This window comes from Salvelinus fontinalis, chromosome 9 (assembly GCF_029448725.1).
Source record: "Salvelinus fontinalis isolate EN_2023a chromosome 9, ASM2944872v1, whole genome shotgun sequence".
Lineage (NCBI taxonomy): Eukaryota > Metazoa > Chordata > Actinopteri > Salmoniformes > Salmonidae > Salvelinus > Salvelinus fontinalis.
The window spans coordinates 2,526,086-2,631,891 of record NC_074673.1 but is presented as its reverse complement, the minus strand read 5'-3'; the positions used below and the strand labels follow the sequence as shown (position 1 = coordinate 2,631,891).

Below are 105,806 nucleotides of genomic sequence, written 5' to 3'. Positions count from 1 at the left end.
CATCTCTACTATCTCTACCATACCCTCAGACATCTCTACTGTCTCTACCATACCCTCAGATATCTCTACTATCTCTACCATACCCTCAGACATCTCTACTGTCTCTACCATACCCTCAGACATCTCTACTATCTCTACCATACCCTCAGACATCTTTACTGTCTCTACCATACCCTCAGACATCTTTACTATCTCTACCATACCCTCAGACATCTCTACTGTCTCTACCATACCCTCAGACATCTCTACTATCTCTACCATACCCTCAGACATCTCTACTGTCTCTACCATACCCTCAGACATCTCTACTGTCTCTACCATACCCTCAGACATCTCTACTATCTCTACCATACCCTCAGACATCTCTACTGTCTCTACCATACCCTCAGACATGTCTACTATCTCTACCATACCCTCAGACATCTCTACTATCTCTACCATACCCTCAGACATCTCTACTATCTCTACCATACCCTCAGACATCTCTACTGTCTCTACCTTACACTCAGATATCTCTACTATCTCTACCATACCCTCAGACATCTCTACTGTCTCTACCATACACTCAGATATCTCTACTATCTCTACCATACCCTCAGACATCTCTACTATCTCTACCATACCCTCAGACATCTCTACTGTCTCTACCATACACTCAGATATCTCTACTATCTCTACCATACACTCAGATATCTCTACTATCTCTACCATACCCTCAGATATCTCTACTATCTCTACCATACCCTCAGACACCTCTACTATCTCTACAATACTCTCAGACATCTCTACTATCTCTACCATACCCCCAGACATCTCTACTATCTCTTCCATACCCTCAGTCATCTCTACTATCTCTACCATACCCTCAGACATCTCTACTATCTCTACAATACTCTCAGACATCTCTACTATCTCTACCATACCCCCAGACATCTCTACTATCTCTACCATACCCCCAGACATCTCTACTATCTCTACCATACTCTCAGTCATCTCTACTGTCTCTACCATACCCTCAGACATCTCTACTGTCTCTACCATACCCTCAGACATCTCTACTATCTCTACCATACCCTCAGACATCTCCACTCCTACCAGTCTCTTATCCCTCTCCTCAGGGGACCCTCAGACATCTCTACTGCTACCAGTCTCTTACCCCTCTCCTCAGGGGACCCTCAGACATCTCTACTGTCTCTTACCCCTCTCCTCAGGGGACCCTCAGAAATCTCTACTGTCTCTTACCCCTCTCGTCAGGGGACCCTCAGACATCTCTACTGTCTCTTACCCCTCTCCTCAGGGGACACTCAGACATCTCTGCTGTCTCTTACCCCTCTCCTCAGGGTACCCTCAGACATCTCTACTGTCTCTTACACCTCTCCTCAGGGAACCCTCAGACATCTACTGCTACCAGTCTCTTACCCCTCTCCTCAAGGACCCTCAGACATCTCTACTGCTACCAGTCTCTTAACCCTCTCCTCAGGGGACCCTCAGACATCTCTACTGTCTCTTACCCCTCTCCTCAGGGAACCCTCAGACATCTACTGCTACCAGTCTCTTACCCCTCTCCTCAGGGGACCCTCAGACATCTCTGCTGTCTCTTACCCCTCTCCTCAGGGGACCCTCAGACATCTCTACTGTCTCTTACCCCTCTCCTCAGGGGACACTCAGACATCTCTGCTGTCTCTTACCCCTCTCCTCAGGGGACCCTCAGACATATCTACTGTCTCTTACCCCTCTCCTCAGGGGACCCTCAGACATCTCTACTGTCTCTTACTCCTCTCCTCAGGGGACCCTCAGACATCTCTACTGTCTCTTACCCCTCTCCTCAGGGAACCCTCAGACATCTACTGCTACCAGTCTCTTATCCCTCTCCTCAGGGGACCCTCAGACATCTCTACTGCTACCAGTCTCTTATCCCTCTCCTCAGGGGACCCTCAGACATCTCTACTGTCTCTTACCCCTCTCCTCAGGGGACCCTCAGACATCTCTACTGCTACCAGTCTCTTATCCCTCTCCTCAGGGGACCCTCAGACATCTCTACTGTCTCTTACTCCTCTCCTCAGGGGACCCTCAGACATCTCTACGAGAGGTTTGGAACAGCTGGGGGTCCCCGAGCAGAGGTTTGGAACAGCTGGGGGTCCCCGAGGAGAGGTTTGGAACAGCTGGGGGTCACCGAGGAGAGGTTTGGAACAGCTGGGGTCCCCGAGGAGAGGTTTGAGAACAGCTGGGGGTCCCCGAGGAGAGGTTTGGAACAGCTGGGGGTCACCGAGGAGAGGTTTGGAACAGCTGGGGTCCCCGAGGAGAGGTTTGGAACAGCTGGGGGTCACCGAGGAGAGGTTTGGAACAGCTGGGGTCCCCGAGGAGAGGTTTGGAACAGCTGGGGGTCACCGAGGAGAGGTTTGGAACAGCTGGGGGTCACCGAGGAGAGGTTTGGAACAGCTGGGGTCCCCGAGGAGAGGTTTGGAACAGCTGAGGGTCACCGAGGAGAGGTTTGGAACAGCTGGGGGTCCCCGAGGAGAGGTTTGAGAACCCCTGTCTTATCCTCTTTATCAAGCCAACCACCATTCACATCTTTATACAGTGATTCTCTGATTAATACAAATGTTCCTGTATTTAAACTCCTTGTTACTGTCTCCTCAATTAAAACAATCCAGTATTTTACGTGAATTTGGGGCATTTGACTAAACTTTTAATGAACACATTTTCTGTGGCTTGTTGACTGGATGGTTTGACTTCTGACAGCCGTCGATTCTCTCAGCTTTTAAGAAAAGTGGTACCGTTCACGGTACTTGCTTGAGGTGACCATAAAGGAGTGATGTATGGTAATAATCCTACCTTGACCGGGATTCAATCTGCCCCTTTGTCAGAATCCTTTAAAGGCAATGTCCCCGTATTCGCGGAGACTGCATTCACAGTAAATATCGTATATGTCGGCTTGATTGGAAATTACATTTTAAAACTTCTTATGGCTGCAAGCCAGACGTCGGTACACTTATGACAACAGCCAGCTCAAAGTGCAGGGCGCGAAATTCAAAATATATATTTTTTAAATATTTAACTTTCACACATTAACAAGTCCAAGACACCAGATGAAATGTGCACATCTTGTGAATCAAGCCAACATGTCCGATTTTTTAAATGTTTTACAGGGAAGACACAATATGTAAATCTATTAGCTAACCACGTTAGCAAAAGACACCAATATTCTTACTCCATCAGTTTATGACTCCATCAGTAGCTATCACAAATTCGGCCAAATAAAGATAAAAATAGCCACTAACCAAGAAACAACCTCATCAGATGACAGTCTGATAACATATTTATTGTATAGCATATGTTTTTTTCAAAAAATGTGCATATTTCAGGTATAAATCATAGTTTACATTTCAGCTACAATCAGAAATTGCACCGAAAGCAGCCATAATATTTACAGACACCAACGTCAAATACCTAATTTCTCATCATAAAACATTTCTGAAAAATACATAGTGTACAGCAATTGAAAGATAGGCATCTTGTGATTCTAGACAATATTTCCGATTTATTAAATGTTTTACAGCGCAACAAAATGTAGCGTGATATTAGCATAGCCACAATAGCCAGAAACACTTGGGCGCCCGCGACCAGTCAACATGCACGACAGATATTAGAAATAGCATCATAAAATGTTTCTTACTTTTGGTGATCTTCCGTCAGAATGTTGGATAAGGTGTCCTTTGTCCAGAATAGTCGTTGTTTTGATCTGGAACGGCAAATATCCCTCTTCATATAGCATAGGCACTTGCCAAGTGACACGGATTACTCCAACGTCAACAAAGTCAGAGAACGGAACACGGCAAAACTCCCGAAAAAATTTCAATAATCTGATTAAACTATATTGAAAAAACATACTTTACGATGATATGGTCACATGTATCAAATAAAATCTAAGACGGAGATGTTCGTCGTTCATAACGACAGCTAAACAGAAGGCATATCCATGTCCTCTTTCGCGCGCTCCAGAAACAGGAAATGGACGGTCACGTCAAACAAAGACCTTTTATTCCACCTCAGACCAAGATAGACACGAAATTTCTTCTCTCACCGCATCTTGACAACCAGGGGAAGGCGTAGGAAGTGTTTGTAGACTCTTACGTAACACGCCCATGTATAGGCATGCAGTTGAACAGAGCATCGAATTCTGACATTTCACTTCCTGGTCAGGAAAAGTGCTGCAGAAGGAGTTCTGTTTCACTCAGAGAAATAATTCAAACGGTTTTAGAAACTAGAGAGTGTTTTCTATCCAATTGTAATAATAATATGCATATTGTACGAGCAAGAATTGAGTATGACGCCGTTTGAAATGGGCACATTTTATCTGGCTACTCAATACGCCCCCTGCAGCCATAACAGGTTAGAACATATGCACTATAACATGCATGTATGTTTTTCATACTTCAATTATACTTTAATTTTTCAATTATACTTTTATACTACTTTCATCAATAAATATATGACCGCTAAACGATTATTGCATGAAAAGCCCAAACCATATAATTTTCAGCATCAGCTATGATCTGGAACCCTCAACTGTGAAGGATGTTTTACCCTGTGGTGCTCCCTCCCAGTCCCCCCTTCCCTCCCAGTCTCCCCCTCGTCCCCACGCTAGCAGCAGTAGGAGCTGATATTTTACCCTGTGGTGCTCCCTCCCAGTCCCCCCTTCCCTCCCAGTCTCCCCCTCGTCTCCACGCTAGCAGCAGTAGGAGCTGATATTTTACCCAATATCTCTTATAGCTCAAAGTGGAAGAGAGATTGACTTCCTTATTACTTGTTTTTGTAGGAGGTGTTGACAATCTGAAAGTACCGAGCTGTCTGTCTAAGTTACTGGCACACAGCTCAGACACCCATGCATACACCACAAGACATGCCACCAGAGGTCTCTTCACAGTCCCCAAGTCCAGAACAGACTATGGGAGGTGCACAGTACTACATAGAGCCATGACTACATGGAACTTTATTCCACATAAGGTAACTGATGCAAGCATAACCTGCCTAAACGACTACCGACCCGTACCACTCACGTCTGTAGCCATGAAGTGCTTTGAAAGGCTGGACATGGCTCACATCAACACCATTATCCCAGAAACCCTCACTCCAATTTGCATACCGCCCCAACAGATCCACAGATGATGAAATCTCTACACTGCCCTTTCTCTACACTACTCCACACTGCCCTGTCTCACCTGGGCAAAAGAAACACCTATGTGAGAATGCTATTCATTGACTACAGCTCAGCGTTCAACCCCATAGTGCCGTTAAAGCTCATCACTAAGCTAAGGACCCTGGGACTAAACACCTCCCTCTGCAACTGGATCCTGGACTTCCTGACGAGACGCCCCCAGGTGGTAAGGGTAGGTAACAACACATCCACCACACTGATCCTCAACACGGGGGGCCCTCAGGGTTGCATGCTCAGTCTCTTCCTGTACTCCCTGTTCACTCATGACTGCACGGTCAGGCACGACTCCAACACCATCATTAAGTTTGCCGATGACACAACAGTGGTAGGCCTGATCACAGACAACAATGAGACGGCCTATAGGGAGGAGGTCAGAGACCTGACAGTGTGGTGCCAGGACAACAACCTCTCCCTCAATGTGATCAAGACAAAGGAGATGATTGTGGACTACAGGAAAAAGAGGACTGAGCACGGCCCCATTCTCATTGACGGGGCTGCAGTGGAGCAGGTTGAGAGCTTCATGTTCCTTGGTGTCCACATCAACAACAAACTAACATGGTCCAAGCACACCAAGACAGTTGGGAAGATGGCACAACAAAAGATTGGGCATGGGTCCTCAGATCCTCAAAAGGTTCCACAGCTGCACCACCGAGAGCATCCGGACTGGTTGCATCACTGCCTGGTATTGGCAACTGCACTACCCTATGACCGCAAGGCACTACAGAGGGTAGTGCAAACGGCCCAGTACATCACTGGGGCCAAGCTTCCTGCCATCCAGGACCTCTATACCAGGCGGTGTCAGAGGAAGGCCCTAAAAATTGTCAATGACTCCAGCCACCCTAGTCATAGACTGTTCTCTCTGCTAAAGCATGGCAAGCGGTTCCGGAGCGCCAAGTCTAGGTCCAAGAGGCTTCTAAACACTTCTACCCCCAAGCCATAAGAATCCTGAACACCTATTCAAATGGCTACCCAGACTATTTCCATTGCCCTCCCCTCTTTTACACCACTTCTACTCTCTGTTGTTATCCTCTATGCAAAGTCACTTTCATAACTCTACCTACATGTACGTATTACCTCAACTAACCGGTGCCCAAGCACATTGACTCTGTACCGTAACACCCTGTATATAGCCTCCACATTGACTCTGTACCGGTACCCCCTGTATATAGCCTCCACATTGACTCTGTACCGGTTCCCCCTGTATATAGTCTCCACATTGACTCTGTACCGGTACCCCCTGTATATAGCCTCCACATTGACTCTGTACCGGTACCCCCTGTATATAGTCTCCACATTGACTCAGTACCGGTACCCCCTGTATATGGCCTCCACATTGACTCTGTACCGGTACCCCCTGTATATAGCCTCCACATTGACTCTGTACCGGTACCCCCTGTATATAGCCTCCACATTGGCTCTGTACCGGTAGCCCCTGTATATAGTCTCCACATTGACTCTGTACCGGTACCCCCTGTATATAGCCTCCACATTGACTCTGTACCGTAACACCCTGTATATAGCCTCCACATTGACTCTGTACCGGTTCCCCCTGTATATAGCCTCCACATTGACACTGTACCGGTACCCCCTGTATATAGTCTCCACATTGACAGCAGCAGCAGCATACCACCCTGCATACCACTGCTGGCTTGCTTCTGAAGCTAAGCAGGGTTGGTCCTGGTCAGTCCCTGGATGGGAGACCAGATGCTGCTGGAAGTGGTGTTGGAGGGCCAGTAGGAGGCACTCTTTCCTCTGGTCTAAAAAAAAAAATATCCCAATGCCCCAGGGCAGTGATTGGGGACACTGTCCTGTATAGGGTGCCGTCTTTCGGATGGGACGTTAAACGGGTGTCCTGACTCTCTGAGGTCATTAAAGATCCCATGGCACTTATCGTAAGAGTAGGGGTGTTAACCCCGGTGTCCTGGCTAAATTCCCAATCTGACCCTCAAACCATCATGGTCACCTAATAATCCCCAGTTTACAATTGGCTCATTCATCCCCCTCCTCTCCCCTGTAACTATTCCCCAGGTCGTTGCTGCAAATGAGAACGTGTTCTCAGTCAACTTACCTGGTAAAATAACGGTAAAATAAAAATAAATAAATAAAATAAACCGTAACACCCTGTATATAGCCTCCACATTGACTCTGTACCGGTACCCCCCTGTATATAGCCTCCACAATGACTCTGTACCGTAACACCCTGTATATAACCTCCACATTGACTCTGTACCGGTACCCCCTGTATATAGCCTCCACATTGACTCTGTACCGGTACCCCCTGTATATAGTCTCCACATTGACTCAGTACCGGTTCCCCCTGTATATTGCCTCCACATTGACACTGTACCGGTACCCCCTGTATATAGTCTCCACATTGACTCTGTACCGGTTCCCCCTGTATATAGCCTCCACATTGACTCTGTACCGGTACCCCCTGTATATAGCCTCCACATTGACTCTGTACCGGTACCCCCTGTACATAGCCTCCACATTGACTCTCTACCGGTACCCCCTGTATATAGCCTCCACATTGACTCTGTACCGGTACCCCCTGTATATAGCCTCCACATTGACTCTGTACCGGTACCCCCTGTATATAGCCTCCACATTGACTCTGTACCGTAACACCCTGTATATAGCCTCCACATTGACTCTGTACCGGTACCCCCCTGTATATAGCCTCCACATTGACTCTGTACCGGTACCCACTGTATATAGTCTCGACATTGACTCTGTACCCGTACCCCCCTGTATATAGCCTCCACATTGACTCTGTACCGTAACAACCTGTATATAACCTCCACATTGACTCTGTACCGGTACCCCCTGTATATAGCCTCCACATTGACTCTCTACCGGTACCCCCTGTATATAGCCTCCACATTGACTCTGTACCGGTACCCCCTGTATATAGCCTCCACATTGACTCTGTACCGGTACCCCCCTGTATATAGTCTCCACATTGACTCTGTACCGGTACCCCCTGTATATGGCCTCCACATTGACTCCGTACCGTAATACCCTGTATATAGCCTCCACATTGTCTCTGTACCGGTACCTCCTGTATATAGCCTCCACATTGACTCTGTACCGGTACCCCCTGTATATAGCCTCCACATTGACTCTGTACCGTAACACCCTGTATATAGCCTCCACATTGACTCTGTACCGGTACCCCCTGTATATAGCCTCCACATTGACTCTGTACCAGTACCCCCTGTATATAGTCTCCACATTGACTCTGTACCGGTACCCCCTGTATATAGCCTCATCATTGACTCTGTACCGTAACACCCTGTATATAGCCTCCACATTGTCTCTGTACCGGTACCCCCTGTATATAGCCTCCACATTGACTCTGTACCGGTACCCCCTGTATATAGCCTCCACATTGTCTCTGTACCGGTACCCCCTGTATATAGCCTCCACATTGACTCTGTACCGTACCCCCCTGTATATAGCCTCATCATTGACTCTGTACCGTAACACCCTGTATATAGCCTCATCATTGACTCTGTACCGTAACACCCTGTATATAGCCTCCACATTGACTCTGTACCGTAACACCCTGTATATAGCCTCCACATTGACTCTGTACCGGTACCCCCTGTATATAGCCTCCACATTGACTCTGTACCGGTACCCCCTGTATATAGCCTCCACATTGACTCTGTACCGTACCCCCCTGTATATAGCCTCATCATTGACTCTGTACCGTAACACCCTGTATATAGCCTCATCATTGACTCTGTACCGTAACACCCTGTATATAGCCTCCACATTGACTCTGTACCGGTACCCCCTGTATATATCCTCCACATTGACTCTGTACCGTACCCCCCTGTATATAGCCTCCACATTGACTCGGTACCGTAATACCCTGTATATAGCCTCCACATTGACTCTGTACCATAATACCCTGTATATAGCCTCCACATTGACTCTGTACCGTAATACCCTGTATATAGCCTCCACATTGACTCTGTACCGTAACACCCTGTATATATCCTCCACATTGACTCTGGACCGTAATACCCTGTATATAGCCTCATCATTGACTTGGTACTGGTAATTTTTGTCCCAGTCCGCCCCTGCTTGGTTTGCTTTATTTTTTGTTGTGCGCATTTATACATGGAACACTAGATTCAAAGCAAATTAAAGTCATCTTCAATAAAAAAAATGGAGCAAATAATTTTACAGTATTTGAAAAAAGTGTGATCTCTGGTTAAAGATAGAGTTTTGAATTCCTCTCTATATATTTACCTATACAGCACAAACAGATCTGGGACCAGGCTAACTCCATGCCCATCTCTATATATATTAACCTATACAGCACAAACAGATCTGGGACCAGGCTAACTCCATGCCCATCTCTATATATATTAACCTATACAGCACAAACAGATCTGGGACCAGGCTAATATCCTTTTTGCACCCAATACCCTTATACTACACTCCTTTTAACCTGGGGCCCGTAGGGAAAAGGGTTTGGGACACAGCCCTGGTGTCAGAGGTACAGAAGTACAAAGGTCAGTGATGTTGACTGCCAATCCTCCGCTGTAGTTTACCGGAGACTACAACCGTCATTCACTCTGCTGAAGACTAGAGAGAACACACAGACAACATCATGAAACAAATTCTCATATTTGGGGTTTTTGCTTTTGCTACATTCTACATGGTTCACACTGAAGCACCAGGTACGTTCACCATGTAGTATTGATGTGTGTCTACCTCAGTCAGTACCATGTAGTATTGATGTGTGTCTACCTCAGTCAGTACCAGGTAGGTTCACCATGTAGTATTGATGTGTGTCTACCTCAGTCAGTACCAGGTACGTTCACCATGTAGTATTGATGTGTGTCTACCTCAGTCAGTACCATGTAGTATTGATGTGTGTCTACCTCAGTCAGTACCAGGTAGGTTCACCATGTAGTATTGATGTGTGTCTACCTCAGTCAGTACCAGGTAGGTTCACCATGTAGTATTGATGTGTGTCTACCTCAGTCAGTACCATGTAGTATTGATGTGTGTCTACCTCAGTCAGTACCAGGTAGGTTCACCAGGTAGTATTGATGTGTGTCTACCTCAGTCAGTACCAGGTAGTATTGATGTGTGTCTACCTCAGTCAGTACCAGGTAGTATTGATGTGTGTCTACCTCAGTCAGTACCATGTAGTATTGATGTGTGTCTACCTCAGTCAGTACCATGTAGTATTGATGTGTGTCTACCTCAGTCAGTACCAGGTAGGTTCACCAGGTAGTATTGATGTGTGTCTTCCTCAGTCAGTACCAGGTAGGTTCACCATGTAGTATTGATGTGTGTCTACCTCAGTCAGTACCAGGTAGTATTGATGTGTGTCTACCTCAGTCAGTACCAGGTAGTATTGATGTGTGTCTACCTCAGTCAGTACCATGTAGTATTGATGTGTGTCTACCTCAGTCAGTACCAGGTAGGTTCACCATGTAGTATTGATGTGTGTCTACCTCAGTCTGTACCATGTAGTATTGATGTGTGTCTACCTCAGTCAGTACCAGGTAGGTTCACCATGTAGTATTGATGTGTGTCTACCTCAGTCAGTACCATGTAGTATTGATGTGTGTCTACCTCAGTCAGTACCAGGTAGGTTCACCATGTAGTATTGATGTGTGTCTACCTCAGTCAGTACCAGGTAGTATTGATGTGTGTCTACCTCAGTCAGTACCAGGTAGTATTGATGTGTGTCTACCTCAGTCAGTACCATGTAGTATTGATGTGTGTCTACCTCAGTCAGTACCATGTAGTATTGATGTATGTCTACCTCAGTCAGTACCAGGTAGTATTGATGTGTGTCTACCTCAGTCAGTACCATGTAGTATTGATGTGTGTCTACCTCAGTCAGTACCATGTAGTATTGATGTGTGTCTACCTCAGTCAGTACCAGGTAGTATTGATGTGTGTCTACCTCAGTCAGTACCATGTAGTATTGATGTGTGTCTACCTCAGTCAGTACCAGGTAGGTTCACCATGTAGTATTGATGTGTGACTACCTCAGTCAGTACCAGGTAGGTTCACCATGTAGTATTGATGTGTGTCTACCTCAGTCAGTACCAGGTAGGTTCACCAGGTAGTATTGATGTGTGTCTACCTCAGTCAGTACCATGTAGTATTGATGTGTGTCTACCTCAGTCTGCACCAGGTAGGTTCACCAGGTAGTATTGATGTGTGTCTACCTCAGTCAGTACCAGGTAGTATTGATGTGTGTCTACCTCAGTCTGCACCAGGTAGGTTCACCAGGTAGTATTGATGTGTGTCTACCTCAGTCAGTACCAGGTAGTATTGATGTGTGACTACCTCAGTCAGTACCAGGTAGTATTGATGTGTGACTACCTCAGTCAGTACCAGGTAGTATTGATGTGTGACTACCTCAGTCAGTACCAGGTAGTATTGATGTGTGACTACCTCAGTCAGTACCATGTAGTATTGATGTGTGACTACCTCAGTCAGTACCAGGTAGTATTGATGTGTGTCTACCTCAGTCAGTACCAGGTAGGTTCACCATGTAGTATTGATGTGTGACTACCTCAGTCAGTACCATGTAGTATTGATGTGTGTCTACCTCAGTCAGTACCAGGTAGGTTCACCATGTAGTATTGATGTGTGTCTACCTCAGTCAGTACCAGGTAGTATTGATGTGTGTCTACCTCAGTCAGTACCAGGTAGGTTCACCAGGTAGTATTGATGTGTGTCTACCTCAGTCAGTACCAGGTAGGTTCACCAGGTAGTATTGATGTGTGTCTACCTCAGTCAGTACCAGGTAGGTTCACCATGTAGTATTGATGTGTGTCTACCTCAGTCAGTACCAGGTAGGTTCACCAGGTAGTATTGATGTGTGTCTACCTCAGTCAGTACCATGTAGTATTGATGTGTGTCTACCTCAGTCAGTACCAGGTAGTATTGATGTGTGTCTACCTCAGTCAGTACCATGTAGTATTGATGTGTGTCTACCTCAGTCAGTACCATGTAGTATTGATGTGTGTCTACCTCAGTCAGTACCATGTAGTATTGATGTGTGTCTACCTCAGTCAGTACCAGGTAGTATTGATGTGTGTCTACCTCAGTCAGTACCATGTAGTATTGATGTGTGTCTACCTCAGTCAGTACCAGGTAGTACTGATGTGTGTCTACCTCAGTCAGTACCAGGTAGTATTGATGTGTGTCTACCTCAGAACCAGGTAGTATTGATGTGTGACTACCTCAGTCAGTACCAGGTAGGTTCACCAGGTAGTATTGATGTGTGACTACCTCAGTCAGTACCAGTTAGTATTGATGTGTGTCTACCTCAGTCAGTACCAGGTAGTATTGATGTGTGTCTACCTCAGTCAGTACCAGGTAGTATTGATGTGTGTCTACCTAAGTCAGTACCAGGTAGTATTGGTGTGTGTCTACCTCAGTCAGTACCATGTAGTATTGATGTGTGTCTACCTCAGTCAGTACCAGGTAGGTTCACCATGTAGTATTGATGTGTGTCTACCTCAGTCAGTACCAGGTAGGTTCACCATGTAGTATTGATGTGTGTCTACCTCAGTCAGTACCAGGTAGTATTGATGTGTGTCTACCTCAGTCAGTACCAGGGACGTTCACCATGTAGTATTGATGTGTGTCTACCTCAGTCAGTACCAGGTAGGTTCACCAGGTAGTATTGATGTGTGTCTACCTCAGTCAGTACCAGGTAGTATTGATGTGTGTCTACCTCAGTCAGTACCAGGTAGTATTGATGTGTGTCTACCTCAGTCAGTACCAGGTAGGTTCACCATGTAGTATTGATGTGTGTCTACCTCAGTCAGTACCAGGTAGGTTCACCATGTAGTATTGATGTGTGACTACCTCAGTCAGTACCAGGTAGTATTGATGTGTGTCTACCTCAGTCAGTACCAGGTAGGTTCACCAGGTAGTATTGATGTGTGTCTACCTCAGTCAGTACCAGGTAGGTTCACCATGTAGTATTGATGTGTGTCTACCTCAGTCAGTACCATGTAGTATTGATGTGTGTCTACCTCAGTCAGTACCAGGTAGTATTGATGTGTGTCTACCTCAGTCAGTACCAGGTAGTATTGATGTGTGTCTACCTCAGTCAGGACCAGGTAGTATTGATGTGTGTCTACCTCAGTCAGTACCAGGTAGGTTCACCATGTAGTATTGATGTGTGTCTACCTCAGTCAGTACCATGTAGTATTGATGTGTGTCTACCTCAGTCAGTACCAGGTAGTATTGATGTGTGTCTACCTCAGTCAGTACCAGGTAGTATTGATGTGTGTCTACCTCAGTCAGTACCAGGTAGGTTCACCATGTAGTATTGATGTGTGACTACCTCAGTCAGTACCAGGTAGGTTCACCATGTAGTATTGATGTGTGTCTACCTCAGTCAGTACCATGTAGTATTAATGTGTGTCTACCTCAGTCAGTACCAGGTAGGTTCACCAGGTAGTATTGATGTGTGTCTACCTCAGTCAGTACCAGGTAGTATTGATGTGTGTCTACCTCAGTCAGTACCAGGTAGTATTGATGTGTGTCTACCTCAGTCAGTACCAGGTAGGTTCACCATGTAGTATTGATGTGTGTCTACCTCAGTCAGTACCAGGTAGTATTGATGTGTGACTACCTCAGTCAGTACCAGGTAGTATTGATGTGTGTCTACCTCAGTCAGTACCAGGTAGGTTCACCATGTAGTATTGATGTGTGTCTACCTCAGTCAGTACCAGGTAGGTTCACCAGGTAGTATTGATGTGTGACTACCTCAGTCAGTACCAGGTAGGTTCACCATGTAGTATTGATGTGTGTCTACCTCAGTCAGTACCAGGTAGTATTGATGTGTGTCTACCTCAGTCAGTACCAGGTAGTATTGATGTGTGTCTACCTCAGTCAGTACCATGTAGTATTGATGTGTGTCTACCTCAGTCAGTACCAGGTAGGTTCACCATGTAGTATTGATGTGTGTCTACCTCAGTCTGTACCATGTAGTATTGATGTGTGTCTACCTCAGTCAGTACCAGGTAGGTTCACCATGTAGTATTGATGTGTGTCTACCTCAGTCAGTACCAGGTAGGTTCACCAGGTAGTATTGATGTGTGTCTACCTCAGTCAGTACCAGGTAGGTTCACCAGGTAGTATTGATGTGTGTCTACCTCAGTCAGTACCATGTAGTATTGATGTGTGTCTACCTCAGTCAGTACCAGGTAGGTTCACCAGGTAGTATTGATGTGTGTCTACCTCAGTCAGTACCAGGTAGGTTCACCAGGTAGTATTGATGTGTGTCTACCTCAGTCAGTACCATGTAGTATTGATGTGTGTCTACCTCAGTCAGTACCATGTAGTATTGATGTGTGTCTACCTCAGTCAGTACCAGGTAGGTTCACCAGGTAGTATTGATGTGTTTCTACCTCAGTCAGTACCAGGTAGGTTCACCATGTAGTATTGATGTGTGACTACCTCAGTCAGTACCATGTAGTATTGATGTGTGACTACCTCAGTCAGTACCAGGTAGGTTCACCAGGTAGTATTGATGTGTGTCTACCTCAGTCAGTACCAGGTAGTATTGATGTGTGACTACCTCAGTCAGTACCAGGTAGTATTGATGTGTGACTACCTCAGTCAGTAGCAGGTAGTATTGATGTGTGTCTACCTCAGTCAGGACCAGGTAGGTTCACCAGGTAGTATTGATGTGTGTCTACCTCAGTCAGTACCAGGTAGTATTGATGTGTGTCTACCTCAGTCAGTACCAGGTAGTATTGATGTGTGTCTACCTCAGTCAGTACCAGGTAGTATTGATGTGTGACTACCTCAGTCAGTACCAGGTAGATTCACCAGGTAGTATTGATGTGTGTCTACCTCAGTCAGTACCAGGTAGTATTGATGTGTGTCTACCTCAGTCAGTACCAGGTAGTATTGATGTGTGACTACCTCAGTCAGTACCAGGTAGTATTGATGTGTGTCTACCTCAGTCAGGACCAGGTAGGTTCACCAGGTAGTATTGATGTGTGACTACCTCAGTCAGTACCAGGTAGGTTCACCAGGTAGTATTGATGTGTGTCTACCTCAGTCAGTACCAGGTAGGTTCACCATGTAGTATTGATGTGTGTCTACCTCAGTCAGTACCAGGTAGTATTGATGTGTGTCTACCTCAGTCAGTACCAGGTAGTATTGATGTGTGTCTACCTCAGTCAGTACCAGGTAGTATTGATGTGTGTCTACCTCAGTCAGTACCATGTAGTATTGATGTGTGTCTACCTCAGTCAGTACCAGGTAGGTTCACCATGTAGTATTGATGTGTGTCTACCTCAGTCAGTACCAGGTAGGTTCACCAGGTAGTATTGATGTGTGTCTACCTCAGTCAGTACCAGGTAGGTTCACCAGGTAGTATTGATGTGTGTCTACCTCAGTCAGTACCATGTAGTATTGATGTGTGTCTACCTCAGTCAGTGCTCTGTCTGTACATCTGAAATGAATTTGCATTTTGAGACTATAATTTCATCAAATATGTCTACTGTTCTCTGTTTAAAAAGTGTATTATGTTGTCTTATAACTCTTCTTTTACAATGTTTTCATATTAGCATCAAATGCTTGTAATGTTTTTCTTTTAGTTTTACTCCTTTTCCACTTGACATAAGGGAGGACTGTCTGTGCTTCTCTTCAACTTCACTTGAGTTTGGGAGGGAGGTAAAAAATGCCCACACATTTGATTCAATATAGAAAATATGACAATATTTTACAACAATATTTTTGAATTGAATCAATGAAGATGTTACTCGTGTTTCAATCTGTTATCCATTCTAAGATTCTGCATTTATGGTAACACTGTAACTAATATAGAACAGGTAGGTCAAAGGTTATTCTCTTCAAATCCTTTATGATCCGTGACAGTTTCAGTCTGACAACATGGCGGTTTCACTGACAGTTGAAGGCTTTACTTAAGATCAAGACGTAATAAAGACAAGCACTAATTCTCAACGGTTTCCGTTTCAAATGTTTTTATTCTGAAGCAGTTGAATAGAGTATACATTGAACAGTGAAATATGAACGCTTCGTCTGCATCTGCTTTGATGGGCGTTGATGAAGTGTTGAAGTTTTACCTTTAGACCTTGTGGGCCATATCCAACACCAGCGTGGTGCTAAGTCCAGGTCGCATGGTGTAAATCTGAGAATCATCAAGGCTACGATGAAAAGGAGGTGGTTTGTTGTTGGATGTTGTTTGTCCTACAATTAAAGAGTCAGCGTTCACAGAGAATGCTACTTCCTGTCCAACAATGACAGCGACATATTGAGCAAACTGAGAAGGTCACATGGGTTTCTGCCATGAAGAGACACAACAACCTGAAATCTACCCCAGACTGGGACCACAGCTAATTGTTACCTTAATACCATCAGGATAGTTAGTTGGGCTGTGGTTGCTGGATGAGAAGGGGTTACGGTCAATAAAATACAGGGACGTTGGGCTGTGGTTAGGGTTAGGGTTAGGGTTAGATCATCTTGGTTTCAGATCTCTCTGGAGTTCTAGACCATCTTGGTTTCAGATCTCTCTGGAGTTCTAGATCATCTTGGTTTCAGATCTCTCTGGAGTTCTAGATCATCTTGGTTTCAGATCTCTCTGGAGTTCTAGACCATCTTGGTTTCAGATCTCTCTGGAGTTCTAGACCATCTTGGTTTCAGATCTCTCTGGAGTTCTAGACCATCTTGGTTTCAGATCTCTCTGGAGTTCTAGATCATCTTGGTTTCAGATCTCTCTGGAGTTCTAGATCATCTTGGTTTCAGATCTCTCTGGAGTTCTAGACCATCTTGGTTTCAGATCTCTCTGGAGTTCTAGATCATCTTGGTTTCAGATCTCTCTGGAGTTCTAGACCATCTTGGTTTCAGATCTCTCTGGAGTTCTAGACCATTTTGGTTTCAGATCTCTCTGGAGTTCTAGACCATCTTGGTTTCAGTTCTCTCTGGAGTTCTAGATCATCTTGGTTTCAGATCTCTCTGGAGTTCTAGATCATCTTGGTTTCAGATCTCTCTGGAGTTCTAGATCATCTTGGTTTCAGATCTCTCTGGAGTTCTAGATCATCTTGGTTTCAGATCTCTCTGGAGTTCTAGACCATCTTGGTTTCAGATCTCTCTGGAGTTCTAGACCATCTTGGTTTCAGATCTCTCTGGAGTTCTAGACCATCTTGGTTTCAGATCTCTCTGGAGTTCTAGACCATCTTGGTTTCAGATCTCTCTGGAGTTCTAGATCATCTTGGTTTCAGATCTCTCTGGAGTTCTAGATCATCTTGGTTTCAGTTTTCTCTGGAGTTCTAGACCATCTTGGTTTCAGATCTCTCTGGAGTTCTAGATCATCTTGGTTTCAGATCTCTCTGGAGTTCTAGACCATCTTGGTTTCAGATCTCTCTGGAGTTCTAGATCATCTTGGTTTCAGATCTCTCTGGAGTTCTAGACCATCTTGGTTTCAGATCTCTCTGGAGTTCTAGACCATCTTGGTTTCAGATATCTCTGGAGTTCTAGACCATCTTGGTTTCAGATCTCTCTGGAGTTCTAGACCATCTTGGTTTCAGATCTCTCTGGAGTTCTAGACCATCTTGGTTTCAGATCTCTCTGGAGTTCTAGACCATCTTGGTTTCAGATCTCTCTGGAGTTCTAGACCATCTTGGTTTCAGATCTCTCTGGAGTTCTAGACCATCTTGGTTTCGCATCTCTCTGGAGTTCTAGACCATCTTGGTTTCAGATCTCTCTGGAGTTCTAGACCATCTTGGTTTCAGATCTCTCTGGAGTTCTAGACCATCTTGGTTTCAGATCTCTCTGGAGTTCTAGACCATCTTGGTTTCAGATATCTCTGGAGTTCTAGACCATCTTGGTTTCAGATCTCTCTGGAGTTCTAGACCATCTTGGTTTCAGATCTCTCTGGAGTTCTAGACCATCTTGGTTTCAGATCTCTCTGGAGTTCTAGACCATCTTGGTTTCAGATCTCTCTGGAGTTCTAGACCATCTTGGTTTCAGATCTCTCTGGAGTTCTAGACCATCTTGGTTTCGCATCTCTCTGGAGTTCTAGACCATCTTGGTTTCAGATCTCTCTGGAGTTCTAGACCATCTTGGTTTCAGATCTCTCTGGAGTTCTAGACCATCTTGGCAAAGGGACATCTTTCTACCAATGGAATCTGGTTTGGATTGGATGGAATCTGTGTTGCACTATAAGGGATTGGATACATACGTCCATAACGCTCTCGATACCATAGAACAATAATTAGACCGTACATACGTCTCTGTGCTGGATACCCTCAATTTGACTTGCTTTAAAAACAAGTAGCCAGAAAGACTCTAGGCTGCCATATTGAAAATGTGGGACTGAGGAGGGAGATGAGGGTGGGACTGAGGAGGGAGATGAGGGTGGGACTGAGGAGGGAGATGAGGGTGGGACTGAGGAGGGAGATGAGGGTGGGACTGAGGAGGGAGATGAGGGTGGGACTGAGGAGGGAGATGAGGGTGGGACTGAGGAGGGAGATGAGGGTGGGACTGAGGAGGGAGATGAGGGTGGGACTGAGGAGGGAGATGAGGGTGGGACTGAGGAGGGAGATGAGGGTGGGACTGAGGAGGGAGATGAGGGTGGGACTGAGGAGGGAGATGAGGGTGGGACTGAGGAGGGAGATGAGGGTGGGACTGAGGAGGGAGATGAGGGTGGGACTGAGGAGGGAGATGAGGGTGGGACTGAGGAGGGAGATGAGGGTGGGACTGAGGAGGGAGATGAGGGTGGGACTGAGGAGGGAGTGGTGAAACTGTAGATTACATTATTTTACAGCCATCATAAAAACTAGGAGTGGGCCTCTCTGGTGACAGAGTTAGTTAAACATTTACATTCTCAACATATTGCACGATAATCATCTGCATTCAATCGTACTCAATGTATGTAGTGCATACTCAATCGTAGTGCCTGCATGTAGTGCATACTCAATCGTAGTGCATGTACTGTTTGCAGTGCATATTGTTTGTCTGTCTAATTCTCCACCTCATAGTGGGACATTACAACATTAGAAATACAAGTGGTAAACAAGTGCAATTTTCATCTTAAAATATTATATTTTTCTAAATGCATCCAACCCCTAAATGTGTACTGTCTGCTGAGTTCTCTCTACCTCTCTGATCTAATTTATCTCCATCTCTCCATGGTCCAGCAGTACACAGGATGTTCTCAGTTCTCTCTACCTCTCTGATCTAATTTATCTCCATCTCTCCATGGTCCAGCAGCACAACGGATATTCTCAGTTCTCTCTACCTCTCTGATCTAATTTATCTCCATCTCTCCATGGTCCAGCAGTACACCGGATATTCTCAGTTCTCTCTACCTCTCTGATCTAATTTATCTCCATCTCTCCATGGTCCAGCAGCACACAGGATGTTCTCAGTTCTCTCCACCTCTGTAGTGTAGTTTTTCCTTTTATCTTCTGTGGTCCAACAGCGTCCTGTAGTCTATGTTCTAACCCTCTCTCTCCATTTTTCTCCTTGTTCCAACAGCATACTGTTTCCTACCACAGGATGAGGGTACAGCTTCCTCTCCTCTCCTCTCCTCTCCTCTCCTCTCCTCTCCTCTCCTCTCCTCTCCTCTCTTCTCTACAGTGTTCTGTTCTTGTCTTCTAATCCCTCTCCTCTCCTCTCCTCTCCTCTCCTCTCCTCTCTTCTCTACAGTGTTCTGTTCTTGTCTTCTAATCCCTCTCCTCTCCTCTCCTCTCCTCTCCTCTCCTCTCCTCTCCTCTCCTCTCCTCTCTTCTCTACAGTGTTCTGTTCTTGTCTTCTAATCCCTCTCCTCTCCTCTCCTCTCCTCTCCTCTCCTCTCCTCTCCTCTCCTCTCCTCTCTACAGTGTTCTGTTCTTGTCTTCTAATCCCTCTCCTCTCCTCTCCACAGATTACTGTCTCCTACCACAGGATGTGGGTACAGCTCCAGCCTCAGGAGGAGAGGACTTCCAGATCATGCTGTATTATGACGCAGCTAAAGACCTGTGCTACCCCTTCAGGTACCTGGGGGAGGGGGGCAACGCTAACCGCTTCCCCCTGGAGAGGGTCTGTATGAGGAACTGTTCAGCCAAGGCAGAGGAGATGTATCCCGTGGATGGTGAGAGAACACACATTTAAAGTAGAACTGATAACATTTTAGCAACATAACATCTGATTAAAGTCTGTTCATATACAGCCCCACGAAAAATATTACACCTTTTTTATTATTCTCTGACAAGTAAGTAGTTAGATATTTGTGGCATTTGTGAAAATTCTATATCAACAAACGCTAACACTATATCTGACCAAATGGTGGAAGACAAGCATTGTAATTTTGAATTACGTAAAGTCAGTGTGGAAGAGGTGAAAAAATTATTGTTATCTATCAACAATGACAAGTCACCAGGGTCTGACAACTTGGATGGAAAATGACTGAAGATAACAGCAGATGATATTGCCACTCCTGTTTGCCACATCTTCAATTTAATCCAACTAGAAAGTGTGTGCCCTCCAGGATTGGAGGGAAGCAAAAGTAATTCCGCTACCTAAGAATAGTAAAGCCCCCTCTACTGGCTCAAATAGCCGACCAATAAGCCTGTTACCAACCCTTAGTAAACTTTTGGAAAAACGGTGTTTCACCAGATACAATGTTATTTTACAGTAAACAAATTGACAAGAGACTTTCAGCTTGTAGGTAAGGACACTCAACAAGCACAGCACTTACACAAAAGACTGATGATTGGCTGAGGGAAAATTATGATAAAAATATTGTGGGGGCTGTTTTGTTAGACTTCAGTGTGGCTTTTGACATTATCGATCATAGTCTGCTGCTGGAACAACTGATGTGTTATGGCTTTACACCCCCTGCTATAATGTGTTATGGCTTTACACCCCCTGCTATAATGTGTTATGGCTTTACACCCCCTGCTATAATGTGTTATGGCTTTACACCCCCTGCTATAACGTGTTATGGCTTTACACCCCCTGCTATAACGTGTTATGGCTTTACACCCCCTGCTATAATGTGTTATGGCTTTACACCCCCTGCTATAATGTGTTATGGCTTTACACCCCCTGCTATAATGTGTTATGGCTTTACACCCCCTGCTATAATGTGTTATGGCTTTACACCCCCTGCTATAATGTGTTATGGCTTTACACCCCCTGCTATAATGTGTTATGGCTTTACACCCCCTGCTATATTGTGTTATGGCTTTACACCCCCTGCTATAATGTGTTATGGCTTTACACCCCCTGCTATAATGTGTTATGGCTTTACACCCCCTGCTATAATGTGTTATGGCTTTACACCCCCTGCTATATTGTGTTATGGCTTTACACCCCCTGCTATAATGTGTTATGGCTTTACACCCCCTGCTATAATGTGTTATGGCTTTACACCCCCTGCTATATTGTGTTATGGCTTTACACCCCCTGCTATAATGTGTTATGGCTTTACACCCCCTGCTATAATGTGGATAAAGAGTTACCTGTCTAACAGAACACAGAGGGTGTTATGGCTTTACACCCCCTGCTATAATGTGTTATGGCTTTACACCCCCTGCTATAATGTGGATAAAGAGTTACCTGTCTAACAGAACACAGAGGGTGTTCTTTAATGGAAGCCTCTCCAACATAATCCAGGTAGAATCAAGCATTCCCCAGGGCAGATGTCTAGGCCCCTTACTTTTTTCAAAACTTCACTAATGACATGCCACTGGGTTTCAGTAAAGCAAGCGTGTCTATCAATCAATCAAGTTTATTTTATATGGCCCTTCGTACATCAGCTAATATCTCGAAGTGCTGTACAGAAACCCAGCCTAAAACCCCAAACAGCTAGTAATGCAGGTGTAGAAGCACGGTGGCTAGGAAAAACTCCCTAGAAAGGCCAAAACCTAGGAAGAAACCTAGAGAGGAACCAGGCTATGAGGGGTGGCCAGTCCTCTTCTGGCTGTGCCGGGTGGAGATTATAACAGAACTATGCCAAGATGTTCAAAAATGTTCATAAGTGACAAGCATGGTCAAATAATAATCATGGATAATATTTTCAGTTGGCTTTTCATAGCCGATCATTAAGAGTTGAAAAACAACAGGTCTGGGACAGGTGGCGGTTCCATAACCGCAGGCAGAACAGCTGAAACCGGAACAGCAGCAAGGCCAGGCGGACTGGGGACAGCAAGGAGCCACCACGCCCGGCAGTCCCGACGTATGGTCCCAGGGCTCAGGTCCTCCGAGAGAAAGAAAGAGAGAAGGAGAAAATTAGAGAGAGCCAAGATTTTCAAAATGTTCATAAATGACAAGCATGGTCAAATAATAATCAGGAATAAATCTGTTGGCTTTTCATAGCCGATCATTAAGAGTTGAAAACAGCAGGTCTGGGACAGGTAGGGGTTCCGTAACCGCAGGCAGAACCGTTGAACTGGAATAGCAGCAAGGCCAGGCGGACTGGGGGCAGCAGGGAGTCGTCATGCCCGGTAGTCCTGACGTATGGTCCTAGGGCTCAGGTTCTCAGAGAGAGAAAGAAAGAGAGAACGAGAGAATTAGAGAAAGCATACTTAAATTCACACAGGACACTGGATAAGACAGGAGAAGTACTCCAGGTATAACCAACTGACCCTAGCCTCCCGACACAAACTACTGCAGCATAAATACTGGAGGCTGAGACAGGAGGGGTCAGGAGACACTGTGACCCCATCCGATGATACCCCCGGACAGGGCCAAACAGGCAGGATATAACCCTACCCACTTTGCCAAAGCACAGCCCCCACACCACTAGATTTCGTCAACCACCAACTTACCATCCTGAGACAAGGCTGAGTATAGCCAACAAAGATCTCCACCACGGCACAACCCAAGGGGGGGCGCCAACCCACTCCTCTTTCTATTCTGGCTAGAGCCAGTTTGCGCTGTTCTAGTAGTACATAGCGTTTTACGAGATCTTCAGTTTCTTGACCTTTTCTTGCATGGAATAGCATTCATTTCGCAGAACAAGAATAGACTGACGAGTTTCAGAAGAATGGTCTTTTTTTCTAGCCATTTTGAGCCTGTAATTGAACCCACAAATGCTGATGCTCCAGGTACTCAACTAGTCTAAAGCAGTTTTTGTTGCAGTTTTCAGCTGTGCGGTCATAAACAAGGACTTTATTGTGGTGTGGTCATGAACAAGGACTTTATTGTGGTCATGAACAAGGACTTTATTGTGGTCATGAACAAGGACTTTATTGTGGTCATGAACAAGGACTTTATTGTGGTGTGGTCATAAACAAGGACTTTATTGTGGTGTGGTCATGAACAAGGACTTTATGGTGGTGTGGTCATGAACAAGGACTTTATTGTGGTCATTAACAAGGACTTTATTGTGGTCATAAACAAGGACTTTATTGTGGTCATAAACAAGGACTTTATTGTGGTCATAAACAAGGACTTTATTGTGGTCATGAACAAGGACTTTATTGTGGTGCGGTCATAAACAAGGACTTTATTGTGGTGTGGTCATGAACAAGGACTTTATTGTGGTGTGGTCATGAACAAGGACTTTATTGTGGTGTGGTCATGAACAAGGACTTTATTGTGGTCATAAACAAGGTATTTATTGTGGTCATGAACTAGGACTTTATTGTGGTGTGGTCATGAATAAGGACTTTATTGTGGTCATAAACAAGGACTTTATTGTGGTGTGGTCATGAACAAGGACTTTGTGGTGTGTTCATAAACAAGGACTTTATTGTGGTGCGGTCATAAACAAGGACTTTATTGTGGTCATGAACAAGGACTCTATTGTGGTCATAAACAAGGACTTTATTGTGGTCATAAACAAGGACTTTATTGTGGTCATGAACAAGGACTTTATTGTGGTCATAAACAAGGACTTTATTGTGGTGTGGTCATGAACAAGGACTTTATTGTGGTGTGGTCATAAACAAGGACTTTATTGTGGTCATAAACAAGGACTTTATTGTGGTCATAAACAAGGACTTTTTTGTGGTCATGAACAAGGACTTTATTGTGGTCATAAACAAGGACTTTATTGTGGTCATAAACAAGGACTTTATTGTGGTCATAAACAAGGACTTTATTGTGGTCATAAACAAAGACTTTATTGTGGTCATGAACAAGGACTCTATTGTGGTGTGGTAGAGAGGGAGAGCGAGAGGGAGAGATGGAGGGAGAGGTGGAGGGAGGGAGAGAGGGGGGAGAGAGGGGGGGAGAGGTAGAGAGGGAGAGCGAGAGGGAGAGATGGAGGGAGAGAAGGACAGTGGGGGAGAGAGAGGGAGGTAGAGAGGGAGAGCGAAAGGGAGAGATGGAGGGAGAGGTGGAGGGAGGGAGAGAGGGGGGGGAGAGGGGGGGGTAGAGAGGGAGAGCGAGAGAGAGGGAGAGCGAGAGAGAGAGCGAGAGAGAGAGCGAGAGAGAGAGCGAGAGAGAGAGAGAGAGAGAGAGAGAGAGAGAGAGAGAGAGAGAGAGAGAGAGAGAGAGAAATAAGTAACTAATACAACGATCAGTATAGAACTCAGGGATTACATAATAAAGAACTAATGCAACTGTGTTCAAATGTGGGGCTGTGCATTTTACTGTAATTGCAATGTGCCACCATGTGGCAAAACATAGTACTACATCCTCTACAATAACATTTGAGGACAACTTTGTATTGGACAAATATAACTATGATCAAATATAACTGGACAAATATAAATATTGATCTGTGTGAAACCTCAGAATTGAACATACCTTGTAGTCCCATCCCATCTTCTGAAAACATGTGGTCTCTCCCCCATGATTAATAACTCTCTCATGGTCTGTTCTATTGTGCTCGTGAACACATCTTAGTGTGTAATTGATGCTATCTCTCTGTACCCAACCCTTATCCTTCCCCAGAGACAAAAGCCTGCCACTTCAAGAAGGCTCTGGGTGAATGCTTTGGCGCCTACCTGCGTTATTACTACGACCCCATCCATCAGAAGTGTAAGAAGTTCCACTGGACTGGCTGTGTGGGAAACGGAAACAGGTTCATCGACCATCAGGCCTGCAACGCCACCTGCGCTGGGATTCATGGTGAGATGACGTGACATGACATAAAATGGCATGGCATTACATAGCATAACAAAAAATGTATTAATGAATGATGAAATATCAAATATTCTTGTAGTTTTAAATGATACTTAAAACTAACTACAGATCAATGTCATATTGAATAATAAACTGATATTATATCGATATTAATCTGATAATATAACATCTATAATAATCTGATATCATAATAATATCTATAAAAATCTGATATTATAATATCTATAAAAATCTGATATTATAATTTATATAAAAATCTGATATTATAATTTATATAACAATCTGATATTATAATTTCTATAATAATCTGATATTATAATTTATATAACAATCTGATATTATAATTTCTATAATAATCTGATATTATAATTTCTATAATAATCTGATATTATAATTTCTATAATAATCTGATATTATAATAATTTTATATTATGTTGTCTATAATATTTCTGACATGTTCTGTCATCAGATGAGGGTACTGAAGTTGAAGAGGATGAGCCCGATACTCCTGTTGGTGAGTAGAGAAATACACTACATGACCATATGAATGTGGACACCTGTCCAACATCTCATTCCAAAATTATGGGCATTAATATGGAGTCGGTTCCCCTTTGCTGCTATAACAGCCTCCACTCTTCTGGGAAGGCTTTCCACTAGATGTTGGAACATTGCTGCTATAACAGCCTCCACTCTTCTGGGAAGGCTTTCCACTAGATGTTGGAACATTGCTGCTATAACAGCCTCCACTCTTCTGGGAAGGCTTTCCACTAGATGTTGGAACATTGCTGCTATAACAGCCTCCACTCTTCTGGGAAGGCTTTCCACTAGATGTTGGAACATTGCTGCGGGGACTTGCTTCCATTCAGCCACAAGGGCATTAGTGAGGTCGAGCAGTGTGCTCGATGTTATACACCTATCAGCAAACGGATGTGGCTGAAATAGCCAAATCCAATCATTTGAAGTGGTGTCCACATACTTTTGTATTGTACAGTGCATTCGGAAGTATTCAGACCCCCTTCACTTTTTCCACATTTGTTACGTTACAGCCTTATTCTAAAATGGATTAAATAGTTTTTTCCCTCAACTGTCAACACACATTACCCCATAATGACGAATCAAAACCGTTCTTAAGAAATCTGTGCAAATGTTTTAAAAATAAAAAAACGGAAATATCGCAATTATTTAAGTGTCACAATTCCAGTGGTGGAAACAAGAGTCAGGTGCAGAGAGCAGGAATCTCTTTCAAAAAGTGGAATTTTATTTCCTTAACGTAATCACCTACAAACCGGTGACGCCACACTAAACACTGGGCGCGTAAAGAGAAATGTCCAAAGTCAATTGAATAACAAAATCCACAAAATCCACACCACAAACACGAAACAGAAAAACAAGCCCGCACAAAAGGGAGCGGGCAAACTGGGTTTAAATAACCCCTAATCTAAACACACAACAGGTGAAACAAATTAGACAAACTAAAAGGAAAACAGAAAAGGGGATCGGTGGCAGCTAGTAGACCGGAGACGACGACCGCCGAGCGCCGCCCGAACGGGAAGAGGCACCATCCTCGGCGGGACTCGTAACATTAAGTATTCAGACCCTTCACAGGGTTCATCAAGGATCTCTCCGTACTTTGCTCCGTTCATCTTTCCCTCGATCCTGACTAGTCTCCCAGTCTCTGCCGATGAAAACATCCCCAAAGCATGATGCTGCCACCACCGTGCTTCACCGTAGGGATGGTGACAGGTTTCCTCCAGACCTGGCGCTTGGCATTCCGTTAAATTTTGGTTTCATCAGACCAGAGAATCTTGTTTCTCATTGTCAGAGTCCTTTAGGTGCCTTTTGGCAAACTCCAATCAGTCTGTCATGTGCCTTTTACTGAGGAGTGGCTTCTGTCTGGCCACTCTACCATAAAGGCCTGATTGGTGGAGTACTGCAGAGGTGGTTGTCCTTCTGGAAGGTTCTCCCATCTCCACAGAGGAACTCTGGTGGTCTGTCAGAGTGACCATCGGGTTCTTGGTCACCTCCCTGACCAAGGCCCTTCTCCCCCGATTGCTCAATTTGGCCGGGCAGCCAGCTCTAGGAAGAGTCTTGGTGGTTCCAAACTGTAGGACCTTATATAGACAGGTGTGTGCCTTTCCAAATCATGTCCAATCAGTTGAATTTACCACAAGTGGGCTCCATCCAAGTTGTAGAAACATCTCAAGGATGATCAATGGAAAACAGGATGCACCTGAGATCAATTCCAAGTCTCATGTTCGAGTCTCATATATAATTTTTTTAAACATTTGCAAAAATGTCTAAAAACCCTTTTTCACTTTGTCATTATGGGGTATTGTGTGTAGATTAATGAGAAAATAAATACTTTAATCCATTTTAGAATAATGCTGTGAAGTAACAAAATGTGGAAAAAGGTCAAGGGTTATGAATATGTTCCAAAGGCACTGTGTAGTGTAGGTCTATTAGAAAACAATGTACTGTAGGCCTGTTCAACAGTTTGGACTTACTATTAATTTATTATCTTCTGTTAATTAAACACTGAGCTGTTATTGTGTTTCCTGCAGCCCTGATTCTAGGAGTGGTATTTGGGATCACTGGAACAATACTCATCATAGTCATTGTTGTCCTGGCCATACAGAGCAAGTAAGTACACTATTCATCATTCTCTTCTGTAATCTCTTCTGTTAGGAAACTAGTAGAACAGGAAAATTAGAATTACTCAGTTTGTTCAATTTTAGTTTTTTTTAGCATAATTATGCTACAAATAACTAACTGTTATTTTATATCAAATATCAGGAAGAATCACAAAAGTGAACCAAAGAAAGTGAAAGAAGTCAAGCAGGAGACACCAATTGAGATGGCGTAGAGGAGAGGAGAGGAGACACCACTGCAAGAAGAACCAATTGAGATGGCGTAGAGGAGAGGAGAGGAGACAAGCATGAAAGGAACTTAGAATGACTAGAAGGCATGATTTCATTCAAGTCAACGTCCAGGAGGAGTTGACGGGCAGCCATATTGAGTGTACCCATGCCAGTCATTTTAATTGTAGGGGGAAAACCAGCTAGGGCCCTCACCTGAATGGCCCCTCTCAGGGCGATATCATAGAGTAACATAGGCCTACAGTTGCAACTAACAAACTTTACATTCAATATGTTTACCTCATTTGTTGTTATCAAACTATTCACAAATCATTTGTTTCTGGGTTGACAATATCGTATCTGACTTCCCCATCACAAATGTACGCCAGGCTATTTTCCTCATGGTTATGTTTGACATCTCAGTTATTTTACAACATTTATAATGTTTTTTTGTACACTCCTCTTTTACAATAAGATTGTATGTTTATTTCAGGTAAATTTGGTAACTACTCAAATATTCTCCACAGATTTGAAAGAATAAGCACTATTTTTAATCAATTAGATTCAAGTTTGTATTGTCTGTTATTGAACTACTGAGTCTGCAACAAGATTCTTCTGATATTTTAATGGTTTTTAATGTCTTTTCTTGTGTTTGGTCTGTATCAACATTATAATAATAATAATATCAACATTCACATAAGTTTTGTAGAAGCTACTACATGGTATGTTTTTGTAGGACATGATATGATAATAAACCAATACACTGTTTAAAAACATGTTGTCTCCCACGGGACTGCTATGACATCGTACTGTACCGGGTTATCACCAACGATAGCGAGGGTGTCCAACAAGGGGGTTTGTCCTGTCCATCAAGGGGGTTGTTCCTGTCCATCAACGTGGTGTTACTGTCACAAGGGGGTTTGTCCTGTCCATCAACGTGGTGTTCCTGTCCAACAAGGGGAGTGTTCCTGTCCAACAAGGGGAGTGTTCCTGTCCAACAAGGGGAGTGTTCCTGTCCAACAAGGGGAGTGTTCCTGTCCAAAAAGGGAGTGTTCCTGTCCTACAAGGGGAGTGTTCCTGTCCAACAAGGGGAGTGTTCCTGTACAACAAGGGGAGTGTTCCTGTCCAACAAGGGGAGTGTTCCTGTCCAACAAGGGGGTGTTCCTGTCCAACAAGGGGAGTGTTCCTGTCCAACAAGGGGAGTGTTCCTGTCCAACAAGGGGAGTGTTCCTGTACAACAAGGGGAGTGTTCCTGTACAACAAGGGAGTGTTCCTGTCCAACAAGGGGAGTGTTCCTGTACAACAAGGGGAGTGTTCCTGTCCAACAAGGGAGTGTTCCTGTCCAACAAGGGGAGTGTTCCTGTCCAACAAGGGGAGTGTTCCTGTCCAACAAGGGGAGTGTTCCTGTCCAACAAGGGGAGTGTTCCTGTCCAACAAGGGGAGTGTTCCTGTCCAACAAGGGGAGTGTTCCTGTCCAACAAGGGGAGTGTTCCTGTACAACAAGGGAGTGTTCCTGTCCAACAAGGGGAGTGTTCCTGTACAACAAGGGGAGTGTTCCTGTCCAACAAGGGGAGTGTTCCTGTCCAACAAGGGGAGTGTTCCTGTCCAACAAGAGGAGTGTTCCTGTACAACAAGGGGAGTGTTCCTGTACAACAAGGGGAGTGTTCCTGTCCAACAAGGGGAGTGTTCCTGTACAACAAGGGGAGTGTTCCTGTACAACAAGGGGAGTGTTCCTGTACAACAAGGGGAGTGTTCCTGTCCAACAAGGGGAGTGTTCCTGTCCAACAAGGGGTGTCTTCCTGTCCAAACAAGATGTTCCTGTCTGGCACTGTGTGTTCTTTTCAAAGGATGGATCCCAGTCTCTTCAGGGCTATGGGATCCGGGGGGTCGGGGGTGGTCTGCCGGGCATTGGGATGACAATCCAACTCTGGATGAGGAGGGCTTTTAGAGGGTGGTCTGCCGGGCATTGGGATGACAACACAACTCTGGATGAGGAAGGCTTTTAGAGGGTGGAATAGTGGGGACAAATTGGAGGTTTACTTAGTAACAAAGCAAATATCAGGATACAGCTATATAGACACTCAATCATCATGTTACTTTTTAATGGTACGTTTACAAACATTTTTGATAAAAATAATTGAAAGTTGTATCTCATTATGGTAAGTGGTGAAATAAGTATAGCCAGTTACAATTGTAATGGCTTAGCAGATAATAAGAGAAGACGATCAGTATTTACCTGGCTAAAAGAGAAGGATTATAATATCTACTGTTTACAGGAAACCCATTCGACAGTTTTAGATGAAGTTTTGTGGAAAAAGAACTGGGGGGGGCGAAATATATTTCTCCCATGGGCAAAGAAATTCAAATGGGGTGATGGTTTTAATTAATAATAACTTTGATCCAAATGTGCAACTTGTCTAAATAGATCCTCAAGGTAGATGGATTATTTTAAATATGTTATTGGACAATAAACAGATATGGCTTATTAACCTATACGGTCCGAATAATGATGATCCAAGCTTCTTTGAAAAGATATATAAGAATTTATCAACTCTACAAGCAACACTAGACTTTATTATTATGGTGGGAAATTTTAATACGGTCTTAAATACCTCTATGGACCGGAAAGGAAATCACACTACAAACTATCACCCTCAGGCACTTAAGGAAATCAGGAATGTCATGGATATATTGGAATTAGTGGATATATGGAGGCTTAAATACCCTGACCTAGTGAGATATACATGGTGGAGACTTAAATATCCTGACCTAGTGAAATATACATGGAGGAGGTTTAATATCCTGACCTAGTGAGATATACATGGAGGTTTAATATCCTGACCTAGTGAGATATACATGGAGGAGGTTTAATATCCTGACCTAGTGAGATATACATGGAGGTTTAATATCCTGACCTAGTGAGATATACATGGAGGAGGTTCAATATCCTGACCTAGTGAGATATACATGGAGGTTTAATATCCTGACCTAGTGAGATATACATGGAGGTTTAATACCCTGACCTAGTTAGATATACATGGAGGAGGTTTAATATCCTGACCTAGTGAGATATACATGGAGGAGGTTTAATACCCTGACCTAGTGAGATATACATGGAGGAGGTTTAATAACCTGACCTAGTGAGATATTCATGGAGGTTTAATATCCTGACCTAGTGAGATATACATGGCGGAGGTTTAATATCCTTACCTAGTGAGATATACATGGAGGAGGTTTAATATCCTTACCTAGTGAGATATACATGGAGGTTTAATATCCTGACCTAGTGAGATATACATGGAGGAGGTTTATACCCTGACCTAGTGAGATATACATGGAGGAGGTTTAATCCAGCTAGTCGTCTTGATTACTTCCTTATGTCATTCTCTCTGGCACCAAAAGTTTAAAAAGTGTTGATAGGGGACAGAATACGGTCAGATCATCACATAACTGGTATATATATTACTCTTACAGAATTTCCACATGGGCGAGGAACGTGGACATTTAATCAAAGCCTACTAGATGATAAATTGTTTACAACTAGGACAGAAGAATTTATAAGTGACTTTTTCAGACATAACATAGGTACAGCAGATCCCCTTATTGTATGGGGCACTTTTAAGTGTGCCTTTAGAGGCCATGCAATTCAGTACTCATCTATAAAACAAAAGCAATTTCGATCAAGAGTCCATATTAACAAAGGAAATTGAAGGACTAACAGTACAGTTAGATAGCAATAAAAACTGTACCATAGAGGCACAGAATAATTTAGAGGAAAAACAAAAAGGAATGGAGGAACTTATTCAAGATAGATCCAGTGTAATATATTATAAAAATAAAGCGAACTGGATGGAATATGGGGAAAATGTACCAAATTATTTTTCAATCTTCAATATAGAAATGCTACCAAAAAAAATGTATTAAAACCTGTTACAAATGGAGTCACGCATGATTCACCAAATGATATTTTGAAAGAGGAAGTAAAGTACTTTAAGAATATGTTTTCGTTTTTTTGTCATGCAATAAAATACAAATTAATTACTTAAAGATTATACAATGTGATTTTCTGGGTTTTTGTTTTAGATTCCGTCTCTCACAGTTGAAGTGTACCTATGATAAATAATTACAGACCTCTACATGCTTTGTAAGTAGGAAAACCTGCAAAATCGGCAGTGTTTCAAATACTTGTTCTCCCCAATGCATATATGTGTATATGTATATCTATATAGGTATTTCTATATTAACCAGGTGGCGAATCGCATCTCTGCATGTCTGGCAGACATATCAGTGTGGATGACGGATCACCACCTCAAGCTGAACCTCGGCAAGACGGAGCTGCTCTTCCTCCCGGGGAAGGACTGCCCGTTCCATGATCTCGCCATCACGGTTGACAACTCCATTGTGTCCTCCTCCCAGAGCGCTAAGAACCTTGGCGTGATCCTGGACAACACCCTGTCGTTCTCAACTAACATCAAGGCGGTGGCCCGTTCCTGTAGGTTCATGCTCTACAACATCCGCAGAGTACGACCCTGCCTCACACAGGAAGCGGCGCAGGTCCTAATCCAGGCACTTGTCATCTCCCGTCTGGATTACTGCAACTCGCTGCTGGCTGGGCTCCCTGCCTGTGCCATTAAACCCCTACAACTCATCCAGAACGCCGCAGCCCGTCTGGTGTTCAACCTTCCCAAGTTCTCTCACGTCACCCCGCTCCTCCGCTCTCTCCACTGGCTTCCAGTTGAAGCTCGCATCCGCTACAAGACCATGGTGCTTGCCTACGGAGCTGTGAGGGGAACGGCACCTCAGTACCTTCAGGCTCTGATCAGGCCCTACACCCAAACAAGGGCACTGCGTTCATCCACCTCTGGCCTGCTCGCCTCCCTACCTCTGAGGAAGTACAGTTCCCGCTCAGCCCAGTCAAAACTGTTCGCTGCTCTGGCACCCCAATGGTGGAACAAACTCCCTCACGACGCCAGGTCAGCGGAGTCAATCACCACCTTCCGGAGACACCTGAAACCCCACCTCTTTAAGGAATACCTAGGATAGGATAAAGCAATCCTTCTAACCCCCCCCCCCCTTAAAAGATTTAGATGCACTATTGTAAAGTGGTTGTTCCACTGGATATAAGGTGAATGCACCAATTTGTAAGTCGCTCTGGATAAGAGCGTCTGCTAAATGACTTAAATGTAAATGTAGGTATGTGTATGTATATATGTACATTTACATTTAAGTCATTTAGCAGACGCTCTTATCCAGAGCGACATACAAGTACATACATTCATACTTTTTTTTTTTTGTACTGTATGTCTATATAGGTATGTATATATGTGTATATATAGGTATGTATATAGGTGTGTATATAGGTATGTATATATGTGTATATATAGGTGTGTATATATGTGTATATATAGGTATGTATATAGGTGTGTATATAGGTATGTATATATGTGTATATATAGGTATGTATATATGTGTATATATAGGTATGTATATATGTGTATATATAGGTATGTATATATGTGTATATATAGGTGTGTATATATGTGTATATATAGGTATGTATATAGGTGTGTATATAGGTATGTATATATGTGTATATATAGGTATGTATATATGTGTATATATAGGTGTGTATATATGTGTATATATAGGTGTGTATATATGTGTATATATAGGTATGTATATAGGTGTATATATAGGTGTGTATATATGTGTATATATAGGTGTGTATATATGTGTATATATAGGTATGTATATATGTGTATATATAGGTGTGTATATATGTGTATATATAGGTATGTATATATGTGTATATATAGGTATGTATATATGTGTATATATAGGTATGTATATATGTGTATATATAGGTGTGTATATATGTGTATATATAGGTATGTATATAGGTGTATATATAGGTATGTATATAGGTGTATATATAGGTATGTATATAGGTGTGTATATAGGTATGTATATATGTGTATATATAGGTATGTATATAGGTGTGTATATAGGTATGTATATATGTGTATATATAGGTATGTATATATGTGTATATATAGGTATGTATATATGTGTATATATAGGTATGTATATATGTGTATATATAGGTGTGTATATATGTGTATATATAGGTATGTATATATGTGTATATATAGGTATGTATATATGTGTATATATAGGTATGTATATATGTGTATATATAGGTATGTATATATGTGTATATATAGGTGTGTATATATGTGTATATATAGGTATGTATATATGTGTATGTATATATGTGTATATATAGGTATGTATATATGTGTATATGTATACAGGTGTGTGTGTGTGTATATATGTATGTCTATATAGGTATGTGTGTATATATGTGTATATATAGGTATGTATATATGTGTATATATAGGTATGTATATATGTGTATATATAGGTATGTATATATGTGTATATGTATACAGGTGTGTGTGTGTGTATATATGTATGTCTATATAGGTATGTGTGTATATATGTGTATATATAGGTATGTATATATGTGTATATATAGGTATGTATATATGTGTATATATAGGTGTGTATATATGTGTATATGTATACAGGTGTGTGTGTGAATATATGTATGTCTATATAGGTATGTGTGTATATATGTGTATACGTGCATGTATATGGATATATATATTTACCTAAAAAATATATATGGGGGATTGGAAATGATGCAATTACATTGATGGAAGCAACAATATTTCTACAATATTAAGCTGATCCACTCCTTATGTTTTTATTTTATTATAAAAAAATATATATGTTCCTGTCTAGGGCTGTGGCGGTCACAAAATGTTGTCAAGTCCTACTGTACTATACCTGAAGTCCTACTGTACTATACACTATACCTTAAGTCCTATAGTACCATACATATGCCTGAAGTCCTACCATACTATACCTGAAGTCCTATTGTACTATACTGCAAATCCTACTTCACTAAACCATAAGTCCTACTAAACCAATCCCCCGACCCTAAATCAGCACCTACTCTGATACGTATGGCCTCTGGGCTAACTAGTACCCACGGCCTGCTGCTACCCAGTGCGGGGTCGCTCTTCAAGGGGGTGAGTGTGAGCCGGACCTCCTTGCTTCTGGAGGTGATGGTGTAGGCCGGGCAGGAAAAGGGGAACTCAGGGCTTTTGGTGACATCTGATTCATCTTTATTCATAACATGCTTACTAAACAACATGTGTAGACTAACAGTAAAACAAGGCAGAGAGAAAGAAAAGAGAAATTGAAAAGCAAAACACTTAAAAGTAATAATAAATACACAATGAGTAAAGATAACTCGGCTATATACACAGGTACCAGTATAAATTCAATGTGCCTGGTTCTGAAGTCTCTGTACAGGGCCAGTGAAGACCACCCTCAACACATCCTGTTGACAGACTGGCCAGGTGCATCTCTTGACCCGAAGGCGTCCTGGTGATTCTGGAGACAGGGGACAGAGAGAGACGGGACGGCAAGGGACAGACAGAGACGGGACGGCAAGGGACAGAGAGAGACGGGACGGCAAGGGACAGACAGAGACGGGACGGCAAGGGACAGACAGAGACGGGACGGCAAGGGACAGAGAGAGACGGGACGGCAAGGGACAGAGAGAGACGGGACGGCAAGGGACAGACAGAGACGGGACGGCAAGGGACAGAGAGAGACGGGACGGCAAGGGACAGAGAGAGACGGGACGGCAAGGGACAGACAGAGACGGGACGGCAAGGGACAGAGAGAGACGGGACGGCAAGGGACAGAGAGAGACGGGACGGCAAGGGACAGAGAGAGACGGGACGGCAAGGGACAGACAGAGACGGGACGGCAAGGGACAGAGAGAGACGGGACGGCAAGGGACAGACAGAGACGGGACGGCAAGGGACAGACAGAGACGGGACGGCAAGGGACAGACAGAGACGGGACGGCAAGGGACAGACAGAGACGGGACGGCAAGGGACAGAGAGAGACGGGACGGCAAGGGACAGACAGAGACGGGACGGCAAGGGACAGACAGAGACGGGACGGCAAGGGACAGACAGAGACGGGACGGCAAGGGACAGACAGAGACGGGACGGCAAGGGACAGACAGAGACGGGACGGCAAGGGACAGAGAGAGACGGGACGGCAAGGGACAGAGTTTTAGGACACTGTATAGTATAGGCCTAACTACGCAAGTTAATTCCAAACATTACATGTTCAATTGTTTGGCGGGTACAATTTAAAAAAGAGAGGCCTTGTGGTTACACATTCAATGAAATCATATTTTGCAAAACAGCCATTGTGAGCAGTGACATTTTCATACAGCCTACACTGAAGGGAACAATACAACATGTAACTTTCACGACTTTTTAAACCAGCAGCGAGTGACGATGTCAGGAAAGTAGCTGAACGAATGTATTTACGAATAAATTGCATGCAAGTCAATATCCAAACCTCGTATGGACGCATGGAGGGTTGAGATGTGTATTAGTTGTGTAACTAGCGAACGTTAACTAGCTACTTTCTTTGTGCGTTATATTCATTTAAACCACGTGCCAAACACAGCACTCACTTTCACAGTCTGGTGGTAAATATACTTCGTGATTTTGAGCTTTTTTCGAGTGAATCATCAATAAATATCAATGAACAATGCTTGCAATTGGAACAACGAACTTACGTGTTCTGCTTCTGGACCTGCGACTCACATCAACACACCCACTCAGTGATGCACCTTAGTCGGCCAGTAGCGATACTTAAAAGGAGCAATGGCTGATGGGAAATGTAGTTCCACACTTAATATCTACGGTTACACGATACCAAATGTTACTGGAGGGTAAGTTCTACTCTTACACATGTTCTAATTAACAAATTGCAAGTAGACAAAACATTTTTTAATTGTAAAAGTTGTAATTTTTTCAAGGAAATACACATCATAGATTCGACATGGACAAATGAGAAATACATCAACATATTTAATAACAATTATAGAATAATAAACACTTATAATGTACAAAATACATTCAAAAGATCATGGTCCACTCATCCTGTATGATATTCTGTCAATGTCTTGCACTCTTGATTGACTTTCCTCTGATCCATTCACTGCATCATTATTCGATACCTTGCTTCATTGTAGTGCATTCATCATAGCCTGTGCTTGTTTTAGTTCTGGGGGGGAAGCATAGAGACATAGAAATCAGTGAAGCACTAAGGATACTAGTCCCATATTTGAGTAGATTTCTTAAATAGTATTTATGGTACATCACAAGCTCACCTGTCAGCAGGACTCTGAACTTGTCTGCAGACACAGAGACGACGGTGGTCTCTGTGTTTCCGGTCTCTGCCCCTTGGGTCTGGAGACAGAGCTGCACTGTGGGCTCATTAACCTCCTGAAGCTCACTGGAGCTCAGGGTGTAGTCAACACGCCACGACACCCCCTCCAACCGACCCACTGAAACACAGCAATAATACATGATATATATGTACAGAAATATGTTTATATTAAACATTGTCTGGGGCTCAGGATGTGGTCGACACCCTCTAGATGACCCACTGAAACACAGCAATAATACATGACCCCAGACTCTAGATGACCCCAGACTCTAGATGACCCCAGACTCTAGATGACCCCAGACTCTAGATGACCCCAGACTCTAGATGACCCCAGACTCTAGATGACCCACTGAAACACAGCAATAATACATGATATATATGCACAGAAATATGTTTATATTAAACAGAACGAGAGAAAATGCAGTGTAACAATACAAATGTATTGCCCAATGAGAATCTGAAATGTCTTTAGCCATCTTGTGTTACCCAGAAAACATTATAGTCTTCTTCAATGAAACGAAGGTTGATGACTCACATCTCAGACTGCTCTCCCTTAGCTTCTCCTGCAGGGCTATGTGCTTGTCTTCATAGGATTTACACAGTCCTGTGGTGTGTTCTACAAGATATACCGATGAGGAAAAACCAAAAGTCATGACTATCATACTACACATCGTCTTTGAGGGCTTGAAACATCCACAATGGAGTCTTCTGTACTCAAATATTATTACAATCCTTTCATTGATAAATAAATGAGCCTTTGCAGTGAGTCGTTGTAACAAACCCAGTACTTTGAGGTACTATGAATGTCTGTAGTATGAGTAACTTATGGGAGACTACTGTACCTTTAGGGAGTCCTAACTGCTGCAGCTCACTGGAGAGAGAATCACTGGCCACATCATGTTTGGCTGCACTGGACAGGACGAAGGTCAACACGGCTACACTGGCCTTCATGTCTCCGTCCTCTAGACATCAGAATAACACACAGATGAGACTCAGATGTATCGAACAGATGGTAGAGACCAGCGTCATGCATGTAGAGCTCTCTGTGTTGAAGCTGTCCTGTGTTGCAGTTTGCATCAAAGTAGCGGCACATTTTAAAAACACAGAATTCAGCTTACCAAACTTTGCATCTGCAGTTAGCTTTGAAACTTTGTCATACTGAAAAAGACAAAAAAAAGGGAATGGCACATTTTAAAGAGAATAAAATTGCCAGGTGACAATAGGGAGTTCATGTATGAGATACTTACATCAATGCCCTCTCCTAGCAGATCCTTCAACACCTGGACACAGAGGAGTTTCATCTTCACACTTGACTGTTGGGAACAGAGAAGACAAACGTCAGGGGATGATTTCTACTGGACCAATGTAGTATTAGTAGTTACAGGAAACACATGGCATACACCGTCCAACGCTTCCTGCAGGTTCCTTCTGGACAATGCAGCAAGAATAAGAACTAATAAAAAGATAGGAACAAAGTAAATGGCCCAGTAGAATAAGAACTAATAAAAAGATAGGAACAAAGTAAATGGCCCAGTAGAATAAACATTTTAGTAGAAGTAAGATACAGGAAGGCACAGTCCAATATTTATACATATTTTGGGGAAGGGGGGGATTGGGGGGGAAAGTTAATAAGAGACTGGTAGCAGCAGATGTGATGTTATGTGTGTGTTTATGTCAGTGTGAGTGTGTGTGTGTGTGTGTGTCGGTGTGTGTGTGTCGGTGTGGGTGCATGTGTAAGGTTCAGAGAATCAGAGCTGGTGGTCAGTCCAGTTCAAGTGTTCAGCAGTCTGATGGCTTGTAGATAGAAACTGTCTCTGAACCTGTTGGTATCAGACCTCATGCTCCGATACAGTCTGATGGCTTGTAGATAGAAACTGTCTCTGAGCCTGTTGGTATCAGACCTCATGCTCTGATACAGTCTGATGGCTTGTAGATAGAAACTGTCTCTGGGCCTGTTGGTATCAGACCTCATGCTCTGATACATGCTCTGATACAGTCTGATGGCTTGTAGATAGAAACGGTCTCTGAGCCTATTGGTATCAGACCTCATGCTCTGATACAGTCTGATGGCTTGTAGATAGAAACTGTCTCTGAGCCTGTTGGTATCAGACCTCATGCTCTGATACAGTCTGATGGCTTGTAGATAGAAACTGTTCCTGAGCCTGTTGGTATCAGACCTCATGCTCCGATACCATCTGCCCCACAGTAAGGGAGTGAACAGCTCGTGGCTGGGTTGTGTGGGGTCCTTGATGATGTTGCGGGCCTTCCTCAGGCATCATTTCACGTAGATGTCCTGGATCGGTGGGAGCCAATGGTTTATACACACACATCATTGGTGGGAGCACGTTCTCGGTGATGTACTGGGCCGTCTTCACCATCCGCTGGAGGGCCTTGCGGTCGTGGACGGAGCAATTCCAGTACAAGGCCTTGCCAAAACGTCAGACTGTTACCATGGTTACACCATGATAGTCAGTCTGAAAGAAGTAGCTGTAAAAGCCAGAATGTTGAATACAATTATATTTTACCGGTCGTCCATGCTGTTGGTCATTTTTCTGGGAGATAGTGGAGATCAATTGTCCACAGTAAAGTATTGCTTACCCAACTTTTTGCCACCAGTAGGTTCTGTTCCTTGTATTTCCCATCTCCTGACACATTTCACGTGATGCACAATATGTAAATAGCCAAATGTAACCAAACATTGTGGACCAAAGCATGTCCCTCCCAATCAGTTGAAAGTGCCACCTGGGACAACAGTTGGTCTGTGTTTCAGTTAAACTCGGGAAATTGAGACATATTGTGTAAGTCCCGTGTATCAGCATTAAAAATACAAACCAACTGAACAGACCAGTTACTGTAAATCAGGTTAATAACGCTAATCTGTGGATATGTCTCAGATGACCTCCTACAGACGGACAAAATCCGAGGACAACATGTACAGTACGTTCAAATGAAGTGTATTCAACATTGTGACTTGTGATGGAACTGTTAACAGAAAGTGACCCTACATTTTAGAGACGATAGGAGTCATCCACTCCTGGATTAGTAGCGGCGACAGTATAGAAGGCCGTGATGCCAACAGTCATGAAGCTAAACTTACGATTTTCGTCAAAGTGCTGATTTCGGCAAGAACCCAGTCTGGGCAGTCCAAATCCCCACAAAACCGGAATCTCTAGAAACAGTAAGAAACATTAGCACAATGTTATGGTTGCTGTTTGTGCATGTAATGAACAACGACACAGTTATTTACTTGGCAGCTGGATAGCTAATTTAGTTAACAAGCATCCGAGTGATTGTTTTTAGCCAGTTAGCATTTCTTGTCTTGACTCCGTCTTTTCCAGACGGATCAACATGCTATCTATCAAATGTTCAGCTGTAGATAAGTAGTAATGGTAGGAAACACAATATTCACAATTGGTCACTTTATCGAAATAAATAGCTAGCTAGAAAGACGAGCATTTACCATTTTAGCAGTAGACCAACTGTCATGTGATAATACTCAAATCCCGGGACGAAAACCGTGTACCCAGAGTTTAGGGGACGGGGCAGGGCAAACCATTTATATATATTTCCCCACATCCATTAAGTAGAGACTAAACTAACGTTACACTTTTCAGCTTTCAATATGTTGTTTATTTTATTTTCTAAAGCATTTCATGTCTGTATTTCACTGTTTTTGTCCTGTCTCACACCTAGGCTTTGTGGTCCAAACACTTAAAAGACACATCCCTCAAATGAAGTGGACACTTCTGATGACGTTTCATGAGGTCTGATGAGCATACACTTTATTTATTTATTTATTTCACCTTTATTTAACCAGGTAGGCTAGTTGAGAACACGTTCTCATTTACAACTGTGACCTGGCCAAGATAAAGCAAAGTAACAAACATACAGTCAATAATACAATAGAAAGTCTATATACAGTGTGTGCAAATGAGGTAGGATAAGGGAGGTAAGGCAATAAATAGGCCATAGTGGCGAAATAATTACAATATAGCAATTAAACACGGGAGTGATAGATGTGCAGAAGATGAGTGCAAGTAGAGATACTGGGGTGCAAAATAAATCAAATGAATAACCGTATGGGGATGAGGTAGTTGGATGGGCTGTGTACATGTAACAGTACAACTTTAAACCGTCCCCTCGCCCCGACCCGGGCGCGAACCAGGGACCCTCTGCACACATCAACAACAGTCACCCACGAAGCGTCGTTACCCATCGCTCCACAAAAGCCGCTGCCCTTGCAGAGCAAGGGGCAACACTACTTCTAGGTTTTAGAGCAAGTGACGTAACTGATTGAAACGCTATTAGCGCGTACCCGCTAACTAGCTAGCCATTTCACATCCGTTACATACAGGTGCAGTGATCTGTGAGCTACTCTGACAGCTGGTGCTTAAAGTTAGTGAGGGAGATATGAGTCTCCAGCTTCAGTGATTTTTGCCATTCGTTCCAGTCATTGGCAGCAGAGAACTGGAAGAAAGGCGGCCAAAGAGGAATTGGCTTTGGGGTGACCAGTGAGATATACCTGCTGGAGCGCGTGCTACAGGTGGGTGTTGCTATGGTGACCAGTGAGCTGAGATAAGGCGGGGCTTTACCTAGCAAAGACTTATAGATGATCTGGAGCCAGTGGGTTTGGTGACGAATATGAAGCGAGGGCCAGCCAACGAGAGCATACAGGTCGCAGTGGTGGGTAGTATATGGGGCTTTGGTGACAAAACTAATGGCACTGTGATAGACTGCATCCAATTTGTTGAGTAGAGTGTTGGAGGCTATTTTGTAAATGACATCGCCGAAGTCAAGGATCGGTAGGATAGTCAGTTTTACGAGGGTATGTTTGACAGCATGAGTGAAGGATGCTTTGTTGCGAAATAGGAAGACGATTCTAGATTTTATTTTGGATTGGAGATGCTTAATGTGAGTCTGGAAAGAGAGTTTACAGTCTACCCAGACACCTAGGTATTTGTAGTTGTCCACATATTCTAAGTCAGAACCGTCCAGAGTAGTGATGCTGGACGTGCGGCCAGCGATTGGTTGAAGAGCATGCATTTAGTTTTGCTTGCTTTTAAGAGCAGTTGGAGGCCACGGAAGGAGAGTTGTATGGCATTGAAGCTCGTCTGGAGGTTAGTTAACACAGTTAGTTAACACAAATTAATTATGTGCTACTACACCTGCATTGCTTGCTGTTTGGGGTTTTAGGCTGGGTTTCTGTACAGCACTTCGAGATATTAGCTGATGTACGAAGGGCTATATAAAATAAACTTGATTTGATGTAACAATTAACTCATTAGGAATTTGGGCCACCGTGGGAAAAGTTTGTTTAAATAGTTACCATTTCCGGAGTTAATTCAAGAATATATCGATATCATACCAGTTATTAATGAATCATTTCCTCATAACAGTCTCATTCTGAACGTCATTGACTTGGTAAATCTGCACGAACCCTAACCTAAGTGATGAATCAGCGATACACAAACTGGCTTAATTCTTTATTTACTAACTAAATAATCACACAGAAATACATCAACACACACACAGGGTACAGGATATTGATTACTAACATAATGAAAACAGTCCCTAGTGGACTAACCCAATATGGCGGCTTGTTACAAAATTTAAAAGGGGTGGGGAAAAATAAAGAGTGGGAGAGACAAAGAGAGTGGACTAATCGTACATACTTTTGGAAACTACACTCAGCGTAAATATTTACATTTACATTTTAGTCATTTAGCAGACGCTCTTATCCAGAGCGACTTACAGTAGAGTGCATACATTTTATTACATTTTACATTTCATTACATTTTACATTTCATTACCTTTTTTACATACTGAGACAAGGATATCCCTACGGGCCAAACCCTCCCTAACCCTCCCTAACCCGGACGACGCTATGCCAATTGTGCGTCGCCACACGGACCTCCCGGTCGCGGCCGGGAGTCTGCTGTCTGTGACCCCACTAGTCTGCTGTCTGTGACCCCACTAGCCTGCTGTCTGTGACCCCACTAGCCTGCTGTCTGTGACCCCACTAGCCTGCTGTCTGTAACCCCACTAGCCTGCTGTCTGTGACCCCACTAGTCTGCTGTCTGTGACCCCACTAGCCTGCTGTATGTGACCCCACTAGCCTGCTGTATGTGACCCCACTAGCCTGCTGTATGTGACCCCACTAGCCTGCTGTCTGTGACCCCACTAGCCTGCTGTATGTGACCCCACTAGCCTGCTGTATGTGACCCCACTAGCCTGCTGTCTGTAACCCCACTAGCCTGCTGTCTGTGACCCCACTAGCCTGCTGTCTGTGACCCCACTAGCCTGCTGTATGTGACCCCACTAGCCTGCTGTCTGTGACCCCACTAGTCTGCTGTCTGTGACCCCACTAGCCTGCTGTCTGTGACCCCACTAGTCTGCTGTCTGTGACCCCACTAGCCTGCTGTCTGTGACCCCACTAGCCTGCTGTCTGTGACCCCACTAGTCTGCTGTCTGTGACCCCACTAGCCTGCTGTCTGTGACCCCACTAGCCTGCTGTCTGTGACCCCACTAGTCTGCTGTCTGTGACCCCACTAGCCTGCTGTCTGTGACCCCACTAGTCTGCTGTCTGTGACCCCACTAGTCTGCTGTCTGTGACCCCACTAGCCTGCTGTCTGTGACCCCACTAGTCTGCTGTCTGTAACCCCACTAGTCTGCTGTCTGTGACCCCACTAGTCTGCTGTCTGTGACCCCACTAGTCTGCTGTCTGTGACCCCACTAGCCTGCTGTCTGTGACCCCACTAGCCTGCTGTCTGTAACCCCACTAGCCTGCTGTCTGTGACCCCACTAGCCTGCTGTCTGTGACCCCACTAGCCTGCTGTATGTGACCCCACTAGCCTGCTGTCTGTGACCCCACTAGTCTGCTGTCTGTGACCCCACTAGCCTGCTGTCTGTGACCCCACTAGCCTGCTGTCTGTGACCCCACTAGTCTGCTGTCTGTGACCCCACTAGCCTGCTGTCTGTGACCCCACTAGCCTGCTGTCTGTGACCCCACTAGTCTGCTGTCTGTGACCCCACTAGCCTGCTGTCTGTGACCCCACTAGTCTGCTGTCTGTGACCCCACTAGCCTGCTGTCTGTGACCCCACTAGTCTGCTGTCTGTGACCCCACTAGTCTGCTGTCTGTGACCCCACTAGCCTGCTGTCTGTGACCCCACTAGTCTGCTGTCTGTAACCCCACTAGTCTGCTGTCTGTGACCCCACTAGTCTGCTGTCTGTGACCCCACTAGCCTGCTGTCTGTGACCCCACTAGTCTGCTGTCTGTAACCCCACTAGTCTGCTGTCTGTAACCCCACTAGTCTGCTGTCTGTGACCCCACTAGCCTGCTGTCTGTGACCCCACTAGTCTGCTGTCTGTGACCCCACTAGTCTGCTGTCTGTGACCCCACTAGTCTGCTGTCTGTGACCCCACTAGTCTGCTGTCTGTAACCCCACTAGCCTGCTGTCTGTGACCCCACTAGCCTGCTGTCTGTGACCCCACTAGTCTGCTGTCTGTGACCCCACTAGTCTGCTGTCTGTGACCCCACTAGCCTGCTGTCTGTGACCCCACTAGCCTGCTGTCTGTGACCCCACTAGTCTGCTGTCTGTGACCCCACTAGCCTGCTGTCTGTGACCCCACTAGCCTGCTGTCTGTGACCCCACTAGCCTGCTGTCTGTGACCCCACTAGTCTGCTGTCTGTGACCCCACTAGCCTGCTGTCTGTGACCCCACTAGTCTGCTGTCTGTGACCCCACTAGCCTGCTGTCTGTGACCCCACTAGTCTGCTGTCTGTGACCCCACTAGCCTGCTGTCTGTGACCCCACTAGTCTGCTGTCTGTGACCCCACTAGTCTGCTGTCTGTGACCCCACTAGCCTGCTGTCTGTGACCCCACTAGCCTGCTGTCTGTGACCCCACTAGTCTGCTGTCTGTGACCCCACTAGCCTGCTGTCTGTGACCCCACTAGCCTGCTGTCTGTGACCCCACTAGCCTGCTGTCTGTGACCCCACTAGCCTGCTGTCTGTGACCCCACTAGTCTGCTGTCTGTGACCCCACTAGTCTGCTGTCTGTAACCCCACTAGCCTGCTGTATGTGACCCCACTAGCCTGCTGTCTGTGACCCCACTAGTCTGCTGTCTGTGACCCCACTAGTCTGCTGTCTGTGACCCCACTAGCCTGCTGTCTGTGACCCCACTAGTCTGCTGTCTGTGACCCCACTAGTCTGCTCTCTGTGGGGGGAAGAGTGCGATGCAGTACTCCAGAGAGACTCTAGATGGGGTACATGGATAGTGAGTGCAGCTGGACACGGGATAGAGGAAACAGACTGAGTAGCCAATGGATACACACAACAGGCAAATAGGTAAAATAGTATAAAACGGAAGACAGAACATGTCATTCTTTGTATGATACATTGTAAGGCAAAGGTTTTATTTCAGAATCTAGTTTCAAGTTTTATCATCTTGAAATGAGGCTGATACTGGAGAACAGCAGGTCAAACATATACCAGAAGATGGCAGTAGCTATTTGAAAATAAATCCGTTGTCGACTTTCTCCAGAAGTTAGCCAACACCTCTGATATGGTGGATGATTAGATTTCTTAGGTCAAAAGGCCAATATCTTCCTGTCTTCCTTTATTCCATCAAAACAAATACAGTTTTTTTCCTTCTTCTGATTGCTTCCTTTGTACATTCATGATTCGTGGGTTTTGTTATCTGTTTTAACAAACCTTTTTTATTTTGTGCTTACTTATTGTATATAGTTTTCTTGTGGTTTTTCTATCGTCCCTGGGCGTCCAACCACGTGCACACCTTTATTATTGATTTGTTTTTATCTGTATTGTTGTTTATCAGTTATTTTATCAAATAAATTCACACTGTAGTGCTATATACACATGTTCCAATTAGCTCGATGCCTCATTATTATAATCATAATGATCAAATGTATCGTCGTGTAGCCCTATAAATTCGCCAGCAATTGCGGGACCTCACATTTTCCTGTTCTGTCAATGTGATTTTTTATTTTTGGCTTTCATCCATATATGGCAACAATAACATGTTTCGTTACAACCATCCATTTACATTTACATTTACATTTAAGTCATCCAGACCTTTTAAATCCCCAACTCAACAGAGCACAACTCATCATGGTTACAAATAACTCCTCATCTTTTATGTCTGGGTTGGCCAAATCTCTCAAGCCTGTAACTGGAAAAACCAACTCTGGGGAGAATGGCGTCAGAGATGAGTTTAGGTCGACATAACAATGAATTAAACATTAGTGTGTAAATTATCAATATTTTTCGTGGATGGCAGGCGAACCCGGAGCCCTTGTAGGCCTATCTTTATTCCAGGACTGATGATGGTGAAGGAATGGGAGAGACTGCTTGCGCGATCACAAACTCTACCATCGCTGTGACTAACGGCAGGAGCGCGCAGTGGACCGCTCGTCCTCTCAGTCAGTCGCGAGTGGAAACTGGCTCGGATCGCACCGCATCATCCTACCGGGAAAAATATGTTTCCTGCACCGCCTACCGTTATCAGCGTGGAGAAAAGTCACGTAAAAGGATCTACTACAAAGGACGTTACTTGTTTTGACCACTAATTTGTGTTATAAAGAAGATATAATCCAGATACTGCCAAATTAGGAAAATGGCAAGGATTGGATATTTTAATTTCAGAGAGGTAAGTTGATTGAAATCAGAAAGTAAACTGGAGATAATTATGTAAATATATATATTTATAAACAAGCATTATGACCCCAATATGATGTTTATTTGGCAGTAATGTGGACAGATTGGATTAGATTGATGCATTATCAGACTTTAACCATCGATCCATTCCATGTTTAATTAATGTTGCATTTCTCAGCATGAAGAACCATTACAGTTGTGTTGCCTTTAACACGAGTGTTCTCTGTTCAGAAAGAAGTGCCGTTTCGGAGGTTATACTTCGGGTGTCAAAATTACAACGAAAATATACACAAAATGTACAAAACATTAGGAACACCTTCCTAATATTGAGTTGCGACCCCTTTTTGCCCTCAGAACAGCTTCTATTCGTCGGGGCATGGACTCTACAAGGTTTTGAAAGCGTTCCACAGGGATGCTGGCCCATGTTGACTCCAATGCTTCCACAATGTTGTGTCAAGTTGGCTGGGTGTCCTTTGGGTGGTGGACCATTCCTAAAATTAATACACACGGGAAACTGTTTAGCGTGAAAAACCCAGCAGCGTTGCAGTTCTTGACACACCTCTGCGCCTGGCACCTACTACCATACCCAGTTCAAAGGCACTAAAATATTTTGTCTTGCCCATTCACCTTCTGAATGGCACACATACACCATCCATGTCTCCATTGTCTCAAGGCTTAAAAATGCTTTAACCCGTCTCCTCCCCTTCATCAACACCGATTGTGACATCAATAAGTGACATCAATAAGGGATCATAGCTTTCACCTGGATTCACCTGATCAGTCTGTCATGGAAACCGTAATGTTTTGTACACTCAGCGTATTTCGAAGACAGCAACAAGCCACCCCGTCGCAGATGCGTTTCAGGACCAAGGGCGGAGAGAATTTGGCGCGCTCGGCAGTTTGTGCCAAAGCCCTGTTGCAGCAGTAGCCTCGCTGACACTGAGCTTAATGTGAACTAAAGAGATTATCAAAAACCACTCGGAAAATGGATCTTGCAGTTTCTCTTAATTCATTTGGAAGCTTTGTGAAATTGTAGCTGTATGAATTTGCCTGAACACGGGAAGTTGGTTGCCCTAAACCAATAAGATAACATTACGTTAAAACAGATTGAACATGTTAAACCTTTTCTTGAAGTCGTTTCACTTAGTTGAAGTGTATTTGTATGAGATCTGCCTGCTGTAATCCCTACGCCCTCTCTGAGACACAGCCCTGGTCTACTGCAGTAATCCCTACGCCCTCTCTGAGACACAGCCCTGGTCTACTGCAGTAATCCCTACGCCCTCTCTGAGACACAGCCCTGGTCTACTGCAGTAATCCCTACGCCCTCTCTGAGACACAGCCCTGGTCTACTGCAGTAATCCCTACGCCCTCTCTGAGACACAGCCCTGGTCTACTGCAGTAATCCCTACGCCCTCTCTGAGACACAGCCCTGGTCTACTGCAGTAATCCCTACGCCCTCTCTGAGACACAGCCCTGGTCGACTGCAGTAATCCCTACGCCCTCTCTGAGACACAGCCCTGGTCTACTGCAGTAATCCCTACGCCCTCTCTGAGACACAGCCCTGGTCTACTGCAGTAATCCCTACGCCCTCTCTGAGACACAGCCCTGGTCTACTGCAGTAATCCCTACGCCCTCTCTGAGACACAGCCCTGGTCTACTGCAGTAATCCCTACGCCCTCTCTGAGACACAGCCCTGGTCTACTGCAGTAATCCCTACGCCCTCTCTGAGACACAGCCCTGGTCTACTGCAGTAATCCCTACGCCCTCTCTGAGACACAGCCCTGGTCTACTGCAGTAATCCCTACGCCCTCTCTGAGACACAGCCCTGGTCTACTGCAGTAATCCCTACGCCCTCTCTGAGACACAGCCCTGGTCGACTGCAGTAATCCCTACGCCCTCTCTGAGACACAGCCCTGGTCTACTGCAGTAATCCCTACGCCCTCTCTGAGACACAGCCCTGGTCTACTGCAGTAATCCCTACGCCCTCTCTGAGACACAGCCCTGGTCTACTGCAGTAATCCCTACGCCCTCTCTGAGACACAGCCCTGGTCTACTGCAGTAATCCCTACGCCCTCTCTGAGACACAGCCCTGGTCTACTGCAGTAATCCCTACGCCCTCTCTGAGACACAGCCCTGGTCTACTGCAGTAATCCCTAGGCCCTCTCTGAGACACAGCCCTGGTCTACTGCAGTAATCCCTACGCCCTCTCTGAGACACAGCCCTGGTCTACTGCAGTAATCCCTACGCCCTCTCTGAGACACAGCCCTGGTCGACTGCAGTAATCCCTACGCCCTCTCTGAGACACAGCCCTGGTCTACTGCAGTAATCCCTACGCCCTCTCTGAGACACAGCCCTGGTCTACTGCAGTAATCCCTACGCCCTCTCTGAGACACAGCCCTGGTCTACTGCAGTAATCCCTACGCCCTCTCTGAGACACAGCCCTGGTCTACTGCAGTAATCCCTACGCCCTCTCTGAGACACAGCCCTGGTCTACTGCAGTAATCCCTACGCCCTCTCTGAGACACAGCCCTGGTCTACTGCAGTAATCCCTACGCCCTCTCTGAGACACAGCCCTGGTCTACTGCAGTAATCCCTACGCCCTCTCTGAGACACAGCCCTGGTCTACTGCAGTAATCCCTACGCCCTCTCTGAGACACAGCCCTGGTCTACTGCAGTAATCCCTACGCCCTCTCTGAGACACAGCCCTGGTCTACTGCAGTAATCCCTACGCCCTCTCTGAGACACAGCCCTGGTCTACTGCAGTAATCCCTACGCCCTCTCTGAGACACAGCCCTGGTCTACTGCAGTAATCCCTACGCCCTCTCTGAGACACAGCCCTGGTCTACTGCAGTAATCCCTACGCCCTCTCTGAGACACAGCCCTGGTCTACTGCAGTAATCCCTACGCCCTCTCTGAGACACAGCCCTGGTCTACTGCAGTAATCCCTACGCCCTCTCTGAGACACAGCCCTGGTCTACTGCAGTAATCCCTACGCCCTCTCTGAGACACAGCCCTGGTCTACTGCAGTAATCCCTACGCCCTCTCTGAGACACAGCCCTGGTCTACTGCAGTAATCCCTACGCCCTCTCTGAGACACAGCCCTGGTCTACTGCAGTAATCCCTACGCCCTCTCTGAGACACAGCCCTGGTCTACTGCAGTAATCCCTACGCCCTCTCTGAGACACAGCCCTGGTCTACTGCAGTAATCCCTACGCCCTCTCTGAGACACAGCCCTGGTCTACTGCAGTAATCCCTACGCCCTCTCTGAGACACAGCCCTGGTCTACTGCAGTAATCCCTACGCCCTCTCTGAGACACAGCCCTGGTCTACTGCAGTAATCCCTACGCCCTCTCTGAGACACAGCCCTGGTCTACTGCAGTAATCCCTACGCCCTCTCTGAGACACAGCCCTGGTCTACTGCAGTAATCCCTACGCCCTCTCTGAGACACAGCCCTGGTCTACTGCAGTAATCCCTACGCCCTCTCTGAGACACAGCCCTGGTCTACTGCAGTAATCCCTACGCCCTCTCTGAGACACAGCCCTGGTCTACTGCAGTAATCCCTACGCCCTCTCTGAGACACAGCCCTGGTCTACTGCAGTAATCCCTACGCCCTCTCTGAGACACAGCCCTGGTCTACTGCAGTAATCCCTACGCCCTCTCTGAGACACAGCCCTGGTCTACTGCAGTAATCCCTACGCCCTCTCTGAGACACAGCCCTGGTCTACTGCAGTAATCCCTACGCCCTCTCTGAGACACAGCCCTGGTCTACTGCAGTAATCCCTACGCCCTCTCTGAGACACAGCCCTGGTCTACTGCAGTAATCCCTACGCCCTCTCTGAGACACAGCCCTGGTCTACTGCAGTAATCCCTACGCCCTCTCTGAGACACAGCCCTGGTCTACTGCAGTAATCCCTACGCCCTCTCTGAGACACAGCCCTGGTCTACTGCAGTAATCCCTACGCCCTCTCTGAGACACAGCCCTGGTCTACTGCAGTAATCCCTACGCCCTCTCTGAGACACAGCCCTGGTCTACTGCAGTAATCCCTACGCCCTCTCTGAGACACAGCCCTGGTCTACTGCAGTAATCCCTACGCCCTCTCTGAGACACAGCCCTGGTCTACTGCAGTAATCCCTACGCCCTCTCTGAGACACAGCCCTGGTCTACTGCAGTAATCCCTACGCCCTCTCTGAGACACAGCCCTGGTCTACTGCAGTAATCCCTACGCCCTCTCTGAGACACAGCCCTGGTCTACTGCAGTAATCCCTACGCCCTCTCTGAGACACAGCCCTGGTCGACTGCAGTAATCCCTACGCCCTCTCTGAGACACAGCCCTGGTCTACTGCAGTAATCCCTACGCCCTCTCTGAGACACAGCCCTGGTCTACTGCAGTAATCCCTACGCCCTCTCTGAGACACAGCCCTGGTCTACTGCAGTAATCCCTACGCCCTCTCTGAGACACAGCCCTGGTCTACTGCAGTAATCCCTACGCCCTCTCTGAGACACAGCCCTGGTCTACTGCAGTAATCCCTACGCCCTCTCTGAGACACAGCCCTGGTCTACTGCAGTAATCCCTACGCCCTCTCTGAGAGACAGCCCTGGTCTACTGCAGTAATCCCTACGCCCTCTCTGAGACACAGCCCTGGTCTACTGCAGTAATCCCTACGCCCTCTCTGAGACACAGCCCTGGTCTACTGCAGTAATCCCTACGCCCTCTCTGAGACACAGCCCTGGTCTACTGCAGTAATCCCTACGCCCTCTCTGAGACACAGCCCTGGTCTACTGCAGTAATCCCTACGCCCTCTCTGAGACACAGCCCTGGTCTACTGCAGTAATCCCTACGCCCTCTCTGAGACACAGCCCTGGTCTACTGCAGTAATCCCTACGCCCTCTCTGAGACACAGCCCTGGTCTACTGCAGTAATCCCTACGCCCTCTCTGAGACACAGCCCTGGTCTACTGCAGTAATCCCTACGCCCTCTCTGAGACACAGCCCTGGTCTACTGCAGTAATCCCTACGCCCTCTCTGAGACACAGCCCTGGTCTACTGCAGTAATCCCTACGCCCTCTCTGAGACACAGCCCTGGTCTACTGCAATAATCCCTACGCCCTCTCTGAGACACAGCCCTGGTCTACTGCAATAATCCCTACGCCCTCTCTGAGACACAGCCCTGGTCTACTGCAGTAATCCCTACGCCCTCTCTGAGACACAGCCCTGGTCTACTGCAGTAATCCCTACGCCCTCTCTGAGACACAGCCCTGGTCTACTGCAGTAATCCCTACGCCCTCTCTGAGACACAGCCCTGGTCGACTGCAGTAATCCCTACGCCCTCTCTGAGACACAGCCCTGGTCTACTGCAGTAATCCCTACGCCCTCTCTGAGACACAGCCCTGGTCTACTGCAGTAATCCCTACGCCCTCTCTGAGACACAGCCCTGGTCTACTGCAGTAATCCCTACGCCCTCTCTGAGACACAGCCCTGGTCTACTGCAGTAATCCCTACGCCCTCTCTGAGACACAGCCCTGGTCTACTGCAGTAATCCCTACGCCCTCTCTGAGACACAGCCCTGGTCTACTGCAGTAATCCCTACGCCCTCTCTGAGAGACAGCCCTGGTCTACTGCAGTAATCCCTACGCCCTCTCTGAGACACAGCCCTGGTCTACTGCAGTAATCCCTACGCCCTCTCTGAGACACAGCCCTGGTCTACTGCAGTAATCCCTACGCCCTCTCTGAGACACAGCCCTGGTCTACTGCAGTAATCCCTACGCCCTCTCTGAGACACAGCCCTGGTCTACTGCAGTAATCCCTACGCCCTCTCTGAGACACAGCCCTGGTCTACTGCAGTAATCCCTACGCCCTCTCTGAGACACAGCCCTGGTCTACTGCAGTAATCCCTACGCCCTCTCTGAGACACAGCCCTGGTCTACTGCAGTAATCCCTACGCCCTCTCTGAGACACAGCCCTGGTCTACTGCAGTAATCCCTACGCCCTCTCTGAGACACAGCCCTGGTCTACTGCAGTAATCCCTACGCCCTCTCTGAGACACAGCCCTGGTCTACTGCAGTAATCCCTACGCCCTCTCTGAGACACAGCCCTGGTCTACTGCAATAATCCCTACGCCCTCTCTGAGACACAGCCCTGGTCTACTGCAGTAATCCCTACGCCCTCTCTGAGACACAGCCCTGGTCTACTGCAGTAATCCCTACGCCCTCTCTGAGACACAGCCCTGGTCTACTGCAGTAATCCCTACGCCCTCTCTGAGACACAGCCCTGGTCTACTGCAGTAATCCCTACGCCCTCTCTGAGACACAGCCCTGGTCTACTGCAGTAATCCCTACGCCCTCTCTGAGACACAGCCCTGGTCTACTGCAGTAATCCCTACGCCCTCTCTGAGACACAACCCTGGTCTACTGCAGTATTCCCTACGCCCTCTGAGAGACACAACCCTGGTCTACTGCAGTATTCCCTACGCCCTCTGAGAGACAGCCCTGGTCTACTGCAGTGTAGTGATGTGTAGTTATGTGGTGCAGTCATATAGTTTAGTGATGTAGTGTAGTAATGCAGTGATGTAATGTAGTGATGTAGTTTAATGATGTGATGTAGTGTAGTGATGTAGTGATGTGCTTTAGGGATGTACTGTAGTGCTGTAGTGTATTGATATAGTGTAGTGATATAGTGTAGTGATATAGTGTAATGATATAGTGTAGTGATGTATTGTAATGATATAGTGTAGTGATATAGTGCAGTGATGTAATGATATAGTTTAGTGATGTAGTGATATAGTGTAGTGATGTAGTGTAGTGATGTAGTGTAGTGATATAGTTTAGTGATGTAGTGATATAGTGTAGTGATATAGTGTAGTGATGTGATGTAGTGATATAGTGTAGTGATATAGTGTAGTGATATAGTGTAGTGATGTAGTGTAGTGATGTAGTGTAGTGATGTAATGTAGTGATATAGTGTAGTGATGTAGTGTAGTGATGTAGTGTAGTGATATAGTGTAGTGATGTATTGATATAGTGTAGTGATGTAATGTAGTGATGTAGTGTAATGATGTAGTGTAGTGATGTAGTGTAGTGATGAATGTAGTGATATAGTGTAGTGATGTAATGTAGTGATGTAGTGTAGTGATATAGTGTAGTGATATAGTGTAATGATATAGAGTTGTGATGTAATGATATAGTTTAGTGATGTAGTGATGTAGTGTAGTGATATAGTGTAATGATATAGTGCAGTGATGTAATGATATCGTTTAGTGATGTAGTGATGTAGTGTAGTGATGTAGTGTAGGGATGTAGTGTAGTGATGTAGTGTAGTGATATAGTGTAATGATATAGTTTAGTGATGTAGTGATGTAGTGTAGTGATGTAGTGTTGTGATGTAGTGATGTCATGATTTAGTGATGTCATGATTTAGTGATGTATTGATATAGTGTAGTGATGTAGTGTAGTGATGTAATGTAGTGATGTCATGTAGTGATATAGTGTAGTGATGTAATGTAGTGATATAGTGTATTGATATAGTGTAGTGATGTGATGTAGTGATGTAATGATATAGTTTAGTGATGTAGTGATGTAGTGTAGTGATGTAGTGTAGTGATGTAATGTAGTGATGTAGTGTAGTGATATAGTGTAGTGATATAGTGTAATGATATAGAGTTGTGATGTAATGATATAGTTTAGTGATGTAGTGATGTAGTGTAGTGATGTAGTGTAGTGATATAGTGTAATGATATAGTGCAGTGATGTAATGATATCGTTTAGTGATGTAGTGATGTAGTGTAGTGATGTAGTGTAGGGATGTAGTGTAGTGATGTAGTGTAGTGATATAGTGTAATGATATAGTTTAGTGATGTAGTGATGTAGTGTAGTGATGTAGTGTTGTGATGTAGTGATGTCATGATTTAGTGATGTCATGATTTAGTGATGTATTGATATAGTGTAGTGATGTAGTGTAGTGATGTAATGTAGTGATGTCATGTAGTGATATAGTGTAGTGATGTAATGTAGTGATATAGTGTATTGATATAGTGTAGTGATGTGATGTAGTGATGTAATGATATAGTTTAGTGATGTAGTGATGTAGTGTAGTGATGTAGTGTAGTGATGTAATGTAGTGATGTAGTGTTGTGATGTAGTGATGTCATGATTTAGTGATGTCATGATTTAGTGATGTATTGATATAGTGTAGTGATGTAGTGTAGTGATGTAATGTAGTGATGTATTGATATAGTGTAGTGATGTAGTGTAGTGATGTATTGATATAGTGTAGTGATATAGTGTAGTGATGTAGTGTAGTGATGTAATGTAGTGATGTAATGTAGTGATATAGTGTAGTGATGTAGTGTAGTGATGTATTTATATACTGTAGTGATGTATTGTGGTGATGTAGTGTAGTGATGTAATGTAGTGATATAGTGTAGTGATGTAGTGTAGTGATGTATTTATATACTGTAGTGATGTAGTGTGGTGATGTAGTGTAGTGATGTAGTGTAGTGATGTAGTGTAGTGATGTAGTGTAGTGATGTATTTATATACTGTAGTGATGTAGTGTGGTGATGTAGTGTAGTGATGTGATGTAGTTTATTGATATAGTGTAGTGATGTGATGTAGTTTATTGATGTAGTGTACTGATGTGATGTAGTTTAGTGATGTGATGTAGTGTAGTGGTGTACTGCTGTGATGTAATGTGCTGAAGTGATGTATTGATGTGATGTGATGTAGTTTATTGATATAGTGTAGTGATGTATTGATGTAGTTTAGTGATATAGTGTAGTGATGTAGTGTTTTGATGTAGTGATGTCATGATTTAGTGTAGTGATGTAGTGTAGTGATGTAGTGTAGTGATGTAATGTAGTGATATAGTGTAGTGATGTAATGTAGTGATATAGTGTAGTGATGTAATGTAGTGATGTATTGGTATAGTGATGTAATGTAGTGATATAGTGTAGTGATATAGTGTAGTGATATAGTGTATAAATGTAGTGTAGTGATGTATTGGTATAGTGTAGTGATGTAGTGATGTCATGATTTAGTGTAGTGATGTAGTGTAGTGATGTAGTGATATAGTGTAGTGATGTAGTGTAGTGATGTAATGTAGTGATGTAGTGATATAGTGTAGTGATGTAATGTAGTGATATAGTGTCGTGATGTAATGTAGTGATGTAGTGTAGTGATGTAATGTAGTGATATAGTGTAGTGATATAGTGTAGTGATATAGTGATATAGTGTAGTGATGTAATGTAGTGATGTAGTGATATAGTGTAGTGATGTAGTGTAGTGATGTAATGTAGTGATATAGTGTAGTGATGTAGTGTAGTGATATAGTGTAGTGATGTAATGTAGTGATATAGTGTAGTGATGTAATGTAGTGATATAGTGATATAGTGTAGTGATGTAATGTAGTGATATAGTGTAGTGATGTAGTGTAGTGATATAGTGTAGTGATGTAATGTAGTGATATAGTGTAGTGATGTAATGTAGTGATATAGTGATATAGTGTAGTGATGTAATGTAGTGATGTAGTGATATAGTGTAGTGATGTAGTGTAGTGATGTAATGTAGTGATGTAGTGATATAGTGTAGTGATGTAATGTAGTGATATAGTGTCGTGATGTAGTGTAGTGATATAGTGTAGTGATGTAATGTAGTGATATAGTGTAGTGATATAGTGTAGTGATATAGTGTAGTGATGTAATGTAGTGATATAGTGTAGTGATGTAATGTAGTGATATAGTGTAGTGATATAGTGTAGTGATGTAGTGTAGTGATATAGTGTAGTGATGTAATGTAGTGATATAGTGTAGTGATGTAATGTAGTGATATAGTGTAGTGATGTAATGTAGTGATATAGTGATATAGTGTAGTGATGTAATGTAGTGATATAGTGTAGTGATGTAATGTAGTGATATAGTGTAGTGATGTAATGTAGTGATATAGTGTAGTGATATAGTGTAGTGATATAGTGTAGTGATGTAATGTAGTGATATAGTGTAGTGATGTAATGTAGTGATGTAGTGATATAGTGTAGTGATGTAATGTAGTGATATAGTGTCGTGATGTAGTGTAGTGATATAGTGTAGTGATGTAATGTAGTGATATAGTGTAGTGATATAGTGTAGTGATGTAATGTAGTGATATAGTGTAGTGATGTAATGTAGTGATATAGTGTAGTGATATAGTGTAGTGATGTAGTGTAGTGATATAGTGTAGTGATATAGTGTAGTGATGTAGTGTAGTGATATAGTGTAGTGATGTATTGGTATAGTTTAGTGATGTAGTGTGGTGATATAGTGTAGTGATGTGATATAGTGTAGTGATATGATGTATTGTAGTGATGTAGTGATGTCATGATTTAGTGATGTATTGATATACTGTAGTGATGTAGTGTAGTGATGTAGTGTAGTGATGTAATGTAACAGGATGCATTATCATAAGGATTATTTCTGAGTAGAACATTTTGATGTATGTGTTTTGTATTTTAAAGGTCTGTATAGATTAGCAGAAAATAATCTCATAAATGGTTAATTAACATCTTATCTGTGTGTTGTCAGGTGGTGAACATGGCGTCGTGGCGGCTGGTCTGTGTCCTGGCAGTGTGGACCTCTGTGTTGGGTCTGGCCCAGTGTTGTCCAGAGACCTGTAGCTGTCTGGATAAATACACCCACCAGTTCACTGACTGTGCCTACAAAGACCTGCTGTTAGTTCCCATAGGCCTCCCCTCCAACGTCACCACGCTCTCTCTCTCTGCCAACAAGATCAAACACCTGAAGGCCAAGAGCTTTATTAACGTCACCCAGGTGTGTATGTAAATATGGTCCTAACGTCACCCAGGTGTGTGTATATGGTCCTAACGTCACCCAGGTGTGTGTGTAAATATGGTCCTAACGTCACCCAGGTGTGTGTGTGAATATGGTCCTAACGTCACCCAGGTGTGTGTATATGGTCCTAACGTCACCCAGGTGTGTGTGTAAATATGGTCCTAACGTCACCCAGGTGTGTGTGTGAATATGGTCCTAACGTCACCCAGGTGTGTGTGTAAATATGGTCCTAACGTCACCCAGGTGTGTGTGTAAATATGGTCCTAACGTCACCCAGGTGTGTGTGTGAATATGGTCCTAACGTCACCCAGGTGTGTGAATATGGTCCTAACGTCACCCAGGTGTGTGTGTATATGGTCCTAACGTCACCCAGGTGTGTGTGAATATGGTCCTAACGTCACCCAGGTGTGTGAATATGGTCCTAACGTCACCCAGGTGTGTGTGTTTATATGGTCCTAACGTCACCCAGGTGTGTGTGTTTATATGGTCCTAACGTCACCCAGGTGTGTGAATATGGTCCTAACGTCACCCAGGTGTGTGTGTGAATATGGTCCTAACGTCACCCAGGTGTGTATGTAAATATGGTCCTAACGTCACCCAGGTGTGTATGTAAATATGGTCCTAACGTCACCCAGGTGTGTGTATATGGTCCTAACGTCACCCAGGTGTGTTTGAATATGGTCCTAACGTCACCCAGGTGTGTGTATATGGACCTAACGTCACCCAGGTGTGTTTGAATATGGTCCTAACGTCACCCAGGTGTGTTTGAATATGGTCCTAACGTCACCCAGGTGTGTGTGAATATGGTCCTAACGTCACCCAGGTGTGTGTGAATATGGTCCTAACGTCACCCAGGTGTGTTTGAATATGGTCCTAACGTCACCCAGGTGTGTGTGTATATGGTCCTAACGTCACCCAGGTGTGTTTGAATATGGTCCTAACGTCACCCAGGTGTGTATGTAAATATGGTCCTAACGTCACCCAGGTGTGTGTGAATATGGTCCTAACGTCACCCAGGTGTGTGTGTATATGGTCCTAACGTCACCCAGGTTTGTGTATATGGTCCTAACGTCACCCAGGTGTGTATGTAAATATGGTCCTAACGTCACCCAGGTGTGTTTGAATATGGTCCTAACGTCACCCAGGTGTGTGTATATGGTCCTAACGTCACCCAGGTGTGTATGTAAATATGGTCCTAACGTCACCCAGGTGTGTGTGAATATGGTCCTAACGTCACCCAGGTGTGTAAGTAAATATGGTCCTAACGTCACCCAGGTGTGTGTGAATATGGTCCTAACGTCACCCAGGTGTGTTTGAATATGGTCCTAACGTCACCCAGGTGTGTGTGAATATGGTCCTGTGGGGTTCAGTTTGCAGATCGTGGTTCTTGCAAAACTATGATTGTGGGTTTGATTCCCACTGGAGCCAGCCATACGAGAAATGTCTGAATGCATGACTGTAAGTTACTTTGTCTGCTAAATGGCATATGATTATATGATTATATGGGATGGGATGGGCTGGGTACAGCAAAAGACATATTAATAAAGTATTCTTCTTCAGGTGACCTCCCTATGGCTGGCCCACAATGAGATGGTGACCATCGAGAGGGACTCTCTGGCCCCGCTGAATCAGCTGCGAAACCTGGACCTCAGCTACAACAAGATCATCAGCTTCCCCTGGGAGGACCTGGCCAACCTCACCGCTCTTCAGCTGCTCAAGATGAACAACAACGAGATGATCAACCTCCCTAAAGATGCCTTCTCCACTCTCGAAGACCTGAGGTCCCTGAGGATCAACAACAACAGGTTCACTACCATCGTCCAGGGGACCTTCACCTCGCTAAGCTCCATGTCTCACCTTCAGATCTACAACAACCCTTTCACCTGCTCCTGCAGTCTGGAGTGGCTGAGAGACTGGATCACGGAGTCTAAGATCTCTGTCCCAGAGCAGGACTCTATCGTCTGCGAGGCCCCAGAGCATCTGCAAGGGGCCCTGGTGACCAAGATGCCCAAACTGGACTGCAAGGCCCCGACGGTGTCCATCACCTACCAGCCAAACCTGGACAACACTGAGCTATACGAAGGGTTTATGGTGATTCTCAACTGTGAGACCAAGGGCAACCCCAAACCAGAGGTCAGCTGGGAGGTGGTGAACGCAGGGAACCAGAAGTTCACATTCAGTTTGCCCTCTGTGGTCAGCGTGAAGAATGACTCGCCCATCAACGATAAAAGCACCAACAGCCGGTTCCTGGTCTTCCAGAACGGCACCATGATCATCCCCCGTATGAGCAAGAAGGAGGATGGGAACTACAGCTGCTCAGCTGTCAACGATCTCGGTAAAGCAAACAGCACAGCGAAGGTAGTAGTGGCGGGCACCAAGAAACAAGCCATTAACTCCATGCTGGACACCACAGTAGATAAGATCCTCCGTCCGTCTGGTGGAAACAAGCCGGGACCTAAGATGACCAACAACATCATCAACTGGCCCAAGTCCGACTCTGAGAAGACCAAGAACATTCCAACTGGGTCGTCTGTTAAACACGCCGATGGCTCAGTGCAAGCTGGCGAGGGCTCAGAGGAGCTGCCGTTTACCAGTAAGTGTGGCGTCAGCGATGGCACTCAGTACATCTCCAACCACGCATTCAACCTCAGTCTGGACCAGCTGAAGCAGTACACCTTTGATTTCGGCGTCATCGCGTTGGAAGTGTCCGAGACCGAGGCCAAAGTGCAGCTCAATCCTCTGCACCTCCCCAACAGTAAGAACGACCTTCATCTCAGCCACAATGAGAACCTAGAGACCGTCGACAAAGAACCGTTCAGCCTCTATCAAGCCTCAACCAAAACAACCCCTCTGGACGTGCTCTATCTGTGTTTTAACACTGGTAACGGCCACTCTGTGGTGCAGTGGTCCCGGATAGAAGAGGGGATCAATGCCTATAAGTTCCAGGGCCTACAACCAGGCACCAACTACACCCTGTGTCTGACCTACGGAGGGCAGGACTGTCAGGTCCAGGTAATCTTCACAACTAGGAAGAAGATTCCTTCTCTGTTGATCATAGTGATGGTTAGTACCTTCCTGTTGGTGCTGGCTACAGTCCCTCTGCTGGGAGCCACCTGCTGTCATCTCTTAAACAAGTACCAGGGAAAGACTTACAAACGGATCATTAAGGCGGCGCAGAAGAACACAGATCAAATGGATAAACATATGTTTGGAGGTGATTTCGACCCCCGGGCGTCCTTTGTGGAGTCGGAGAAGAATTCTAACCCAAGTGAGATAGAAGAAGGAGAAGGGGAGGACGGACAGGACAGGGAGGAGTTGCAGGGGAGTGTGGTTACAGAGTCTATCCCGGGTTCTACATTCAAATTTGAGGTGGGTTCGGAGTACAGCGATAGATTACCGTTGGGCGCTGAGGCGGTGAATATCTCTGAGGATGGAAACGGTAACTACAAAGAGTCGAATCGCTGAGCAGAGCCGTGTGATGCTAATCAGAGGAGATAGGAGCTTGTGAAATAGTTACTTTCGACTACATTTTAAACCAGCTAACTCACAGATCATTATTTCACTACAAGAAGATAGCCCTGATGAAGGCGGATAGCTCATTTCACCTCAGAAAGTAAGTAACCCGTTATACCCCAAATAAGAGATTGTCAAAATGAACAGTTGTGAATACTTACTGTGCATTCGGAAAGTATTCACACTCCTTGACCTTTTCCACATTTTGTTACTTTACAGCCTTATTCTAAAATGGATTAAAAAGATATATATCTTCTCATCAATCTACACACAATACCCCATAATGACAAAGCAAAAACAGATTTTGATTGATTTTCGCAAATGTATTAAAAGTAAAGGAAAATCAAAAATACATTTACATAAGTATTCAGACACTTTACACAGTACTTTTGTGAAGCACCTTTGGCAGCAATTACAGCCTCAAGTCTTCTTAGGTATGACGATACAAGCTTGGCACTCTTGTATTTGGGGATATTTTCCCATTCTTCTCTGCAGATCCTCTCAAGCTCTGTCAGGTTGGATGAGTTGTGTCTCTGCACAGTTATTTTCAGGTAGAAGCTGTTGAGGAGCCTTTTGGTCCTAGACTTGGTGCTCCGGTACCACTTGCCGTGCGGTAGCAGAGTAAACAGTCTATAACTTGCGTGACTGGAGTCTCTGACAATTTTATGGGCTATTATATAGGTCCTGGATGGCAGGAAGCTTGGCCCCAGTGATGTACTGGGCCATTCTCACTACCCTCTGTAGCCCCTTACGGTCAGATGCCGAGCAGTTGCCATACCAGGCGGTGATGCAACCGGTCAGGATGCTCTCAATGGTGCAGCTGTAGAACCTTTTGAGGATCTGGGGACCCATGCCAAATCTTTTCATTCTCCTGAGGGGGAAAATGTTTTGTCGTGCCCTCTTCACGACTGTCTTGGTATGTTTGGACCATGATAGTTTGTTGGTGATGTGGACACCAAGGAACTGGAAACTCTCGACCCACTCCACTACAGCCCAGTCGATGTTAATGGGGGCCTGTCTGGCCCGCCTTTTCCTGTAGTCCACGATCAGTTCCTTTGTCTTGCTCACATTGAGGGAGAGGTTGTTCTCCTGGCACCACAAGGCCAGTTCTCTGACCTCCTCTCTATAGGTCGTCTCATCGTTGTCGGTGATCAGGCCTACCACTGTTGTGTCGTCAGAAAACATAATGATGGTGTTGGAGTCGTGTTTGGCCACTCAGTCGTGAGTGAACAGGGAATACAGGAGGGGACTGAGTACACACCCCTGAGGGGCCCCAGTGTTAAGGATCAGCGTGGCAGACGTATTGTTGCCTACTCTTACCACCTGGGGGCGGCCCGTCAGGAAGTCCAGGATCCATTTGCAGAGGGAGGTGTTTAGTCCCAGAGTCCTTAGCTTAGTGATGCGCTTTGTGGGCACTATGGTGTTGAACGCTGAGCTGTAGTCAATGAATAGCATTCTCACATAGGTGTTCCTTTTTGTCCAGGTGGAAAAGGGCAGTGGGGTGTGTGATTGAGACTGCGTCATCTGTGGATCTGTTGAGGCGGTAGAAAACTGGAGTGGGTCTAGGGAGTCCGAGAGGATGCTGTTGATGTGAGCCATGACCAGCCTTTCAGGGCACTTCATGGCTACGATAGTGAGTGCCACGGGCGGTAATCATTTAGGCAGGTTACCTTCAATTCCTTGGGAGCAGGGACTATGGTGGTCTGCTTGAAACATGTAGGTATTACAGACTCGGTCAGGTAGAGGTTGAAAATGTCAGTGAAGACACTTGACCGTTGGTCCGTGCATGCTTTGAGTACACGTCCTGGTAATCCGTCTGGCCCAGCGGCTTTGTGAATGTTGACCTGTTTAAAGGTTTTGTTCACATCGGCTACCGAGAGCGTTAACACACAGTCATCCAGAACAGCTGGTGCTCTCCTGCATGCTTCAGTGTTGCTTGCCTCGAAGCGAGCATAAAAATAATTTTGCTCATCTGGTAGGCTCGCGTCACTGGGAAGCTCGCGTCTGGGTTTCCCTTTGTAGTCCGTAATAGTTTTCAAGCCCTGCCACGTCCGACGAGCGTCAGGGCTGGTGTAGTAGGATTCAATCTTAATCCTGTATTGGCGCTTTGCTTGGTTTGATGGTTTGTCTGAGGGCATAGCGGGATTTCTTATAATCAAATCAAATTTATTTATATAGCCCTTCTTACATCAGCTGATATCTCAAAGTGCTGTATAGAAACCCAGCCTAAAACCCCAAACAGCAAGTAATGCAGGTGTAGAAGCGTCCGGGATTAGTCTCCCGCTCCTTGAAAGTGGCCGCTCTAGCCTTTAGCTCGATGCCGATGTTGCCTGTAATCCATGGCTTCTGTTTGGGATATGTACGTACGGTCACTTTGGGGACGACGTCATCGATGCACTTATTGATGAAACCGATGATTGAGGTGGTGTACTCCTCAATGCCATTGGATGAATCCCAGAACATATTCCAGTCTGTGCTAGCAAAACAGTCTTGTAGTGTAGCATCCGCGTCATCTGACCACTTCTGTGTTGAGCGAGTCACTGGTACTTCCTGCTTTAGCTAACAGTACACTTTAACTTGAAATGAAAATTACTTTCTGACAAAATTAGAAACGTGTAATATCTGAAAATGTAGCTAGCTAGACTATTGTGCCCGTATACATGGATGGACTCAGATGCCACGGTTGTTATTAAGGCACATGAAAGTACACAATTTTCCAGAAGGCATTTCTGCCCAAAAACACATTTTGATTAAAGAAAAGTTTACATTCAAATGGCTCTCCTGTGAAGTAAGAAAAATAAATATATATATATATGTTTTCGCTTTGTCATTATGGGGTATTATGTGTAGACGAATGAGGAAAAAGTTGAGGGGTCTGAATACTTTCCGAATGCACTGTAAGTATTCAGAACTCGAAATTGAGCTCAGGTGCATCTTATTTCAATTGATCATCCTTGAGATGTTTCTACAACTTGGTTGGAGCCCACTTGTGGTAAATTAAATGGATTGGACATGATTTGGAAAGGCACACACCTGTCTATATAAGGTCCCACAGTTCACAGTGCATGTCAGAGCAAAAACCAAGCCATGAGGTCGAAAGAATTGTCTGTAGAGATCAGAGATAGGATTGTGTTGAGGCACAAATCTGGGGAAGGGTACCAAAAAATGTCTGCAGCATTGAAGGTCCCCAAGAACACAGTGGCCTCCATCATTCTTAAATGGAAGAAGTTTGGAACCACCATGACTCTTCCTAGAGCCGGCCGCCCAGGCAAACTGAGCAATTGGAGGAGAAGGGCCTTGGTGAGGGAGGTGACCAATAACCTGATTGTCACTCTGACAGACCACCAGAGTTCCTCTGTGGAAATGGGAGAACCTTCCAGAAGGACAACCACCTCTGCAGTACTCCACCAATCAGGCGCTTATGGTAGAGTGGCCAGACGGAAGCCATTCCTCAATAAAAGGCACCTGACAGCCCGCTTGGAGTTTGCCAAAAGGCACCTAAAGACTCTCAGACCATGAGAAACTAGATTCTGTGGTCTGATGAAACCAAGATTCAACTCTTTGACCTGAATGCCAAGCATCACGTCTGGAGGAAATCTGGCACCATCCCTACAGTGAAGCATGGTGGTGGCAGTAGGGACTAGGAGACTAGTCAGGATTGAGGCAAAGATGAATGGAGCAAAGTCAGAGAGACCCTTGCTTAGAACCTGGTCCAGAGCGCTCACGACCTCAGACTGGGATGAAGATTCACCTTCCAACAGGACAACGACCCTAAGCACACAGCCAAGACAACGCAGGAGTGGCTTCGGGACAAGTCTCTGAATGTCCTTGAGTGGCCCAGTCAGAGCCCGGACTTGAACCCGATCGAAATCTCTGGAGAGACCTGAAAATAGCTGTGCAGCGACGCTCCCCATCCAACCTGACAGAGCTTGAGAGGATCTGCAGAGAAGAATGAGAGAAACTCCCCAAATACAGGTGTGCCAAGTTTGTAGCGTCATACCCAAGAAGACTCGAGGCTGTAATCGCTGCCAAAGGTGCTTCAACAAAGTACTGAGTAAAAGGTCTGAATACTTATGTAAATTTGATATTTCAGTTTTACATTTTTAATAGATTTTCAAAAATGTCTAAAAACCTGTTTGTGTGTTGTCATTATGGGGTATTGTGTGTTGATTGATTATGGTTAAAAAACTGTTTACTCAATTTTAGAATAAGGTTGTAATGTAACAAAATGTGGAAAAAGTCAAGGGGTCTGAATACTTTCTGAATGCATTGTATATAAAACTTACGACATTCCTCTTGCAGTTACAATAGACTACTGAAAGCACAGCTGTTCTACAGTTCAAACAGACCTCATAACTTGTAAAAAGCAGAAGACATTGAAATGTCCCCTTTATGCAGCGCGTATTCTAGCCTTTAAATGCTTCACCTCAGCAGGATGCGATGCTAGCCAGCTTCCCAACTGCTATTTCCATTGTGATGATCAAAGAGGGAACATCACGTTGTGGAGTTTTAAGGCATGTTCCCGGTTCACTGTCGACAGATGTTGTTTAATGTAATGTGAGGGCTTTGACATGTGACCTTTTTAACCTCTCATGAATCTGAACATGTCCATGGCATGTCACACAGATGACTTATATCCTTCGTGTGTTTTTTTTTAGCGTAGGCCTATTCTATAGGACTTTAGATATTGTTCTTAATGTCAAAAATGTGATGTAAAGACCCAGTGAAATTGAAAGGATTTTTCTCTTTTTTGGGGGGGGAAAGCGTAAATGATCCGTTTGTACAGTATCATCACCTGACGCTTTAAAGGGCAGCTGGTGGCTTTGAGTGTCCTGTATTTCTATGCATCGTTTGTGAGCTACTGTCCCAACGATGTTGTACAAATATCTCCCGACCTTTCAAGATTTTTTATATGATTTTATGTACGTGAAATTAATAAATGATCTAAAAATATGTTTGCATCCTCAGATTTCCTGTCGTTGGTTCAGCACAATGTTTTTCAACTTTTGACCCCCTTTTTCTCCCCAGCCTGGGATCAAATCAGGTCTGTTGTGACGCCTAAAGCACTGCGATGCAGTCCCAGCTCCGCCACTCCGGAGACGTTCGACTTGGCGGTTGTATATCTTTAAACTGCTGTGCATTAGAGGAGGAAACGGTGTTTTATATAAGGTTAATGATATTGGGCCTGTTTGTGGTCAAGCGCACCTGAAGCTTGTTTTGTATTCTAGGCATATAACAAAATGTTTTTATTTTCTTCACATTTGAACACATTTTTCCTACTGATATGAAAGAGCTATATCGAGAACAAATGCATTGTGGGATAAGAGTTGGCTATTTAGACTGGGTTCTAAATTGTAAATACATGCTATGATATTACATTTAGCAGACAAAGTGAAAATGAACAAATAAAGCCTTTTTTATTTATTTAGACATAATAATATACCTACCTTTTTGTGCGCCATCATAATATAGCGCTGCTTTGGACCTCAACACCGCCGCAGCCTGGGAAATGGGCAGCACTACATTCCCGTTATAGAGATGGTGGACTATGAAGTGCTACTGCGACTCAGTAGTTCATTCACAAACATCCTATTATTGTTATTCCTATTAATCATCCGTTTTCATCAGCAGAGTGTTTTATTTTACAACCACATGCACGTCCATAAGAATATATTATAATAATTGTTCAAATTAGCATCTCCATGTGAGAAAACATAGGAGTGGCTTCGGGACAAGTCTCTGAATGTCCTTGAGTGGCCCAGCCAGAGCCCGGACTTGAACCCGATCGAACATCTCTGAAGAGACCTGAAAATAGCTGTGCAGCGACGCTCCTCATCCTACCTGACAGAGCTTGAGAGGATCTGCAGAGATGGCAGGCCCAACTGCCTGTAAACACACAGTCCAGTTCATAGTGAATGATGACAGGCCCAACTGCCTGTAAACACACAGTCCAGTTCAAAGTGAATGATGTCAGGCCCTACTGCCTGTAAACACACAGTCCAGTTCATAGTGAATGATGTCAGGCCCTACTTCCTGTAAACACACAGTCCAGTTCAAAGTGAATGATGACAGGCCCTACTGCCTGTAAACACACAGTCCAGTTCAAAGTGAATGATGTCAGGCCCTACTGCCTGTAAACACACAGTCCAGTTCATAGTGAATGATGACAGGCCCTACTTCCTGTAAACACACAGTCCAGTTCATAGTGAATGATGACAGGCCCTACTGCCTGTAAACACACAGTCCAGTTCAAAGTGAATGATGGCAGGTCTATACCTAATTACCCAACTTTCTAAGAATTTATGAAAATGTGTAAATGAGAATATCTAAGTGATCGCTTGTCAGAAAATGTTTAAAAACGGTACTATTCTTCCTATGAACAGATTGTCATAATATTTCATTTTGCTAAAATGCTGTCAGTTCCACTTTAACATCAATGCCAACAAACTCAGACTTTCAAAAAAATCATTACATCGTTTGAGTTTTCAACAAATCGTAAACGGTTCATTGAGTCAACAGACATGCAGTCAGATCTTGGCATTGACATACAGTAATAATACTATAGAGACAATCTGCCTTCATTCGGTTTCACTTAGCCGCTGCCTCTGTCTTCTTCCTGCCTCCTTCTTGCTCCCCTCCTTGGCGGGTCTGTTGAGGCTTCTACTCTGACGCTGAAAGTGCTTCCTGGAGCCAATCAGTGAGGGGTTGTTGACCAGGGTGTAGAGGAGCAGCCAGGGGCCCCGTTTAGAGATAGATACCTTATGCTGCTGCCTCTCCTCCTGATTGACATGGATGGAGAGACACACACACACACACACACACACACACACACACACACACACACACACACACACACACACACACACACACACACACACACAGAGTATACATGTGACAGACACATAGGTTGTTCACAATAATCAGACAGTGTTGCAGACGTGTTGCTGTGAGTTTTGTTGCTGTGCGATTTGCTGCGAACTTTACTTTACTTTGCTAGCTGACAACTTTACGTTTTTTGTTTTGTTTCTGTTTTTAATTACCGTTTATATTTTTAGTTTTTCCATCGCAACTTTTTTCCCTCATTCAACTTTTTCACTCCGGACGCTTTATCTGGACATGGTTCGTCAACACCTTCAACAGCCGAAGCTAAGTAGTAACATTAACATGATGTCTTCTAATTGCAGTCGCTGTACTCATAATATACAGGAGAACGATCGCCTTACGGCGAAAATAGCTGTGCTGCAAGCCCAGCTTCAGACGCAATCGTTAGGCAAGGGTATTTTCAGTGTAGGAAAGGAAGAAGCAGCGTCTGTGCCACCAGTAAGTACAGATAGTAACGTTAGTATAAATCCCCCCGCACAGTCCCCGCAGCCGGACAACTTTCTCATGGCTTCTGGAGGGAAATGCTGTTGGAATGCTCAACCGGTGTCGCTCATTCAGCCGACAGAAACTTTCAACCGGTTTTCCCCATTATGTAGCGAGTCGGAGTCTGAGTCTGAGTCTTCTCTTGTCTCTACTCCTCCCGTTACGGGGTCTGAGACGCCGAAGGCTCCCACCGTTAGCTCTGACAAATTGAAAACCCTAGTCATTGGCGACTCCATTACCCGCAGTATTAGACTTAAAACGAATCACCCAGCGATCATACACTGTTTACCAGGGGGCAGGGCTACCGACGTTAAGGCTAATCTTAAGATGGTGCTGGCTAAAGCTAAATCTGGCGAGTGTAGAGAGTATAGAGATATTGTTATCCACGTCGGCACCAACGATGTTAGGATGAAACAGTCAGAGGTCACCAAGTGCAACATAGCTTCAGCGTGTAAATCAGCTAGAAAGATGTGTCGGCATCGAGTAATTGTCTCTGGCCCCCTCCCAGTTAGGGGGAGTGACGAGCTCTACAGCAGAGTCTCAGCACTCAATCGCTGGTTGAAAACTGTTTTCTGCCCCTCCCAAAAGATAGAATTTGTAGATAATTGGCCCTCTTTCGGGGACTCACCCACAAACAGGACCAAGCCTGACCTGCTAAGGAGTGACGGACTCCATCCTACCTGGAGGGGTGCTCTCATCTTATCTACCAACATAGATAGGGCTCTAACTCCTTTAGCCCCACAATGAAATAGGGTGCAGGCCAGGCAGCAGGCTGTTAGCCAACCTGCCAGCTTAGTGGAGTCTGCCAATAGCACAGTCAGTGTAGTCAGCTCAGCCATACCCATTGAGACTGTGTCTGTGCCTCGACCTAGGTTGGGCAAAACTAAACATGGCGGTGTTCGCCTTAGCAATCTTATTAGGATAAAGACCTCCTCCATTCCTGCCATTATTGAAAGAGATCGTGATACCTCACATCTCAAAATAGGGTTACTTAATGTTAGATCCCTCACTTCAAAGGCAGTCATAGTCAATGAACTAATCACTGATCATAATCTTGATGTGATTGGCCTGACTGAAACATGGCTTAAGCCTGATGAATTTACTGTGTTAAATGAGGCCTCACCTCCTGGTTACACTAGTGACCATATCCCCCGTGCATCCCGCAAAGGCGGAGGTGTTGCTAACATCTACAATAGCAAATTTCAATTTACAAAAAAAAAAATGGCGTTTTCGTCTTTTGAGCTTCTAGTCATGAAATCTATGCAGCCTACTCAATCACTTTTTATAGCTACTGTTTACAGGCCTCCTGGGCCATATACAGCGTTCCTCTCTGAGTTTCCTGAATTCCTATCAGACCTTGTAGTCATAGCAGATCATATTCTAATTTTTGGTGATTTTAATATTCACATGGAGAAGTCCACAGACCCACTCCAAAAGTCTTTCGGAGCCATCATCGACTCAGTGGGTTTTGTCCAACATGTCTCTGGACCTACTCACTGCCACAGTCATACTCTGGACCTAGTTTTGTCCCATGGAATAAATGTTGTAGATCTTAATGTTTTTCCACATAATCCTGGACTATCGGACCACCATTTTATTACGTTTGCAATCGCAACAAATAATCTGCTCAGACCCCAACCAAGGAGCATCAAAAGTCGTGCTATAAATTCTCAGACAACACAAAAATTCCTTGATGCCCTTCCAGACTCCTTCTGCCTACCCAAGGACGTCAGAGGACAAAAATCAGTTAACCACTTAACTGAGGAACTCAATTTAACCTTGCGCAATACCCTAGATGCAGTTGCACCCCTAAAAACGAAAAACATTTGTCATAAGAAACTAGCTCCCTGGTATACAGAAAATACCCGAGCTTTGAAGCAAGCTTCCAGGAAATTGGAACGGAAATGGCGCCACACAAAACTGGAAGTCTTCCGACTAGCTTGGAAAGACAGTACCGTGCAGTACCGAAGAGCCCTCACTGCTGCTCGATCATCCTACTTTTCCAACTTAATCGAGGAAAATAAGAACAATCCAAAATTTATTTTTGATACTGTTGCAAAGCTAACTAAAAAGCAGCATTCCCCAAGAGAGGATGGCTTTCACTTCAGCAGTAATAAATTCATGAACTTCTTTGAGGAAAAGATCATGACCATTAGAAAGCAAATTACGGACTCCTCTTTGAATCTGCGTATTCCTCCAGGGCTTAGCTGTCCTGGATCTGCACAGCTCTGCGAGGGCCTGGGATCGGGAGAGACACTTAAGTGTTTTAGTACTATATCTCTTGACACAATGATGAAAATAATCATGGCCTCTAAACCTTCAAGCTGCATACTGGATCCTATTCCTACTAAACTGCTGAAGGAGCTGCTTCCTGTGCTTGGCCCTCCTATGTTGAACATAATAAACGTCTCTCTATCCACCGGATGTGTACCAAACTCACTAAAAGTGGCAGTGATAAAGCCTCTCTTGAAAAAGCCAAACCTTGACCCGGAAAATATAAAAAACTATCGGCCTATATCGAATCTTCCATTCCTCTCAAAAATGTTAGAAAAAGCTGTTGCGCAGCAACTCACTGCCTTCCTGAAGACAAACAATGTATACGAAATGCTTCAGTCTGGTTTTAGACCCCATCATAGCACTGAGACTGCACTTGTGAAGGTGGTAAATGACCTTTTAATGGCGTCAGACCGAGGCTCTGCATCTGTCCTCGTGCTACTAGACCTTAGTGCTGCCTTTGACACCATCGATCACCACATTCTTTTGGAGAGACTGGAAACCCAAATTGGTCTACACAGACAAGTTCTGGCCTGGTTTAGATCTTACCTGTCGGAAAGATATCAGTTTGTCTCTGTGAATGGTCTGTCCTCTGACAAATCAACTGTACATTTTGGTGTTCCTCAAGGTTCCGTTTTAGGACCACTATTGTTTTCACTATATATTTTACCTCTTGGGGATGTTATTCGAAAACATAATGTTAACTTTCACTGCTATGCGGATGACTCACAACTGTACATTTCAATGAAACATGGTGAAGCCCCAAAATTGCCCTCGCTAGAAGCCTGTGTTTCAGACATAAGGAAGTGGATGGCTGAAAACTTTCTACTTTTAAACTCGGACAAAACAGAGATGCTTGTTCTAGGTCCCAAGAAACAAAGAGATCTTCTGTTAAATCTGACAATTCATCTTGATGGTTGTAAAGTCGTCTCAAATAAAACTGTGAAGGACCTCGGTGTTACTCTTGACCCTGATCTCTCTTTTGACGAACATATCAAGACTGTTTCAAGGACAGCTTTTTTCCATCTACGTAACATTGCAAAAATCAGAAATTTTCTGTCCAAAAATGATGCAGAAAAATTAATCCATGCATTTGTTACTTCTAGGTTAGACTACTGCAATGCTCTACTTTCCGGCTACCCGGATAAAGCACTAAATAAACTTCAGTTAGTGCTAAATACGGCTGCTAGAATCCTGACTAGAACCAAGAAATTTGATCATATTACTCCAGTGCTAGCTTCCCTACACTGGCTTCCCGTTAAGGCAAGGGCTGATTTCAAGGTTTTACTGTTAACCTTTAAAGCGTTACATGGGCTTGCTCCTACCTATCTTTCCGAGTTGGTCCTGCCGTACATACCTACACGTACGCTACGGTCACAAGACGCAGGCCTCCTAATTGTCCCTAAAATTTCTAAGCAAACAGCTGGAGGCAGGGCTTTCTCCTATAGATCTCCATTTTTATGGAACAGTCTGCCTACCCATGTGAGAGACGCAGACTCAGTCTCAACCTTTAAGTCTTTACTGAAGACTTATCTCTTCAGTAGGTCATATGATTGAGTGTAGTCTGGCCCAGGAGTGTGAAGGTGAACGGAAAGGCTCTGGAGCAACGAACCGCCCTTGTTGTCTCTCCAGGGCCGGTTCCCCTCTCTCCACTGGGATTCTCTGCCTCTAACCCTGTTACTGGGGCTGAGTCACTGGCTTGCTGGTGCTCTTTCATGCCGTCCCTAGGAGGGGTGCGTCACTTGAGTGGGTTGAGTTACTGACGTGAACTTCCTGTCTGGGTTGGCGCCCCCCCTTGGTTGTGCTGTGGTGGAGACCTTTGTGGGCTATACTCGGCCTTGTCTCAGGATTGTAAGTTGGTGGTTGAGGATATCCCTCTAGTGGTGTGGGGGCTGTGCTTTGGCAGAGTGGGTGGGGTTATATCCTTCCTGTTTGGCCCTGTCCGGGGGTTTCTTCGGATGGGGCCACAGTGTCTCCTGACCGCTCCTGTCTCAGCCTCCAGTATTTATGCTGCAGTAGTTTATGTGTCGGGGGGCTAGGGTCAGTTGGTTATACCTGGAATACTTCTCCTGTCTTATCCAGTGTCCTGTGTGAATTTAAGTATGCTCTCTCTAATTCTCTCGTTCTCTCTTTCTCTCTGAGAACCTGAGCCCTAGGACCATACGTCAGGACTACCGGGCATGCTGACACCTTGCTGTCCCCAGTCCGCCCGGCCTTGCTGCTATTCCAGTTTCAACTGTTTCTGCCTGCGGTTACGAAACCCCTACCTGTCTCAGACCTGCTGTTTTCAACTCTTAATGATCGGCTATGAAAAGCCAACTGAGATTTATTCCTGATTATTATTTGACCATGCTTGTCATTTATGAACATTTTGAAAATCTTGGCTCTCTCTAATTTTCTCCTTCTCTCTTTCTCTCGGAGGACCTGAGCCCTAGGACCATACGTCGGGACTACCGGCCGTGGTGACTCCTTGCTGCCCCCAGTCCGCCTGGCCTTGCTGCTATTCCAGTTTCAACTCTTCTGCCTGCGGTTATGGAACCCCTACCTGTCCCAGACCTGCTGTTTTCAACTCTTAATGATCGGCTATGAAAAGCCAACTGAGATTTATTCCTGATTATTATTTGACCATGCTTGTCATTTATGAACATTTTGAAAATCTTGGCTCTCTCTAATTTTCTCCTTCTCTCTTTCTTTCTCTCGGAGGACCTGGGCCCTAGGACCATGCGTCGGGACTGCCGCCCGTGGTGACTCCTTGCTGTCCCCAGTCCGCCTGGCCTTGCTGCTATTCCAGTTTCAGCTGTTCTGCCTGCGGTTATGGAACACCCACCTGTCCCAGACCTGTTGTTTTTCAACTCTTAATGATCAGCTATGAAAAGCCAACTGAAAATTATTCATGATTATTATTTGACCATGCTTGTCACTTATGAACATTTTTGAACATCTTGGCATAGTTCTGTTATAATCTCCACCCGGCAGAGCCAGAAGAGGACTGGCCACCCCTCATAGCCTGGTTCCTCTCTAGGTTTCTTCCTAGGTTTTGGCCTTTCTAGGGAGTTTTTCCTAGCCACCGTGCTTCTACACCTGCATTCTAGCTGTTTGGGGTTTTAGGCTGGGTTTCTGTACAGCACTTCGAGATATTATCTGATGTACGAAGGGCTATATAAAATAAACTTGATTGATTGATTGAGTGTAACGTCCTGACCAGAGTTCTTATGTGTTTTGCTTGTTTAGTGTATGTCTGGACGTGAGCTGGGTGGGAATTCTATGTTGTGTGTCTAGTTCGTCTGTTTCTATGTTCAGCCTGATAAAGAATGTTCACACAAAAAGACAGACAGAGACAGAAAGACAGGATGTTCACACAAAAAGACAGACAGAGACAGACAGACAGCATGTTCACACAATAATCAGACAGACAGAGACAGAAAGACAGCATGTTCACACAAAAAGACAGACAGAATGTTAAAACACCAGATGTAGCTCTACCAGTCTCATGTACTTCATCCAAAGAGAAACCAGTCTTTTCAAATGCAGTATTCGTAGGCTTGTATGCTTTGAGACAAGCATGCAGACTCATCTTGTTAAATCAATAAATGTCTGATTTCTGTTAGTTTGGATATTGGTTAGGTTATAATCAGGCAATAAATGTCTGATTTTTGTTAGTTTGGATATTGGTTAGGTTATAATCAGGCAATAAATGTCTGATTTCTGTTAGTTTGGATATTGGTTAGGTTATAATCAGGCAATAAATGTCTGATTTTTGTTAGTTTGGATACTGGTTAGGTTATAATCAGGCAATAAATGTTAGCTACGTTGCTCACGATCATCTTTTCTAGTTGGCTCATTTTTCTGAACATTTTGCCAGCATGTTATATAGTTTACCAAGTTGATTATTTTACTGCTCACTCGCTTAGATGCCTAGACCTACTCCCAACCAAAAGTCTGTGACTTCCCTGACTTGCCTGATAATCAATCAATGGGATTTTGTTTCACTGAATTTCTGTCTGTATAGGCCATTTGGTTAATTGGTTTCTGTCTGGGCATATAAGTGGTAGCCCATCTATCACTGAAAAATGTAGCATGTTGTAATGTAGCCTAAATCAAGTGTTATTTTGCTCAATCTCATATAATGTAGGCAACTCCAGAAGCCTGCGGATGTGAAATAGGACACTCACATGCTTTTGAAAATAGAATTGCAATTATTTTCTATGGGTATTATGATGATACCCTCATTGTAAGACAACGCCTTCTCCCTAACAAAGCAGAGCAAGGGTAAGACTCTACGCCTTCTCCCTAACAAAGCAGAGCGAGGGTAAGACTCTACGCCTTCTCCCTAACAAAGCAGAGCGAGGGAAAGACTCTACACCTGATCCCTAACAAAGCAGAGCGAGGGTGAGACTCTACACCTTCTCCCTAACAAAGCAGAGCGAGGGTAAGACTCTACGCCTTCTCCCTAACAAAGCAGAGCGAGGGTAAGACTCTACACCTTCTCCCTAACAAAGCAGAGCGAGGGTAAGACTCTACACCTTCTCCCTAACAAAGCAGAGCGAGGGTAAGACTCTACGCCTTCTCCCTAACAAAGCAGAGCGAGGGTAAGACTCTACGCCTTCTCCCTAACAAAGTAGAGCGAGGGAAAGACTCTACACCTTCTCCCTAACAAAGCAGAGTGAGGGTGAGACTACACCTTCTCCCTACCAAAGCAGAGCGAGGGTAAGACCCTACGCCTGATCCCTAACAAAGTAGAGCGAGGGTAGGGCAGAGATGAAACGTGGATAATAAAGCAGAGCGAGGGTTTGACAGAGATGAAATGTGGATGTTTAAGCAGAGCGAGGGTAGGACAGAGATGAAATGTGGATGTTTAAGCAGAGCGAGGGTAGGACAGAGATGAAACGTGGATAATAAAGCAGAGCGAGGGTAGGACAGAGATGAAACGTGGATAATAAAGCAGAGCGAGGGTTTGACAGAGATGAAACGTGGATAGTAAAGCAGAGCGAGGGTTTGACAGAGATGAAACGTGGATAATAAAGCAGAGCGAGGGTAGGACAGAGATGAAACGTGGATAATAAAGCAGAGCGAGGGTAGGACAGAGATGAAACGTGGATAATAAAGCAGAGCGAGGGTAGGACAGAGATGAAACGTGGATAATAAAGCAGAGCGGGGGTAGGACAGAGATGAAACGTGGATAATAAAGCAGAGCGAGGGTAGGACAGAGATGAAACGTGGATAATAAAGCAGGGGTTTGGGCTCTGTTTCTAAATATACATTTTTATATGACAGTGGTTCCACATGGTCCCATGACGCAAGTTGTGTGTGGAAAAACATTATTTGTATTTTATTCTGTTATATTCAGTTTTATTCTTAGCATAGAATATATGTGTGTTGACTGTCATCAGTTAGGTGGGTCTTGTCTGTTAAATAAACAAAATAACCAACTATTGATTTCATTTGGATGACTCAGCCATGGCTGTACAGTTCCGTAACATAGGCCTAATAAAACTCAAAATATGCAATTGTCTTCTTTTGAAAATACATTTAGTCTTATAATGTTTCTGAGGACCTGCCTATACTAATTAATAATGGATTTATTTTTGATGGTGTATATTCTCAATGGATTTATTCACATAGAGCCCACCCACATCTGCACCCCACTACCACCACTCGCCCCCGTGATGCACACGGGAGGTATTAAAGGTGTATGCAGCAGGAATGTGGTAAATGGGCCTGTTTGTAAGGGGGTCATATAAACACCGTTGTTTTACAGGTATAGCAGTGAAAATACTGAGTGAAAGTAGCAGATATAAGACCACAGATGGTTACTGGTGATGATGCTGCAGGTACAACAGCCAGCACCCAATAGATGATTACTGGTGATGATGCTGCAGGACAACAGCCAGCACCCAATAGATGATTACTGGTGATGATGCTGCAGGACAACAGCCAGCACCCAATAGATGATTACTGGTGATGATGCTGCAGGACAACAGCCAGCACCCAATAGATGATTACTGGTGATGATGCTGCAGGACAACAGCCAGCACCCAATAGATGATTACTGGTGATGATGCTGCAGGACAACAGCCAGCACCCAATAGATGATTACTGGTGATGATGCTGCAGGACAACAGCCAGCACCCAATAGATGATTACAGGTGATGATGCTGCAGGACAACAGCCAGCACCCAATAGATGGTTACTGGTGGTGATGCTGCAGGACAACAGCCAGCACCCAATAGATGATTACTGGTGATGATGCTGCAGGACAACAGCCAGCACCCAATAGATGATTACTGGTGATGATGCTGCAGGACAACAGCCAGCACCCAATAGATGATTACTGGTGATGATGCTGCAGGACAACAGCTAGCACCCAATAGATGATTACTGGTGATGATGCTGCAGGACAACAGCCAGCACCCAAAAGATGATTACTGGTGATGATGCTGCAGGACAACAGCCAGCACCCAATAGATGATTACAGGTGATGATGCTGCAGGACAACAGCCAGCACCCAATAGATGATTACAGGTGATGATGCTGCAGGACAACAGCCAGCACCCAATAGATGATTACAGGTGATGATGCTGCAGGACAACAGCCAGCACCCAATAGATGATTACTGGTGATGATGCTGCAGGACAACAGCCAGCACCCAATAGATGATTACTGGTGATGATGCTGCAGGACAACAGCCAGCACCCAATAGATGATTACTGGTGATGATGCTGCAGGACAACAGCCAGCACCCAATAGATGATTACTGGTGATGATGCTGCAGGACAACAGCCAGCACCCAATAGATGATTACTGGTGGTGATGCTGCAGGACAACAGCCAGCACCCAATAGATGATTACTGGTGATGATGCTGCAGGACAACAGCCAGCACCCAATAGATGATTACTGGTGATGATGCTGCAGGACAACAGCCAGCACCCAATAGATGGTTACTGGTGATGATGCTGCAGGACAACAGCCAGCACCCAATAGATGATTACTGGTGATGATGCTGCAGGACAACAGCCAGCACCCAATAGATGATTACAGGTGATGATGCTGCAGGACAACAGCTAGCACCCACTAGATGATTACTGGTGATGATGCTGCAGGACAACAGCTAGCACCCAATAGATGATTACTGGTGATGATGCTGCAGGACAACAGCCAGCACCCAATAGATGATTACTGGTGATGATGCTGCAGGACAACAGCTATAACCCACTAGATGATTACTGGTGATGATGCTGCAGGACAACAGCCAGCACCCAATAGATGATTACAGGTGATGATGCTGCAGGACAACAGCCAGCACCCAATAGATGATTACAGGTGATGATGCTGCAGGACAACAGCCAGCACCCAATAGATGATTACTGGTGATGATGCTGCAGGACAACAGCCAGCACCCAATAGATGATTACTGGTGATGATGCTGCAGGACAACAGCCAGCACCCAATAGATGATTACTGGTGATGATGCTGCAGGACAACAGCCAGCACCCAATAGATGATTACAGGTGATGATGCTGCAGGACAACAGCCAGCACCCAATAGATGATTACTGGTGATGATGCTGCAGGACAACAGCCAGCACCCAATAGATGATTACTGGTGATGATGCTGCAGGAAAACAGCCAGCACCCAATAGATGATTACTGGTGATGATGCTGCAGGACAACAGCCAGACCAGCATAATACCTACTGAATGAAACAGCTCCATGTTGGAGTCCTACTGAATGAAGCAGCTCCATGGTGGAGTCCTACTGAATGAAGCAGCTCCATGTTGGAGTTCTACTGAATGAAGCAGCTCCATGGTGGAGTCCTACTGAATGAAGCAGCTACGTGGTGGAGTCCTACTGAATGAAGCAGCTCCATGTGTGAGTCCTACTGAATGAAGCAGCTCCATGGTGGAGTCCTACTGAATGAAGCAGCTCCATGGTGGAGTCCTACTGAATGAAGCAGCTCCATGGTGGAGTCCTACTGAATGAAGCAGCTCCATGGTGGAGTCCTACTGAATGAAGCAGCTCCATGTTGGAGTCCTACTGAATGAAGCAGCTCCGTGGTGGAGTCCTACTGAATGAAGCAGCTCCGTGGTGGAGTCCTACTGAATGAAGCAGCTCCGTGGTGGAGTCCTACTGAATGAAGCAGCTCCATGGTGGAGTCCTACTGAATGAAGCAGCTCCATGGTGGAGTCCTACTGAATGAAGCAGCTCCGTGTTGGAGTCCTACTGAATGAAGCAGCTCCGTGGTGGAGTCCTACTGAATGAAGCAGCTCCGTGGTGGAGTCCTACTGAATGAAGCAGCTCCGTGGTGGAGTCCTACTGAATGAAGAAGCTCCGTGGTGGAGTCCTACTGAATGAAGCAGCTCCATGGTGGAGTCCTACTGAATGAAGCAGCTCCATGTTGGAGTCCTACTGAATGAAGCAGCTCCATGGTGGAGTCCTACTGAATGAAGCAGCTCCATGGTGGAGTCCTACTGAATGAAGCAGCTCCATGGTGGAGTCCTACTGAATGAAGCAGCTCCATGGTGGAGTCCTACTGAATGAAGCAGCTCCATGGTGGAGTCCTACTGAATGAAGCAGCTCCATGGTGGAGTCCTACTGAATGAAGCAGCTCCATTTTGGAGTCCTACTGAATGAACCAGCTCCATTTTGGAGTCCTACTGAATGAACCAGCTCCGTGGTGGAGTCCTACTGAATGAAGCAGCTCCGTGGTGGAGTCCTACTGAATGAAGCAGTTGTTTTACAACTGTTGTGTTACTGGATAATGTTGTCTGTGTTACTGGATAATGTTGTCTGTATTACTGGATAGTGTTGTGTTACTGGATAATGTTGTGTTGTCTGTGTTACTGGATAATGTTGTGTTGTCTGTGTTACTGGATAATGTTGTGTTGTCTGTGTTACTGGATAATGTTGTGTTGTCTGTGTTACTGGATAATGTTGTGTTGTCTGTGTTACTGGATAATGTTGTCTGTGTTACTGGATAATGTTGTCTGTGTTACTGGATAATGTTGTGTTGCTGGATAATGTTGTGTTACTGGATAATGCTGTGTTACTGGATAATGTTGTGTTGTCTGTGTTACTGGATAATGCTGTGTTACTGGATATTGTCGTGTTGTCTGTGTTACTGGATAATGTTGTCTGTGTTACTGGATAATGTTGTCTGTATTACTGGATAGTGTTGTGTTACTGGATAATGTTGTGTTGTCTGTGTTACTGGATAATGTTGTGTTGTCTGTGTTACTGGATAATGTTGTGTTGTCTGTGTTACTGGATAATGTTGTGTTGTCTGTGTTACTGGATAATGTTGTCTGTGTTACTCGATAATGTTGTGTTGTCTGTGTTACTGGATAGTGTTGTGTTGTCGGTGTTACCTGATAATGTTGTCTGTGTTACTGGATAATGTTGTGTTGTCTGTGTTACTGGATAATGTTGTGTTGTCTGTGTTACTGGATAATGTTGTGTTGTCTGTGTTACTGGATAATGTTGTCTGTGTTACTGGATAATGTTGTGCTGTCTGTGTTACTGGATAATGTTGTGTTGTCTGTGTTACTGGATAATGTTGTGTTGTCTGTGTTACTGGATAGTGTTGTGTTGTCTGTGTTACTGGATAGTGTTGTGTTGTCTGTGTTACTGGATAGTGTTGTCTGTGTTACTGGATAATGTTATGTTGTCTGTGTTACAGGATAGTGTTGTGTTGTCTGTGTTAATGGATAATGTTGTGTTGTCTGTGTTACTGGATAATGTTGTGTTGTCTGTGTTACTGGATAGTGTTGTGTTGTCTGTGTTACTGGATAATGTTGTGTTGTCGGTGTTACCTGATAATGTTGTCTGTGTTACTGGATAATGTTGTGTTGTCTGTGTTACTGGATCGTGTTGTCTGTCTTACTGGATCGTGTTGTCTGTGTTACTGGATCGTGTTGTCTGTGTTACTGGATAGTGCTGTGTTGTCTGTGTTACTGGATAATGTTGTGTTGTCTGTGTTACTGGATAATGTTGTGTTGTCTGTGTTACTCGATAATGTTGTGTTGTCTGTGTTACTGGATAATGTTGTGTTGTCTGTGTTACTGGATAATGTTGTCTGTGTTACTGGATAATGTTGTGTTGTCTGTGTTACTGGATAATGTTGTCTGTGTTACTGGATAATGTTGTCTGTGTTACTGGATAATGTTGTGTTGCTTAATAATGTTGTGTTACTGGATAATGCTGTGTTACTGGATAATGTTGTGTTGTCTGTGTTACTGGATAATGCTGTGTTACTGGATATTGTCGTGTTGTCTGTGTTACTGGATAATGTTGTCTGTGTTACTGGATAATGTTGTCTGTATTACTGGATAGTGTTGTGTTACTGGATAATGTTGTATTGTCTGTGTTACTGGATAATGTTGTGTTACTGGATCGTGTTGTGTTGTCTGTGTTACTGGATAATGTTGTGTTGTCTGTGTTACTGGATAATGTTGTGTTGTCTGTGTTACTGGATAATGTTGTGTTGTCTGTGTTACTGGATAATGTTGTGTTGTCTGTGTTACTGGATAATGTTGTCTGTGTTACTCGATAATGTTGTGTTGTCTGTGTTACTGGATAGTGTTGTGTTACTGGATAGTGTTGTGTTGTCGGTGTTACCTGATAATGTTGTCTATGTTACTGGATAATGTTGTGTTGTCTGTGTTACTGGATAGTGTTGTGTTGTCTGTGTTACTGGATAATGTTGTCTGTGTTACTGGATAATGTTGTGTTGTCTGTGTTACTGGATAATGTTGTGTTGTCTGTGTTACTGGATAATGTTGTGTTGTCTGTGTTACTGGATAGTGTTGTGTTGTCTGTGTTACTGGATAGTGTTGTGTTGTCTGTGTTACTGGATAGTGTTGTCTGTGTTACTGGATAATGTTATGTTGTCTGTGTTACAGGATAGTGTTGTGTTGTCTGTGTTAATGGATAATGTTGTGTTGTCTGTGTTACTGGATAATGTTGTGTTGTCTGTGTTACTGGATAGTGTTGTGTTGTCTGTGTTACTGGATAATGTTGTGTTGTCGGTGTTACCTGATAATGTTGTCTGTGTTACTGGATAATGTTGTGTTGTCTGTGTTACTGGATCGTGTTGTCTGTCTTACTGGATCGTGTTGTCTGTGTTACTGGATCGTGTTGTCTGTGTTACTGGATAATGTTGTGTTGTCTGTGTTACTGGATAATGTTGTGTTGTCTGTGTTACTGGATAATGTTGTGTTGTCTGTGTTACTGGATAGTGTTGTGTTGTCTGTGTTACTGGATAGTGTTGTGTTGTCTGTGTTACAGGATAATGTTGTCTATGTTACTGGATAATGTTGTGTTGTCTGTGTTACTGGATAATGTTGTGTTGTCTGTGTTACTGGATAATGTTGTGTTGTCTGTGTTACAGGATAATGTTGTGTTGTCTGTGTTACAGGATAATGTTATGTTGTCTGTGTTACTGGATAGTGTTGTGTTGTCTGTGTTACTGGATAATGTTGTGTTGTCTGTGTTACTGGATAATGTTATGTTGTCTGTGTTACAGGATAGTGTTGTGTTGTCTGTGTTACTGGATAGTGTTGTGTTGTCTGTGTTACTTGATAGTTTTGTGTTGTCTGTGTTACTGGATAATGTTGTGTTAATGGATAATGTTGTGTTGTCTGTGTTACTGGATAATGTTGTGTTGTCTGTGTTACTGGATAGTGTTGTCTGTGTTACTGGATAATGTTGTGTTGTCTGTGTTACTGGATAATGTTGTGTTGTCTGTGTTACTGGATAATGTTGTGTTGTCTGTGTTACTGGATAATGTTGTGTTGTCTGTGTTACTGGATAATGTTGTGTTGTCTGTGTTACTGGATAATGTTGTGTTGTCTGTGTTACTGGATAGTGTTGTGTTGTCTGTGTTGCTGGATAATGTTGTGTTGTCTGTGTTACTGGATAATGTTGTGTTGTCTGTGTTACTGGATAATGTTGTGTTGTCTGTGTTACTGGATAGTGTTGTCTGTGTTACTGGATAATGTTGTGTTGTCTGTGTTACTGGATAATGTTGTGTTGTCTGTGTTACTGGATAATGTTGTGTTGTCTGTGTTACTGGATAATGTTGTGTTGTCTGTGTTACTGGATAATGTTGTGTTGTCTGTGTTACTGGATAATGTTGTGTTGTCTGTGTTACTGGATAGTGTTGTGTTGTCTGTGTTGCTGGATAATGTTGTGTTGTCTGTGTTACTGGATAATGTTGTGTTGTCTGTGTTACTGGATAATGTTGTGTTGTCTGTGTTACTGGATAGTGTTGTGTTGTCTGTGTTACTGGATAATGTTGTGTTGTCTGTGTTACTGGATAGTGTTGTCTGTGTTACTGGATAATGTTGTGTTGTCTGTGTTATTGGATAGTGTTGTGTTGTCTGTGTTACTGGATAATGGTGTGTTGTCTGTGTTACTGGATAATGTTGTGTTGTCTGTGTTAATTGGGTCCCCTAGGAAACACCTATCAACACTTTAGTTCCTACCGTCTCACAATAACAATTTGTTGTCATGTCAAACAACACTGTACTTAAAGTGCCCACTATTGTATTATAAGTACAGAATTAGAATAGTAATTATATTTCCATGATTCCAACAGTTCACCCGAGAGTTTTGCTTCTAAATCGTAAGTCAAATCGCAATTGCAACATTTGGTTAAAAATGGTCCACATATAGTCCTGTGTTGTGCTTCTGTAAGTAATGCTGTTTGGTTTGGCCTTGTTCCTTTGGTCTCTTATGACTAACATCATATGAAAGAGGAAGGGAGAAAAGCCTTCTTCCATATTGATTTGTTTCATATTTCCGGACCGGTAGCTTTGTATTGATTTATTATGCTCGGATCTATATAAATGTCTGAGAAGTGTCTGATAAGAAAATTGTTAATGTGCTGTATATTTTAACACGTGATTATGTATCGTCGTTGGGACTGATCCTGGATATACTTGTATTTTAGAAGTCAGCTATGAAATATTGTAGTGACTCAGACACCCCGATCCATACCTCCAACCACAGGTCATACACAGGTCAGCTCTAGCCTGGCCAGCTAACCTCCCTACTGGATCCATAGAATAGCAGAATTATTCATGCCTGTTCTAGTCATTTTATTTCTATTTGACTGCACCTCACCCCAGTCGCTGATTTATGCAGTGAAGTCCCACGGAGTACCACAGTATGAGTAATAATACCCATAAAACCTAGCGGTCAAACAGGGAAAGGGTTCCAATCACTTTTCCACCATTCATTTTTCCCATAGGGGGTTTTAGAAACACACAGCCTTTTATAAATAAAGGCTGTGTTTTGTGTAGGCTTTCCCTGGCGTGACATTTTGATAACCATGTAAATCTCTCTAGGACGAGGTGACTTTTATCAATTCATTTGACAGTTTTCACCCCGCCCCCCCCCCCCCCCCCCCCCCCAAAAAAAATGAAATGCTAATTAGCTGCTAATGTGACTATCATAAAGAACTACAAATACCATGATGATCTGGATGAGACTGCCGAATCGATGCAAAGATAAGAATCTCTGGATTAACTATCTAATGTTAGCTAAATGTAGTAATAGAATATAATAAATTGGCAAATTTTGTGAACTGTCTTGTTCAAGTTTTAAATGACACAATACCTGTTAGCAAAGGTGTCAGCTAGCGATAACGAGCAGGAACTTGCAGGGATTTGTAGTTTTGCATGATGTGTACTTTGATGCTAATTAGCATTTTTACAGTCTGAGAGTAAATGGAGCCAAATATATTTAAGTAGGCAAGTCAGTTAAGCTCACCTGACCCAATGGCACCAATAGAATTATCCCACAAGTGTAAAGTGTGAATGCCGCCCATATGGTAATGCAGGCAGGCTAGAGAAAATTATCTAAGTATTTTGAGTTACCCAGGTCTGGTCACATGGTTAGTGATGTCAGTAACATAGGTCTGGTCACATGGTTAGTGATGTCAGTAACCCAGGTCTGGTCACATGGTTAGTGATGTCAGTAACCCAGGTCTGGTCACATGGTTAGTGATGTCAGTAACCCAGGTCTGGTCACATGGTTAGTGATGTCAGTAACCCAGGTCTGGTCACATGGTTAGTGATGTCAGTAACCCAGGTCTGGTCACATGGTTAGTGATGTCAGTAACCCAGGTCTGGTCACATGGTTAGTGATGTCAGTAACCCAGGCCTGTCTGATACTGTATCCAAACTAACATCTCACTGGCCTGTCTGATACTGTATCCAAACTAACATCTCACCGGCCTGTCTGATACTGTATCCAAACTAACATCTCACCGGCCTGTCTGATCCTGTATCCAAACTAACATCTCACTGGCCTGTCTGATCCTGTATCCAAACTAACATCTCACTGGCCTGTCTGATACTGTATCCAAACTAACATCTGACTGGCCTGTCTGATACTGTATCCAAACTAACATCTGACTGGCCTGTCTGATACTGTATCCAAACTAACATCTCACTGGCCTGTCTGGTACTGTATCCAAACTAACATCTCACTGGCCTGTCTGATACTGTATCCAAACTAACATCTCACCGGCCTGTCTGATACTGTATCCAAACTAACATCTCACTGGCCTGTCTGATCCTGTATCCAAACTAACATCTCACTGGCCTGTCTGATACTGTATCCAAACTAACATCTGACTGGCCTGTCTGATACTGTATCCAAACTAACATCTCACCGGCCTGTCTGGTACTGTATCCAAACTAACATCTCACTGTATCCAAACTAACATCTCACCGGCCTGTCTGTTCCTGTATCCAAACTAACATCTCACCGGCCTGTCTGATACCGTATCCAAACTAACATCTCACTGGCCTGTCTGATACTGCATCCAAACTAACATCTCACTGGCCTGTCTGTTCCTGTATCCAAACTAACATCTCACTGGCCTGTCTGATACTGTATCCAAACTAACATCTCACTGGCCTGTCTGATACTGTATCCAAACTAACATCTCACTGGCCTGTCTGATCCTGTATCCAAACTAACATCTCACCGGCCTGTCTGATACTGTATCCAAACTAACATCTCACTGGCCTGTCTGATACTGTATCCAAACTAACATCTCACTGGCCTGTCTGATCCTGTATCCAAACTAACATCTCACCGGCCTGTCTGATACTGTATCCAAACTAACATCTCACTGGCCTGTCTGATACTGTATCCAAACTAACATCTCACTGGCCTGTCTGATACTGTATCCAGATACCTTGGTTATATGATTCCGTGAAAACTGAAGTATTCATCAGGTAATATTTTGTTAGGTTACAGCCTTATTCTAAAAGGGATTACATACATTGTTTTCCTTCATCAATCTACACACAATACCCTATAAAGATAAAGCAAAGACAGGTTTTTAGACATTTTTGCAAATGTATACGTATTTGCATAATTATTCAGACCCTTTGCTATGAGACTTGAAATTGAGCTCAGGTGCATCCTGTTTCCATTGATCATCCTTGAGATGTTTCTACAGCTTGATTGGAGTCCCCCTGTGGTGAATTCAATTGATTGGACATGATTTGGAAAGGCACACACCTGTCTATATAAGGTCCCACAGTTGACAATGCAATTCAGAGCAAAAACCAAGCCATGAGTTTGAAGGAATTGTCTGTAGAGCTCCGAGACAGGATTGTGTTTAGGCACAGATCTGGGGAAGGGTACCAAAAAATGTCTTCAGTTTTGAAGGTCTCCAAGAACACAGAGGCTTTCATCATTCTTAAATGGAAGAAGTTTGGAACCACCAAGACTCTTCCTAGAGCTGGATGGCCAAACTGAGCAATTGGGGGAGAAGGGCCTTGGTCAGGGCTCTAACAGAGCTCCAGAATTCCTCTGTGGAGATGGGAGAACCACTAATCCACTAATTTGATGGGTGTTCACATACCATGAAGTGTAGCAAATTTACGAAAATGATAAAGTTATTCATGATGAGATTCGAACACACAACCTAAAGGTTTCTGGACGTTCCCATTTTTATGCCCACCTATCCTCCCCGACCAACCTCCCTCATATCGTTTTTTCATATCGTAGAGACCATCATTCTCCACAGGGCCGCCAGCCCGCCAGCTCTTAGTGATGAAAGACTTCCTCCCTTCATGTGTCCAGCCCTGGGGAGGAGGTAGAGACCATCATTCTCCACAGGGCCACCAGCTCTTAGTGATGAAAGACTTCCTCCATTCATGTGTCCAGCCTTGGGGAGGAGGTAGAGACCATCATTCTCCACAGGGCCACCAGCCCGCCAGCTCTTAGTGATGAAAGACTTCCTCCCTTCATGTGTCCAGCCTTGGGGAGGAGGTAGAGACCATCATTCTCCACAGGGCCACCAGCTCTTAGTGATGAAAGACTTCCTCCCTTCATGTGTCCAGCCCTGGGGAGGAGGTAGAGACCATCATTCTCCACAGGGCCACCAGCCCGCAAGTTCTTAGTGATGAAAGACTTCCTCCCTTCATGTGTCCAGCCCTGGGGAGGAGGTAGAGACCATCATTCACCACAGGGCCACCAGTCCGCCAGCTCTTAGTGATGAAAGACTTCCTCCCTTCATGTGTCCAGCCCTGGGGAGGAGGTAGAGACCATCATTCTCCACAGGGCCACCAGTCCGCCAGCTCTTAGTGATGAAAGACTTCCTCCCTTCATGTGTCCAGCCTTGGAGAGGAGGTAGAGACCATCATTCTCCACAGGGCCACCAGCTCTTAGTGATGAAAGACTTCCTCCCTTCATGTGTCCAGCCTTGGGGAGGAGGTAGAGACCATCATTCTCCACAGGGCCACCAGCTCTTAGTGATGAAAGACTTCCTCCCTTCATGTGTCCAGCCTTGGGGAGGAGGTAGAGACCATCATTCTCCACAGGGCCACCAGCTCTTAGTGATGAAAGACTTCCTCCCTTCATGTGTCCAGCCCTGGGGAGGAGGTAGAGACCATCATTCTCCACAGGGCCACCAGTCCGCCAGCTCTTAGTGATGAAAGACTTCCTCCCTTCATGTGTCCAGCCTTGGGGAGGAGGTAGAGACCATCATTCTCCACAGGGCCACCAGCCCGCCAGCTCTTAGTGATGAAAGACTTCCTCCCTTCATGTGTCCAGCCTTGGGGAGGAGGTAGAGACCATCATTCTCCACAGGGCCACCAGCCCGCCAGCTCTTAGTGATGAAAGACTTCCTCCCTTCATGTGTCCAGCCCTGGGGAGGAGGTAGAGACCATCATTCTCCACAGGGCCACCAGCTCTTAGTGATGAAAGACTTCCTCCCTTCATGTGTCCAGCCTTGGGGAGGAGGTAGAGACCATCATTTCCCACAGGGCCACCAGCTCTTAGTGATGAAAGACTTCCTCCCTTCATGTGTCCAGCCCTGGGGAGGAGGTAGAGACCATCATTCTCCACAGGGCCACCAGCTCTTAGTGATGAAAGACTTCCTTCCTTCATGTGTCCAGCCCTGGGGCGGAGGTAGAGACCATCATTCTCCACAGGGCCACCAGCCCGCGAGTTCTTAGTGATGAAAGACTTCCTCCCTTCATGTGTCCAGCCTTGGGGAGGAGGTAGAGACCATCATTCTCCACAGGGCCACCAGTCCGCCAGCTCTTAGTGATGAAAGACTTCCTCCCTTCATGTGTCCAGCCTTGGGGAGGAGGTAGAGACAATCATTCTCCACAGGGCCACCAGTCCGCCAGCTCTTAGTGATGAAAGACTTCCTCCCTTCATGTGTCCAGCCTTGGGGAGCAGGTAGAGACCATCATTCTCCACAGGGCCACCAGCTCTTAGTCATGAAAGACTTCCTCCATTCATGTGTCCAGCCTTGGGGAGGAGGTAGAGACCATCATTCTCCACAGGGCCACCAGCCCGCCAGCTCTTAGTGATGAAAGACTTCCTCCCTTCATGTGTCCAGCCTTGGGGAGGAGGTAGAGACCATCATTCTCCACAGGGCCACCAGCCCGCCAGCTCTTAGTGATGAAAGACTTCCTCCCTTCATGTGTCCAGCCTTGGGGAGGAGGTAGAGACCATCATTCTCCACAGGGCCACCAGCCCGCCAGCTCTTAGTGATGAAAGACTTCCTCCCTTCATGTGTCCAGCCTTGGGGAGGAGGTTGAGACCATCATTCTCCACAGGGCCACCAGCCGGCCAGCTCTTAGTGACGAAAGAGTTCTTCAGCCCTTTGACATCATGTGATCAGCAGCCTTATTAATTTGAGACCTGGCAGCTCATCCTGTACTGTTCCTCTTTATTGATATACCCAAATGAGTCAGAAATCTAACGTGGAGATTAGCGGTGCTGTTTTCCTCTTGTGTCTTTTAGTTTGTGTTCTTCTTCTCCTCTTTCTTGTGGAGTCATCTGTGTTTCCTCCATTAGTGAAGAAACTGCTTGTGGAATAATTATGACCTCACGTACTGAGGTACAGTACAGTACCTCCTCACTGATACCGATTGACTGGAACAGTGAGTTCATGTATTGAAACCTCATCGGGATCGGTGTCCCTTCCATGGGACGGTTGAGCTAACGCAGGCTAATGTGATTAGCATGAGGTTGTAAGTAACAATAACATTTCCCAGGACATAGACACATCTGATATTGGTGTCTCTAACTGCACTGTCCAATTTACAGTTGCTATTACAGTGAAAGAATACCAGGATATTGTTTGAGGAATGATCACAGTTTTAAACATCGAAAAGTTATTTTAAAAAACTAATTAGGCACATTTGGGCAGTCTTGAGTGTTTATAGTCAGATGAAGTTTAGCGTCAAAAGAAGATTAGCTGAGTGTTCAGTGTCAGAGGAGGTTTAGCTGAGTATTTAATGTCTGGAGGTTTAGCTAAGTGGCTTTAGTTAGAGGAAGTTTTAGCTGAGGGTTTAGAGTTAGAGGAGGTTTAGCTGAGTGTTTAGAGTTAGAGGAGGTTTAGCCTAGTGGTTAGAGTTAGAGGAGGTTTAGCTGAGTGTTTAGAGTTAGATGAGGTTTAGCTGAGTGTTTAGAGTTAGAGGAGGTTTAGCTGAGTGTTTAGAGTTAGAAGAGGTTTAGCTGGGTGTTTAGAGTTAGAGGAGGTTTAGCTGAGTGTTTAGAGTTAGAGGAGGTTTAGAATTAGAGGAGGTTAGAGGAGGTTTAAAGTTAGAGGAGGTTAGAGGAGGTTTAGCTGAGTGTTTAGAGTTAGAGGAGGTTTAGCTGGGTGTTTAGAGTTAGAGGAGGTTTAGCTGGGTGGTTAGAGTTAGAGGAGGTTTAGCTGAGTTATTTAGAGTTAGAGGAGGTTTAGCTGGGTGTTTAGAGTTAGAGGAGGTTTAGCTGAGTGTTTAGAGTTAGAGGAGGTTTAGCTGAGTGTTTAGAGTTAGAGGAGGTTTAGCTGAGTTATTTAGAGTTAGAGGAGGTTTAGCTGAGTTATTTAGAGTTAGAGGAGGTTTAGCTGAGTGTTTAGAGTTAGAGGAGGTTTAGCTGGGTGTTTAGAGTTAGAGGAGGTTTAGCTGAGTGTTTAGAGCTAGAGGAGGTTTAGCTGGGTGTTTAGAGCTAGAGGAGGTTTAGCTGTGTGTTTAGAGTTAGAGGAGGTTTAGCTGGGTGTTTAGAGTTAGAGGAGGTTTAGCTGGGTGTTTAGAGTTAGAGGAGGTTTAGCTGAGTATTTAATGTCTGAAGGTTTAGCTAAGTGGCTTTAGTTAGAGGAGGTTTTAGCTGAGGGTTTAGAGTTAGAGGAGGTTTAGCTGAGTGTTTAGAGTTAGAGGAGGTTTAGCTGGGTGTTTAGAGTTAGAGGAGGTTTAGAGTTAGAGGAGGTTAGAGGAGGTTTAGCTGAGTGTTTAGAGTTAGAGGAGGTTTAGAGTTAGAGGAGGTTAGAGGAGGTTTAGCTGGGTGTTTAGAGTTAGAGGAGGTTTAGCTGGGTGGTTAGAGTTAGAGGAGGTTTAGCTGAGTGTTTAGAGTTAGAGGAGGTTTAGCTGGGTGTTTAGAGTTAGAGGAGGTTTAGCTGAGTGTTTAGAGTTAGAGGAGGTTTAGAATTAGAGGAGGTTAGAGGAGGTTTAGCTGAGTGTTTAGAGTTAGAGGAGGTTTAGAGTTAGAGGAGGTTAGAGGAGGTTTAGCTGAGTGTTTAGAGTTAGAGGAGGTTTAGCTGGGTGTTTAGAGTTAGAGGAGGTTTAGCTGGGTGGTTAGAGTTAGAGGAGGTTTAGCTGAGTTATTTAGAGTTAGAGGAGGTTTAGCTGGGTGTTTAGAGTTAGAGGAGTTTTAGCTGAGTGTTTAGAGTTAGAGGAGGTTTAGCTGAGTTATTTAGAGTTAGAGGAGGTTTAGCTGAGTTATTTAGAGTTAGAGGAGGTTTAGCTGGGTGTTTAGAGTTAGAGGAGGTTTAGCTGAGTGTTTAGAGCTAGAGGAGGTTTAGCTGGGTGTTTAGAGCTAGAGGAGGTTTAGCTGGGTGTTTAGAGTTAGAGGAGGTTTAGCTGGGTGTTTAGAGTTAGAGGAGGTTTAGCTGGGTGTTTAGAGTTAGAGGAGGTTTAGCTGAGTATTTAATGTCTGGAGGTTTAGCTAAGTGGCTTTAGTTAGAGGAGGTTTTAGCTGAGGGTTTAGAGTTAGAGGAGGTTTAGCTGAGTGTTTAGAGTTAGAGGAGGTTTAGCTGGGTGTTCAGAGTTAGAGGAGGTTTAGAGTTAGAGGAGGTTAGAGGAGGTTTAGCTGAGTGTTTAGAGTTAGAGGAGGTTTAAAGTTAGAGGAGGTTAGAGGAGGTTTAGCTGGGTGTTTAGAGTTAGAGGAGGTTTAGCTGGGTGGTTAGAGTTAGAGGGGGTTTAGCTGTGTGTTTAGAGTTAGAGGAGGTTTAGCTGAGTTATTTAGAGTTAGAGGAGGTTTAGCTGAGTTATTTAGAGTTAGAGGAGGTTTAGCTGGGTGTTTAGAATTAGAGGAGATTTAGCTGGGTGTTTAGAGTTAGAGGAGGTTTAGAGTTAGAGGAGATTTAGAGTTAGAGGAGGTTTAGCTGGGTGTTTAGAGCTAGAGGAGGTTTAGCTGGGTGTTTAGAGTTAGAGGAGGTTTAGCTGGGTGTTTAGAGTTAGAGGAGGTTTAGCTGAGTGTTTAGAGTTAGAGGAGGTTTAGCTGAGTGTTTAGAGTTAGAGGAGGTTTAGCTGAGTGTTTAGAGTTAGAGGAGATTTAGCTGGGTGTTTAGAGTTAGAGGAGGTTTAGCTGAGTATTTAATGTCTGGAGGTTTAGCTAAGTGGCTTTAGTTAGAGGAGGTTTTAGCTGAGGGTTTAGAGTTAGAGGAGTTTTAGCTGGGTGTTTAGAGTTAGAGGAGGTTTTAGAGTTAGAGGAGGTTTAGAGTTAGAGGAGGTTTAGCTGAGTGGTTAGAGTTAGAGGAGGTTTAGCTGAGTGTTTAGAGTTAGAGGAGGTTTAGAGTTAGAGGAGGTTTAGAGTTAGAGGAGGTTTAGCTGAGTGTTTAGAGTTAGAGGAGGTTTAGAGTTAGAGGAGGTTTAGCTGAGTGTTTAGAGTTAGAGGAGGTTTAGCTGGGTGTTTAGAGTTGGAGGAGGTTTAGCTCAGTGTTTAAAGTTAGAGAAGGTATAGCTGAGTGGTTAGAGTTAGAGGAGGTTTAGCTGAGTGGTTAGAGTTAGAGGAGGTTTAGCTGGGTGTTTAGAGTTAGAAGAGGTTTAGAGTTAGAGGAGGTTTAGAGTTAGAGGAAGTTTAGCTGAGTAGTTAGAGTTAGAGGAGGTTTAGCTGAGTGTTTAGAGTTAGAGGAGGTTTAGCTGGGTGTTTAGAGTTGGAGGAGGTTTAGCTGAGTGTTTAGAGTTAGAGGAGGTTTAGCTGAGTGTTTAGAGTTAGATTAGGTTTAGCTGAGTGTTTAGAGTTAGAGGAGGTTTAGCTGGGTGTTTAGAGTTAGAGGAGGTTTAGCTGAGTGTTTAGAGTTAGAGGAGGTTTAGCTGGGTGTTTAGAGTTAGAGGAGGTTTAGAGTTAGAGGAGGTTTAGCTGAGTGTTTAGAGTTAGAGGAGGTTTAGAGTCAGAGGAGGTTTAGCTGAGTGGTTAGAGTTAGAGGAGGTTTAGCTGAGTGTTTAGAGTTAGAGGAGGTTTAGCTGAGTGTTTAGAGTTAGAGGAGGTTTAGAGTTAGAGGAGGTTTAGAGTTAGAGGAGGTTTAGAGTTAGAGGAGGTTTAGCTGGGTGTTTAGAGTTAGAGGAGGTTTAGCTGAGTGTTTAGAGTTAGAGGCGGTTTAGCTGAGTGTTTAGAGTTAGAGGAGGTTTAGCTGAGTTATTTAGAGTTAGAGGAGGTTTAGCTGAGTTATTTAGAGTTAGAGGAGGTTTAGCTGGGTGTTTAGAGTTAGAGGAGATTTAGCTGGGTGTTTAGAGTTAGAGGAGGTTTAGAGTTAGAGGAGATTTAGAGTTAGAGGAGGTTTAGCTGGGTGTTTAGAGCTAGAGGAGGTTTAGCTGGGTGTTTAGAGTTAGAGGAGGTTTAGCTGGGTGTTTAGAGTTAGAGGAGGTTTAGCTGAGTGTTTAGAGTTAGAGGAGGTTTAGCTGACTGTTTAGAGTTAGAGGAGGTTTAGCTGAGTGTTTAGAGTTAGAGGAGATTTAGCTGGGTGTTTAGAGTTAGAGGAGGTTTAGCTGAGTATTTAATGTCTGGAGGTTTAGCTAAGTGGCTTTAGTTAGAGGAGGTTTTAGCTGAGGGTTTAGAGTTAGAGGAGGTTTAGCTGGGTGTTTAGAGTTAGAGGAGGTTTAGAGTTAGAGGAGGTTTAGAGTTAGAGGAGGTTTAGCTGAGTGGTTAGAGTTAGAGGAGGTTTAGAGTTAGAGGAGGTTTAGAGTTAGAGGAGGTTTAGCTGAGTGTTTAGAGTTAGAGGAGGTTTAGCTGAGTGTTTAGAGTTAGAGGAGGTTTAGAGTTAGAGGAGGTTTAGAGTTAGAGGAGGTTTAGCTGAGTGTTTAGAGTTAGAGGAGGTTTAGAGTTAGAGGAGGTTTAGCTGAGTGTTTAGAGTTAGAGGAGGTTTAGCTGGGTGTTTAGAGTTGGAGGAGGTTTAGCTCAGTGTTTAAAGTTAGAGAAGGTTTAGCTGAGTGGTTAGAGTTAGAGGAGGTTTAGCTGAGTGTTTAGAGTTAGAGGAGGTTTAGCTGGGTGTTTAGAGTTGGAGGAGGTTTAGCTGAGTGTTTAGAGTTAGAGGAGGTTTAGCTGAGTGGTTAGAGTTAGAGGAGGTTTAGAGTTAGAGGAGGTTTAGCTGGGTGTTTAGAGTTGGAGGAGGTTTAGCTGAGTGTTTAGAGTTAGAGGAGGTTTAGCTGAGTGGTTAGAGTTAGAGGAGGTTTAGCTGAGTGGTTAGAGTTAGAGGAGGTTTAGCTGAGTGTTTAGAGTTAGATTAGGTTTAGCTGAGTGTTTAGAGTTAGAGGAGGTTTAGCTGGGTGTTTAAAGTTAGAGGAGGTTTAGCTGAGTGTTTAGAGTTAGAGGAGGTTTAGCTGGGTGTTTAGAGTTAGAGGAGGTTTAGAGTTAGAGGAGGTTTAGCTGAGTGTTTAGAGTTAGAGGAGGTTTAGAGTCAGAGGAGGTTTAGCTGAGTGGTTAGAGTTAGAGGAGGTTTAGCTGAGTGTTTAGAGTTAGAGGAGGTTTAGCTGAGTGTTTAGAGTTAGAGGAGGTTTAGAGTTAGAGGAGGTTTAGAGTTAGAGGAGGTTTAGAGTTAGAGGAGGTTTAGCTGGGTGTTTAGAGTTAGAGGAGGTTTAGCTGAGTATTTAATGTCTGGAGGTTTAGCTAAGTGGCTTTAGTTAGAGGAGGTTTTAGCTGAGGGTTTAGAGTTAGAGGAGGTTTTAGCTGGGTGTTTAGAGTTAGAGGAGGTTTAGCTGAGTGTTTAGAGTTAGAGGAGGTTTAGCTGAGTGTTTAGAGTTAGAGGAGGTTTAGCTGAGTTATTTAGAGTTAGAGGAGGTTTAGCTGAGTTATTTAGAGTTAGAGGAGGTTTAGCTGAGTGTTTAGAGTTAGAGGAGGTTTAGCTGGGTGTTTAGAGTTAGAGGAGGTTTAGCTGAGTGTTTAGAGCTAGAGGAGGTTTAGCTGAGTGTTTAGAGTTAGAGGAGATTTAGCTGGGTGTTTAGAGTTAGAGGAGGTTTAGCTGAGTATTTAATGTCTGGAGGTTTAGCTAAGTGGCTTTAGTTAGAGGAGGTTTTAGCTGAGGGTTTAGAGTTAGAGGAGGTTTTAGAGTTAGAGGAGGTTTAGAGTTAGAGGAGGTTTAGCTGAGTGGTTAGAGTTAGAGGAGGTTTAGAGTTAGAGGAGGTTTAGAGTTAGAGGAGGTTTAGCTGAGTGTTTAGAGTTAGAGGAGGTTTAGCTGAGTGTTTAGAGTTAGAGGAGGTTTAGAGTTAGAGGAGGTTTAGAGTTAGAGGAGGTTTAGCTGAGTGTTTAGAGTTAGAGGAGGTTTAGAGTTAGAGGAGGTTTAGCTGAGTGTTTAGAGTTAGAGGAGGTTTAGCTGGGTGTTTAGAGTTGGAGGAGGTTTAGCTCAGTGTTTAAAGTTAGAGAAGGTTTAGCTGAGTGGTTAGAGTTAGAGGAGGTTTAGCTGAGTGTTTAGAGTTAGAGGAGGTTTAGCTGGGTGTTTAGAGTTGGAGGAGGTTTAGCTGAGTGTTTAGAGTTAGAGGAGGTTTAGCTGAGTGGTTAGAGTTAGAGGAGGTTTAGAGTTAGAGGAGGTTTAGCTGGGTGTTTAGAGTTGGAGGAGGTTTAGCTGAGTGTTTAGAGTTAGAGGAGGTTTAGCTGAGTGGTTAGAGTTAGAGGAGGTTTAGCTGAGTGGTTAGAGTTAGAGGAGGTTTAGCTGAGTGTTTAGAGTTAGAGGAGGTTTAGCTGAGTTATTTAGAGTTAGAGGAGGTTTAGCTGAGTTATTTAGAGTTAGAGGAGGTTTAGCTGAGTGTTTAGAGTTAGAGGAGGTTTAGCTGGGTGTTTAGAGTTAGAGGAGGTTTAGCTGAGTGTTTAGAGCTAGAGGAGGTTTAGCTGAGTGGTTAGAGTTAGAGGAGGTTTAGAGTTAGAGGAGGTTTAGAGTTAGAGGAGGTTTAGAGTTAGAGGAGGTTTAGCTGGGTGTTTAGAGTTAGAGGAGGTTTAGAGTTAGAGGAGGTTTAGCTGAGTGTTTAGAGTTAGAGGAGGTTTAGAGTCAGAGGAGGTTTAGCTGAGTGGTTAGAGTTAGAGGAGGTTTAGCTGAGTGTTTAGAGTTAGAGGAGGTTTAGCTGAGTGTTTAGAGTTAGAGGAGGTTTAGAGTTAGAGGAGGTTTAGAGTTAGAGGAGGTTTAGAGTTAGAGGAGGTTTAGCTGGGTGTTTAGAGTTAGAGGAGGTTTAGCTGAGTATTTAATGTCTGGAGGTTTAGCTAAGTGGCTTTAGTTAGAGGAGGTTTTAGCTGAGGGTTTAGAGTTAGAGGAGGTTTTAGCTGGGTGTTTAGAGTTAGAGGAGGTTTAGCTGAGTGTTTAGAGTTAGAGGAGGTTTAGCTGAGTGTTTAGAGTTAGAGGAGGTTTAGCTGGGTGTTTAGAGCTAGAGGAGGTTTAGCTGGGTGTTTAGAGTTAGAGGAGGTTTAGCTGGGTGTTTAGAGTTAGAGGAGGTTTAGCTGAGTGTTTAGAGTTAGAGGAGGTTTAGCTGACTGTTTAGAGTTAGAGGAGGTTTAGCTGAGTGTTTAGAGTTAGAGGAGATTTAGCTGGGTGTTTAGAGTTAGAGGAGGTTTAGCTGAGTATTTAATGTCTGGAGGTTTAGCTAAGTGGCTTTAGTTAGAGGAGGTTTTAGCTGAGGGTTTAGAGTTAGAGGAGGTTTAGCTGGGTGTTTAGAGTTAGAGGAGGTTTAGAGTTAGAGGAGGTTTAGAGTTAGAGGAGGTTTAGCTGAGTGGTTAGAGTTAGAGGAGGTTTAGAGTTAGAGGAGGTTTAGAGTTAGAGGAGGTTTAGCTGAGTGTTTAGAGTTAGAGGAGGTTTAGCTGAGTGTTTAGAGTTAGAGGAGGTTTAGAGTTAGAGGAGGTTTAGAGTTAGAGGAGGTTTAGCTGAGTGTTTAGAGTTAGAGGAGGTTTAGAGTTAGAGGAGGTTTAGCTGAGTGTTTAGAGTTAGAGGAGGTTTAGCTGGGTGTTTAGAGTTGGAGGAGGTTTAGCTCAGTGTTTAAAGTTAGAGAAGGTTTAGCTGAGTGGTTAGAGTTAGAGGAGGTTTAGCTGAGTGTTTAGAGTTAGAGGAGGTTTAGCTGGGTGTTTAGAGTTGGAGGAGGTTTAGCTGAGTGTTTAGAGTTAGAGGAGGTTTAGCTGAGTGGTTAGAGTTAGAGGAGGTTTAGAGTTAGAGGAGGTTTAGCTGGGTGTTTAGAGTTGGAGGAGGTTTAGCTGAGTGTTTAGAGTTAGAGGAGGTTTAGCTGAGTGGTTAGAGTTAGAGGAGGTTTAGCTGAGTGGTTAGAGTTAGAGGAGGTTTAGCTGAGTGTTTAGAGTTAGATTAGGTTTAGCTGAGTGTTTAGAGTTAGAGGAGGTTTAGCTGGGTGTTTAAAGTTAGAGGAGGTTTAGCTGAGTGTTTAGAGTTAGAGGAGGTTTAGCTGGGTGTTTAGAGTTAGAGGAGGTTTAGAGTTAGAGGAGGTTTAGCTGAGTGTTTAGAGTTAGAGGAGGTTTAGAGTCAGAGGAGGTTTAGCTGAGTGGTTAGAGTTAGAGGAGGTTTAGCTGAGTGTTTAGAGTTAGAGGAGGTTTAGCTGAGTGTTTAGAGTTAGAGGAGGTTTAGAGTTAGAGGAGGTTTAGAGTTAGAGGAGGTTTAGAGTTAGAGGAGGTTTAGCTGGGTGTTTAGAGTTAGAGGAGGTTTAGCTGAGTATTTAATGTCTGGAGGTTTAGCTAAGTGGCTTTAGTTAGAGGAGGTTTTAGCTGAGGGTTTAGAGTTAGAGGAGGTTTTAGCTGGGTGTTTAGAGTTAGAGGAGGTTTAGCTGAGTGTTTAGAGTTAGAGGAGGTTTAGCTGAGTGTTTAGAGTTAGAGGAGGTTTAGCTGAGTTATTTAGAGTTAGAGGAGGTTTAGCTGAGTTATTTAGAGTTAGAGGAGGTTTAGCTGAGTGTTTAGAGTTAGAGGAGGTTTAGCTGGGTGTTTAGAGTTAGAGGAGGTTTAGCTGAGTGTTTAGAGCTAGAGGAGGTTTAGCTGAGTGTTTAGAGTTAGAGGAGATTTAGCTGGGTGTTTAGAGTTAGAGGAGGTTTAGCTGAGTATTTAATGTCTGGAGGTTTAGCTAAGTGGCTTTAGTTAGAGGAGGTTTTAGCTGAGGGTTTAGAGTTAGAGGAGGTTTTAGAGTTAGAGGAGGTTTAGAGTTAGAGGAGGTTTAGCTGAGTGGTTAGAGTTAGAGGAGGTTTAGAGTTAGAGGAGGTTTAGAGTTAGAGGAGGTTTAGCTGAGTGTTTAGAGTTAGAGGAGGTTTAGCTGAGTGTTTAGAGTTAGAGGAGGTTTAGAGTTAGAGGAGGTTTAGAGTTAGAGGAGGTTTAGCTGAGTGTTTAGAGTTAGAGGAGGTTTAGAGTTAGAGGAGGTTTAGCTGAGTGTTTAGAGTTAGAGGAGGTTTAGCTGGGTGTTTAGAGTTGGAGGAGGTTTAGCTCAGTGTTTAAAGTTAGAGAAGGTTTAGCTGAGTGGTTAGAGTTAGAGGAGGTTTAGCTGAGTGTTTAGAGTTAGAGGAGGTTTAGCTGGGTGTTTAGAGTTGGAGGAGGTTTAGCTGAGTGTTTAGAGTTAGAGGAGGTTTAGCTGAGTGGTTAGAGTTAGAGGAGGTTTAGAGTTAGAGGAGGTTTAGCTGGGTGTTTAGAGTTGGAGGAGGTTTAGCTGAGTGTTTAGAGTTAGAGGAGGTTTAGCTGAGTGGTTAGAGTTAGAGGTTTAGCTGAGTGGTTAGAGTTAGAGGAGGTTTAGCTGAGTGTTTAGAGTTAGAGGAGGTTTAGCTGAGTTATTTAGAGTTAGAGGAGGTTTAGCTGGGTGTTTAGAGTTAGAGGAGGTTTAGAGTTAGAGGAGGTTTAGCTGAGTGTTTAGAGTTAGAGGAGGTTTAGAGTCAGAGGAGGTTTAGCTGAGTGGTTAGAGTTAGAGGAGGTTTAGCTGAGTGTTTAGAGTTAGAGGAGGTTTAGCTGAGTGTTTAGAGTTAGAGGAGGTTTAGAGTTAGAGGAGGTTTAGAGTTAGAGGAGGTTTAGAGTTAGAGGAGGTTTAGCTGGGTGTTTAGAGTTAGAGGAGGTTTAGCTGAGTATTTAATGTCTGGAGGTTTAGCTAAGTGGCTTTAGTTAGAGGAGGTTTTAGCTGAGGGTTTAGAGTTAGAGGAGGTTTTAGCTGGGTGTTTAGAGTTAGAGGAGGTTTAGCTGAGTGTTTAGAGTTAGAGGAGGTTTAGCTGAGTGTTTAGAGTTAGAGGAGGTTTAGCTGAGTTATTTAGAGTTAGAGGAGGTTTAGCTGAGTTATTTAGAGTTAGAGGAGGTTTAGCTGAGTGTTTAGAGTTAGAGGAGGTTTAGCTGGGTGTTTAGAGTTAGAGGAGGTTTAGCTGAGTGTTTAGAGCTAGAGGAGGTTTAGCTGAGTGTTTAGAGTTAGAGGAGATTTAGCTGGGTGTTTAGAGTTAGAGGAGGTTTAGCTGAGTATTTAATGTCTGGAGGTTTAGCTAAGTGGCTTTAGTTAGAGGAGGTTTTAGCTGAGGGTTTAGAGTTAGAGGAGGTTTTAGAGTTAGAGGAGGTTTAGAGTTAGAGGAGGTTTAGCTGAGTGGTTAGAGTTAGAGGAGGTTTAGAGTTAGAGGAGGTTTAGAGTTAGAGGAGGTTTAGCTGAGTGTTTAGAGTTAGAGGAGGTTTAGCTGAGTGTTTAGAGTTAGAGGAGGTTTAGAGTTAGAGGAGGTTTAGAGTTAGAGGAGGTTTAGCTGAGTGTTTAGAGTTAGAGGAGGTTTAGAGTTAGAGGAGGTTTAGCTGAGTGTTTAGAGTTAGAGGAGGTTTAGCTGGGTGTTTAGAGTTGGAGGAGGTTTAGCTCAGTGTTTAAAGTTAGAGAAGGTTTAGCTGAGTGGTTAGAGTTAGAGGAGGTTTAGCTGAGTGTTTAGAGTTAGAGGAGGTTTAGCTGGGTGTTTAGAGTTGGAGGAGGTTTAGCTGAGTGTTTAGAGTTAGAGGAGGTTTAGCTGAGTGGTTAGAGTTAGAGGAGGTTTAGAGTTAGAGGAGGTTTAGCTGGGTGTTTAGAGTTGGAGGAGGTTTAGCTGAGTGTTTAGAGTTAGAGGAGGTTTAGCTGAGTGGTTAGAGTTAGAGGAGGTTTAGCTGAGTGGTTAGAGTTAGAGGAGGTTTAGCTGAGTGTTTAGAGTTAGAGGAGGTTTAGCTGAGTTATTTAGAGTTAGAGGAGGTTTAGCTGAGTTATTTAGAGTTAGAGGAGGTTTAGCTGAGTGTTTAGAGTTAGAGGAGGTTTAGCTGGGTGTTTAGAGTTAGAGGAGGTTTAGCTGAGTGTTTAGAGCTAGAGGAGGTTTAGCTGAGTGGTTAGAGTTAGAGGAGGTTTAGAGTTAGAGGAGGTTTAGAGTTAGAGGAGGTTTAGAGTTAGAGGAGGTTTAGCTGGGTGTTTAGAGTTAGAGGAGGTTTAGAGTTAGAGGAGGTTTAGCTGAGTGTTTAGAGTTAGAGGAGGTTTAGAGTCAGAGGAGGTTTAGCTGAGTGGTTAGAGTTAGAGGAGGTTTAGCTGAGTGTTTAGAGTTAGAGGAGGTTTAGCTGAGTGTTTAGAGTTAGAGGAGGTTTAGAGTTAGAGGAGGTTTAGAGTTAGAGGAGGTTTAGAGTTAGAGGAGGTTTAGCTGGGTGTTTAGAGTTAGAGGAGGTTTAGCTGAGTATTTAATGTCTGGAGGTTTAGCTAAGTGGCTTTAGTTAGAGGAGGTTTTAGCTGAGGGTTTAGAGTTAGAGGAGGTTTTAGCTGGGTGTTTAGAGTTAGAGGAGGTTTAGCTGAGTGTTTAGAGTTAGAGGAGGTTTAGCTGAGTGTTTAGAGTTAGAGGAGGTTTAGCTGAGTTATTTAGAGTTAGAGGAGGTTTAGCTGAGTTATTTAGAGTTAGAGGAGGTTTAGCTGAGTGTTTAGAGTTAGAGGAGGTTTAGCTGGGTGTTTAGAGTTAGAGGAGGTTTAGCTGAGTGTTTAGAGCTAGAGGAGGTTTAGCGTTAGAGGAGGTTAGAGGAGGTTTAGCTGGGTGTTTAGAGTTAGAGGAGGTTTAGCTGGGTGGTTAGAGTTAGAGGAGGTTTAGCTGAGTGTTTAGAGTTAGAGGAGGTTTAGCTGAGTGTTTAGAGTTAGAGGAGGTTTAGAATTAGAGGAGGTTAGAGGAGGTTTAGCTGAGTGTTTAGAGTTAGAGGAGGTTAGAGGAGGTTTAGCTGAGTGTTTAGAGATAGAGGAGGTTTAGCTGGGTGTTTAGAGTTAGAGGAGGTTTAGCTGGGTGGTTAGAGTTAGAGGAGGTTTAGCTGAGTGTTTAGAGTTAGAGGAGGTTTAGAGTTAGAGGAGGTTTAGAGTTAGAGGAGGTTTAGAGTTAGAGGAGGTTTAGCTGGGTGTTTAGAGTTAGAGGAGGTTTAGCTGAGTGTTTAGAGTTAGAGGAGGTTTAGAGTCAGAGGAGGTTTAGCTGAGTGGTTAGAGTTAGAGGAGGTTTAGCTGAGTGTTTAGAGTTAGAGGAGGTTTAGCTGAGTGTTTAGAGTTAGAGGAGGTTTAGAGTTAGAGGAGGTTTAGAGTTAGAGGAGGTTTAGAGTTAGAGGAGGTTTAGCTGGGTGTTTAGAGTTAGAGGAGGTTTAGCTGAGTATTTAATGTCTGGAGGTTTAGCTAAGTGGCTTTAGTTAGAGGAGGTTTTAGCTGAGGGTTTAGAGTTAGAGGAGGTTTAGCTGGGTGTTTAGAGTTAGAGGAGGTTTAGCTGAGTGTTTAGAGTTAGAGGAGGTTTAGCTGAGTGTTTAGAGTTAGAGGAGGTTTAGCTGAGTGTTTAGAGTTAGAGGAGGTTTAGCTGAGTGATTTAGAGTTAGAGGAGGTTTAGCTGAGTGTTTAGAGTTAGAGGAGGTTTAGCTGGGTGTTTAGAGTTAGAGGAGGTTTAGCTGAGTGTTTAGAGCTAGAGGAGGTTTAGCGTTAGAGGAGGTTAGAGGAGGTTTAGCTGGGTGTTTAGAGTTAGAGGAGGTTTAGCTGGGTGGTTAGAGTTAGAGGAGGTTTAGCTGAGTGTTTAGAGTTAGAGGAGGTTTAGCTGAGTGTTTAGAGTTAGAGGAGGTTTAGAATTAGAGGAGGTTAGAGGAGGTTTAGCTGAGTGTTTAGAGTTAGAGGAGGTTAGAGGAGGTTTAGCTGAGTGTTTAGAGATAGAGGAGGTTTAGCTGGGTGTTTAGAGTTAGAGGAGGTTTAGCTGGGTGGTTAGAGTTAGAGGAGGTTTAGCTGAGTTATTTAGAGTTAGAGGAGGTTTAGCTGGGTGTTTAGAGTTAGAGGAGTTTTAGCTGAGTGTTTAGAGTTAGAGGAGGTTTAGCTGAGTTATTTAGAGTTAGAGGAGGTTTAGCTGAGTTATTTAGAGTTAGAGGAGGTTTAGCTGAGTGTTTAGAGTTAGAGGAGGTTTAGCTGGGTGTTTAGAGTTAGAGGAGGTTTAGCTGAGTGTTTAGAGTTAGAGGAGGTTTAGAGTTAGAGGAGGTTTAGAGTTAGAGGAGGTTTAGCTGAGTATTTAGAGTTAGGGGAGGTTTAGAGTTAGAGGAGGTTTAGCTGAGTGTTTAGAGTTAGAGGAGGTTTAGCTGGGTGTTTAGAGTTAGAGGAGGTTTAGCTGGGTGTTTAGAGCTAGAGGAGGTTTAGCTGGGTGTTTAGAGTTAGAGGAGGTTTAGCTGGGTGTTTAGAGTTAGAGGAGGTTTAGCTGAGTATTTAATGTCTGGAGGTTTAGCTAAGTGGCTTTAGTTAGAGGAGGTTTTAGCTGAGGGTTTAGAGTTAGAGGAGGTTTAGCTGAGTGTTTAGAGTTAGAGGAGGTTTAGCTGGGTGTTCAGAGTTAGAGGAGGTTTAGAGTTAGAGGAGGTTAGAGGAGGTTTAGCTGAGTGTTTAGAGTTAGAGGAGGTTTAGAGTTAGAGGAGGTTAGAGGAGGTTTAGCTGGGTGTTTAGAGTTAGAGGAGGTTTAGCTGGGTGGTTAGAGTTAGAGGGGGTTTAGCTGTGTGTTTAGAGTTAGAGGAGGTTTAGCTGAGTTATTTAGAGTTAGAGGAGGTTTAGCTGAGTTATTTAGAGTTAGAGGAGGTTTAGCTGGGTGTTTAGAGTTAGAGGAGATTTAGCTGGGTGTTTAGAGTTAGAGGAGGTTTAGAGTTAGAGGAGATTTAGAGTTAGAGGAGGTTTAGCTGGGTGTTTAGAGCTAGAGGAGGTTTAGCTGGGTTTTTAGAGTTAGAGGAGGTTTAGCTGGGTGTTTAGAGTTAGAGGAGGTTTAGCTGAGTGTTTAGAGTTAGAGGAGGTTTAGCTGAGTGTTTAGAGTTAGAGGAGATTTAGCTGGGTGTTTAGAGTTAGAGGAGGTTTAGCTGAGTATTTAATGTCTGGAGGTTTAGCTAAGTGGCTTTAGTTAGAGGAGGTTTTAGCTGAGGGTTTAGAGTTAGAGGAGGTTTTAGAGTTAGAGGAGGTTTAGAGTTAGAGGAGGTTTAGCTGAGTGGTTAGAGTTAGAGGAGGTTTAGCTGAGTGTTTAGAGTTAGAGGAGGTTTAGAGTTAGAGGAGGTTTAGAGTTAGAGGAGGTTTAGCTGAGTGTTTAGAGTTAGAGGAGGTTTAGAGTTAGAGGAGGTTTAGCTGAGTGTTTAGAGTTAGAGGAGGTTTAGCTGGGTGTTTAGAGTTGGAGGAGGTTTAGCTCAGTGTTTAAAGTTAGAGAAGGTTTAGCTGAGTGGTTAGAGTTAGAGGGGGTTTAGCTGTGTGTTTAGAGTTAGAGGAGGTTTAGCTGAGTTATTTAGAGTTAGAGGAGGTTTAGCTGAGTTATTTAGAGTTAGAGGAGGTTTAGCTGGGTGTTTAGAGTTAGAGGAGATTTAGCTGGGTGTTTAGAGTTAGAGGAGGTTTAGAGTTAGAGGAGATTTAGAGTTAGAGGAGGTTTAGCTGGGTGTTTAGAGCTAGAGGAGGTTTAGCTGGGTTTTTAGAGTTAGAGGAGGTTTAGCTGGGTGTTTAGAGTTAGAGGAGGTTTAGCTGAGTGTTTAGAGTTAGAGGAGGTTTAGCTGAGTGTTTAGAGTTAGAGGAGATTTAGCTGGGTGTTTAGAGTTAGAGGAGGTTTAGCTGAGTATTTAATGTCTGGAGGTTTAGCTAAGTGGCTTTAGTTAGAGGAGGTTTTAGCTGAGGGTTTAGAGTTAGAGGAGGTTTTAGAGTTAGAGGAGGTTTAGAGTTAGAGGAGGTTTAGCTGAGTGGTTAGAGTTAGAGGAGGTTTAGCTGAGTGTTTAGAGTTAGAGGAGGTTTAGAGTTAGAGGAGGTTTAGAGTTAGAGGAGGTTTAGCTGAGTGTTTAGAGTTAGAGGAGGTTTAGAGTTAGAGGAGGTTTAGCTGAGTGTTTAGAGTTAGAGGAGGTTTAGCTGGGTGTTTAGAGTTGGAGGAGGTTTAGCTCAGTGTTTAAAGTTAGAGAAGGTTTAGCTGAGTGGTTAGAGTTAGAGGAGGTTTAGCTGAGTGGTTAGAGTTAGAGGAGGTTTAGCTGAGTGTTTAGAGTTAGAGGAGGTTTAGCTGAGTGTTTAGAGTTAGAGGAGGTTTAGCTGGGTGTTTAGAGTTAGAGGAGGTTTAGAGTTAGAGGAGGTTTAGAGTTAGAGGAGGTTTAGCTGAGTGGTTAGAGTTAGAGGAGGTTTAGCTGAGTGTTTAGAGTTAGAGGAGGTTTAGCTGGGTGTTTAGAGTTGGAGGAGGTTTAGCTGAGTGTTTAGAGTTAGAGGAGGTTTAGCTGAGTGGTTAGAGTTAGAGGAGGTTTAGAGTTAGAGGAGGTTTAGCTGAGTGTTTAGAGTTAGAGGAGGTTTAGCTGGGTGTTTAGAGTAGGAGGAGGTTTAGCTGAGTGTTTAGAGTTAGAGGAGGTTTAGCTGAGTGGTTAGAGTTAGAGGAGGTTTAGCTGAGTGGTTAGAGTTAGAGGAGGTTTAGCTGGGTGTTTAGAGTTAGAGGAGGTTTAGCTGGGTGTTTAGAGTTAGAGGAGGTTTAGAGTTAGAGGAGGTTTAGCTGAGTGTTTAGAGTTAGAGGAGGTTTAGCTGAGTGTTTAGCGTTTGAGGAGGTTTAGCTGGGTGTTTAGAATTAGAGGAGTTTTAGCTGAGTGTTTAGAGTTAGAGGAGGTTTAGCTGAGTTATTTAGAGTTAGAGGAGGTTTAGCGGAGTTATTTAGAGTTAGAGGAGGTTTAGCTGAGTGTTTAGAGTTAGAGGAGGTTTAGCTGGGTGTTTAGAGTTAGAGGAGGTTTAGCTGAGTGTTTAGAGCTAGAGGAGGTTTAGCTGGGTGTTTAGAGCTAGAGGAGGTTTAGCTGGGTGTTTAGAGTTAGAGGAGGTTTAGCTGGGTGTTTAGAGTTAGAGGAGGTTTAGCTGGGTGTTTAGAGTTAGAGGAGGTTTAGCTGAGTATTTAATGTCTGGAGGTTTAGCTAAGTGGCTTTAGTTAGAGGAGGTTTTAGCTGAGGGTTTAGAGTTAGAGGAGGTTTAGCTGAGTGTTTAGAGTTAGAGGAGGTTTAGCTGGGTGTTCAGAGTTAGAGGAGGTTTAGAGTTAGAGGAGGTTAGAGGTGGTTTAGCTGAGTGTTTAGAGTTAGAGGAGGTTTAGAGTTAGAGGAGGTTAGAGGAGGTTTAGCTGGGTGTTTAGAGTTAGAGGAGGTTTAGCTGGGTGGTTAGAGTTAGAGGGGGTTTAGCTGTGTGTTTAGAGTTAGAGGAGGTTTAGCTGAGTTATTTAGAGTTAGAGGAGGTTTAGCTGAGTTATTTAGAGTTAGAGGAGGTTTAGCTGGGTGTTTAGAGTTAGAGGAGATTTAGCTGGGTGTTTAGAGT

The 105,806-nt window shown here is 44.3% G+C and overlaps 3 protein-coding genes across 3 annotated transcripts; 2 read left to right on the top strand and 1 right to left on the bottom strand.

Moving 5' to 3' along the window:
- The first annotated feature begins 9,762 nt into the window (after positions 1 to 9,762).
- Positions 9,763 to 28,907, top strand: LOC129861895 (kunitz-type serine protease inhibitor bitisilin-3-like). Its single transcript, XM_055933074.1, has 6 exons — positions 9,763 to 9,915; positions 20,124 to 20,330; positions 25,085 to 25,261; positions 25,746 to 25,790; positions 27,838 to 27,916; positions 28,070 to 28,907. The coding sequence occupies exons 1-6, from the start codon at positions 9,846 to 9,848 to the stop codon at positions 28,137 to 28,139; spliced, it is 648 nt and encodes a 215-aa protein (XP_055789049.1). The 5' UTR covers positions 9,763 to 9,845; the 3' UTR covers positions 28,140 to 28,907.
- Positions 28,908 to 35,301: 6,394 nt separating this feature from the next.
- Positions 35,302 to 41,025, bottom strand: commd4 (COMM domain containing 4). Its single transcript, XM_055933073.1, has 9 exons — positions 40,925 to 41,025; positions 40,562 to 40,633; positions 38,712 to 38,777; positions 38,583 to 38,622; positions 38,307 to 38,426; positions 38,000 to 38,080; positions 37,406 to 37,582; positions 36,809 to 37,299; positions 35,302 to 35,595 (listed from the first exon to the last, which is right to left on the bottom strand). Exons 1-8 carry the CDS (start codon positions 40,925 to 40,927, stop codon positions 37,259 to 37,261), a joined length of 600 nt encoding a protein of 199 aa, XP_055789048.1. The 5' UTR covers positions 40,928 to 41,025; the 3' UTR covers positions 35,302 to 35,595; positions 36,809 to 37,258.
- Positions 41,026 to 46,798: 5,773 nt separating this feature from the next.
- On the top strand, positions 46,799 to 66,424 carry LOC129861893 (immunoglobulin superfamily containing leucine-rich repeat protein 2-like). The gene is made up of 3 exons (XM_055933072.1): positions 46,799 to 47,132; positions 57,692 to 57,937; positions 59,519 to 66,424. Exons 1-3 carry the CDS (start codon positions 47,100 to 47,102, stop codon positions 61,421 to 61,423), a joined length of 2,184 nt encoding a protein of 727 aa, XP_055789047.1. The 5' UTR covers positions 46,799 to 47,099; the 3' UTR covers positions 61,424 to 66,424.
- The last annotated feature ends 39,382 nt before the right edge of the window (positions 66,425 to 105,806 follow it).

Coding starts and splice junctions, on each gene's coding strand:
- LOC129861895 (XM_055933074.1), top strand. CDS start 9,846: ATGAAACAAATTCTCATATTTGGGGTTTTTGCTTTTGCTACATTCTAC. Junction 9,916..20,123: donor GGTTCACACTGAAGCACCAG/GTACGTTCACCA, acceptor TCCTCTCCACAG/ATTACTGTCTCCTACCACAG. Junction 27,917..28,069: donor GTCCTGGCCATACAGAGCAA/GTAAGTACACTA, acceptor ATCAAATATCAG/GAAGAATCACAAAAGTGAAC.
- commd4 (XM_055933073.1), bottom strand. Junction 38,778..40,561: donor TCAGCACTTTGACGAAAATC/GTAAGTTTAGCT, acceptor TGTTCCCAACAG/TCAAGTGTGAAGATGAAACT. Junction 38,623..38,711: donor TGCTAGGAGAGGGCATTGAT/GTAAGTATCTCA, acceptor TGTCTTTTTCAG/TATGACAAAGTTTCAAAGCT.
- LOC129861893 (XM_055933072.1), top strand. CDS start 47,100: ATGGCAAGGATTGGATATTTTAATTTCAGAGAG. Junction 47,133..57,691: donor GATATTTTAATTTCAGAGAG/GTAAGTTGATTG, acceptor GTGTGTTGTCAG/GTGGTGAACATGGCGTCGTG. Junction 57,938..59,518: donor GCTTTATTAACGTCACCCAG/GTGTGTATGTAA, acceptor ATTCTTCTTCAG/GTGACCTCCCTATGGCTGGC.